Genomic DNA, 138,026 nt, shown 5'->3' with positions numbered 1-138,026 from the left:
TCATTCCGTTCATACTTCCTCCCATTCTGGAAAATTGACACTATCACACGTACACGTGAGGTGTGTTTTGCGCACCCACAAAGTTTTTTCAAAAATCCCAAAATTTAGGAGAGTTGGCGTATGCGCGGGGTGTCTGGATCTTTTTCCGTGTGGCCGCGTAGCCTTCTCACTCGAGTTGTCCACTTGGGAACCTTTTGTCTAGTAAGCCAAATCTTAGAAAAAACATAAGATAGAGTTGTGCTTCCCTTCGATCTAAGTCATGCATGCATACGCCTTAGGTGGATTGACCCAATGCGTCAATTCCACATTTAAGAAACCACCCATACGTCGACGGGTTTCATGACCCAACGACCAATAAGCATATTTTATGGAACATGATAATGATAGACTGATCCAAGCCAATTTTGACATAATGAGTTTGGAAAATGTGTCCTCATTTTATTAATTTGTATTGTAGAATGGATTCAACTCCCCAAATACCCAAAATTAGGATGGTCGAGGGTGTCCCGTACAAATTGAAGAAATGGTGGAAAATTTTTAGCCCCATCGAGAAATCAGCAATTACGAAAAAATTGGGCTTCCTCCCTATGCTATTCAAGGTCTCCCCGGATAATCATGTGCTTAGCGCATTACTTTCATTTTGGGATCCAAATCGTGTTGTGTTCGCATTCAAAGACTTTGAGTTAACACCCACATTGGAGGAAATCTACTATTTCACTAGTTTGAAGTATCGAGGAAGAAGTCAAATTATCCCACATGGTCAATCAGGGAAGAAGTTTCTTCGATACTTAAGATTGAAAAACACTAGGAAACTAAGGTGTTTCAAACACAATTAGGTTTCCTTGGATTACTTATATGGGCGGTATGGATGTTCGGACAGTTACAAGTTATTCAGAAAAGAATTCTCTTGCACCTCTACCCATTGGCAAGTTAACCGTCCTATTGCATTTGCTGTGTCTTTACTAGGAACCTTGGTATTTCCACAAGAACATGGGAAGATTAGCACTTGTATATGTTATGTGGCTAAAGCACTTTTCAAAGGAGTCGACGGAAAGGAAATCACTTTGGTTCCTATGATTTTGGCTGAAATACTTCGAGCCCTCGGAAAGTGTAAAAGAGGAGAAACAAGTTTCTTTGAAGGTTGCAATCTTCTTTTGAAAATATGGGCGATGGAACATTTTTACCAATGTGATGACATAGTAGACATATGTTTTAGTAATACAAGTCATATTAACAGTTTTTATGATAGGATGAAAAAGTTTGTGTCTCCAGTTGGTACTAATGATTGGTACGAATTCTTGATTTCCCGCACTAGTGACCAAATTCAATGGAAATACCCACTACTCTCATGTCCTATTGCATTCATAAGGTGTAGAGGATTTTACTACATCGAGCTCATTGGATTGGAAGGTCTCCAACCATATGCCCCAATATGCGTGCTTTAACAGTTCGGTCAAGCACAAATGATTCCTCTACAAGCAAATATGAAATCTTCTGAAATTTCCTTCGAATCAGACTTTAAAGTCCCTAGAGTTGATAAGATTCTTCATGAATGGGATAATATCATCACGCTAGAGGTAGGAGATGGACCAGCAAAAAGAACTCCAGAATATCAGGCATGGCTTCGAGAAGATCGCAATAGCATAAGCCCAAAAGGTGAACAGGGCTTTGAGGATATTAGGACGACGATTTGGATACGACACTGTCATCTTGGAACCAAAATAGTTACACCAGAAATGTGGGCTCAAATGGTGAATATAATACAGATTCTGGATAATGCGAGAGCAGGATCTAACAGTGTTGGAGCATCATCTTTATCCACTTCACCATTTTGATTAAGAGCAAGAATTAGGCTAAGTCTTTGTTTCCATTTTTTGTCATCTTTCCATGTATTTTGTTGATTATTGTACCATTTTATTGTTGTTTAATGAAAATTGGATCTTTTGTCTTCCAAACTCAAATTATCTCAAGTTAATGGCTTGGATCAACCTATCATAAATCTCGTTATTTGGCATTTAGGCCCACCTTTGGCATAAAAGAGGTCCCGTGCATATTAGGTCGCATTTGTACTATTAATTTCTCTTCTTACTATGTAATTTATTGGCTATGTGGTACATATTCCCTTATTTGCCAACACTATTTGCCTAATTGATTATTCGATTTATACTAATATATTTCTTTTCTTTTTGTTTTACAGAGGTTTCTTTTTCCTTTCTAATTTATTTCCCCAAAGGTTGATTCCTGTTGGATCATCCATACTTCACTAGATCAAAAGGCCGATCACCCGCCGATATGACTGGTTCAAGTGCATCCGATCAAGATAGTTTAGGACTTGTCAGTATCCCAAGAGATGAACCTGAGGCTTCAGAAGGAAGGGATCCTATTTCTTATAATGAACATATTGCTAACCTGATGCAACAAATGACCAATATGCAAAGAGAGATCGATCGACTTCGAAACCTTACCAATTTGTCCATTAGCCTAAATACACCACTTCCCAAACATGGGGCAGATGCAACTATTCCACCTGTTGACTCTCCCTCGCCTCAAGACTTCCTTCCAAATCCTTCCCCTTTCAAAACCAATATGACTGCTCCTAAACAACCCGTCAACCAACCACAAGTCAATTTCGCAAACATCAACTCACAACAAACCAATCTACTACCTTTCACTACCCCTTATGTTTCCCAAACTCCAGTCCTCCAAACTACACTTACCCAAGCTCCACTCACTGAAACTAACCCACTTACCTAAAAAGCCCCACTCACCCAAACCAACCCGCTCATCCAAAAATACCAAACGATCCAACATATACTTGTGACACATATTACAACTCCTAACATGCAATATGTGCCACAAGTATACGTAACAGAAGCTCAACCTTTTGTTACTCCAATACCAACCATGCCAGAAGTCGATCCATATGAGGAGATGGAGAGAAAGGCCAGATCAAAAAGAGATGAAAGTGTAGCTAGGGAGATTCGTAATTTGAAAGAAGCATTCAAAAGTATCCAACTTCACAAGGAATGTGAAGGGTTTGAGTATGAGGATTTATGTGTTCATCCTGATGTCGAGTTGCTTGCAGGATATAAAGTACCAAAATTTGATGTGTTTGATGGGAAGGGAAATCCACGAGCTCATTTAAGATCGTATTGTGACAAGCTAGTTGGAGTGGGGAAAGATGAGGCCATTAGAATGAAATTATTCATAAGGAGTTTGACAGGAGAAACACTGGATTGGTATACAAGTCAAGATCCGAAGAAATGGCATAGTTGGAGTATCATGGCACAGGATTTCATGGATAGGTTCAAGTTCAACACTGAGGCCATACCAGATTGATTCTATTTGATGAAATTAGAAAAAAAGTCGACGGAGTCTTTTAGAGAATATGCCATGAGATGGAGAGCAGATACTGCAAAAGTTCAACCTCCAATGACAAAAAGTGAGATGACCTCCCTTTTTATACAATCTCAAAAAGATGCAATGTATTATGAAAAGATGATAAGCGTGGTAGGACAAAAGTTCTTTGAAGTTGTAAGGATGGGAGAATTCATTGAAGAAGGTATTAAAACTGGGAGAATCACTAATTTGGCAGCCTTGCAAGCAACAAGTAAAGCAATTCAGTCAGATTCAATTGGGGAGCCTTTAAGAAGAAGAAGGACGGAGTGTCCGCTGTCATGACCATCCAGAAACGTAGGCCAAACCAAACGTTAACATACCAAAATCCTTTACCCCAACCTTCATACCATAGTCAGTATACCCAAGTCCCTCAGCTATATTACTAGCCTTTTGTCGCCCCTTATCCAGTTTACACCACTCAGCCAATATATTATCCATCCAGAGCGCCCACTTATCCAAATCCCTCACAATACCGACCTACATACCCACCTCAATCCCATTATCAAACACAAATTCGCCCATCAAATCCACCAAGGCCCCGCCCAAACTTTGAAAGAAGACCACCCAAAACCTATACACCTTTAGCCGAACCTTTATCCCAATTATATGAAAGGTTGAGAACCGCAGGGATACTCCAACCAATCCAAGCACGAATTCCCAACCCCCTTCCCGGATGGTATGATGACACTAAGCATTGCGTTTATCACTCTGGAGCTGCTGGACATGACACCGAAAACTGTCTTACTCTCAAGGACAAGATTGAGGCATTAATCAAAGAAGGAGTTATTCAACTCAGAGGTGCTGCCCCCAATGTAAATAACAATCCTCTTCCAAATTATGAGAATGTGAACATGATCACCATTGATGAAGAATGCAATTTGGAATGGACTATTTTGCCAATCAAAAAAGAGAAGAATGTCATGGCATCAGCCTTTATTGCTCCCATTATCACAATCCAGGCGCGAGCGCCATTTGAAGTGGAAGTTTTGGTTCCTAAACCTAAGATTACGGTTTTGGTTGCTCAATCAACTCATTTTGATACTAAAGCAGTTCCCTGGAGTTACTCAACTGACACAAAGGACAAAGAGAAAGGAAATATAGTTGTAGAAGCTACTGCTGCCGGAATGACAAGATCGGGGCGATGTTATGCCCCTGAAGGTGTTGCACAAATCGTACCGAATAAGAAAGTTAACCAAAAGAGGGTTGTGACAGAAGCTGAAATAGAGGATTTCTGGAGGAAAATGCCAACAAAAGAATATTCTGTTGTTGAATAGTTGAAGAAGACTCCCGCCCAAATTTCCTTGATGTCATTATTGATGAGTTCTGAAACTCACAGGAGCGCTTTGGTGAAAGTTCAAAGTGAAGCTTATGTTCCGACCAATATCACAAGTGAGAATCTTTCAGCCATGGTAGGGCAGGTTTTGGAAGCAAACAAAGTCTGTTTTCACGAAGAGGAATTACCATCCGAAGGTTTGAGACATAACAAAGCATTGAACATCACTGTCAGGTGTAGGGACAAGTTTGTTTCTAGAGTTCTGATTGACAATGGTTCAGCTGTTAACATATGTCCTTTCAATACCCTTCGAGCTTTGGGAATTAATATCGGGAAAATTCATGAAAGTCATGTGAGGGTTAGAGGTTTTGATGGGACACAAAAGGGAGTCATTGGCAAAATTGATTTGCCACTACAAATTGGACCCGAGGAGTTCGTAGTAGAATTCCAAGTATTGGACATACCTGCTAGTTACAATTTATTGCTTGGGAGGCCTTGGATCCATATGGCTGGTGCAGTCCCTTCTACCCTGCACCAAAATTTGAAATTTGTTTGGAACAACCACGAGATTATTGTTCATGGAGAAGATAGTAATTCCATGTATCCTGGCAATTCAATCCCTGTTGTTGAAAGTATGGAAGAACTGGATGGGTCTGTGTTCCATACTAAAGAGATTATGTGTGTACATCAAACTGAAAGGGTAAAGTTGCCACGTGTGCTTATGATGGTGGTTTGGGAAATGTTGAAGAATGGTTTCATGCCTGGTCGAGGTCTTGGAGTGAACTTGGGTAGAATAGTGGAACCAATTCAATTGTCAGGCTAGAAATACACCTTTGGTTTAGGATACAAGCCTACTCCTGAAAAAGTCTCATTGGCCGATCTCAAAAGGAAAAGTGACATTTCATTACCCCATCCCATTCCGCACTTGAATCAGTCATTTTCCAAGGCATATATTATAAAGGAATCAGAGAAAGACGCTGAAGACACCCTCGTGGAAGGACTCAAAAACTTATTTATAGAAGAAGTGGAATGCAACATGATCTTGGAGGATTGTACCGAGATTCCGACCATACGGAATGTAGAGCCTGGAGATGCTTTGAACAATTGGACTTATAACCCATCCCCGTTTCCTCGAAAATCTTGGTAGACGTTTGTATTAGAATTAATGAAATAACATGATTCAAAATTGAGGCCTGAATCATGTTTAAGAATCTTTAAATGTTTTGCCTCCACTTTTGAAATCTTAAATGCCACATCTAAGCCATATTTTCTGCTTTAAATTTCAAAATTTTGTACTTAATTATAAATTTTATTTATTTATTTTTACTCCCTTTCAGCGAGCAAATTAATGAATCTGCCAATACCGAGAATGTGACATGTAATGAAATAAGCAAACAAATCTCAAATACCGAGCAATCTTTTGCGGAATATGAAGAAGAGGTGCAACCTGAAGAGTTGACTGAAGGATTTGAACATTTTGAGAATAAAATAAAGCCAAATTTGGATGAAACTAAAACGGTAAATTTGGGAGATTCAGAACTAATGAAAGAAACAAGAATTAACATCCATTTGACTCCGTCTCAAAGAAAGGAACTTATTGATCTTTTGGGACAATATATGGATGTATTTGCATGGTCTTATGATGATATGCCGGGTCTAAGCACAAACATTGTTTCACATAAGTTGCCGACTGATCCATCTTGTCCCCCAGTCAAGCAAAAGCCAAGGAAGATCAAGCCTGATCTGAGTTTAAAAGTTAAGGAAGAAGTTTCTAAGCAAATCGATGCCAACGTCATTCGAGTCACAAAGTATCCTACATGGTTAGCTAATATAGTGCCAGTGCCAAAGAAAGATGGAAAAATCAGAGTATATGTAGACTATCGAGACCTCAACAAGGCCAGTCCGAAAGATGATTTTCCACTTCCAAACATTCACATACTTATTGATAATTGTGCAAAGCATGAGTTGCAGTCATTTATTGATTGCTTTGCAGGCTACCATCAGATTCTAATGGATGAAGAAGACGCTGATAAAAAGGCATTCATCTCATCTTGGGGAGTGTATTGTTATCGAGTAATGCCTTTCGGACTCAAGAATGCAGGAGCAACATACATGAGAGCTATGACTACCATTTTTCATGACATGATCCATAAGGAGATTGAAGTCTATATAGATGATGTCATTATCAAGTCACAAAAGAGCTCCAATCACCTCACAAATTTGAAGAAGTTCTTTGATAGGTTGAGGCGGTATAATCTGAAATTAAATCCTGCAAAGTGTGCATTTGGTGTCCTTGCTGGAAAGTTGTTGGGTTTCATTGTGAGTAGGAAGGGCATAGAATTGGATCCTTCAAAAATAAATGCTATTCAAGACTTGCCCCCTCCAAAGAGTCGAAAGGATGTAATGAGTTTTCTTGGTCGACTAAATTACATTAGTCGATTCATTGCACAGTCGACTATAATTTGTGAACCAATCTTCAAGTTGTTGAGGAAAGATACTGCCATTAAATGGACTGAAGATTGTCAACAAGCTTTTGACAGAATCAAGGAGTACTTGTCTAGTCCGCCCGTCTTGGTGTGTCCAAAACCGGGGAGACCATTGCTACTATATATGTCAGTATCGGACAATGCATTTGGATGTGTGTTAGGACAACATGATGAAACTGGGAGGAAAGAACAGGCTATATACTACTTGAGCAAGAAATTCACGCCTTATGAAGCCCGATATACTTTATTGGAACGCACTTGTTGTGCCTTGACTTGGGTTGCACAAAAGTTAAGACATTACTTATGCGCGTATACCACTTTTCTCATCTCAAGGATGGATCCACTCAAATACATATTTCAGAAGCCTATGCCAACGGGGAAGTTGGCAAAATGGCAATTTTTACTAAGTGAATTCGATATTATTTATGTCACTCAGAAGGCCATTAAAGGACAAGCGCTTGCTGATTATCTTGCTGAAAACCCTGTGGATGAAGAGTACGAACCTCTTAAAACTTATTTCCCCGATGAAGAGGCGTTATTTATTGGAGAGGATATTTTAGAAGAATATCATGGGTGGAGGATGTTCTTTGATGGTGCTGCAAATTCTAAAGGAGTCGGTGCTGGGGCAGTGCTTGTCTCAGAATCAGGTCAACATTATCCAGTCTCAGCGAAATTCAAGTTTCTATGCACTAACAATATGGCGGAGTATGAAGCTTGTATTCTTGGACTCAGAATGGCTGTTGATATGAATATACAAGAATTGTTGGTTATAGGTGACTCAGACTTATTGATTCACCAGGTACAAGGCGAATGGAGCACCAAAAATCTAAAGATACTCCCCTATTTGCAATGTGTGAAGGAAATATGCAAGAAATTTATCAAGATAGAGTTCAGGCATATCCCTAGAGCTCAAAATGAATTCGCAGATGCCTTGGCAACCATGTCTTCTATGATTCAACATCCAGACAAGAATTACATAGATCCAATCAAAATCAATGTGCAGGATCAACCGGCCTATTGTTTCCATGTGGATGAAGAAATGGATGGAGAACCATGATACTATGATATTATGAGGTATCTCAAAGAAAGAGATTATCCAGAAGGCATAAGCAATATTCAAAAGAGAACACTGCGGAGGCTTGCAAATCACTTTTTCTTAAGTGGAGAAATCCTTTATAGAAGGACTCCAGATTTAGGTTTATTGAGGTGTGTTGACTCCCAAGAGGCGAGCAAGTTGATTGAAGAAATACATGGGGGTACTTGCGGGCCACACATGAATGGTTTTACTTTGGCAAAGAAGATTGTGCGGGCCGGATATTTCTGGATGACTATGGAAACAGACTGCATTCGCTTTGTGAGGAAATGTCATCAATGTCAGATTCATGGTGATTTGATCCTAGTTCCACCGAATGAACTCAATGTGACGAGTTCTCCTTGGCCGTTCGTAGCCTGGGGCATGGATGTCATCGGTCCTATTGAGCCAGCCGCATCAAATGGACACAGGTTCATTTTGGTAGCTATCGATTACTTCACAAAATGGGTAGAAGCATCCTCACATAAGTCTGTGACAAAAAAGGTGGTGACAGATTTCGTTCGCAATAACATAGTTTGTAGATTTGGCATCCCCCATTCGATTATAACAGATAATGGAGCTAACCTCAATAGCGGTTTGATGCATGAGATATGTGATAAGTTCAAAATCATTCACCGCAATTCTACTCCTTATCGACCACAGATGAATGGAGAAGTTGAGGCTGCCAACAAGAATATCAAAAGAATATTGCGGAAGATGATTGATAATTATAAGCATTGGCATGAAAATTTACCGTTTGCCCTCCTTGGCTATCGCACCACGATTAGGACTTCGACTGGGGCAACACCTTATCTTTTGGTTTATGGAATAGAAGCAGTATTACCAATGGAAGTTGAGATACCATCCCTGAGGATAATCCAAGAAGCTGAGTTGAGTGATGCCAAATGGATACAAAGCCGATATGAACAATTGATGCTCATTGATGAAAAGAGAATAAATGCAGTTTGTCACGGACAACTTTATCAACATAGGATGGCCAAAGCTTTCAATAAAAAGGTAAGACTGAGACAGTTCAGGCCTGGACAATTAGTGTTAAAACGGATATTCCCGCACCAAGAAGAAGCTAAGGGGAAGTTTGCGCCTAATTGGCATGGGCCTTATGTGGTTCACAGAGTGTTGACTGGAGGAGCGGTGATTCTAGCAGAAATGGACGGAAAGATATGGCCGAAAGTCATCAATTCAGATGCGATTAAAAAATACTATGTCTAGGAGCCTTTATATTATTTTTATGTAATATTTCATGTAATATTGAAGAACTACGTTCCGACCTGATTCCCTTGGCGGGATACGTAGAAAACCCATATCGGGTCTGGTCACTTAGAAGAAATTATAAAGAAGATCCCATTGTTATGTACTATGAACTACGCCTGGCCTGATTCCCTTGGTGGGATACGTAGGCGGCCTGTATCGGCTTCGGTCACATTATGAGAAAATTTTCATTTCCCTCCTTCTTATTATTATTTCGTATATGATAATTACGTATAGTCTAGTTCATGTTGGATACCTAGGCAACCAGTAAAGGACTCGACCCCTTTGTTTCAATTCTCAAGGAATGTATTCACGAATTGCGTATGGTTCGGTCTTTTCGTTATCATGATGAAATATCATTATCTCTCTTTACCAAAACTGGGACAGTTTTGCGGGCAACATTAGAAGAAGACATCAAGAAAATTGAAGAGTATGTGGGAAATAGAATAATCAGGTTGAAGAAAGACTCCAGAAAAGGACGTTTGCTTCGTTTCACGACATGTCGCAATCTAAAATTTTGCAGAAATTCTTTACTATTATATATATATATATATATAAAATTTATCTTATTACTTTTAATTTGAACCTTTACACCAAATATTTTCCTGTTATTTATTAGCCAAGATTTAGAATAGATGGGGATTGCAAGTCCAAACTAAGTTGAAGAAAGAAGGAGTATGAAGAGCCAAGGCTTCAAAGTCAATGCGAATCAACCTCCCCCAAAACTCATAATTTTTCTTTGAATGCAGGCTTGCCAGAATTATCGGCCAATAAAGAGGTCAACATATTTACAGCCTCGGAAGGATCATATGCTGAATGGTTTGAATTACTTATAAATTTATATTTTAAATCAAGCTTCTCGAAAATTCCAAATATCTTGATTTCACAAATATTTTCAGTTGTACTACCTATGATATTAAATGCCTCGCATAAATATTCTCAAATGCACTCCACGAATACTTTCAAATAATTCTAAGTGCAATACGCTATACAAATGCTTTCAGATATCTTCGAACACATCGCACAGATGTCTTGAAATCTTTTCAAATGTACTGCACAAATGCTTTCAATTATTATCAAATGCACTGCACAAATACTTTCAAATATTATCAAATGCACTGCACAAATACTTTCAGATATTATCAAATGCACTGCACAAATGCTTTCAATTATTATCAAAAGCACTGCACAAATGCTTTCAAATATTATCAAATGCACTGCACAAATGCTTTCAAATATTATCAAATGCACTGCACAAATGCTTTCAATTATTATCAAATGCACTGCACAAATGCTTTCAAATATTATCAAATGCACTGCACAAATGCTTTCAAATATTATCAAATGCACTGCACAAATGCTTTCAAATATTATCAAATGCACTGCACAAATGCTTTCAAATATTATCAAATGCACTGCACTAATGCTTTTCAGTATATTCAAATGCACTGCACAAATGCTTTCAAACATTATCAAATGCACTGCACTAATGCTTTCCAGTATATTCAAATGCACTGCACAAATGCTTTCGATATATTCAAACGTGCTGCACAAATGCTTTTGATATATTCAAACGCATTGCACAAATACTTTCAATATATTCAGACGCATTGCACAAATATTTTCGAATATTATCAAATGCACTGCACTAATACTTTTCGATATATTCAAATATTTTATTGCGCTCCACATGGCTTTCAATTGCTTTCTACTGCTTTGCACAAATGCTTTAAATACAATTGTATAAAACGCTTGCAAAGTTGCAATATTTGCAAAGACATCATTTTCATTAATCATTGACTTGAGGAGTTGCAATCTTCATTAAAGTCGCATTCTTCATAAATCATTTGGGTTAAAGCCTCATTTCATTAATCATTGCTGAAAGACACCATTATCATGAATCATCGGTCTTAAAACTCTATTTTTCATACGCTTTGATTTTATTTAATCATTACGGCTTGCAAGGCCGCATTTTCATATACTCGCACCTTAGAGGTGTCATTCCCATAAGCTTATTGCACATTCTTCTATATTTAATATTTACTAATTGTCTTATCAAGTTTAAGTTTTGCAGAAACCGCAGCATAACGTGGAATTGTTTCTAAGCAGTGAACGGAGATGTTTGTTGGAAAGTCAAACTCACCAACAATGGTCATGAATCTACTCTCAAACTCTACTCAACCTACTTCCATAATTCAGGTTTTAAAATCTAGTCTCGCCATTATTCGTTATTGAGACGATTTTTTTGGGGTTAGGCTTTACTTCGTTCTTCCCAATATTCTCGCCCCTTGTCGAGTCCAGGTTTTTAATTCCACTTTTATCTCTTTATATTGTCAATACGCTTCCTTTTGCTTCACTTTATTTTTTAAATAACTCTTCACTTGTTCAATCTTATTCTTCTCTGTGGCCACCTCTGTCAATACTTTCTCATTCACTAATACTGACACGATTTTATAAATGATGGCGTTTACAATTCGCTCCATCCTATTCTGGCATAACTTCAAAACTGCACTTGGCTTAATTCTCGAGCAAACTCAAGACCTGTTGGCAACTCAGAAATAAATTTTATCCAAAAATTTTCACAATTTTCTTATTTCCATATTTTCATAAACTTCATTTCAACGTTGATGGTCGGGACAAAATTGGCTATTATGTCAACTTCTTTGTCCAAAAACTCTTTCATCGTCTTCAGTCAAAGAGGGACAGCTGTTGACACCCAATTTTGACCATCCACAACGTAATTAGAAAAAAATATATAATAAAATAAAACTATGCATATATATTATTATTTTAAAATAATTTCGGTATATATAATTATCGAACATTAATACTTTTATTATATATTTAGAAAATTATCTTAGAAAGATTTTTTTTATAAATATTTTGTTAATTAGTTTGACCTATTTAATAGACTCATATTTCAAGTTAATTAGTTCAAACTTGAGTTAATTATTCTACTTTGTCAAAATTAAGAAACTTGCTAATTAATTGACATTTACCCATCTTATTCTAGCCTCTTCAAATAAATTGAAATAATTAGATTTTTATAAAACTCAAAATATTTTTCAAGTTATTTTGAAATAATTTTGTCATCTTTATTGTCTTAAGATAATGTATATAGTTTGTATAATTATTACCTTTTAGTAATATTTAAAATTTTATTTATTTCTAATAATTATTTCGTAAATTAATTGATTAATTTTACGTTTTCATTTCTTCCCCTAAATAACACATAATTAATATTATATTAACAACATTTTAATTCCAACATTAATACTACATTATGCAAATAATAATATATTATCCTCTTTTCGAAAATATGTAATAATAACCTTAAATAAATAAATATATAAGAAATACAAATAAAAATTATCAATCCAATTTAAAAAATAAAATAAAAAAAAAATAAAATAATAATAAATGAATAATAAAAAATATATATATACATATATATATACATATGCTATTCATCAGATATTATTCTTAAAAATAATAATAATAATAAAATAAAATAAATAAAATTATTACTTAAATCCACGTGTGCCCCCGTCCATACCTATATTAATACTATATTAATAATGCCCATCACCCGTTGTCCCCTATTTAAAAAATAAATAATAATAAATATTAAATAATAATAAAATATATAATTGTTTTCTTTTCATTCAAATAATTTTAAAAAAATGAATGAATATAATAATATATATATATATATATTCCGCCGCACTTTTGTCCCATTTTAATATATATATATATATATATATATATATATATATTATATTCATCCGATTTTTATTTTTCTTATTTTTTTAATTTATTTTATCTTTTTTAATAAAAATTAAAAAAAAAAATTAAAATTATTTTAATCCACGCGTGCCCTGCCCATACCTATATTAATACTATATTAATAATGCCCATCACCCGTTGTCCCCTATTTTAAAAAATAAATAATAATAAACATTAAACAATAATAAAATATATAATTGTTTTCTTTTCATCCAAATAATTAAAAAAATGAATATAATAATATATATATATTTTTCGCCGCACTTTTGTACCATTTTAATATATATATATATATATATATATATATATATATATATATATATATATATATATATAAAAGGGCAGTCCGGTGCACTAAAGCTCCCGCTATGCACAGGGTCTGGGAAAGGGCCCGACCACAAGAGTCTATTGTACGCAGCCTTACCTTGCATTTCTGCCAGAGGCTGTTTCCAAGGCTTGAACCCGTGACCTCCTGGTCACATGGCAGCAACTTTATCAGTTACTCCAAGGCTCCCCTTCATATATATATATATATATATTCATCTGATTTTTAAAAAAAAAGTATAATATATATTTCCGCCTCCATATTATTTTATTAATTTATCCACTCCGCATTATTTTATATTTTCTGCCCATTCCGCATTATTTTATTAATTTCTCACTCCGCATTATTTTAATCATCCGACATTCCCTTTCATTTCCCTATATATATTCGGTTACTCACTCTGAAAAGGAGAGAACACAGACAGAATAGGGAAGAACACTAAAAAAAAATCTTACACTCTCATTTTAAGTATCTTCTTGTAAAAGAATTTTTGAATTTTCTCTCAATTTGAACTCGATTTTACTTGAAAAACGAGGGTATATTCGTGACCAAAGTATTTTCGTTCACTGCCCAGCAACAGGTAATATTTACTCCGTTCTTCTTTTATTTTTTATTGTTATTATCATAAAAGGTTATCCTAAATTATTATCTTGCTAATTTCGTCATTATTTTCTTGTTTGCATGAACACTCCTAGAGCAAAAATGGAGTCTTGATCTGAGACTCGATATAATCATCCTACCCTCACATGGAGTCGATATCCTAGATCTTTTAAAATAGCAAATGAAGAAGATTGTCATATTCAGTGTCAATCCGGGTTGCTTATATTCTTTAGCATTTATTATTATTGTTATTATTATTCTTATTATTATTATTATTATCATTGTCTTTTTATTTGATGTCGTTATTATTATATTTATTATTACTTTTCATTATCAGTATTAGCAGTGGTAGTAATAGTAGTATTTGATTTACCATTTTTTTTTAGTGTCATTATTAGTATTGTTATTTTTGTTATTAGTATTATCATTGGTAGTAGTGGTAATTTTGTTTATTGTTATCTATTATTATTTTATTATCAATATTATTAGCAGTAATGGTATTTTTGATTATTGTTTATATTATTATCATTATTATTTTAAGTACCTTGGTTCTATCATGCTAGACAGCGGAGAGATCGACGAGGATGTCACACACCGTATTGGGGTAGGATGGATGAAATGGAGGCTCGCCTCCGGGGTGTTATGTGACAAGAAGGTGCCACCACAACTTAAGAGCAAGTTCTACAAAGTGGTCGTTAGACCAGCTATGTTATATGGGGCGGAGTGTTGGTCAGTTAAGGTCTCCCACGTGCAAAAGATGAAGGTTGCCGAGATGAGAATGTTGAGATGGATGTGTGGGCATACCAGGAGTGACAGGATTAGAAATGAGGCTATTCGAGAAAAGGTAGGAGTGGCCGCGGTGGAAGACAAGATGCGGGAAACGCGACTGAGATGGTTTGGACATGTGAAGAGGAGAGTCCCAGATGCACCAGTGCGGAGATGTGAGAGGTTGGCCATAGATGGTTTCAGAAGAGGTAGGTGTAGGCCGAAGAAATATTAGGGAGAGGTGATCAGACAGGACATGGCGCATTTACGACTTACCGAGGACATGACCCTAGATAGGAGGGTGTGGAGGACACACATTAGGGTAGAAGGCTAGTATATAGTGGTTTTATTCACCCTTATTCGTAGGCGTATTAACGCACTATGATTCCTTGTACTCTGATGTATGTTATTTATGGTATTTATGTTATTATCTAACAATAATATCTACTGTTTTTTTGTATGTTTTGATTATACTATTGTTTGGACCGTTTTCGTCATCTACTTATTTACTCTAATAATCTTGTCTGACTTTTTTCTATGCTTTTATTGAACCGAGGGTCTTTCAGAAACAGCCGTCCTACATTGGTAGGAGTCAGGTCTGCGTACACTCTACCCTCCCCAGACCCCACGATGTGGGATTTCACTGGGTTGTTGTTGTTGTTGTTGTATTATCATTATTACTATTATTTTCATTATTATTATTATTATTATCATTTTCGTTATTATTATTATTATTATTATTATTATTATTATTATTACTATTATTGTTATTATTATTATTATTAGTAATGATATATATATTTTTACTGTTTTATTATTATATTTATTATTATTTTCATTATTAACAATAATTTTTATTTTTTCTATCATCATCATCATTATTATTATTTTCGTTATTATTATTATTATTATTATTATTATTATTTTAATGTTATTGTCGTTATTATTATTATTATTAGTAGTAGTAGTATTAGTATTTTATTTACTGTTATTATCACTATTATTATTGTTTTCGGCATTATTATTATTAAATGTTATTATTATTTTTCGTTAATACTATTATCATCATTTTCGTTACCATTATTATTATTGATATTGTTGTTGTTGTTGTTATTATTATTATTATTATTAATATTTTCATAGCTATTATTATCATTATTATTAGTATATTTTGTTTATTGCTATTATTATTAATATTACTATTATTATTATTATTATTGTGTTATTATTACTATTGTTATTTTCGTTATTGATATTATTAGTAGTTATAATTGTATTTTTATTTTTATTGTTAGTACTATTATTATTTTCATTATTATTATTATTATTATTATTATTATTATTATTATTATTATCATCATTATTAGTATATTATTATTATTATTATTACTAGTAGTATTATTAGTATTATTAGTATTATTTTTGTGTTATCATTATTATCATTAGTATTTTTATTTACTGTTTTTTTATTATTAGTATTACATTTTATTATCATTATATTTTATTATCATTACCGTTATATTATTATTATTATTTATCATATTATTATTATTATTTATCATATTATTATTATTATTTATCGTATTATTATTATTATATATTTTTTTAGTACCGTTATTATTATTATTATACTTTATTATTATTATTATTATTATCGTTATGATTATTATTATTATCATTGTTATTATTATTATGGCCATTATTATTATTGTCATTGTTGTTGTTATTGTTGCATTATTATTATGATTGTTGTTGTTGTTATTATTATTATCATTAGTATTATTATTACTATTATTACTATTACTACTATTATTAATATTATCATTATTATCATTATATGTTAAATTTGCTTTTATGCGATAGCTAACGTTATATAGATATTTAGATTTGTGAACCTTTAATTAAAATGGGTCATCATAATAAAAGAAACCTATATTTTTATTTAAGGCTAAGTTATTAGTAAAAAAAATCGCATTTAAATACGCACTTATTTCATGTAATAAGCGATATTTGCCTAATAATTTCAAGTACAAAAATTTTTCTTTCCATGTAATTACTAAGCTTTGTTTTCAAAACTTTTGAGCAACATTTTTATAGTTTTAATCATTTAACCTAAGTTTGGCCGGTAATCGTTTTTAACGAATCTTGGAGGATGCCTAACCCCTTCCCTTTAGGATAACTAGAACTCTTACCTAGAATCTCATAAGTTAAGTAAACTATTAATTTGAGTTCATTTTAGCATTAAATTAGTTAACTATTTAGGTATCCTAATTTACCTTAAAAAATAATTAGGTGGCGACTCCTTAAAATTTAAATAATTTAGGAATCATCAATATGTTGTACACCGTTTGACCTCGAGTTAAAATGGGGTATAACACCAAACTTTTACTTTGTCTTCCTTGTTTTTTTGACTTTTCTTTAGCAATCTTTTTCTGACTTTCTTTCACCTTTGCCTTGGATTTGTGAAGTTTTCAAAAATATGATGCAACTGTAATTACTGTTGATATTGACTAAACTCAAAAGGTAATGGTGATACTGTTTATTGTTTTTACAGGGGTATGGACAAATAAATATGAGCACAATCAATAATAATTAAACTGTAAAATATAGAAAAGTATTATTAACTATCAACTACTACCCTTTGAGTAAAGCAAAAATCTAATTATCTAATTGACCAAAAAAAAAGGAAAAACCTAACGAGTGTGGTAAGATGTGATCATGCTTCAGCCTTGATGATGACTGCAATAGTTTCTCACTTTGACTAGGAAAAACGGTACCCTCTTGGAGTGCACGAACCTTCTGTAAAAGCAATCATCTGAAATTGTTGGAGCGACTTTGCAGCATTGTGTAGATAATGAAATTTTACGCTTGAAAACGGAAGTGATCAAATCTGATAGACAATCATCCATCTTGATGCAAGAAGTTGTTGGAGCTGAGGCCCAAGACGGAGCCGTGTGTGGTGGCGAAACCACATCATCAACTAGGGATGGAGCCGCATGAGTTGGTGAAGAAGCCATATGTGATGGCGAAACCGCAGGAGATGGAGATGGAGCCAGGTGAGTTGGTGGTAATGGTTTTTTTGGGTGACGACGCAACCCCCATCTAATTGAAGGTAAATGATGACGATGCCACCACGATAGAATTGAAGAAGTACTAAACAACTCCTTGTTGTTATCTATTTTGGGTTTCGTTGCAGTGGCTTTAACGATGCCTATGCAAATACCCAACAACATAAACACACATAATAATGTGTCACTTGATCTCGACATGTTTCTAATAAAAGATCAAATAATTACCGGTAACTTTGAAAACGTTTCAAAAAGAATATTGAATAATTAGGCGTGTCTTTGAGAAGGAACTAGCGTAAGCATCTGGATAATATGGAATAATTAGGCGCGTCTTTGAGAAGGAACGATACTTGATATAAATAGACAAATAATTTAACCTACGGCAGTACTAATTCCTAATCCCTTTAAACTTGTAACCTCTACTTCTATCCAAATTATGATTCTATGTGACACTTAATTTCAATAATTTACAATTCAAGACGGTGTTGCAATCAAACTAAAACTCCTTGTAGTCAACGTCCAAACAAACAATCAAATAATCACATGGGAGGAATAAATTCAGTAAGCGTTAAGAGTGTGTTGAGTATTGAAATAAACTTTACTCTTTAGTATCATACTCTTAATGAGACATTAACTCCGATCCAATGAGGTTAATTTAATCTAATAAACTAAGCATCCATCAAAAAGAATATATCAATAAAATAATAACATTATTATTTCATTTTCATATTATAATAGTCTTTCGAACCAAAATTAACCACTAGAATGAAGATTTGCAACAACCCAAAGCTCTCAACCGCCCCATTGTAATAATATAATGAATTTTCAACTATTTAAGTCATTCAAAAAAATAATTATAAATAACTCACCCTATTTAGTAAAATTAGTAACCTAGTAGTGCAATAATTTTTTTCACAATGAATTCCTCTAAAAATAGTTATTATAAATTGATAACCAAGTAGATAAGGTATACAATCTACTATAATTGGTAATAATAAAGTATGTAATAGCAAGTAAATTAGCTTTAAAGTTCTTTTTTTATCCTTCTTTCTCACTCAGTCAAATAAGTGGACAAATTAGCTTATAAGAATAACCTTAATAAACTGGTATTTTTTAAGAAAAATATAATAATTGAATTACCTTGATAAAGACTGGGAGAACCCACAGAGATATTTTTGAAAAAGCTTTACATATATTAATTGCCACTAGTAGCAACTTAAGTCGCCGCGACTACATATATTATTCGCCACCAAAAGTAAGTATTAGTATAAATTTTATTTCAGAATCTTGAGATATTCAACCTTATCCCATGTACAAAACAACCCTTAAAAATAGTATGGAAAAAAAAAATACTCTCTTGATTTACTAACATGAAAAAGTAAACATAAAAAATGTTTTGTAGAGATTTCTGTAAGGTGCCCACACACAAATTTAATTGCAACTTTCAAACATAGCCAACTAGAGACAAGTGTAAGATTCTTTGCTATATGGATTATGAATTTTGTAGGCTTACATTTTCTTTTATTGTATTTCAATTATTACACTACTTTTTTGTTGCTATTTTTTTCCTTGCAGTCTTTGCACTGCTTTCCTTATTAGTTGTTTTGTTTTTTTCGCTATCTCTTTTTATTATTTGACTTTGTTGCACTTGAGCCGACGGTCTTCTGAAAACAACTTCTCTACCTCGTAGAGGTAAAAATAAAGTTTGCATATGCTCTACCCTCACCAGACTCTAGTGAAATTTTAAGGATACATTGTTTTTGTATGCTTACATGTTCTATGGGAGAAACAGCCAATTGTTAATAAAGCAGCACCAAGCAAGGTAAATAAATATATTAACTTGTGAAAATTTACAGCAACAATTCATAAAAAAGCCAATCAAAAGTACATCCAACTTGGTATGAAAATCAGCTCACTTTGTGTATACACACTCAGAACTCAACCCATCATGACGTTCAAATCCTAAATCCGCCTCTATGTACACTCCCCGTTCTGTTGGTGGAAGGTTAAAATCCCATAGGCAGCATGCCCTTCAATTTCCTCCTCTCCCTTCCCGGTATGTAGTATGGAAAAAAGAAAGGTATAACAAGCAAATCATCTAAGAGTGCATCAGTAAAGAGAATTATACGTACGACATGTTGCAAAAATGGACACGATGCATATCAGAAGTGAAGGGAGAAGAGTAACGTTCAAGAGCTTGCTCTGCCCTAAATATCCAGCCAGAGTTATAGTTACATCAGCAATCACCCGAGCAATTGTGCCAGCTTCCGTGGATAAGAGACCCCCATTGTAGGTTCCCCGAGAAAGCCTTGATGACATTACTCGAGAGAGAAGAGATAGATTTACACCTGGAGTCATCAGCCAAATTGTAGAGATTTTAGAATGCAAAAATGAAAAAAACAAAAACAAAATTTCACTATTACGCCTTCCTAAATGTTAAATGTCAAAGGGGTTAGTCATTTCCGTTTGATAACCGAGAAATCCCAGAGGATCAATGATGCATCGTTCAAAACTTAGTGAATAATGGGTCAGCTCCTCTTCCCTTCTCTGTTTATAAGACAGGTTTTTTTCTACGACGGGATAGGCATTAGCAAATATTTAACACTAACCATAAATATCTTGTCTGAGTATTGTGTTCACTAATCTAAAATGTGCTTATGTTTAACCTTTTTTCTTTAATCAACAACTTCCTTAGATTGTGAAGTAATGTATGGCTAATCTTGTGACTCATTAGGTGGAAAGAACTTATATTTGTGCTTTAACTCATTTGTGCACTGCACTAGTTAAAAGGAACAAACTACAAATCAAAAGTATTAACAGAACATAGTATGTTAACGGCATCGCTCCAATTGGGGTTAGCTAGAGACTAGGATGCAATATATCTATCGTATTACCAAGGAAGTTGTGTTATAAATGGCTGTGATATCTCCACTGCAGCAATTTTACGCGCCAAATTAGAAATGACAAGTCCAAGCTTACTAGTTCAACAGTTCAACCAGGTTTTCTCCCTTAATCAGAGGTTTCGTTCAACTATACTATTCTTTTATATCATCATGATAGGTTCTACTTCTATTGAGAATTAAGAACTATGTTTCTCAAGTAGGAAAATAAACGAAAAATAGAGATCACACCTTCTAATACTTCAGCAGATACAAACATTAGGAGGCCTGAGCAGACATATTGCGGTACTGAATACGGGATGATAACTTGAAAGCTCAGAAGTATGCCAAGACAAACCATGATTTCAGATGCCAGCAAAATTTGCCTGCAGAGAGGATAAACTCATCATCATATTCTGATCGCAAACATTCAACATGATTGAGCATAAATTCTGATGTAACACTCATCATGATAGAACCAAGTAATCCTTCTAAAAAAGTTAAATGCTATCCACAAACAACATACATTGCAAGCAAAACACATCTATTGTATTTTCAGAATAGTTTCCATCAGCTAGCACTTAGCAATGACAAATTTGTATATCGGCAAATAGTCATGTTTTTAGTATCCCCTCTAGAAAATAAGCTTCACAAAGATGTTCTTGTTTCAAGATAAATTACCTGTCCTCAAAGATGTTACTTATGTAGCTCCCAACAAGAATATTTACTGGAAGAACAGTAAGACCCAGACATGCAAGAAAAATTGCGACAGTGCCCGTTGACCAGCTAAAGTAATATGTTGTGACGACACTAGACTCTGAAAGTAAAACCTCCATAGCATATTTCAGCATAAAATAGATAAATAATTGAACCTGCATCAAAGAGTTACATGAATGGTCATTCGTTAGTATCATTCTTAATAGCACAAGCAAAAAAGGTCCATCCTTTTTGTTTGTTTTTCCCTTTTGACAATATAAAAAAGTTCATGTCCTCTCCCCAATCCTTTTTCCTTCTTTAACACCATGATCTATCTCCCCAAAGAAAAAAAAATTCAAACAACAAGCACTATTAGGGAAGCAAGTGCACTGGATCAGTGGTTGACACTAAACAAACAAGTTGCCGTTGAACAGTGAAAGCAACCAATTTCACTGGATCACTTTTTTACCCGTAAAACAAAAACAATATTACTCTCGCCTGAACCTTGGAAACAAAAAGGTGCTCCACATACCTTTACAGAAGGAGTCAGCAATCTATATGCTTCTAATATGGAGTTGGCTGGACGACGAGACTCCTCTGGAGCTTCTTCACTGCCATCACATTCTTGGTCACCTTCATTGTCTTGTTCATCACCCACTGATTTTAATAGCAATGGTTGGACAACACCCCTTTCAAGGGCATCATTTTCTGATGGTATAAAAAGATTTAATATCAAAGCATTTAAAGAGAACTCTTGTTTTACCACTCCGTAGACAGTTTGTATGTCAGAAGTTCCAAATAATCTGTTGAAATTTGCTTTCAGTTACTGCAGTAATGTTTTAGCATGACAAGTTGCTTAGGTTTAAGATGAATCTAGTTTTATGAATTTTAATTCTATTAGGTTGTTGAGATATTTTAACTTTCTGACTTTTTGATATGCAGATTATGTTTTCAAATTGACTATTTAAAGGCCTCTTATGCTTAATAAAATCATTGAAAGACATTTTCAATCAATACTTACAACTTTTTTTCTGCACCATCTTATAAAAAATCAACAATGGTATCAAAGCCTTTCATTGATCTTAATGGACCTGTGAGTTCATTGAAGTACTTTTGACCATATCTATTTTGAACCCATTTTAACCCGCGCTTATTTATAATGCAGGGATATTATCAACCAATATCAATTTTAATCAACTTTTAAATCTATTTTCCGATCATGAAAAGCAGTAGTCTTTTTAGAATGTCCCGCAAATTCTCACTAACTAAAACTATCAAATTTGATCAATGAAAATGAAATCACATTTTGAAACTATGATTTATAAAATGTTGTAATGGAAGAACTATTCTTACAAACACTCCCTGCAAAAACCAACAATGGTAATATAATCTTTCATTGATCTTAATGGGCCTGTGAGTTCATTGAAGTACTTCAACCACTTTTAATCATACCTATTTTAAATCAATTTTAACCCGTGTTTATTTTAAATGCAGGCAAATATCAACCAATACCATTTTTAACCATCTTTTAAACCTATTTTTGAACCATAGCAAGCAGTAATCTCTCTGAGAATGCCACAAATTTTCACAGACAAAAACCTATCAAATCTGATCCATGAAAATGAATCATATTTTAGATTATTTTTTTTATTGATGAATCTTGTGAGTACAGTTTTGTTGTTCTCTTGATTATTCTCTCCTAAACTTATTCGAGGGCCTTCAGTCATATTCCTCAAATTGCACGATGATTTGGTCCTTCTAGAAATGTATTTGATCTCCGGGAATGTCGAACAATACTTTGTTGTTTCAGGTTGATCTCCAGGCAGAACTTTGTTGACCACTCCTTTAAAGAACTGTATAGTCGATGTTGATTGATTAATAAATGTCCCTAGAAAGTTATATAAACCCCTATTTATAGTTGTAGGTAGTATAAGTGTAAATGAACGCTATTGCTTTATTCTGATTGGTTCATGTAAGTCATCAAACTTATCACAAATGCTATGTGATAAGGTTTCTTCTAATTGGCCAAGACATATCATATTGAATGCTTGACGACTTTTGATTGCTTCTTGAATTTGAGTGGGATTGCCACATCATTTAACATGTGGCATCATTTTGCTAGTTTTGAATTTGACTTGGATGCCATGTCATTTGACACATGGCATGAGTTTGGGTCTCAAGATTGGATTTGAATTTAATAAAATATACTTATTTAATTGTGCAATCCGAATGAAGTAATGAACATGAATAATCAAAATATTGTATGAATTTAACCTAATAAAATTTATATGCCTACAAATACTGCTTTAAATAGACCATCCTTAAGGACTATGAATTCATTAAGACTTATACACTCATCCTCTCAATTTGTAGCAATCAAGCACTCTCTTTTAGGGCTTCGATGTTAATATTGACTTGTGACTGTCACCCATATGAGCCTTCTTCATGGGATCTTTAATCACATAGGTTAAGTTACCATCTCTATTGAAGCTTTTGTACTATTATAGGTCGTATGGTATAAGGGATAATAATTGCGGGATAAAATGCAAGGTTATTTTATTCTGCGTTTGGTTAGGGGTACTAGTTAGTCCCGGGATTATATGTACTAAAATAATGGGATAAGTTATCCCATATATATGGTGCGATTATTGATCCCATGGAATAACTTTGTCTATCATATCCCCCATACCAAACAACCCCTTACAATATTAATAATTATCTTTTTACCTTATAAAAAGAAATTAGTAATACTGTAGGAGTACAAAGTGAACATGACAAGCGCAATGATATTATAACAAGGGATGAAACCTCCTTTGATATTCCGACACTAAAATGTTACATCTATAAATTTCCATATTTATTGAACATATTCAATAAAAATGATAAAACATGTATTTTCTCTCTTCATTTTGAGCAATCTAGTTATATTATAGGGGTATTGGATTGGCTTTTTAAGTAGCTTATAAGCTAAAGTTAAAAGCCATATGTTGGGTATAATAAGTTAAGGATACCCAACTTTTGGCTTTTAGCTTATTTTTGTACTTTTCAGCCTAAAAAGTGCTTAAAAACACTTTTGTCTTTCCCAAACACCTCCAAAAATAAATCAGAGCTTAAAAGCTAAAAACTACTTAAAATAAGCCGATCCAAAAGCTACTTGAAAGATGGTGCATCAAAAAGGTTGAAAGTATTGATTGAAAACATCTCTCAATGATTTTATCAAGTATAAGAGGATTTTAAATAGCTAACTTGAAAACATAACTTGTACAAGATTTGCATAACAAAATTTCAGAAAAGCTAAAATATCTCAGCAAGCTAATACCTAAGTTGCTCGGACTCATGTGCGGTATCTGATATGGATGCAGATCTAGACTTCAGATTCTTCATGATCTAAATTTTAAGATTTGGGGTATAGATCCAAGTATGGATACCGTGCAGGGAATCAACTAAATCAATTCAAATATCTAAAAATAGAGTTATATGTCTAATATAACACATTATGTGAAAAACTTACAAGGTATTACGAGGAAAAAGTATTGATCGGGAGGAGAATCCTGAAGGTGATATAAGAAAAAGGATTGACATATAAACTTCTATGTACAAAGTACTCCATTTTCTTCAATTTCATCTTAGCTTTTATTTTGATTACAAACATCATTGTATTTGTCCTGAATTTCTTCGTTGATTCGGTCAAAGTACCCAAAATCGATTGACCAAACAACGTAATAGAAATTTAAAAAGTAGATTCACCCTAAAACCTAAGCAACTTATTATGCTAAAAAATTGTTGTAGTACCTAAATTCTTTTGATTATTTTGAACTTGCATATTTTTTTTGAATATTGTTCTTCCTCTTCTTCTTTTGGTTTTGTGCTTAAAAACTATCGTCAATAACATTGTCTTGTCTGAAAGTTTTTTGGAAAATGTTTTAATATGGACAATGATAGGATTTGCAAGGAGTGTTTGTAAGAATAGTTCTTTCATTACAACATTCCATAAATCATAGGTTTAAAATTATTTTTTGTTGTACTTAATTTTCAACATTCAGTCACGCCCAGTAAAACCAATTCTACTATTTATCCAAAGAATCGAAGCTTGCAATCTTCAAAATCACTCGTTGTAATGGCCTTTAGAAAGAACAACGATGATTCATGTAACATTTGCGTTGCCTCATTTGCTGACCGTAATTGCAATCATCCAATGACACGCAACATATTCAAATTTAGCGACCTGGATAGATCGGAATACTTTATCGCTCGGAGAAAAAGCAAATCTCGTTCTAAGATTATAACTTCTAGGAGACACATCCATTTTTTCCCATCAAATGAAGTATGTCAAATTGGCTTGCCCTTACTGGTCGAGGATTTGCCAAACAACTACTTGATGCTTCACCTTCCACCTTCATTGTGGCGTTACTTGAGAGTCAACTGGCTTGGTGGGAGATTCAACATCAACTTCTTTTTACGGTGTAAGATTGTGACTCAACTCTCCGGGGTTGTAGAGATCTAACTAGCTCATAAGTTAAGCAATTTAAAGATCTTTATCTTTAATAGATTTCTTCAAGGCCTCAATGGTTTGTGTCATCACAACAAGTTGTTTGTCGACGTTGATTTCATCGGTCATCAAGGCATTGACTTTGTTTAGATAGATGAATCCGCCAAATATTTGAAGTCCTTGAAGTTGGAGCCAGTTTGAGAGACTTCGTCTAATAGGAAAAAGTGGATGTTGCCCCTAGATGTTATAACCTTAGAACAAGATTTGTTTGTCTCTATTGTCTCCAAAGAGATGAAGTTCTCCGATCAATCTTGTGAGTAAAATTTTGTTGTTCTCTTGATTATTCTCTCCAAAACTTTTCCATGATTCGAGAGCCTTTAGTACGTATTTCTCAAATTGCATGATGATTTGAACCTCCTAGAAATGTGTTTGATTTCCAAGAGTGTCGGACAACACTTCGTTGTTTTCGGATTGATCTCGAGGCAAAATTCCATTGACCACTCCTTAGAAGAACTATGTAATCAATACGGATACTTTCTCTAATGCTTGTTGAATATTCCTAGAAAGTTTTGTACGCCCCTGTTATAGTTGTAGGGAGTAAGTAGTCCAAGTGTAAATGAACTCTCTTGCCTCATTCTGATTGGTTCATGTAAGTCATCAACCTTATCACAAATGTTATATGATAAGGTTGTTTGTAATTGGCCAAGACATGTCATTTTGGACACTTGGCAGCTTTTGATAGCTTCTTGAATTTGACTGGGATTGCCACATCATTTGAACATGTGGCATCATCTTAATCTTGAATTTCACTAGGCTGTCATGTCACTTGACACGTGACATGAATTTGGGCCTCAAGATGAAATGGACCTTGGACTTGAATTTAATAAAATGGACTTATTTAATTGTCCAATCCAAATTAACTATTCAACCCAAATGAACATGGATTTAATTCAATTTTTGAATGAATTTAACCCAATAAAATTTATGTACATTATAAACTTGATAAATTCATCTATATGAGAGTGAAATGAGACTGCTCCTATGAGGTTTTGGCCAAGTCTCTAGAGCTTTCATGAATAACCAGACATCCACACTACCTATTTGTGCAAAACCGCGTTGAACATCAAAATTATGGGGATCAAAATGTGATTGATAAAATTTTTGACTTACAATAAGAACAACTGGTTCATAGAAATTTTATATTTCATCAATAATTTTGTGAGTTAAATTTTATCCATGTTAGTTTGGTTCATAATCCAAAAGAAACCAAACCTATAGCCTTTAGACTATAAAAGATCTAGCCAGTTTTACCCTTTAATTCCTTACTCCTTTGTTCTAAAATCTTTAGGGAAGGGGGCGGGGGCGGGGGAGGTGGGGTTGTCAATTATAGCACAATATTTCAAAACATTTCATTGGCTACTTAGAAGATTGATCACACATGGCCTGGTGAGGGACATGCACGTGTCATGTTACGTGACGTGCAACCTGACATGTGCCATGTCCTAAGAGAAGATGGCTCATCTTGTGACAAGTTTTATGTTGCCCGACTTGCAACATGACACATGTCACGTCCTCGGCGAATAGCCACCTTTTTTGATAAATAAAGTTATTTATTGAAATGGTATCAAGTAGGTACAGAGAAGATAACAGGACATACCTGCAGCTCTCACTCCAAACATACTACATACTTTCCCCTAATAAGTGCAAAAATTCAAAATACGTAACTATACTATCTAGAGAACTACTATAGCACCAAAAAAACAAATTCTTGATACATTTGTTTTTGACTATAGGTAAATCTAGCCTCTTTCACTGAAAATAATTTTATTTTTAAAAAATTAAATGATTTATCCCTGATTTTAACTCAAACTAACCTATCTTCTTTGTTCTGATCCATTTAGCATGTCTCCAATTGTTGTAATAGCTCACAGAAACAATTAGTTCCCAATCATTCAACTTTCTTCTGAGAGTAACATTCCAACTTGAGTCTAAATAAAAATCTGCAATATAACCAGCTTTGTTCAAAGCACAATAAGTCTGAAAATTTGCTTTTAAGACTCATCCCCACACCAAGTATCCAACCAAAATCTAATTCTACCACTTTTTCATACGCTTATATATATCTCATTATGTCTTCATCTTTTGAATATGATGAATTAGCCTAGCTCGTCCATCATGCATACTCTCTTTCCCAACTTATTGGTTTTGTTACTTAAGTTCTTTTGTTCCTGTTCACTCTTTCGTGGAGGTAGGTTTGTATAATCCTGGGTAACATTTCATGTTGCTAAATATAGGTCAGTCGTGACACATCTTAAGCGACTGTGCTCTCATTAGCCAATGACACAACTAAAAGACATGGAATTTAGCAATTTGATGAGCGTAATAACAAGTTGAGAGGATGTTAAGATAATTATTCAACCGAAACACTAAAATTCCAAATGCATTATTTCTTTTTGGTACTTCACCTTGCTGCCACATAACTTAAGAGCTTACCGTTTCGATTATGTAATCGCGCAGATTAAAAGTTTGGCATTCCCCCTGTTTCTCTTAACTGCTGTCAATTTAGTTGAGGATAGTAGAGAACAAAGGAGACGGGAAAATTTACAAACATCATATAGGCATTTTTGGAATTAAGACCACAAGGACAGCATTAATAACAAAACAAAAAGTTGAACATACCAGTATTAGATTTCTGAGGAATATTTCTTACTTCATCAGTCTCTTGAGCAGGTTCTCTAAAAGAGATACACAACCATATCAAATAGATTAACCATGCAAAAGCCATAACCCAACCAGGCAAAGTATCTTGATTGAAAGTTAACTTGTAAATCTTAAAATTTGTCTGAAGTAACCCAGCAAGTGCAGGACCACATGCCATTCCAAGTGCACTAGCACTTACAAAACCTGCTGAAGCCTGCATTCGGATTCTAAGTGGCACACAGTCACTGATGTAACGTCGGTTCACTGCTCTGGCGGAACCCAAACTGCAATTCAAGAGACAGAAATACCCCATCTTGTTAACTTAGAGTAAAGTGCAAAGTGCTTTTTGAATATCACAGTAACCTCCCAAAAGCATAGACAATAATGACACTGAATTATGTTATAAAGATGATAAAGCAGATGATGCTATTAAAATCACATTACAACAACATACTCAGTGTAATTCCACAATTGGGGTCTGGAGGGGGTAGAGTGTACGGTTGTACGCAGACCTTAACCCTACCTTAGAAGGTAGAGAGATTGCTTCCGATAGACCCTTGGCTCAAGGAAAAGCATATGAAAGCAGATCGAAAAAGAAAAGTGAAGAAATCATGGCAAAGCATTCTGAAAAAAGAACAGTAACTACAATAAAATAGTGCGATAATCGAAATACAAGAGACAGTAGACAGTGACAGAAATCGAAGGATAAAAAACTACAAGAGAAATACTACGACTACTAGTAGGGAAGGATAAGCGAGACGACGCTCTACTATCTACTAACCCTCTACCCTTATTTTTGTCTTCCACAACCTCCTATCTAAGGGCATATCTTCGTATAGCCCAACCCTAATTTGTATCCTCCACAACTTTTGCTTCGTATAGAGAGACATAAAGTTAACTATAGCCCAACTTTTGCTTTAAAAAAGGCAGAATGTATCAACAAGTTTGGAGGAGAAGAGTAGGCTTAAAGATATCTATAAGAAGGCAAAGATGGAATGAAGTCGGCAGTCACCGGTGCTAAGACGGTAGCTTTTGAACGCTTATATGTCGAGTTAGGGGAAAAAGGTGGGGATAAGAGATTGTATAGGCTTGACAAAGCGAGAGAGAGAAAAACCCGCGACCTGAATCTAGTAAAGTGCATCAAGGACGAGGAAGGTGAAGTGTTGGTAGATGAGACCTCTATCAAACAAAGGTTGCAAGCTTACTTCCACAGACTCTTAAATGAAAAAGGAGACAGAGACATTATATTGGGTGATTTGGCGTACTCTCATAGTCTTTGAGACTTAGGGTACTGCAGGTGTTTTAGGGTTGAGGAGGTTAGACGTGCTATTTGCAGGATGAGGAGGGGGAGAGCGATCGGGCCCGATGAGATTTCGATGGACTTTTGGAAGAGAACTGACAAGGCAGCTTTGGAGTGGTTGACTAAGTTGTTTAATGTTATTTTGAAGACTGCTAAGATGCCCGATGAATGGAGGTGGAGTACTATGGTTCCATTGTACAAAAACAAGGGTGATATTCAAAACTATAATAATTACAAAGGTATCAAATTGCTAAGCCACACTATGAAGATTTGGGAGAGAGTGGTGGAGATGAGGGTGAGGAGAGGAGTGTCAATCTCATAGAACCAGCCCGAATTCATGTCGGAGCGGTCGACTACTGAAGCAATCCATCTTATGCGGAGATTGGTGGAGAAATTTAGAGAAAGAAGAAGGGATCTCCATATGGTGTTCATTGACCTTGAAAAGGCTTATGACAAAGTTCCGAGGGATGTTCTCTGAAGGTGTCTGGAGGCTAAAAGTGTCCCAATGGTGTATATTAGGGTGATAAAGCACATGTATGCTGGAGCCAAGACTCGGGTTAGGACGATGGGAGGTGACTCAAAGCATTTTCCTGTTGAGATGGGACTACATCAGGGATCTGTGCCGAGTCCTTTTCGTTTTGCCTTGGTGATGGATGAACTGACACGGTCTATTCAGGAGGAGGTTCCATGGTATATTTTATTTGCGGACGGCATAGTTTTGATTGATGAAACTCGAAACAGAATTAATGATAGGTTGGAGGTTTGGAGACAAACGTTGGAGTTCAAAGGGTTCAGATTGAGCAGGACCAAAACAGAATACTTGGAGTGCAAATTTAGTGTTGCGATGGAGGAAGAGGGCATGGAAGAGAGGCTTTCCACTCAACCTATCCCCAAGACAAAAAACTTTAAATATCTTGGATCTATCATCCAGAGTAAGGGAGATATTGATGATGATATCACGCACCGCATTGGGGCAGCATGGATGAAATGAAAGCTTGCCTCTGGAGTCCTATGTGATAAGAAAGTACCACCTAAACTTAAAGGTAAGCTCTACAGAACGGTGGTTAGACCAGCGTTGTTATATGGAGTAGAGTGTTGATCAATAAAGAACTCTCATGTTCAGAAGATACATGTGGCGGAGATGAGGATGTTGAGATGGATGTGTGGACACACTAGGAGTGATAAGATCGGGAATGAGGTTATTCGAGGGAAGGTGGGAGTGGCATCTGTGGCAGACAAGATGAGAGAAGCGAGACTGAAATGGTTTGAGCATGTGCAGAGGAGGGGTGTCGACACCCAAATTAGGAGGTGAGAGCGGTTGGAGTTGGGGATTATGCGAAGGGACAGGGGTAGATCGAAAAAATACTGGAGAGAGGTGATTAGACAAGATATGGCACTACTCCATATCACCGAGGACATAACCTTAGATAGAAAGAAGTGAAGGTCACAGATTAGGGTAGAAGGCTAGTAGGAATAGAATGGTGTTTGGCCGTGTGCCGATTTAAGATGGTCATAGGTCTAGGCGTGCCTTTATAGTTGTGTTGTTATTGCCTTTGATTATCACATTATCACATTACTTTGCTATCGTTATTGTTCTTGTTATGTAAAATTTTCATCGCTTTTCGTTTTTTGTGTCATTATGCTATATATATTGTTTTTCTATTTTACTTGGGACTGTGACTTTTGAGCCGAGGGTCTTTCGAAAACAGCCTCTCTATCTCTATGAGGTAGTGGTAAGGTCTACGTACATTCTACCCTCCCCAGACCCCACTTGTGGGATTTCACTGGGTATGTTGTTGTTGTTGTTGTTATCAACAAGTTTGCCTAGACACACATGTGATACTAGAAGGGAATAAAGTAAGACCCAATAAACTGTAATGAAAGAAATATTTCAAGTAATTGTAATGAAAGTTGAATGCATGCAAACTTGAACAGATGTGTTTGCAAAAAGAGGGGGTGGAGAGAGAGTTACCCACAAAATATACGACCGATAAGAAGAACCGGTATTGATTTGAGATCATAGGCCAATGCATACATCACATTCCCCACAAAAAGAACTATACTGCTAAATACCAGAGGTTTGAAGTAAGACCTGTTTGACCAGGCACTAAAATACACAGAAGAAAAGATTTGTGCAACAGCCATGGCTCCAATCACAATTCCACAAACTGTTGCAGCAGCACCAAGACTCATAGAATAATCATCGGCTGTTGGAACAACGATATATGTATTGATCATATAAAGGAATGTATTTGCCAAGTTCAAGAGGAGTGACATAAAATGGTATCTCTGATCATCAACATGCTCCTCAATAGGAGTAGGTAACTCTTCTAGCATGATAAGTGAACGTTGGACTGAAAAGTTCAGGAAGTTAGTTGAATAACTTAATCTATCAATAGCTGCTTCCATTGAGTCAACTACGGGATCCTGCAAAATGGCTTTATACCAGATAAGAATATAGTAGAGCATAACCAGAAACTAAAAAACTTGCTATCCAGAAGAAAAAATGTTACAAAACATAAACAAATACCTAAAGTTAACTAAAGGAAGAAGGTGAAAACCTGAAGTGAAAGAGCAGGCTGATCATAAATTGACAAGTAGCTTCCCTCACGGTCTTGGAGATCTGCAAGATTACGAGATATTGCTCCAACAACTGCCCCTAATCCCTGCAATCATCATTGCTGGTCAGTGACACCTACTGGGGCTACTGACACGGATGGCTTAACTTTAGGGGCAGTTGTTAAGGCAATCCACATTTTCTCATTCATTTTTAATTAAGAACCAATGTTACAGCAATGACTCAGTTATAATTTTTCTGATTAAAACATAATTCATAAAAAAAATCTAAACTAAAGTGTATTAGTAGTAATGGTTTTATAGTAGCAACAGAAGCTTTATTATTAGAGTAAGACACTAGCAATTGAGTTTAGCATATTACCACATTGTTGAAGACTTGCTGAAGTTGGGAATATGGATGGTTTGCCCGGGTTTTGACATAGTAATCAGTGAATTTATAGCCGAAACGTTTGTCAAATTTCTTAAGGATCTTCCGCAATCCAATGGCATTTATTTCAACAAAAAAGAGAAGCTTTAAAAGATCACGCCCCACATTTCTATAAGCTTCTCGTAGCTCAGTTACTTTGGATATATCAGGTTGTTCTTGAAGAGAATCTTGTTGTTCATTGAGTTGAGATATCCGGTTTGCAAATACTCCTTGTTGTTCCAGTAAAAATAGAACAACTTTTTCAATCTGCAACATTACAAGGACAAAAAAGAGCTCTTATACATCAGTATTTCACAATGTACCACGAAAACTCCTTCCTACAAGAAGAATCCTTCCAATCAACCACTAATTGCCTAGCTACTACAAGCAATTAGATAAAATCAGACTAAGTCGAAGGACAACTATTGCTCCAAATCCCTATCCAAAATTCTACAACAACAACATACCTAGTTCAATCCCAATTCCCACAAGTGGGGTTGGGGAGGGTAGAGTGTATGCAGACCTTACACCTACCTTGTGAAGGTAGAGAGGTTGTTTCTGAAGGATCTTCGGCTCAAGTGCAGCAAATCAAAGTAGTTATGAAAAGGGCAAACAACAGTGAAGAAAATATAGTAACTACATAATTAGGAAAGCAGTGCAGAGTATCCGGGACATGAAAGGAACACTAGCAAAATTCAACTCGAGTGAAACAGCGGATGTAAAAGCTAGAAGCAAAAACTAAATGTGGCAGGAGAGAAGATCATCGATTGAACCATGAATTCGTTTCTTCAGAGAAAATGGATATAGCAGACTGCAGACAAAAGATTTGTGTACCATGAAGGTTCAATATTCCGCTACTGAAAAGTGAGGACTGCAAATTGCTTTTTATTTTTCTTTTCTATTTCCTGTTTCAAGTTGCACTAGGCATGGATTGCTCTTCAAGTAAAGACCACCAGATATTTTGTTGAAAGAACAACGAGTAATCCACTGATGAGCATCAAAGTTACTCTTAGGTCTTAATACAACAACATTCTTGGAACCTCTAACGATTAAGATTGACAAACCTCGGAACTTGATAGATTACTTCAGGAGGAACAAATTTTTTTAGTAAGAAGAAATCGGAATGCAGCCTAATTGTTGCACCACATAGAAGTACTATAGATTTTCTTTTTATAGTTAAAAATATTTTGAAAATGGTTTACCTCCCCAAATAGTAACAGTGCCAAACAATTTAGGACTGAGGGAGTAGTAAGTACGCACGTAACAAGTCCATACCTCCATGTCCAGCAGCCTTGAGAAATCCTTAAGAACATGTCGCTGATTGAGCGCTCCAGCCTGGATTTGATCAGCATATTCCTTAACCTTCTTCTTCATTACTTTGTAATTGATGTAGTATCTAAAAGTCCAAAAAATAATCCTTATCAATCAACATAAGTGTAGGAAATAAAAGTTTTTGTCTGATTTCTCTGTTTGCTCAATCACTTTGCTCAACCCATATCTCTTTTATTAGCACAAACAGACAGAAGCAGAGTTTGATTTCTATTTAAGTAATGCATCTTCTGTTACTTATTTTTCGATATAAACAACTTTATCACTGACAATTAGCAACCAAGTTTGTGCTCAAGAAGCATATAGCATATACTTGAATTTAACAGCATGTTATTTCTTAAGCATAAATAGTGTAGTATTACAAATAACACACTGAAACATAGCTAGGATTGAAAAAAAAATCCAAGCATGCACACACGATAAGATTCAAGGTAGGCTATTAGTCCTGCATAATCCATACCTATGTTGCTCGGACTCACCAAAAATGTTGCCACACCCATGTCGGATCCTCCGAAAATACTATATTTTTGGAGTATCGGACACGCACCCATCGATATTTTTGCAAATTCCAAGCAACATAGAAATTCCATACAGATGAATACAAACTAATGCAATCTCTAATTGCCAACTATGTAGCTCAGACTCTTCGAAAATATCTCGACTGCTTGTCGGATCTGACACACATGTAACAAAAAATTTGGAGAGTCCAAGCAACGGGGGCAGATCTAGGGGGTAGGGTGGGGGTTCCCCGGAACCCAATAACTTTTGTACAGACAGTATTTATATTGAGAAATTCAGTAGAAACCCAGTGACAAAAATTGAAGCTGCTAAAGCTAAGCTGCCCCTCCTAATTAAGGTTCTAATCCCCTTGGACACTTTATACGAACTCCTTTTTTTGAAATTTGAGATCCTTATGGAATCCATAAGCTTCAAATCCTAGATTCGACTCTGTCAAGTAACATTGATTGCCAACAAGTTCAAATAAAAGAAAGGATACAGAGACTAGATAATTTGGAGTACATACCCTTGCCATTCTTGAATTTGTCTTTCCTTCAACTTCTTCCCAAAAGCAACCATTTTTCACTGTAATTATCCCAAAAAAAGGATGAAAGAAGAAAAAACAGATTGGAATAAATAGCAAAAATCAAAAAAGATCCCAGTTTTTCATATGATTTAGCAGAATACTCTTAACAGCAACTACAACTAAAATAATTAACAATGATATTAGAGAATCAACATCCTGTAATATGTACAGAGACGTGTTGGATTTTTGGGTTGACTTATCATGTCAAAAAGTAAGCCAATTTCACATAAAAAAAAGGAATTATTAATAGTGTCTCAAAAGCTTTCTTGATAGTGACTGACAATAATGTACACATTTTCTCAATTTTTATTTTTATAATCAACTAGACACTACATTTATAATTACTATCACTTCAACTCTGCCAAAAAAATATTTAAAAATTTAAAAGCCCTAAAAGATTTTACCCAAAAATCTAGAATTTTTTTGTTTGTTGCCCAAACAGCAGAAAAAAACACCTGCCCAGATGGCAGAAACGGCAATATATAACCATGAATGCTAGAACTCTGATTACAGATCTGAAAACCTCACTTGTCTTTGCTTTCAAAATCCAAAAGGTTCACTAACATTTTTCTTCTTCTTTTTGTTTGGTTTTCATCCGGGGTTCGATATCTGCATTTGAAGCCCTACTAATCCGCTATGAGGAGCAGTCTCGTCTGATGTGTGCAGTAGAAGAATATGGGTCTTATACATGGCTAACATATTCAGTTTTTTTCTGAAATCTACTTAGCAGAATCTGCCATTTCTAACACCACGTTTGACCCTTCCCATTTGAGTAAAGAGCCACCGATAGGTCCAAATGAGTTAAACCCAATCCACCAATTTGTTTAAGTATTTAATTTATTTCAACTCAATTTATTTTAATTCATAAAATTTGGATTGAGATATAATTTAAATTGACTGAAAAGAAATCTTATTAAATTATTTTTAAAGATTTAATATATGTTATATATACTCATAATAAAAAAAAAATATTAGGTACTAAAATATTATAAAAAAATAAATAAAATAAATAAAAATCGAGTTAGGTTGGATCTTAATTTATTTATTGTATTGATTCATTATGATCCGTCCAAATTTAATTCATCCACCCAATTACCATCCCTGATATAAACCAAATGGGTACATAATTATGAAGATCATTAAATCAGTAGTTAATACCTCAAAAACCTTAACTATTCAGGTTTTATTGGTTTATTTGTTACTATTATTATCTAAACCCATTATAGTGTAATCCCACTTCGTGATATCTAGAAAATAGGTCAATTTATGTGACGTTTTACAAAAATCAATTAGTTTTACTTTTATCTTTTTGGTAGACAATTAAAAAACACGCGCACAATATTTATTTTATTATTCAATCTTTTCTTTTTTGGAAAATAACTTCGTTTCATTTTATTTATCAAAGCTACAATCATTAAGACCTCTACTTATCTATGGTTAGTAAAGTAGTCTATCTGTGACACTACATCTACTATGTTCTTATATAATCATTTTCACTACTACATCTTCACTTTTTTTGTTGTTACTGAAATTTCTTTCTTGCCAAATGCATATTGTCCCTTCAATTGTCATCCTATAAATCTTACAGCACTGAATTTACCTCTGTAATGTACTATTGTCCAGTCCACTTTTGTAGTCATTTCAAGGGGTGTGTTGGAGCTATTATACCAGCTGATGCAATTACTCAAGCATTTAGAAAAGTAGTTAGAAGTTAGTTAGCGAGTTAGACTGACAGCTGTAGTTTGTTAGAGCTGCAGATTCTCTTCCAACTACTTGTATAAATATCTCACTTATGACAGATTGTTGGATTGAATGAATTGAATACAATTTAAATATTTTCAGCTTGCTATTCTCTTTAAGTCTATTCTTCTTAGTTTAGTTCATCAGTAAAGCTTCATCCATGGAAGCTAACATGGTATTAGAGCTTAGATTCGAAATATACAGTTGATCAGAGGTTGCAATCGTAGAAAGAGCATCGATTCAACAAAAGGTTCAGTAAGAAGAAAAGTTCTAGATCAGATAAGAGCTATCAATGGCGATTGAAGAAGCAGCTATGGCTCTTAACTCATCCATAACTCGTAGCACAGGCAGAGTAGAGATAAATCACAATCATCCATTATACCTCCAACCAAATGACATTCCACATAGTTCTCTCATCTCTCTTCAATTAACTGGATCTGAGAAACATGCACTCTAGAGCAGGTCTATGGCTTTAGGCTTGCTAGGAAAGAGCAAATTAAGCTTTGTTGATGGTAGGCACACCAAAGACAGGTTCAATGAGTCCTTACATGATCAGTGGGAGAAAGTGAATGCAGTGGTGTTGTCTTGGATCATGAATGTTGTAAGGAAAGAGCTACTAAGTAGTATAATTTATGCCTCAAATGCTCATAAGGTTTGGCTTGACTTAAAGGGGGATTCGATAGAGTAAATGGCTCTAGAGTGTTTTATCTAAATAGGGAAATTGTCACTCTAACACAAGGAACTTTGTCTATCTCTGATTATTTAACTAGAATGAGGAATCTGTGTGATGAATTTGATGTAATCATGCCTTGTCCAGGCTGTAGTTGTCCTGAATCTCGAAATTATTCTCAACATCATGGATATCAAAAGCTCCTGCAGTTTTTAATGTGACTCAATGAGACCTATGCTCAATGCGGAAGTCAGATTCTGATGATGTCTCCAATTCCAACACTTAACAAGGCCTATTCCATGATTATAGATCATGAGAGCCAAAGGTCCTTAGCAAGCTCTTCATCTGTCAGTCAAGTTGCTGAATCATTACAAGGAGTAGCCTTCTTCAGTCACAAAGGAAGTTCTAGCCCTCGATTCAGGGGAACTACGGTAAAGAAGTGATCATACGATCTAGAAACACTTATGATGGAGGAAACATGAGCTCTGGAAGTAGCTCCTCAAGTGGAAACTCAAGTTCGGGAGGTAACTATGCTAATAGGATGCCATCCATTAGCACCTTCAGACCACAGAAGAAAAGTTCACTAGTGTGTGAGTACTGCAGCTACAATGGTCATACCAAGGAGAATTGCTACTAACTAATTGGATATCCTCTTGATTCGCCTAGATCTAAGAAAAAAGGGATAGCTCAAGATGCAAACCAGGCAACAAATTTTGGAGATCATGAGTTTGATATAAGTCATTTCAATAACCATGACAACCCTGCTCCATACAATCAGAATACCTCTAATGCTAGCATATCTCAAACCTTATAATAACTTCCTTCCTATTTTACTCAGGAACAATATCAGCAAATCTTACTAATATCGAGCAAAGGAAATAAAGAATGGGTCTCCACTCTAACTGCCAATATAGGTAGCATGACAGCTCTAAACACTAATACTGTAAGTACTAGTTGGATAGTGGACTCAGGTGCAACAAACCATATGACTTCTGATCTTAAGTTGTTGGATGGTCTGAGAAGAATATAGTTCATCTTCTTATAGGTAGTGTAGTACTTGTATCTCATAGTGGAAGTTCAAAAGTTCTCACTAATCACCTTATCTCTAATGCCATGTACTTACTAGATTTTAAGTTTAGTTTGCTCTCAGTAGCCAAGTTGACTAAGGAGTTACAATGCTCAGTAAGTTTCTTTCCTGACTTCTGCATCTTTTAGGATCTCTATACTGGCATGGTGAATGGGATTGGTAGGGAGGATCAGGGACTCTACATTCTGAAGGGAAGTTCTATAAGTTAGTCTTCACAATGTCCAATAACTAAGTGTATCAACATAGCTGAGTAGACATCTGATTCTGGTATTCTATGGCATAGAAGGTTAGGACATGCTCCTCTGGATATTATCAAGAAACATAAAAGCCTTAGACATCTGAAGCTTGAAGATCATGTATGCACTATATGCCCTTTGGCAAATCACACAAAGTTACCCTTTACTTTAGTAGTTTTAGTTCTAAGTCTGCATTTGCTTTGTTACATTGTGATATATGGGGTTCATATAAAGTTCCTACTTACAATAATAAGAGGTACTTTGTCACAATAGTAAATGACTTCACTAGGTTTACTTGGGTGTTTCTAATACAGTGTAAGTCTCAGGTCATTGTTGTAATGAGAAATTTTCTTACAAGAGTTCAAAACTTATTTTCTACTTCTATTAAAATACTGAGAACAGACAATAGTTGTGAGTTCTTCAATACTGAATTTCAGTCCCTCATGTCAACTATTGGCATCCTACACCAGAGTTCTTGTGCTTACACTCCACAATAGAATGGAGTAGTAGAAAGAAAACACAGAATCATTCTAGAAATAGCCAGGTTACTTAGATTTCAGGTTGTTATTCCCTTGAGGTTTTGGGGTGAATGTGTTACTACAGTTGTGTACCTTCTAAATAGAATACCTTCTAAACTTTTACACTTCAAATCTCTTTTTGAAATACTGTTCAACCATTCTCTCTCTCTTTCTCTCATGTCAAAGTTTTTGGATGCCTCAACTATGCCTCCAACACCAGACCCTCAGATAAGCTTTCAACTTGAGCCATTTCTGGTGTCCTTATGAGCTACTCAGTGGCTCATAAAGGTTACAAGATCTTTGATATTCACTCCAAAAACTTCTTTACCAATAGGAATGTTGTATTTAAAGAATCTATCTTTCCATTTCTTCATGTCAAGTCCATTGGTTCCCATATCTTTCCTGTCTTAGATCTACCTGTCTTATCCACTGTGTCCACATCTCACACTAATCTAGATGCCAATCCTATCTGGGGGGAGGTTTCCTCTTCTCCAAATCCTTCTCCTACAGTCTCACATGTCCCTACTTCACCTATGCATGACCATATTTCCTCCTCACAACCTATTTTCTCATCACCACCTGAACTCAGAAAGTCATCTAGAACCAAACATCCTCCTATATGGTTGAATGATTTTGTTACTACCAAAACTAAGCTTTCTACCTCATCCCTATTTTTGTTATCCAATGTTATCCTATGTCACTTACTCTTATCTTTCCCCTCCTTAAAAACATGCCCTATCTATCTACTCTTCCTTACTTGAACCTACTTCTTTTGAACAAGCTTCCAAAGACCCTACCTAGATCAATCCTATAAAACTAGAGATTGCTGCTCTAGAGGATAATCACACCTGGTCTATTGTTGACCTTCCAGCTGGTAAGAAACCTACTGGGTGTAAATGGGTGTTTAAGATAAAATATAAAGCTTCAGGTGAGGTTGAAAGATACACAGCAAGGCTGGTTGCAAAAGGGTACAGTCAACTGGTTTGGACTATTCTGAAACATTTTCTTCGGTTCCTATGATGGTCACTATTAGGTCTCTTGTAGCTCTTACAGCATCCTACAAGTGGTATATCTATCAGATAGATGTTCATAACGTTTTCCTCAATGGTGATCTCTTAGAGGAGGTCTATATGGATATTCCTGAATGGTTTGCCAGACAAGGGGAGTCTAAGAAGGTCTGTAAACTTCATAAATCACTTTATAGGCTAAAGCAGGGCCCAAGACAATGGAACAAAAATCTAACTGATGCTCTTGTACAGATGAGATTCACTCAAAGCCATTATGATTATTCCTTGTTCACTAAAAGGGCAGATGGGGAGTTAGTGATTATTTTAGTATATGTAGATGACTTGTTGATCATTGGAAATAGTTAGAACATGATCAATAAAGCAAGAGATGATCTATAACATAAGTTCAAAATAAAGGACCTTGGAGAACTTAAGTTATTTTTGGGAATTGAAGTAGCCAGGTCACAAGAAGGAATAATGATGTGCCAAAGAAGGTATGCCTTGGAGTTAGTTTCAGAGGTTGGATTAAGTGCACCAAAACCATCTAACACTCCATGGGAGGTAAATCAGAAACTGACCACAGTGGAATATGACAAACATGTGCCAAATAGAGAAGCAAATGAAGATAAGATACTACATGATCCTACAGCATACCAGAGATTAGTGGGTAGGTTGTTATACCTCACTATGATTAAACCTGATATAACTTTTGTAGTGTAAAGACTCATCCAGTATATGCACTGTCCAAAGAAATCTCATATAGAAGCTGCCTTAAGAGTTGTAAGGTGCATCAAGGGTACACCTGGTTTAGGACTATTCATGCCTGCTAAAACCACAAATCAGTTGTCTACTTACTGTGACTCAGACTAGGGTGCATAACTAGAAACTAGAAGATCAGTCACTGGTTACTTAGTAAAATTTGGTGGAGTCTTGATCTCTTGGAAGTCAAAAAAGCAAAAGACTGTTTTCAGGAGTTCAGCAAAAGCTGAGTTTAGAAGCATGGTTGCTTATATTGCAGAACTCACTTGGTTGATAGGATTATTCAGAGAATTTGGGGTTCATGTTCAACAACCTATAGACTTGAAGTGTGATGGTAAAGCAACAATCCAAATTGCTACAAATCTCATATTTCATAAGAGAACCAAACATACTGACATAGACTGCCACTTTATGAGAGAAAGAATCAGCCAAGGAATGAGTAGAACAAATCATGTACCTACTGAAGAGCAACTAGCAGATGTACTCACAAAAGGATAAGGAAAAAGTCAACTTGAATATTTGATAAGCAAGATGGGACGGAAAGATCTATTCAAAACCATCAACTTGAAGGGGAGTGTTGAAGCTATTATACAAGCTGATGCAATTACTGTGATTAATGACTAACTTAAGCAGTTAGAATTGTAGTTAGAAGTTAGTTTGGGAGCTAGACTGACAACTGTAGTCTGTTAGAGCTGTATTCTCTTCCAACTACTTGTATAAATATCTCACTTATGAGCGATTGTTGGATTGAATGAATTGAATACAATTTAGATATTTTCAACTTGCTATTCTCTCTAAGTCTCTTCTTCTTAGTTTAGTTCATCAGTAAGACTTCATCCATGGAAGCTAACAGGGTGGATCTAAAGGGTAGCAAGGGGTTTATCCGAACTCTATCGAAAAAAAATTACATGCTATATATAAGGTATTTTAAAAATAATTTATGTATATATATAGATTTTGAACCTACTAAACGTAAGATTAGGTGTTGGCTTAGTGATTAAGGGAGTTCAAAATTCACGTTGAGGTTCCAAGTTCAGTTCTCAAACACTAAAAAAAAAATTGACCCTCCTTAATGAAAATTCTAAATCCGTCACTGGCCATTTCCTCGGGTGTCTGGGTAATCTCTTGGCAATTCAGTAATCTGAGTAATACTTCTACAAAAAATACACAATTCAAAAAGTAAGTGTGATATTGTCTCTAATTAAGTTGTCACCACTGACATTGTCTTTAAGTAGTCACATAAATTAAAGTGGGCATTGTACATCCTCAATCATACAGCATTGTGTGTTTGTAATTGGTCACATAATGCAAGCCTTAGAATAAAAATTCATTTTGGGCATCCCATATATATATTGTTACATATTAGCTTTCTCCAAGGTACCTTTGGAAAGAGTACTCTAATTTGCTTTATTATTTTCAGTGTATAAATTTTGTACATTGTTAATCCTAGCAGGCTAGCACTATCTAATAAACCACCTCTTGAATTCCAATAATACTAATTATACCATCTAAAGCCATATCGATCGTCATCACACATAATGAAAACTATCCAAGTTTTTTATGATCATTTTTCATATCAAAATACACATGGACTCCCATATCATAAGAATTTTCATTAGAGGACATCTATCATTTCACTTGATACTTAATTTCTATCAAATAGATGCTTGTGTCAATTTAATTTTTATCAAATAGATGTTTGTGTTAATTTCAAATTGCGTCGTTGCGATTGCTGAAACCAATTTATCATAGTTTATTTCTGGACAAATTATTATTTTGACAATAACAAAATCAATAAAGTGACTATTAACATTCCATCAACTAGTACGGTAAAGGATGATCATCATACTCGACATTTTTCCCCATAAAAATACAGATGCCAAAGTAAATAAAACGGATATGTGTTAAAATAGGGACTGATTCACAAAGGGATTCTAACTTTACTGTGTTCACGTTATTTTTTATTCAAGAAAAAATGGCCTAGTTTGACTTGGCACGGAGTTTAAGAAAATAAAAAAAACTTTTCAATCTTATTGTCCTAAATTAAAGTTATGTCAAATGTACCAAAATGCTCTTTAATCTTGTGACTTTAAACATGCCACATGAAAAACTAAAATTAAAATGTTGGTAATTAAAGAAAGGAGTCATTTTTTTGAAAACGGAGTGAGAATATAAAAAATAAGTAAGTTGAATACAATGATAATAGTCTTTTTAAATTTATGAGTTAATTTTATTTAGATACTTAATTACAATCTATTTTGATTTAACACATATTTCATCAATTAGATGAAGCTTAATTTCTCATGACTAAGTAATTGATATCTCATATTTGTAGACCACAAAGGAACGAACATAAGGTCTCACTTGTAGCTTCTTTACTATTTTGGAAGTTTATCCAACACAAATTGAGTTTCAAAAGAGAGACATCAAAATGCACCTTACAAAACTAATGTACAAGAAATCAGTTCATTAATTGATATATAAACAATATTATATATGCTGAGTAACACACGATTCATAATTAATATGTTTTAATTGATAAGTGATAGTTAAGTCAATAAGAAATAAAAACCAATTGAATTTCAGTGAGAGTAAAATTTTTGATTTATATGCTTCAGGCAGAAACTAATTTGGTTATTATTTAGTAGGTTGAGAATCACAAGTTTTCATGTTTAAATTTCAGCAAAAATAAAAATAACTATTAGGTGGTTTTTTTCATTCGTCTAATTACCCGTTTGGTAAAAACTTCAAAAATCTACTTATTTTGTAACATATTTTTTTTGTTAGAAGTGCTTTTTTATAAAGAAAAAAAATAATTTTGGAGAGTAGCAATTTATATTTGACTAATCAATTTTTGAAAAAAAAAATATTTTTTACCAATATTAGAGTAGAATTTATACTTGATCAATGTCCCAATTGCTTTCGAATAAAAAATATTTATAATAGCTTTTAAAAATTAACTGTTCTACTATTCAGTGTACTTAATTATTTCCCCCCTAAAAACTTCATCAAACACTTCAATTCTTTAAAATAATTCTTAAAAATAAATAAATACTTTTGACTACTCAAAAGTTTGGCCAAACAAACTACCTTGCTTGTTTTAATTTGTTTGCCTTAAATTTAACAGGACACGAAATTTAGAAAAGTAAAAAATAATTTTTAAATCTTGTAATCTTAAATTAAATATATTTATAATATACCAAAATATCCTTTAATTTTGTTAATTTAATTAAACATGTCAAATAAAATGCTGGATAATTAAGAAATTATCAAATTAATTAGAAATCAGATACTATGAATTTTCTAAACAGATCAAAAAGTAAAAAATTAGATAAATAAAGAAAAAATTGTCAAACTAGTCAAAATTAGCAACTTATTTATGAAAAATAGCTATAGTTTCAAAATATTATCAAAAAGAACAATATGTTGTTATTATAACAAACACTTCCCTTCTCTCCCTTATCTCTCCTCCCTCTCTCAAGCCCTCTTCTCTCTCTCGCACTCTCTCTCTCTGTCACCTCTCTCTCTTGCCTCTCCTCTCTCTTTCTCGTCCTCTCCTCTCTCACCCTCTCTCTTTCTCTCTCCTTCAAGAAATACATTTAAATTTATGATGTATCAATCAATTGTATTCAATAAATATAGGTGAGAGTTTTGTATTTTATTTTAATTGTATTCGAAAAATTATATTTTGTATTTTTTGTATCAATTGTATTTGTATTCATACGAATACAATATGCATTCATCCTCTCTGTCAAATGTATTTCTATCCAATCAAAGAGATGATGAATACAATTGCATTCTTTGTATTCAATACAATTGATACAAAATAAATACAGAATACAATGCAAAATAAATACAAAATATAATTTGTTATATTTTGAATATAATTGATACAAAATAAATATAGAATACAATGCAAAATACATACAAAATACAAGAGGATGATTACAGTTGTATTCGTTGTATTTCGAATAGGAACTCTTGCAACGCAATCCCAGCTACAGGAAGCTAACTTCCTAAGACGAATGAGTCACTTTCTGATCCTTACTCCCCGAAGGAACTCTTAGCCTCATAGCTACATGAGCTACATTAGGTTCCGTAGGGTTAGCAATACAAGAATCTCGATTTGAAAATACCTGAGGTAGGATTACTCAACGATCCTTGTTACCTTAACTCCCTTCTCCCGGGATGAAGCCTTAGAAGGAAAAGTATAGGCCAAAAAGTCTTTAGCTTTAGATGTTATATGAACCCCTAACAAGGAACTGTAGGCACAGTTCGAGAAGGTTCAATTGGCCGAAATAAATTTCTAGATTCGCAGATTTATCGATATCAAGTACGTAAAAAGAACCAAATTCTTGTTGGTGATTATTTATGATCAAAAAAATGAAATTATGAAAACTCCTTTGTCTTATTTATACTCTTCTTCAAATTCTACATTACATACTCTTTTTATACGAGATGCTGGGATACAAAATAAATAGAAAATACAAAGCAAAATAAATACAAAATAAAATTTATTGTATTTTGAATACAATTGACACAAAATAAATACAGAATATGATGCAAAAATAAATACAAAGTACAATCCTCTCTCCTCCCTCTCTCGATCTCGCTCTCCTCTCTCCTCTCTTGATCTCGCTCATCTCTCTCCTCTTAATATGTATTCATTTTGATACAAATTAGTTTGTTTTTGTATTCTTTTTCTCCAAAATCAGCGAAAAAATACACTCTCTCCTCTCTCTCCCAGATCTCGCTCGTCTCTCTCCCCTCTCCTCCCTCCTCCCTCCTCTCCTAAAATTTTGCTATTATATATAATTAAGTAAACTATAGTCATAGAATACTATTTAATGCTAAAATGTTGTTATGTATTTTGATAAATTTCCCATAAATAAATTGCAACATATGAAATATAAGTTTTGATTGAAAAAAGGGAGTTCGACTTTGAGAATGGAAGTCAATTGGAATATTGTGAATGAAAGATTACGTACATATATTGGTCGGTGTGTGCGTACTACAAGCTTATCAAACTAATTCATCTTGATTTGGTCTAACCTTAAAAGGATGTTTTGTCCAAACGTAGAAACAAGACAGCATATGATTATTATTTTTTGTCATATATATATAGTACTTGACAGTTGACACAGTCAAGCAGACCCCTATTTTTTTTTGACACTTTCACGTGGTCCTTCTTCTTTATTTATAATCACAAAAATCTGAAAAAAGAAGTTTTATACTTTCAGCACACCTATCGCCTTAGCAATGAACAAGTCAATGACTAATTTTTGGAGTTGCCAGTGGCCCATATGTAGTGATATGGGTTGCATCGAACAAGTCAATAACTGTCCTGATTGCATCGAACAACCCAACTACTAGAAAAATATTCCTTGTTGAATGTTTGATCCATGTCTGTAACATATATTCGTAACATGGATAAAATTGTGTACTTGTTAATAGTAGCGGAAAATCAATAATTGTTATAAATTAACTAACTTGACAATTTTATAAAGGAAGAAGAACAAGAGAATATGTATATAGAAAGTATTAATAGAGAGAGTAGTAATATAGAAAGAGTAATAGTAATTCTCTTCTTTTATGTGTTTTGTGTGTTTTTACATTGAAGTTTAAGGATATATTTATAGCCATATTTACAAGTGGAGGAAAATATTAGTGGGCAATTTACCCACTTAAAAAGTAAATGGACTATCCACCATTGTAAAGTGGACAACCATTTTACTTGGTTGATAATACTCCCCCTTGGATGTCCACGAGAAATGTGTATCGTTAAAACTTTACAAAATAAAATAAAATAATATACATTGTTATTTTGAACACCCATAGATGTTGTGCCTCGTTAAAACCTTATTAGGAAAAACCCAGTGGGAAAAAGCCTAATGAAGGAAAAAGAGTACAGACATCTGATAATATGCCTTGAGTGTTGCCTCATTAAAAACCTTATCAGGAAAATCCAGTGGGACAAAATCTTGACTAAGGGAAAAAGAGTACAGCGCGTATTTTGCTCCCCTTGATGAAAATATTATTTAATATCTCGAAGACGACGCATTCCAATTTTGTATCTCATTTTCTCAAAGGTTGAAGTTGGCAATGCTTTGGTGAACATATCTGCCAAATTGTCACTTGAACGAATTTGTTGGACATATATTTCACCCTTCTTTTGAAGATCATGAGTGAAAAAGAATTTTGGTGAAATATGTTTTGTTCTGTCTCCTTTGATATATCCTCCCTTCAGTTGAGCTATACATGCAGCATTGTCTTCATACAATATTGTTGGAGCGTCTTTTGTCAAACAAAGACCACATATTTCTTGAATGTGTTGAGTTATTGATCTTAACCAAACACATTCTCGACTTACTTCATGAATGGCTATTATCTCTGCATGATTTGAGGAAGTGGCAACTATAGTTTGCTTTGTTGAACGCCGTGATATAGCTGTACCACCACATGTAAATAAATAGCCTGTTTGCGATCGACCTTTATGGGGATCAGATAAATATCCCGCATTTGCATAACCGATCAATTGTGACGTGGAATCATTTGAGTAAAACAATCCCATATCAATGGTACCTCGAAGGTATCTGAATATATGCTTAATTTCATTCCAGTGTCTTCATGTTGGTGAAGAACTAAATCTTGCTAACAAGTTTACTGAGAAAGCTATATCTGATCTGGAATTGTTGGCAAGATACATTAATGCACCAATTGCACTAAGGTATGGTATTTCAGCACCAATAAGTTCTTCATCATTTTCATAAGCCGAAACCGATCTGTATTAATATCAAGAGATCTCACAACCATTGGAGTACTCAATGGGTGTGCTTTATCCATATAAAATCTCTTTAAAATATTTTCAGTATATGTTGACTGATGGACAAATATCCCATTTGCAAAATGTTCAATTTGTAGACCAAGACAAAATTTTATCTTTCCAAGGTCTTTCATTTCAAACTCCTTTTTCAGATATTTTACTGCCTTTGAAAGTTCTTTCGGAGTTCCAATAATATTCAAATCATCAACATATACTGCTATTATGACAAATTCAGATCCAGACCTTCTCATAAAGACACAAGGGCAAATTGGATCATTTTTATATCCTTCTTTTAGCAAATATTCGCTAAGACGATTGTACCACATTCGCCCTGATTGTTTCAACCCGTACAAGGATTTTTAAAGTTTTATTGAGCAATTTTCTCGAGAATCCTTGTATGCTTCAGGCACTTTGAACCCTTTGGGAATTTTCATAAAAATGTCGTGGTCCAATGAGCCATATAAATAGGCAGTGACCACGTCCATTAAGTGCATTTCAAGCTTTTCATGAACTGCCAAATTCATTAGATACCTGAAAGTAATTGCATCCACCACAAGGGAATATGTTTCCATATAGTCAATGCTAGGTCTTTGCAAAAAACCTTGGGCTACAAGTCGTGCTTTATATCTTACGACTTCATCCTTTTCATTTCGTTTACGCATAAAAACCCATTTGTGCCCTACTGGCTTGACACCTTCAGGTGTTCGAACTATTGATCCGAAAACTTCACGTTTTTCAAGTGAAGTTAACTCTGCTTGAATTGCATCCTTCCATCTTGGCCAATCATTTCTCTGTCTACATTCATCGATAGATTTTGGTTCAAGATCCTTATCTTGTTGTATTATTTCAATGGCAACATTATAAGCAAAAATATTATCGACCACAATATTATTTCGATTCCATCGTTTTCCTGTCGAGACATAACTTATTGAGATTTCTTCATTCTCATTATTTTCAGGTACTTGGACCTCCTTGGTGGTATCACCATTTGTTGTGTCTCTGGGCTCTTCTTGAGCACTCGCCTCTAAATTATGATCATCTTGATCATTTATTTCTTTTCTTTTTCGAGGATTTTTATCTTTGAAACCAAATGGTCTTCCACGTTTTAAGCGTGGCCTAGACTCATTTGCCTGAACAAGTTGTCCTACCGGGACATCAACTCGAACTTGAGCATTAGCAGCTGGGATATGCGATTTAGTAATCCGTGGAAGGTTAGTAAATGCATCCGGTAGTTGATTTGCAATATTCTGCAAATAAATCATCTTTTGAACTTCTTGCTCACATTGATTTGTTTGAGGATCTAAATGAGATAGTGACAATGAATTCCAATCTATCTCACTTTTCAACTGCTTATGTTCTCCCCCTAATGTTGGGTATACTGATTCATAAAAATGACAATCAGCGAATCTTGCCATAAATAAATCTCCAGTCATAGGTTCTAGATATTTTATAATAGAAGGAGATTCATACCCAACATATATTCCCAACCTTCTTTAGGGATCCATCTTTGTGCGGTGCGGTGGAGCAATTGGGACATATACCGCACACCCAAATATTCTAAGATGGGATATATTTGGCTCCCTTCCAAACGCCAACTGTAATGGGGAAAATTCATGATAATTTGTTGGCCTTATGCGCACAAGTGCTGCTGCATGCAAAATAGCATGCCCCCATACTGAAATAGGAAGTTTTGTCCTCATTAACAATGGTCTAGCTATCAATTGGAGGCGTTTAATCAATGATTCTGCTAGACCATTTTGAGTATGTACATGAGCGACCGGATGCTCAACTTTTATTCCAACCGACATACAATAATCATTAAATGATTGAGATGTAAATTCACCAGCATTATCAAGACGAATTGTCTTTATTGCATAATCTGGAAATTGTGCTCTTAACCTTATAATTTGAGCTAACAATCTCGCAAAAGCCATGTTGCGAGTTGATAATAAGCACACATGTGACCATATTGTAGATGTATCTATCAAGACCATATAATATTTAAATGGTCCACATGAAGGGTGAATTGGCCCACATATATCACCCTGTATACGTTCCAGAAACGCAGGGGATTCAATCCCAACCTTAGTTGCTGATGGTTTGATAATCAGTTTTCCTTGGGAACAAGCAACACAAGAGAATTCCTTTTATTGAAGAATTTTTTTATTCTTCAAAGTGTGTCCATGTGAATTCTCAATAATTCTGCGCATCATATTATAATCGGGATGGCCCAATCGGTCATGCCAAATGATAAAATCATTAGAATCAGTAAAGCTTTTATTTACAATGGCATGTGATTCAACAGTACCAATATTTGTATGGTACAACCCAGAAGAAAGTGCAGGTAATTTTTCGTGCATAATTTTCTTCTCCATATTTATTGTAGTAATATAAAAGTATTCAACCTTTCCTTCATTTGCAGTCTCAATATGATAGTCATTGTGGCGAATAACCTTGAAACTTAACAAGTTTCTTTGAGACTTACTACAATATAATGCATTATCAATTATCAATATCGTTCCTCCAGGTAGTAATAAAGCTGCTTTTCCAGAGCCTTCAATTAATTTTGTACTACCAGATATTGTATTGACATAGGCCTTTTTCATAATCAAATGACAAAAATATTTCTTTTCTTTTAATATCGTATGAGTTGTGGCACTATCCAAAATGCACATATCTCCATTATTCATCTTGAATCCAATTGAATACTGATAAATTTATTTATCTTCATAAAATAAAAATGCATTGTAAAAAATAAAATAAGTAACAATTTTGCTAGAAAAACATAAGTCCTTTTTTTTAAAGTTAAATTATGGTTATTTAGAATTTAAAAAATTATATGATTCAATTATGATGAATGTTACAATAATTTAGTTTATCAAATTATATACTTATTAACCTTAAATAAATATTATACGTAAGTATTAAAAACAAACATAAAATATTATAATATTATTCATCATGTATAGATAATTTGTTTATTGACAAAAATAATACAATTATTATAAATTATTAATGTCTAAAACATCAACAAGAATAAACAATTAGTATAATGACATTAAATAAGGCGAATATTATTTTTAGTAACAATATGATATTAAGATTAAATAATAGCACACTAATAGTAATTAATTACAACATTGTAAAATAGCACAATGTAATAAACAATATACAATTATCATAAAAATGTGCATCCACTCATAACGAGCCCTTGGCAATACCGTTGCCCTGAGGTGGTCATACCTCCCTTTTAAGTCTTTCCACAATTCAAGTGGATCTTTCACTGTCAAGTATTCCATTTTTAGGCTTTCATCTAGATGATGACGAAGAAAAATCATAGCCTTTGCTTTATCTTGACTTGATGCTGTATTTCCTTCAATTATAGCATCACCAAGACCCTTAGCGGTAAGGTGAATTTCAGCATCAAGTACCCATGACAAATAATTTTTACCAGAAATATCAAGTGCCACAAATTCCAATTTTGACAAGTTTGACATGATGAAAATTAATTTGAAAGTAACAAAGATAACTTAAAAATTAAATTTCTTTAGTAGATATACCTGATATAGAAGTTAATTTTCTGAAAAATTAGAGCTTCGTGCTGATAACGTGTTATAAATTAACTAACTTGACAATTTTATAAAGGAAGAAGAACAAGAGAATATGTATATAGAAAGTATTAATAGAGAGAGTAGTAATATAGAAAGAGTAATAGTAATTCTCTTCTTCTATGTGTTTTGTGTGTTTTTACATTAAAGTTTAAGGCTATATTTATAGCCATATTTACAAGTGGAGGAAAATATTAGTAGGCAATTTACCCACTTAAAAAGTAAGTGGACTATCCACCATTGTAAAGTGGACAACCATTTTACTTGGTTGATAATAATAATGTCTTTGTTGAGAGATTGTTCTAAATTGAACATTGAATTTCAAGGAAACAAAGTACAATCCCACAAACTGAATATCCTTTTTCCCTCTTTTTTTTCTAACGGTGAAGCATCATTTTTAAAAGGAAATGTATGTAGAGGCGGATCCAAGATTTTGAATTTTTGGGTGACACTGTTTTCAACAATAACCTATGGCAAAATCTCAGCTTAGAGCAAGATAATACTTAATATTTATTAGCAAATTTACATATAAAATTTAGACTTATTTTGTCGGTTTAGTTAAGATTTTACTTACAAAAGGTCTAGGGTTCTAATCTACTAATTCACATTTTTTATAGTAAATTTGCTACTGATGTCTTGCATGAGAAAAAAAGTTTTAAGAAAATACACCCTATAACAGGGCTCCAACTTGATCCTTACGGTAATAAACCTGAGCTTTAACCACTGTCACCACAAAGCTCATTATTTTTAAGGGAAAATTACGTGGATAAGCAAACATATACTAGTTAATTAGCTAACATAGCTATAGTTTAAATTAATTATGGCTCGCGACAAACATTTAGCTGTAATTACAGTTTGAGTTTTGTATAATTCTCGCGATTATACAGTTTGAGTTTTGTATAATTCTCGCGATTATACAGTTTGAGTTTTGTATAATTCACGCAATTTATACAAATGTTGTGCGCAAATCAAATTGTATAGCGAAATATACAAACATTACAAATTATATAGCGAATTATACAAACATTATGCAAGAATTATATAGTAAAATATACAAACGTTATATAAAAACTGCGAATTGTATAGCGAATTATACAAATATATACAAATGCTGTGCGAATTATACAAACGTTACTATAACTATAGCCACGAATTGTAATTAACAAACTATAGCTGTGGAATTAAAGTATTTTTGAGTGGTTATATGCGAAAATTACACTTTTTTAAAGATGTCACGTTTAATATTTATACTTTCCTTATAAATATATACAAATACACATGCCTATACAGATTTTCACTCAAGACCACGGGATGGCGTGACACCCCTCTAATCTACATAGATCCGCCCCTGATTACGGGTGAGCAGTTATTAGGTAACTGTTCTCACTCATTTTTCAAAATAATGTTTATCTTTTTTTCGCAAACTACATTGAATCGAATCGGATCCACATGGACAACCCACGATCCATGACCCAAAAACTTACAATGTCGTTATAATAATATTTGTATTCTTATTAGGCGTGATGGTCTCCTAAAGTATAGAAGTCCCAATACTAAATGTGTGTCATTTTGACAATAGTTAAGGTGCTCAAATGGTCGAATCTAAGTTTAGGTGACTAGGTGAAATATTGATATTATATTAGAGGATTATCTATGATCTATGTATTACGTCTTTTTATTATTTCATAGATAAAATAATATATAAATTTTTACGTAACTTATCTTTTAACTAAATAATGTACAAAACAATGCTGGGTTTCATACTGTGATTAGTTCGACCACATATTAACCAACCAAACGAACGTACACTTGTTATGTCTCAACTCTCAGGGGTTGTTAGTGTTGGGATGGAATAAACAAAGTTAAAGTATGGATTGGAATCGATGTTTCGTGGGATAAATTATCCCACTATTTATATATGAAATAACTTATATATGTCATTATAGTATAAATGAAAATCGTATTTTCTAAAATATTTCAGAATACATAAATTTAAAATTTTATTTCGTCTTTTCTCTCAAAACATCATAACGATCAAAATCCTATCAACATGACTTCTAAACTTCAAGAAATAATTGAGCTAGCTAGCTCCTTTCTCAAATAATACATTGCCTATTAAAAGCAACAACATCCTTTCTCCAAACCGTCAAAAAGGAGATTCCAAAAAATAATACTATGATTTAAAAGAGAGAGCTAGGATTTGAGGTTTGTAGATTCTAAATATTAAAACAAATAACGACTTTGTAAGGCGCACACCACTGAATATTTATTGGGTTCGCCCGAATCCTGTATTAGATCGCAACTCCACCCCTAATTACATATGAGATCAAATAGAATAATTCCACAAGGAGACCTCAACATCACTTTCCACATGATCATCCCAGCTGAAATGACTCCCAAATAAACATGGATTTGGTGAAAACAAACATTCTTCTTCCATATTTGCCTGCCATTCTTCTATCCCACGTGAATTACTATACAAATTACTACCATTTTCTTCAACCACCACATTATAATTATCTACTACAATATTATCTTGTGGTACGTCTATCGGCTCGATCGCGAACGCCTCAGCGGCTCTAGCAGCCGCTTGGCGTAGCTCCTTCGGGTCCTTAGATACCGGAACTTGTAACTTCCAAGCCGAGTCTGCGAAATTCAATGTGGCTAATGGTCCTTTAAGCGCTAATGCAGCTACATCGTGAGCACGTGCAGCCATTTCCGCGGTTGGGTACGAACCTAGCCATATTCTCTTTTGTTTAGTCGGCTCACGCATTTCGCAAACCCATTTGTCGTTGTTCCTCTTCCTCACTCCTCGATAAATCGGGTGACGTGTTTCCTTGAACTTCTTCCTCCCTATTCGCTTCTTTGGCTTGCTCGACGCTAATAGAAAACTTTCTTCATCCGAAGGCACATCCGTTCTAATCGAAGAACACGAATTACTCGAGTTATTCATAATTGTTCAAGTTTCAGGCTTCTGAATTTCGATTAATTGAATCCGATTCGAAGTATTATTTGTTCGTACGTTGTATTTTGTAATAGTAGAATTTTATTTGGAGTTTTTCTTATATAGATTTTAGATTATGAAGAGGGGAATTAAGGAACACGTATTCATCGAAAGTGTAGGTTAGAGGAAATGTGGGGCCTGCTTGACTGTGTAATAGTAATACATAAATCTTACACTTCTGTTGCCAAATAAAAAACAAAACAAACACGTTACATTTCTTGCTCCATATTGTGATATTATTTAATTTAATTTGACATGATATTTAAAAAAAATTAAAAAATTAAAAAATTAAAAAATTTTGGTATAAAATAATTATTGAATGTTTATATAATTATAAATTATTTTATAATAAAAGGAGTTTTTAAAATTAAATTATTTTAATTAGAATAATATAATATTTTTTTAAAAATAATCCATATAAGATAGGACGGAGGGAGAAAATGAATTAATAAAACGTTATTGGATTTTAGCACGTAAAGATTTTTTGGACATTAGTAGTAAAAGAATGAGTCTTAGGATGAAACAGAAACTTGTTTTCCATTTGAGGAAAGCAAAGTTTAGTACACGTGTATTATTAAACATAAATAAATCTTTAGGCACAAATAACTACTCTTCCGTCCTACCAACAATGGTCGTGGTGTGATTGTAAATATTCTTTCATTATTTTTTAGAGGTTTCGAATTTGAATTCTTCTGAATATAGAATTGTTTTTGTTGGGAAGTGTTTATTTTTTAATGTGAATTTTTTGACGAAAATTCGAATATAGTCAAGCTCCAAATGGATATTGAATATCGAATGAAAATTCAAAAATAAATAAATTACTCTTCCGTCTATTTTTACTTATTCAACTTAGAAAATTGAAATACTTAGTAGTTTATTATTTTATTTTTATTATTAAATATTTTATTCGTCTTAATTTAAATAGTTTAGTTTGACTTTTGAATCGTCTGATCATAAATATAAGATGTATGTAATATTTAAATTTGTCATATAAAATGTTGGAATTGAAACACTTATTCTCCGCATTCGTTTTTACTTGTCACACTTGAATTTGGCAAATCCATTAAGAAAATAATAATTGACATTGTTATTTTATTACACTATCTCTATTAATTGACTTTTTGTATAAAATCTTAGAAAATGATTCTCGAAATAAGTAATTAATGCTAAGAATAAAATATGGAAAATCAATTATCTTTTCTTCAAATGTTCAAAATGACAAATAAAACTAAAAGAATCTATTTTTTGAAATACTTCCTCTGTTTCAATTTGTTTCACTTACTTTTTTTTAATTTGTTTAAAGAAAATAACTCTTTTCCTTTTTATCAATTTTTTAATTTTAATTTCCGTCATGACATATTTAAGATCATAAAATTAAAAAATATTTTAATATATTTAATATATTTTTAATTTAAAATTAAAAAATTCATTTTTTTTTACTTTATTAAACTCCGTGTACAATAAATGTCAAAACATATCATTCAATTTGAAACAAAAAGAGTAATAAACAAGTAGATGCGGAAAAAAAGATTAAATAATAAAAAAGGTACCCTTTTGAAAACTTGTCTCTCATTTGAGGAAAACAAGGTTTAGTACACGTGTGTCATACGCATATAGTAAACCTTAGGCACAAATAATTACTCCTCCGTCTATTTTTAATTATTCATTTAAAAAAATTACGAGATGATTTATTATTTTATTTTTATTATTGAACATAGTTTTCATTCTAATTTAAACGCTTTAATTTGACTTTTGAATAGTGGAATCTTAAATTTAAAATGGATGTAATATTTTAAATTTTATAATCTTAAACTTGTCATTAAAATGTTGAAACTGAATAACTTACCTAAATATTAAAAAAAATACATTTTTGGGTGCAGATCAAAAATAAAAATAAGATACTTAAATTAGAACATAAAGAGTACTATGATATGTATTATAAGAAGTATTTTTTTATAGAATAAATTTATCAAATGAGTAGTAGAATAAAAAAACATAAAAAAGGGCAAATTGGCCAAAGTTTATATTTTTTAGATTAATATAAAATAATTTTAAAAATTGTTAACAAAATAGTCAAAATAAAGGAGGTAAATATAATATGATAAATCACAAGAAAAGTACCTCTTGAGTAGAGGTTTTCGAAATTATCCCTGACTTTTCTTTAATGTATACTTAATTTGATTTTAGCGATAGTTTAGTTTATATTTAGATTCAATTTCTTTGTGAACTCATTTGATATTACATCTGATTTTTTTAATGATTCAAACGTTGGACATGAATTATATAGTGAAATATACAAACGTTATATAAAAATTATAAATTTTATAGCGAATTATACAAACGTATACAAATGCTGCATGAATTAGACAAACGCTACTATAACTATAGCTATGAATTGTAATTAGCAAACTATAGTTATAAAATATAATTAAGATATTTTAAAGTGGATATATGCGAGAATTTCCCTAAAACTTAAAAGTAAAAATGAATGACCCTCAAAAAGGCAGTATTCATTATGTAGCTGAGCTCATAAAATTTCTGCATTATTCAGCTAAGCAGTATATTCTTTTTTTTTTATATATATATATATATATATATATATTTACACACGAACAAATATAGCTAATTAATAGAGTAATATTTTAATAGTAAAAGTTTTTACTTTCTTTCATGACTTTTTTTCTCCTGACAGTTGTTAGTCTACTTTTATTTTCCTAATACTGACCCTTTATGTTTTTACAAAATATAATCACATTTAAAAAAATTAAATAGAACACAAAAAATTGGCAAAAACAAATTAACTGTTAAATGGGGTAGGGCGTGGTAGGTCTTAGTGGGGCGGGGTGGGGTGGAAAAATTCTAAATAGGGCAGGATAGAGCGGGTTAAAATCTTAACGGATCAACTTGCCCCGTCCTAAGCCGTCCTATTGCCATTTATTGCAGTATAATATTTGGTAGCATATTTGTAGAGAAATAATTACCATATAATTCTTTACATATTTGATAGCATATTTGTAGGAAAATAATTATCATATAATTCTTTATATATTTGGTTCAGAAGAGGTAGGGGTAGGCTGAAGAAATATTGGGGAGAAGTGATTAGACAGAACATGGCGCAGTTACAACTTACCGAGGACATGACCTTAGATAGGAGGGTGTGGAGGACCCACATTAGGGTAGAAAGCTAGTGCATAGTCTCGTTATTCTTCCTTATTAGTAGGCGTATTAGCGCACTATATTTCCTTGTGGTCTGATGTCTATTATTATTTATTACTCTCATTACTTTCTGTACTTTGAATGCTCTATCTTATCTGGCTTGCTTTCGTTACTTCCTATTCCTTATCGCTTTAAACTTCTTATTCTTATCTGACTTCCTTTTTGATTTTACTGAGCCGAGGGTCTTTCGAAAACAGTCATCCTACCTTGATAGGAGTCAGGTTTGCATACACTCTACCCTCTCAAGACCCCACATTGTGGGATTGCACTGGGTCATTGTTGTTGTTGTTGTATAATTCTTTATATATTTGGTAGCATATTAAGAAGATTTTTAGTTTCCTTATTTCAATATTGTATAACATATATATTCTCTCTTGGGGAATGAATAAAGGGGAGTCAAGATTGTACAGTTCTTTTCATGGTATCTAAGTCAAAAAAAAATTCATCGTAAATTTCCATGGCTGGTGACAACGTACCTCCTCCACCACCATCAAATACCGCTGCCGTGGGTCAACACTTTACTTCCGATTAGTGAAAGGCTATTACTGGATTTTTTGGTAATGCTATAATTCTAGAAAATCGCTTGAATGGTAAGTTTGACATTTCTTCTTAGATTATTGACACCGGTGCTACTCATCATGTTACCAGTGAGAAATCTTGGTTGTTTGATGTTCATACTGTTGATTGTCCTATTGGTTTGCCTAATGGTGAAAAGGTGCTTACTTCTTTGGAAGGTTCCGTTCAACTGTCAGATAAAATCACCTTACATCATATTCTTTATGTGCCTTATTTACGTTGCAACTTACTCTCCATCCTCCAACTTACTGATAATTTACGCACTATTGTGTTTTTTAATTCTTATATGTGTGCTATTCAAGACCCACTGAAGGAGCTGATTGGAACGAGAGTTAGGAGGGACGGACTATACTATTTTAGCAAACAGGACGTGGTGCAACATGTGTCTACTGTCATGGCAGCGTCAGCATTGGAATTGGGGCATCCTTCCGAGAGAGTATTTAAGTTGTTTCCTCATGTTAGTAGTGATAAGAGTAATTTAGCAAATGATTATGAAGTGTGTTTCCGTGCTAAGCATCTTAGAGATAAATTTCCTTTAAGTGATAAAAAAATATCAAGAATATTTGAAAAAATACATTGTAATTTGTGGGGTCCATATCGACATGTTTCCTCGTGTGGAGCTCATTATTTTCTAATAATTATTGATGATTTTTCCCAAGCTATTTGGATCTACTTGGTGGTTGATAAAACAGAAGTGTTTCAGATGTTTATGGCTTTTGTTGCTATGGTTGATCGATAATTTAATCAAACAATTAAAGTTGTACAATGTAATAATGGTACCGAATTTAATTGTTTGATCGATTATTTTTCCGCCACTAATATTCTGTTTCAAACCTCTTATGTGGATACTCCGCAATAGAATGGGAGAGTAGAGAGAAAGCATAAACATATGTTGAATGTTGCTAGAGCTCTAATATTTCAGGCCAATTTGCCTAATTTTTTTTGGGGTGAATGTGTTCTTGATGCATCTCTTCTCATAAATCGTACCCCACACCCAATTTATAAAATAAAATACCTTTCGAAATTTTATTCAATAAACCTTCTTCTTTCGATGCTATTCGTACCTTTGGGTGTTTGTGCTTTGCTCATAATAAAAAAACTTAGGGTGACAAATTTGCTAGTCGAAGCAGAAAGTGTTGTTTGTGGGTATCCGTTTGGTAAGAAGAGGTGGCGGTTGTTTGATTTTGATATGAAGGGATTTTTTTTCTCTCGTGATGTGAAGTTTGTGGAGGATGTGTTTTCTTTTTCTTGTCCGGATGATGTTCATATTTTATCTAATTTTTTTGATATGGGTGCTAAAATCGATGGTAATTTTATGGTGTACAGGGATGACTTAGGGGGCGAAGTTGATAGTTCGGAGACTGCCGGGCAATAGCCGCAAGCAACAGCCTAACCAGCGCCTACTAATAGCCAGGACGAGCTGCAGCCACCGGCCACTACCCAGTCCGCTGGGAACCCAATGCCCGCTGGCAGCGAGGGGGGCAGCAACCCCATACTCCAGCCACGGATGTGAAAGGTGGCTTGGGGCGTGGTTTTCGGGAGAAATTTCCCTCTATTTTGCTTCGTGATCATGTGATATACTCAGTTTTTGCTAATGGTCCATCTCATACTACTCCGGTTAACAATCAATCCTCAGGTACTCCCAATCATTTGGCACACTATATTAATTGTGACAATTTCTCTGTAAATTATCGTAAGTTTCTTGCAGCTATTATTTCGGGTAAGGATCCTAAGACCTTCAAAGAAGCCATGAAACACGAAGGTTGGAGACATTCAATGAAAGAAGAGATACGTGCATTGGAAAACGATGGTACATGGACTTTGGAATATCTTTCTCCAGGTAAAAAAGCACTTGGTAATCAATGGGTGTACAAGACCAAGTTTTTATCAAATGGAGATGTGAGATGGCTCAAATCGCGCTTGGTTGTGTTGGAAAATCATCAACAAGCAGGGATTGACTACAATGAAACTTTTGCTCTAGTCGCCAAGATGACTACTGTTCGAGCCTTCCTAGCCATTGCAGCATCCAAAAATTGGGAATTTCACCAAATGGATGTTCATAACGCCTTTTTACATGGTGACCTTGATGAGGAGATGTATATGAAGCTCCCTCCTGGGTTTGAAAGTCCAGATTCTATGTTGGTGTGTCGTTTGCGCAAATCGTTGTATGGGTTGAAACAAGCCCCTAGATGTTGATTTGCAAAATTGGTGACTTCTTTGAAAGGGTACGGTTTCCTACAATCTTATTCTGATTATTTTCTTTTTTTACATTTACTAGAGGGAATATTCAAATTAATATCTTGATTTATGTTGATGATCTTATTGTTTTTGAGAATGATTCCGGTGCACTTGCAACTTTCAAAGCCTATTTGAGTGATTATTTCAAAATGAAAGACCTTGGGTCTCTCAATTTTTTTGGGGTATTGAAGTAGCTCGTAGTTCATCAGGGTTGTTTTTGTGTCAATGCAAGTATACTCTTGATATTATCTCTGAAGCAGGGTTGTTAGGTGGAAAGCCAAATGGGTTCCCTATTGAACAAAATCATAAACTTGGTCTTGCAAATGGAGATTTGTTGTCGGATCCGGAGGTCTGCCGTAGATTAATTGGGCGTTTGATTTATTTGGGGGTCACTCGATCGGACTTGGCGTACTCTGTTCATATTTTGTCTCAATTCATGCAAGAACCCAGAATTGAACATTGAGAAGTGGACTTACGAGTGGTCCATTATTTGAAAGGCACCCCAGGACAGGGTATTTTGTTACGTGCCGACAATGAATTGACTTTGCAGGGATGGTGTGATTTTGATTGGGCGGCTTGTCCGCTTACTCGTCGTTCATTGACAGGTTGGCTAGTATTTCTAGGTCAATCTCCCATCTCTTGGAAAACAAAAAAGCAACACATAGTTTCTAGATCTTCTGCAGAAGTTCAATATAGGTTCATAGCTGCAGTCACTTGTCAGTTGAAGTGGATGAAAGGTCTGTTGTTGAGTTTAGGTATACAATATCCCAAGGCGATTAAATTATTTTGTGATAGTCAGTCCGCTTTGCACATTGCAAAAAATTCAGTTTTTCATGAACGAACAAAGCACATTGAGGTAGATTGTCACTTTGTTCATAATGCAATTAATGAAGGTTTGATCTCTCTGTCGCACGTTTCAACATCTTCACAATTGGCAGACATTTTTACCAAAGCTCTCATCAAAACTCAGTTTGACTTCTTGCTTTTCAAGTTGGGCATTTTTTATTCCATGCTCCAATTTTAGGGGGGTATTGCAGTATAATGTTTGGTAGCATATTTGTAAGAAAATAATTATCATATAATCTTTACATATTTAGTAGCATATTTGTAGGGAAATAATTACCATATAATTCTTTATATATTTGATAGCATATTAAGGAGATATTTAGTTTTCTTATTTCAATATTATATCACATATATATTTTCTCTGTAGGAATAAATAAAGGAGAGTCAAGATTGCACAATTATTTTCACCATTCCTACAAATTAGCACATAGTACATTTGAAGATTATGCTATTGATTCAAATTCCAAAGTTCTTGAGCTAATCGACGTTCTTGAGCAATAAAATAAAAACAAAAACCTTATCTCTTTAAATCTGAAATGTTCTACAAGTCGTAATCAAATATTCCTATTTTATTTGTACACTATTTATTGTCTTGATTATTCTTATGCACAAAAAAAATGTGTTTACACATGTGGATTACGTCTTTTGGGAGTATATACAAGTAGTTTGTAGGGCCTATTTAGCTTAATGTAAAATTGACAAATGAATTGCCTCACCTCAAGTCATTATCAATGACACAGTCAATGGCGGGCCTCTTCTAAAATATAATTGTGCATGAAAACATACGAGGCCTCCGACATTGGCTACACAGAGTAAAAGGATGATGCCACAATTGGTTATTAGGATTTAGATGGTTGGGTGGAATTTGAACGGATCAATAATGATTTTAGACACTTTCTTTTGAAAAAAAATAATCAGGCATGAGGTTGAAAATTCACATCTGAAATACATAAAAATTGTTTTAATTTTTAGTCATGTGTATCTGAATTTGCTTTGTTAATTTGTTTTTTATCTTCAAACTTTAACAATTCAACACTCAAATCTACTTCAACGAAATTCAAATTTGAAACACAAGTTACATATATCATAAAGAACAAACCCCAATCATCAATTTGGCAAAACAACAAGTCTAACAAATCTATTTAGCACCGTTTTATCTTTTTCATGTATGTCTAAATTTCAGTCATGCATGACTTAAACATATGTTGAAATTGACAAAAATTTCAATCATGTATGTTCGAAATGTTTTGCCAAGAAAATAATAATTTAATTATTCAAATTTCAACATCCCAAATCTACTCAAAATAAGCTCAAATTTGAAACATAAGTTTCATGTATCATAAAGATCAAGTCTCAATAATCAATTTGTCAAAATAATAACAAATATAACAAATGCATTTAGCACTCTTTTCATTTTCTCATGTATATTTGCGTGAAAATATATATTATATAACTGAAATACATGTTAAAAATGACTAAAATTTCAAGCATATGCATCTGGATGCATAAGCAAATATAGAAGAAAAGAAAAATTATCTAGTAAGTGATATTCGTGCGCTCACGCACAAAAAAAACATATAACATCTATTAGTTATATGGATCAACCAAAAATAGGGCACCCCGTGAAATTTTTACTTCTCTAAAGAACTTCTGCTCTACTAGGCATACATTCAATTGTTAAAGGTCAAAAATTAAAGACCAAACATATTTTAAAGGTAGAATATGCAATTTCAACTATTGCCTAGAGATAACAGGCCTGTTGAAGCTTAGAAGTTGGGCCTACTCATCTGAATGGACCAAATCAACTCCAAGTTAAACTAACTACCTACTCTAAATCTATCAAAACTGATAATTTCTACAAATCAAAAAAATAATAAATAGAGTAGTGGGAAGAACAGCTCTACTCTTCCACCAAGAACTCTAAAAACCAAATTCTGACTCATTCTTCCTTTTTTGCCTTAGATCTTACTGGTTTTGGTGGCTGAATCATTTTACCAAGCAGGATCACCAGAATTGGTATAATAGTTCCAATATAGTATACACTTCCATATGCAGTAAGTGTTTCATGCAGGCTTAGCACCTGTAAAAACATAAACAAGAAAACTATTGTTAATTTATGTCAAAGATTTTAGCTTATACTCCTTCCGTTTCATTTTATATGACAGTGTTTGACTAGATACGATGTTTAAAAAAGAAGGAAATACTTTTGGCACAAATCAAAAAGCTTTTTCAGTAATCTAATTTACAAAATAGCCTGCAAATGTGTATGTTTTGTAGAAATACACATACACTATACAATCTTCTTTTTTTTTGATGACCGTGGTGTCCAGGACAGTTTTCGCGTGCCTCAACTAATTCCACGAGATACCTGCCACCTCCCAATAGCAACAGGTACCAGCCTACCAGGTAACTCTGATCATCAAGGTTAGGACAGATAAAAGAATCTATACACTATATATATGTACACATACACTATACATATATATACACACTCATTGCATAATATTGTATATTTTGGCTAGCGCCCGTACTTAAGTTAGTCCGATGAGCCAAAAATTAAAGAATCCCCAAAATGTCCATGTAACTTATGGTTTTAAACATGTCAACAGATATAAAAAAAAATATGTTGTGTAAAATGGAACGGAGGGAGTAATAAACATCATTCCAACAAATAGGCAACCAACCATGAATCCAACAGCAGAGTAGTTGAGAACCAGCAGTGTATATACAAAGTTCATGAATACAAGCATTTTCTTAAACTGAACACTGCTTGTAGCTTGCTGCCATCTGTAAATTACTGCTCATAAACAAAACAAGATTGTATTAAAAGCATATAAAAGGTAAATATGCTTAATCTAGGGCTAGCTAGGTATATATATATATAATTAAGTACCTCTTGATCCAGCAATCATCAAAGCAGACTGAACAAAGAATATAATATAGCCAGGATATAATCCCTGCAGTGTAACACAATCAAGTATAGTTAAACAAAATACTGCTTAAAACACAAAAACAAAAAGTATCTTATCCATATTCAAGACTAAATTAACATGTGTCCAAATTAGGGGTGTCAAATGGGCGGGTCATTTTAGCAGGTTGGGAGGTCATGTTTTCATGGGCTAATTCTATCCCGCATAGTCCAAAGTGTCTATGACTTTGCATGCATTGAATACTGAATTTTGGATTTCTGAGGTTAGAAAATAGAACCAGCTAGTGCTGAGAAATCTCAAGTACACAAAACAGTAAAAAATCCCTTCTATTGTGTTTAGCATTACACAAGTGGCAAAAGTTTAGGAGGAATAGTAGGGCTCAGGGGCGGAGCTAGTACGGGCCAAGGGAGTTCATCCGAACCCCCTTCAACAGAAAATTACACCGTTTATACATGGTTATTATTTTTTTTTAGCGTATATATAGTAAATGCTGAACCCCTTTGACTTTTTCGTGTGTTTATTTTTTATATTTCGAATCCCTTAGTAAAAATTCTGGCTCCACACTGGTAGGGCTGCCAACATTATGGGGTGAAATCAATAGTTTTGTGTAGCATGAATGAATTTGCAGAGACAGATATTAAAAGATAAAAAGTGCAATGACTTTTTCTCAAGTTAGAGAACATATTATGAAAAGAATTTTACTTCAAAAAGAAATACAGAACTTCATAGAGTACTGTAAAACTCAATTTAGTGAAATTTGTATGCCACCATAGGCAAAATCAATTTTTGATGCATGATTGAATAAATGATTGTGCATTCAAGGTATAGGAAAATTCATGTGGACAAGATTATGTGTTATCAGATGAATCTTTCAGCAGATAGATTGCAGAACATATTGTGTAAAAATATCTGCTTACATGCCATACAGCACTAACAGTCTGTGTGACCAGCAACTGGACGAAACTAGGCTTCGTTCCCTTCTGTATAAGTTTCTCATATACATCTACAGGAAAAGACACAAAAGAGAAGAGATTTGATCATAAAATAATTGCATCATGCTTAGCTTAGTCACAAAGTTACACATTCACTAAAAGATGATGGACAAATAAATATAAGGCACATGACCCTTATTTGATACAACATAACATAACAACTACTCCCTACGTCTCATTTTATATGGCGATGTTTGAATAAACACAACGTTTAAGGAAAAAAAGGAAAGACTTTTAGTAAATATCATAAGAGCCTTTTGACTTGTGATCTTAAACATGTTATGACATTTCTATAGCTATAAAAGCAAGTTTAAAGTCAAAAGTTTCTAGATAGCGAAATGTGTTAATTCTTTTTATAACAGACTAGAAAAAGAAAGTGTCATATAAAAATACTAATTGAGTAGGAGTAACATAGCTCACCAACTCTTCACATTGTGTTTCTGAAAGTATCACAGCATACAGAATCGAATAAAAAGAGAGATATTCTTACAGTGCCTCAGCCAGGTGCTAACTTGAATATTCCATACAAGAGGTATCTGAACTGAGCTCTTTGCAAGCTCAACGCCCAATATGTCAACATTTTTAGCACGGTCCCATTGTGCTTTTGGTGGATTAGTTATGTCTGCCCAACCACTGAAACCGAAGCCAGATATGATGATTGCAACTTCTGAGATTGACCATATGAAATAATATTTACACCGTGCAGTAAAGCTAGCCATATATTGGAAACCCAACCGCGTCCAGAAACCCCATTCTTGGTACATTGGGTCCAAGAACATAGAAATAGGGAAAAGAGGCACCAGATTGATATACAATCACATACATAGAGCAGCTTGAAGAATAGCCCTTAGCACTGCCCCAAAAGGCGATGGCTGGCCTTTGTCTGAAGGTTTCCAAATCTGAAAAGGACCTCATTAGTTATTGTAATGCGATGGAAAGAGCTTCAGGCAAATATTTGGAATATGTACACAATGTTTTTTCAGAAATGTATAATTAACACATATAAAAGAAAGATACGGAAGGGTGTCGGATGATACCCCTTTGGCAGAACAACAATACAATGATGATATGAACTTACACCATTTCTCTCTGTCCATTCAAGATAATCCTTCATTTCATAAACTGGACCAGCAAAATGACTTCCGCAACAGAGACAGTAACCAAAGTACTCAAGTAATGATGGCAACTTGAGCAAACGATTTTTCTTTTGCGCTTCACGTAAATCTTCCTCTTTCAATAGTCCATCTTGGTAATTGATAACACTTGAAATTATTTTCAGCGAAATAACCATCAAAGCTCCTAAAATTTTAGAAGGAACCAATTAAAAAAAATACATTGAACAGATCATAATGAATGATACAGGCTGAATCCATAATTAATCTACACATCAACAATATCTGAACTCATCATGAACTGAGATTTTATTCAATTTCTATTGACGAGAAATATTTTTGATCTAAAGAAGTATGGTATGCTTCATTGGTCTCAAATGTCAAGTGGATTGAACACATTGACGAAAATTAAAGGAGTTTGAGACCATGATTTGTTTTGTTATGTTTAAAAGATGAAACCAAGACTAGTACAATGAGGAAGTACGTTCTTACCCGTAGCATCCATTCCTCCCTTTTCCCATGCATCCCCACTCATGTAGTACACATGGCTGCACCAGAATGTTTGAATATTATCAATGAAGTTTAAAAGTTTTCATACAATTATAAAAATTGCAACTAGCATAACGAGGAAACGGTTCAACAGAGAATGCTTTATTTCCTCAAATGGTAAGTCAAGTTGATCAAATTACACTTGAGAAATCAAGTAGAGTGAAGTAACGAATAATCATTTCCTCCACTTTTTATTTGCCCCTCCCTAGGAGCTCCCATCTTTTTGTTCTCTTCGTGTGACTCGAACTCACAATCTTCGGATTGGAAGTGACGGGTGGTTACCATCCGAGCAGTTTGAATAATCATTTCCTCCACTTGTCTTCAAGAAAGAATTTGAATGATTGAGTGTTTCTCTTCCCCTATTTTCCAACAAGATGTTATTGATGATGCACGAATTAAGTGCATGTTGTGGGTTTGAACTCTGTCACAGACAAAAGAGTAATATTTAAGTGGAGAAGAATAGAGGGGCGGGTCCATGAACGCACGACATGTCACGACAAAACTTACTTGACTTTTTTCATTTGTTTAATTCTTTTATATTTTGAATTTTCTTATTGAAAATCCTAATCTTCACTGTCCTTCCAAACTTTATCAACCATTAAAAAAATACAGCTCAAAATAAAAAAAAAAATTAATCATCAGATTCAACACAATGAAGATCGATAATGCAAGCATTTAAGTACTGAAATCCCAAATCGAAAACAGAGATAATGTTAGGAGAGAATTAATTAATGTACCATCCAATAAGGTATCCAAATGCGAGGAAGAAAGTGATGATCCCACAATAAGCTCGACATAAAACCATAGAACCATAACCCAAAAGCATGGATACCAAAAAATGCAAATTCGACGAGAACCCAAATGACATATACGATAAAACAGCACCTGATACGGCAGCGTAGAAATGCCTACCACTGCCACAAGGAACAAATCGATGAAGAAAACTCACAGGAATGGTGCCGACGAAACAGAGTAAGAAACGGAACACCGGAATCGATACTCCGATCGCCGACGCCATTGATTCTATCTCCGGCGAACCCATTTTTTTTTTGTATAAAGTCAATAACGGACAAAAAAGAAGTTAGTTATTTAATTTGTTTTTTCTCTTCTCCAGTTAGTTATTTAGTGAATGGCAATCAGATGTGAGATTACATGTCATTTTTCCTATTTTACCGTAATATTCGTATTAATCATTATTAATTTTTAAAAAGGGGGCAAAATTTACAACAACATACCTAATGATATTTCATATAAATGGGATGTGAAAAGAATAGAATATATCAAATTTTATCATACGATAGAGAGTGTTTCTAAAAAATCCACGACTCAAATACAATAATCAAAATCCAAAGTACACATTAAGTTCATTCCGTACTCTAAGAATTGTTTCTACAGTTTGAACTGCACATTTCAAATGTCCAAAAGGATTCGTGAAATTTGGACCGATAAGTATTCAAATTCCAATAGTCGTTGTTGAATAACTGAATTCTTTTAGTGTTTTAATTGACGACATTTTTATTTATATTTTGGTTTCAAAAAGAATGACTAAATAATAATAACTTTTAAAATAGTAGCTAATGTTGGATTACTATTGTTGTTATAAATATATTTGTATTGTAGTCGATGTCTATTATGTGGATTTCTTTGGCAAAAAGTCAAGTATTCTGTTATATTTTCGGTTCAAATATATCTCTCTCAAATTAGTACTTAGAAATTTCATGTATTAATATTGTATTGTCATTTCTAAGGATAAAAAACTCAAATTAGTACTTGAATTGAAAATATAACAAGAGGAGTATATTTAGCTCGAAAGTATTACGCGTGGTATATTTTAACTATTTTCAATAATACAAGGATATATTTGACCATTTTCCGATAAATAAATGAGTCTCCCTTCATTGTAATTGATCCCCCAATCTCTAATCCTTCGATAAGAATAAGAAGTCTTCTCTTCTCCCTACTTTATTCTTCTTCTTACTTTATAGTTTCATAACACAATATCAATACGAGAAACTACCGTTTAAAAGCTAAGGGATCGATGGTGATCCTTTCAATGGTACAAACTTTGTTGATTGCTCGGAGAAATTTATTGCTAATCCACTGACGGAAGGTATTGTTCTTATTGTTGAGAAAGGTGGCACAACAGAAGAACATGTTGCAGCCCTCATAAAGGTGAGAAATTGAAGTTGACTGACACAAGTTTTTGATACTTTTTCATGGTGAGGTTTAATTTATCATATCCTGTTGCTAGTTATGTTATTTATATGATATACAAATTTAACTTCACAAGTTGGTGACGGTAAAGTAATAACATTACTTTTGATTAAATATTATTATCACTGCTTACTAGTGTAACGGAATTGATTTTGCTCATCAAATTTGATTCAGGATATCAGTATGGTATATAATATTTGGTTCAGATTATTAGAAGGCTTACAAAGTGAAATATTTTTAAGGCTTGAGGGTGAGTTTTATTGCACTTTGGCTTGTTATGTCATGATTAAGGGTAGGGTAAGACAGTGGATTCAAATTACATTGCACTAAAAAGTAAGACGGTAGATTCAAATTCTATCGCACCAAAAAAATATAATATCGGATTAAAATTTTTGATGCACCATGATAATAAGTTATTGAATTTAAGTCACATTGATTCATGGTTTAACATCTTTTATATGGGTAAGACATTGAGTTTCAAGTCTCAATGCACTATAATGATGATTAAAGCAAAATAATTTATTTTTGGTGAGAAGTCATGAAACCTATTCTACTAAATTTGATACATTCCTTGAGTGAATGTGATAGCAATGCATAATATTTCTGAAAGAAGATAAGTAGTTGAATAATTCACATGAATGTGGAATAAGGTACTAAGCTATCATAAGATGATATATATGCTTAAATGATTGTGATCCATTCATAAAGAATGAGAACTTTTGATAAATACTACAAATACAATACAGATTCATTCCCTAAAGTGAATGTGTTAGTATTCAATAAAGCTTATCAATACGGATATGCACTTTATCGTGATAGGGTATCCAGAGTTAGAGTAATTGAGAAGAAATAAATCTGAAAATTACTCTTAAAGTAGTACATCTGCAATTTATTCATGTAATAGTAAATCAGAAATTTACTAAAACAAAAGGCATACATGTTATAGTAAAATTGAAGTTTACTAGTACACATAATTTTATTAGTTGACATTAATAATTTTGTCATTCCGAAGATGTGCATATTAATGAAATTAGAAGATTCTTTCAAAATTCTTTATGTTGCTTGTTCTCATGATGAGTTGATTGGATCAACTAATGTTGGGACGATTCTCCTAAAATTCTGAAAATATAAAAGGTGAATATGAACCCGTTCTCTTATCATGTGACATGATAAATAGATGCATTTATAAGATAATCACATGTACGTTTATTGTCAATCTGTATTTTGACATTCGCAAAATTGTTTGTGCAAAGTATTTAGTTAAGAACACAACTTTCAGAATATGTAATCGGTCAAGACAATTTATCTCGATAATATTGATAAATATCCAAGCTGATGTGATATTAAATATCTCAAATAAATAGTCAATCATTGTTTATAAAAACAAAACTTCGTGGTCTGAAATATGATAAATTACATACAAAAGTATGCATCAGGCTACTATGATCAATTTTTCTCAATTGGTTTATGATTAGGGACCATATAATTTCCATCTAACAATTTTGATGTGTGGTATATGATTAATGAATATACCACGATGCACTAAGATGGATTCTCCAAAATAGATTGGGATGTATGTTGCTTTGTCTAACATAAGGGGTAGATAAGAAGCAACCAAGAGTTGCAAATGCTCCTATTGAATATAGGATTAAGTCTATGACATGCATGATACATGATATAGACCGATCGGTTCTAAATAAAATGATGCTTGAAAAAGGAAAAGAGCAAATTATCAAGATAATCATAACAAGGAGGCAATATGCTCTTGAAGAGCCTGCGACATAACACTCCATGAAACCTCATGAGAGGGTAGGTACCTGAAAATAATGAAGTGATGAGATCTCAATAAGTTATGCCGTATTGTGAACCGATACAAAAATGATATATCATTGACGATATATTTGATACAATATTGCACAATATTGTAAAAGATTACGAGGATCTGAATTTTACGATCTATCAAAGCATGCAGACAAAAAAATATTTATCAAGTGAAAAGTGGAATGATACATCTTGATAAGCGTAAAACTTATTTGACTTGCAATCTAGTCAATAGAAGATGTCATACATTTAATATCGGATATTGTCCCTTGACAAAATTGATATGAAAATAGCTTAAAGATTCAAAATGCATGAAGCATATATAAGTTCTTGAAAATCTTGTTCATAATCATCATATGGATAAAATCAATCATGAATCATTTGTATAGTTATGCAAGTTGATGACTTGAATATTACTGAAATTTTTAAAGAGTTTCCTAAGCAATGGATTATTTGCTTAAAGAAGTTGAAGTGAGGATTTGCAAAATTCTTTGATCCTAAAGGGATGATCCATAAAAGGAGATAGAATGAAGCACATTTCGCAAAAGATTTTCTGCATACATGAGCTTCAAAAGAATGATGATATCAACGTCCAGTAAATTCGTTTGAGTGATAATATGGTTCATTTATGCATCAAGTCTTTACCAACTACAATTTTTGAGAAGATGGTGCACAAGCTTCGAATGAGAAGATTCAACTTTTTAGATTGATGTTCTCATAAGGGGTTAATACACGATGTACTATTTTTTCCTTTGGATTTTTTCTGGTAAAGTTTTAACGAGACATATAATCTATCAAATAGACATCCAAGAGTGAGTGTTATAAACATATTTTTATGGTAGTGAATGTCTAATATGGATTCCTTTGGAGAAAAGTTAGGAATCCTATTTATGGACCAAGTCAATTTTTTCCTATAAATAAAATGATTTTCCTTCATTGTAATATATATGTGAATATCCCTAAAATCCCCAATCTCTAATCCTTCGAGAGGAATAAAAAGTATTCACTTTTCTCTCTACTTTATTCTTCTTTCTTACTTATAGTTTCGTAACATAAAAATGTTTATTTGCCAATTTTTCTCCTATGTCAAAGCTCAATGGACTGATTCCCCTTTTCTCCTTTCATATCTGTCCCTTCAAATTGGGAAGCATAAATGCTTTAATTTTGAATGTACGATACACTTCCCTTTTGAAGTGTGATGATAGATTTTTTAACAAATCAATTGCATAGCTGGATATTTCAAAAACAAACAAGTGACAAAAAAGTTGGTTGTAAATCGATACAGTACACACATGGACCCAATTCATTTTCAACCAAACAAACGTGCGATCGAATGAAGCATAACCTATTTTTATACAACCTAGGTTTTCCTGTTTAAATAAGGGTGTCAAATACACATGTTAGACTGAATTTAAAAATGTTAAAGTGGATTGAGTTAGCAAATGGGTGAGGCAATACTTAAATATTACTTGGACAGAAGAAGGTTGGGCTGGAATGAACTAAAAATCGAGTCATAATCCAATCCGCTAAATTCTTACTAAGTTTTACATTAAAAGTTTGTTTTCTATTCTTACTAAGTTTTAAATTTAAACTTTTTTTCTTATTATTTTTTTGAACACCTAATAAAACTTTTTTCCTAATAATATGACTATATAGTATATAAAACTTATCAAATAAAAAACTATTTTTAAAAACTATTTTAAAAAAGTTTCTCTTGAATCAATTTGGATTGCATATCAACCTAGCTATAAAATGAATTCAACTAAGCAAATCAAAATGAGCACAATTAACAAAATAACCGAGTTACTAACACGCCAAATCTAAACAAGTTGGGCGAATCATGATTTTATGGACGAATTTTGTCACCCTGCCCGTAAATATCCTTCAATAAAAAGAGGCAATACGCACTGAAGTTTTGACAATTTGCGGAAGCCCTCGTGAATTTACCATATTGAGGTCATTCTATAACGATAACAACTACAAGATCTTTATAAACCAAAGAATGAATCTACTTTACGCACTTTTGCACTAAGCAGGCAATGCCAATTACACAGCCCTCGTGAGTTTACCATGTTGAGGTCATTCAATAACAATGACTACTACAAGATCTTTATAAACCAAAGAATGAATCTACTTTACGCACTTTTGCACTACGCAGGCAATGCCAATTACACAGCCCTTGTGAGTTTACCATGTTGAGGTCATTCAATAACAATGACTACTACAAGATCTTTATAAACCAAAGAATGAATCTACTTTACGCACTTTTGCACTAAGCAGGCAAGGCCAATTACACAGCCAAGAAGGCATCGCATGTGGCTTCCAATCCAACGACATGCAAAAGACGAAGTCACGAATATCATTCAATGCAGGAAAAAGAATTCAATATTTCAATCAAACCCAAAGAATCTTGCTTCCATTCGAATGCTAAGATCAAACTTCAAAGTACACATGAAAAAAGTAGTCGCATTTAACATACAATAAGACCTCAGTACAACTACCACCTCGCTAGAGGTGTGTGTCCAAAACTTCAAAGAAAAAGCCCTATGATACATAGGAACACGCGTAGTTGGGATTAAAAAAGCCTGCCATACACGTACGCACACATTGACTCGATCTAATATAGTGCTGATCGACGTTCCATATTAACTTCTCCATAACTATGGATGGATAGTGCTACCTCTTAACTCTTTTACAAACTCTTTCCTAAGGAGAAGGTTAACAGCAAATTAAAAACGCTTTAACCTCTCTGTAAATTCGCTTGGGCATATTAACACGGAATCTACACAAAGTCCACCTTTGGTGTGGGTGCAATCGATTTGGGTCATGGAGAACTTAACTTTCATATTTGCTGCAGACCCTGTAACTGTAAAGTCTCCTACATGGTGGTATTTCCATTTTCCAGGTTCTTTCATGTAACACTGGGTTGTAGCTTGCTGGCCATCGGATGTTGAGAGCTGGAACTGCACTGGCTTTTTATCCCATCCGTGAACATGCTCGGAGTTGCAAACTCTCCGTCCAAATCTTCGAGAGGCACGTCCTACTTGCAGCCTGTAGAAAATGCTATAGGACCCTGCTGGGAATGGAAAATCAACCTCTCCACCCACTTCAAACCACCATATCTGTTGGAGATACGCAATGGACTGGAATCTGCAGAGAAGGAAAGGAAAAGAAATCCTTAAGTATTGGTATGTCTTAAGATGTAGAATGCTTAATGTGTACAACAAATAGCAGTAAATCTAAAACATAATGCAAGTATGTCATACTCGAAAAGCCACCACCAGAAGGCGATTTTTCAACAAATAGTGATCAGTTTTCTAAACCTTCTTTTGCTTTGGAGGATAAGCGAAAGGCGTATTCTTGACGAATTTACTGGTCGTAAGACGTCATACTATAAAGAGAGTTCCAATTGCTAGGTAAATCATGAGGAAAAAGAGAGTTCCGATTGCTAATTGGTAAGTAAATCATGAGGACATGGAATCAGTAAAAGTGGAACTTGAGCATTTCTCTTTTCAAGCAAATAAGTTGTTCTCAATTAAAGGAACTGATATCAACAACACCAAAGCCCTTTATGCATCTAAAACACATATCTACTAATACTGATGTGTCAAATAATTAAGAATACTTCTCAAGTACCAAACTCTCAAAACATTTCTCCAAAGCTATTCCACTAATTTTTAACTATAGCAATAAAGCAGAATGAGAAATTGCTAATGAATTAAGGTATCGAGTACCAGAATTGCATAGAAAGAATCAGTTTACGGCTCATGTTTCAATTTCAAATAAGCGGTAAACAGGCAAGAGTTATCTAATATTCATAAAACTTCCCTGCCAGAGGCAACAAGGAGACATAGAAGACCAAATTAAACAACCTCGATTCATACAATCAACTACAATGTAAGAAGGAACCTCATTTTTTGATGACCAGGTAAACCCTCGCAGGGTAAACTGCACTAGCAAGCCCCAAGCAACAAGCTCGACCTAGAAGGTCAACCCCCTGCTGTCACACGCAAGGGGTTTCAAACTTGAGACCTCCATTATGGAAGCCCCAAGCCAAACCATCTGGGCCACCCAAAAGACTTTAAAATGGAACCTTTTCATAGGAGGATTTCATCAAAAAGCTGGATTCGATCAGCCAATCTAAAAACAAATGGATCAATAAACACACACATACAAATATTCATTCTGCTATAACTTGATAAGAAAAGTAAAAACATTTTTCATCCCTCACCTTGATTCGTCTGTTTCAATACGATTCCAATATCTCCTATCATCAATGCCTGTTATCGACAATCCATTTGCAGATATTGATAGACAAACCCTTCCTGTACTCTTATCTAACCAAACCTTCTGCATAGAGATCCCAATCAATAAAACCATCAGAACAATTATGATGGTTTATTTGAACAATTTATACAGAATATTTAATCACAAAATACCTATCCTTATGACATTTCCTAAAAAGTAGACAACCCCATTTCACCTAAACTTTTAGGAATTTATATAAACATTTTCAAGATAAGAAGGGATAAAGATCGAACCTTTGTGCCGCTATCAAAATAACTGGGTCGACAAAGCCTAGCATAAATATCCCTTTTACACAAATTGTTAGAAAAATCATCAACCCCACCAAAAACCTTATCAATAAGAGATCCATAATTTAACGGCAATTTCGATTCCCATACAAAATCAGCAGAAGAAGCAGCCCTAAAAGCACGATTAAGCATTGACAAGCTACAGATCTCGGATGGGTTTAAATACACCATAACTGAAGCCACACAACTCTCCGGCAGGTCACCCAGACCGGTATTTTCCGGTGGTGGTGGTGCGGCGGCGGCAGAATCACGTGGAATCAAGAAAAGGGATAAAGAAGAACCCATTTTTAGAAGAAATGTATGGGTTTTGAGGACGAAAAATGAGGGATTAAAGAGAGAAAGCGTGGGAAGAAGACAATTTTGAACAGCTGGAGGTATAGTTGGCGTATATATACAGAAATGGACGCGTAATTTTGTTACTTCTTTTCGTCGGATTCTGCGGCAAATAAACAAGGAAAACATCTATACGTATCGGCGGGGTCAAAATTACCAACAGATTTTTTAGATTTTATATTATACTAGAGAAATTACTTTGAAAAAAAATATAAACAATTACAAAAAATTAATCTTTACTAATTATAAATTTCTTCATGATTCTACCATAAATTATTAAATGACTAATTTGAATTGACAAAACTATATTAATAGTGAAAAGTTTTTATAATCTTTGTAAATATTCCAATCTTTATTCACTTGAAAATGAAAGTTGAAACATAACATATAATACTATTAATACCTCTAACTTCATTTACATAAAGTATATTGTAGTGCTATTTATGAAATGATAAAAACTTCAAGTAACAAATTAAACATTTTAAAACGTTTATGGTTGTGCACAAGTAAGATTTTGGGCTGCAACGTTTCTAGAAAATTTACTCTCATCCCCCTTCTTCAACTTTTCTTTTAAAGGTCCTAATTAATATGAAGGTTTAGTACACGATTCATTAATTTATGCTTCTTACATGTGTAATAATAGCAACTTTCTTTTAGATTTATCTTATCGTCTCTTCCTTCTCATATAGTATAAATTAAACTTAATTGGGATGTGAGTCTTTTATCGACTTGACAATATGTACCTTTTCTATCTGTTTTTCTGGACGGAAAGAAAGGGATCGGTGGGTTAAATTGGTGTTAAGAAGGAATTCAATATCTAGATGAATGTCTAGAAGATTTTTCGAATGCCATCAGACTTAATCAAACTATAAAAATTTAAAAGTTAAGGTTTCTAATTAGTGGGAAGGTTGTTAACCCAGTGAACTTCCGTGGAGATGAGTTATTGGGTATCGGATGGTGTCTAGGTGAAGATAGTGAAAGTGTAACTGATGGTTAATCTGGAATGTCTGTAGTGGATGGGATAATGGTGTCGATGGTAGTTGTCGTTGTACGGCGAAAATGGTGAAGATTGTTCGAGGATGCGTTGTGACACCAATATAGTAATGGTGAATCTGATTGAGTTGGAGTTTAAATATGTAAGCTTTCATGGGAGATCGAAAAGTTTCAAATGTAAGAGACCCACTCGAACCATTGTGACTTTTCCAAAATAATTGGATTGTGAAAGGTGTAATTGGAAGAGATCCATACGAACCACTGTGAATTTTTCAAAATAATTGGATCGTGAGAGGTATAATTGGGAAAAATCTGTAAAATTAAATAAGAGTAAATCCTACTTTGTGGTGATGCCACGTCACCGGACTGAGGATTCTCTTATATATATATATAACAACATACGCAATAAAATTTCATAAATGGGGTCTGGAAATGATGACGACAAAACACCAACAAGTCTAAACTCTCGGAAAATAAGACAATACTTCACTATCTATTAACCTTCTACCCTAGTACATGTCCTCTGTTTGCTCTACTATCATGTTGAAGTGTGTCACCATCTCATCTAAAAGCTTAAGTTCTAAGAGAAAGCACACTTTTATTATTTAATTGTATTCTCAACAAAAATCATATTAGTCTCGCTTCTCTCATTTTGTCCATCGCATAAGTCACTCTCACCTTATCTCGAATAATAAAAAATGGATAATAACACTTTTGCTCCTAAAAGTTATTGATATTTTTTTCTATAGTCCCTGTGATATATGATTTAGTATGTTTAATTTTTCATTAACTAAAATATGTGTGTAATCCGTTAACGTAGGAGATATGTTATATTTTGCCTATTTAAAGAAATATAATATTGTTAAATATAAATTAACATGTCATATAAGTAATTAAGTGGAGGAATGATTAAATGATTATGATTATTTATAAGTAAATGGATCAAAAGTGTCCAATTTAATTTTAAAAAAAGTTTAATATACTTACTTGGATATTGCTTTTAATCGGAATTTAATGACATTACCAGTTAATGTAACAACTTTATTTATCCGCATTTTCTTTTAACTTAATATTTTTATCATATATTTTTTTCCCCTTTTTGTAGCAGTAATTATATTTTTTCCTTTTCAACTTATGCATCCATTTAAATTCATACACGTACAATGCCCCTGATCAAATAATGTTACACATAACATATAGAGTTCAGGCCCAAGTAATGATGTGATTAACTGTTTCTATAATAATAGAACAAAAAAAATTATTTTATGTTGAGTGAATTAAGATTTTTAAAATCATGAATTTAAATATATAAAGGAGATAAAATAACGATAATACGATAACTAATGATTGATCATGCAATTTCTCTATTTATAGTTGTAGAAAGTAGGCAAGATAAATGCAAATTCAAATTAATATTCAAACATAATTTCAAATTCAAATCAACATTTATTCAAATCAATAATTTTATATCATGATTGCAAATTCGTGCCTAGCTACTTATAAATTTAGGACCTTTTCTCTTTAATTTATTGGCTAGTCAGTCATAACTTTCAAAACATAATAATCAACTATTGAAATGTCCATGGATTAGCTTTTAATGGAATATTTCTTTAAAACCAAACAAGAATTATTCATGGTTGACTTCTTTTTTTTCCCTCTCTACTTTTCCAATTTTGTTAATTATGCATGCTATCAAGAATATTCAAAATTCGTGTTGAATAAATCAATTGTCAAGAAACTTTATTACTAAATTCTTCTATTCTTTTTTTTTTTCAGTATTAACAAGCAACTCTGAGCAGATACATTGTCCTTTTCTAATTAAACATTTAATATTTAGTTAGGAGTGTTCAATTAACGCTACTAACCACCAAAATCTTTGTAATAATTATTGCTCATAGTAACAGATCACTTTCTAACACATATGTCTGGAAAATAACCAATAATTTTTTTAAAATTCATTTTCTATACTAAGTTGGTCGGTCAAATCTGAAACTTTAATCAACATGTTAGCTCATAATCAATAAACATATGTAATGCATTAGACTAATAGTTCACACACGAGAATATATTTTGTAGCCTTTCTGTTTTCCTAATTATTAATTTGTCCAACTTGGTGTTGTTAGCTAAAAGCTAAGATTTCTGAACTTTTATTATAATATTTGGACGATTATTCTTTATTTGATTAGTTTTTAAAGTTCGAGTTAGATTCAAAACATAATTTAAGATGATATTAGAGTTAAATTCATTGGTCTGGTATCATTGCCCCAAACTGTGCAGAAAGTTGTGAATATACTCCGATCTTTGAATATTACGCTTTGGATTAGAAAGTGAAATTTCGGATAAAAAATATCTGGATTCGTGCATATATAAAAGATGATGTTGATAAGAATGATCCCACATCAGATCTAGATGAGATTTCTAGGCTCTTTAAAAAAATTTGAGCAATTCTCCGAAGCTATTACCTTTTAAATTTTATATATTCATATATAATACTAGTTTTATATCTTTCCTTGTGTACTTTTCAATTCAGTTAGTGTGAAACCATGAATGATGTTTGATGGTCCTGTTAAAACAACTACCTATAATTTTATTTTATTTTAATTATATAATGCGAAAAGAGAATGTTCTTAACGCCATCATTAAACTTACATATAAATAAATTGAATATTAATATTAGGTTTGTACAGAAAAGTAGTACTTTTGTTTAGTTTATTTATATTATTAATTTAAAATAATTTTACGTGTGTCCGAGTCAGCATTGCTAGTCAAACAATTTAACGTATTGTCACCATATGTGTATGACTGCATGGCTAAATTCACCACGTGGAAAATGGATAAAAGAAACCAACTAAAAAATTAATAAAAATAATATAAATTAAATAACATGACTAGGAAAAAAATCGTTCATCTAGCAAGTAAATTTATAGTAATATTTTAAAGGAGGGCAGTAAAAATCTAAAAAAAAAACAGAGAAATTTCTATATACTATATATAATATACTAATTCTTTATTAAGGAAAAGAAGCATATATTGTATGTTCAAAATACGAGAAAGTTATTACTAATAATCAATATATCTTATTAAAATAATTTAGTGTCGTTATCAAACCTTACTTTACGTATGGAAGATCTTGAAATGTGCAAAAATTTTGTTTATTACAAGATAAGATTATTGTGAAAGGTGACTGTTACCTGATTTTTGTATTACTCCTTACATTTTTGGTACTATAGTGCAAAATGCCAATTCTAATTTAGCTTGAGAATTGCATGTGAAGTTTAAATCAATTGGTTTTATAATTAAGGATAATATACATCGTGTACACATCAATATTATTACTTTAAATGTGATTTCTTTTTGTTTTACGCAATATTTCTTTTAGTGTCTTGATGTGATGATAATTTGTTTGATATAGGATTTTCTAATTAAAAGATTAAACTCGTAAGTACAATGTCTCTCACGCAATAAGAGTTGAACAAGTTAGAATTTAAAATTTATACAATTATTAAGTTTAAAATTAATAATTTATGTAAGATTTGTATATAAATTTTCATGTGCGTGTTATTTAATTTGTATTAATTATTAATATTAAATAAAATTTTAAAATAAATAAAAAATTTGAACAGAAATTTCTGAATTCTGTCGAACCGGATGTACATAGCCTGAACTAGTGAACTCTACTTATGCTCTTATGTACAAGGACCGAAGTGCAAACCTTGGCTAATCAAGATAAATAAGGATGACTATTTTTAATTAGAGATCTCAAATTTAAATTTTGAATATAAAAAAAATTATGTTGGAGCATCACTTTCAGAAATGGGCTCTGCAATGAGCAAATCTAAATTAAACAGGCTCTGCTATGAATATCAAACAACGGGTAAAAAATTAAAAAAAAAAGAAAATAAATAAGAATGACAAGTAAAAAACATGAGCAAATAACATATCTCACTTGTTGATATAACCTAGGGAGAGTCATAACCAAAACTTAGTTATTAAGGTAAGAAAGCCTAAAATTAAATTATATAAACCTCATATTAGTATATATTGGCATAATGTGACACTAATGTGGGATTCATGTCTCATACCTTATAATGGATCATAACAAACCATCACGCTTCACATCTGTCTTCTTTGACGACTCCACACCGAGAAGCTTTCATTCTACAATAAGTGGATGTAACTCTTTTTTTAGGTAGTCAATTTCGAGTCAAGTACCCAGGTGCCTATAGCTGATTATGTGCTACACATTGCTAGCCTCATGCGATTATATAATATCGATGTCGCCATCCATGGCATGGTAAAGGCCGAGTAAGTGACTCTAATAATATTGTTTAAACACAAGGAGAATCACATTCTAAAAATTAGCTATTACGATAGAAGAGTTCAATACTATATAAATTCCACATCAATACTGTAGACAATGAAATTTTATTGATAAATCTATAATAAAATTTGGATTAATCCTTAAATTCATGATATATTAACCAAGTCAAATTATTGGTTAATAAAGTTGGATCAATATTTAAGTTAAAATTATATGACTTAAATAAAGTCCAAATTATATTTGAGTCAGTCTGTTAAGTTGACAAGACGAGCCCAACTCATGATCTTCAAGCCCAAGGTCCTCTAAAATTACTTGAAGACCAAAATACCCCCAAAACCGTAGCACACATCTATATAAAGGGGTCTTCATAAGGCCAGAAAAAAAAAAGACGGAGGAAGAACAAGAAGAAGTACATAAAACGCTCTACTCTTCAGTGGTGGTCCGCAAGTCTTCTGCATATAAAGAAGTCTTTGTCTCTAAGTTATCAATCGCAAATTTCTATACCTCTGCAATTGCAACCAAAGCTTGGCTCCGCATTCATAGTGAAGTTTCAACAAATATTTCATCGATTCAAGAACAAAGCAAAACTCTTGAGTTGACAATCTTGAGGAGGAGAATCAGAGGATTACGTCTTTGTCATTAGATTTCCTAAAGATTGTAACCTTTGCACAAATTATTGAAATATAAATATCGTTGTTTGTTGTTATTTTCCTTTCTTGGTTGTTATTTTTCAGGAACGAAACTTAATCGCTTACAAATTGGCACGTACAGTGGGATAATCTTTACTTCTCATCTCTTCTCTTCAAAATATCAAAGTTCAAGAATGTTGAAATAGCTTCCAAAAAGGTCAACTCAAAATCTGCATCTACATCTATATCTGCATCTGCATCAGCAAAAATTATTGGATCTGAATTCTCTGTTCAAGATTTAAAAAATATCAATATGGCTACAATGAATATTAACTCCGAATCTGATGCTTTGGAGGATGTTGACTCCACAAATGGCTTGAAAATTGCCATGAAAATTGTTGGCCGAATTAGAAGGAGTAAAGATGTAATACGGGAACAACAAGTGCATCAATCACCTTGCAAGTCATCTCATGTTCTCAATCTATCTTTTACAAAAGAAAAAAATATTATCTCCGTATGTGCTAGAACGAGGGAGCAACATCACTGAGGTGGTTGAAAGAACTTTGAATCGACTAAGGCTGTCACGAAAATGACATCGTTAGTCTAATGATCTTTTCATGCATGAGGATGATGATGTCTTAAGTACTAGATCTGATCCGGTCTTTCCTTATGTCACTTCTAAACCCAAGCTCTATCCTTATGATGTTCCGCATTATTCTTCATCCTTTATGATGGTTGTGCAAGCGATGGTAATCAAAACTTTCACTATAGAAGAATAACTTGCAAATTCAACGAAGGCAATTAAAGACCTATCAAAATACATCAAGGGTCAAAACGTCCAAATTATCAAGTTGACAAATATGATGGATAATATGGAGGAAGGAGATTCTACTCAATTATGTGCGAAGCTTCATGAAATGCAAGAGAAAAGAGAGTCCTTCACAAAACAAAAAACAATGATCAAGGAGTTTCAAGTATCTGCCGAAGGTCTGATTCCTATTGACCAATTGAAAGACTTCGTCATGGAGGCTATCAAAGATAAATTTGAGTCCACATCTAAATCTTCGCCATATATGTAAATTCGTAGTCTCAAAGAATTGATAACCTAAATATACATGTTGGCTATCAACCTCATAAGTTGCAGCAATTCGATAGCAAGGAAAATCCGAAACAAGATGTAGCACACTTTGTCGAAACTTGCAATAATGTTGGAACATATGGTGATTATATTGTTAAGAAGTTTGTTCGATCTCTTACAAGAATTGCTTTTGACTGCTACATAGATCTTGAATCTAGTTCCATCGATAGATGGGAGCAGATGGAGCAACAATTCCTTAAGCGTTTCTATAACACAAAGCGTGTTGTGAGCATGATAGAGCTTACTAACGCCCGCCAAAGGAATGATGAGTAAGCCATTGTTTTCATCAATCGTTGGAGGAGCTTGAGCCTCAACTGCAAAGATCGCCTTAATGAAACTTCTGATCGAAATATGCATCTAAGATATGCATTGTGATCTTCATTACATATTGCAAGGCATAAAACCTAAAATATTTGAAGAACTAACAACTCGTGCTCATGATATGGAATTGAATATAGCTACAAATGGAGATCAAGAGTTGCTTAACTTCAAGTCTTATGAAGAAAATGTACATGATATTGAGGATGAGGACAGGCTTTCATTCAAAACCAAAATTAAAGAGTCTATGTAAGTTGACATGTTCCTCGACGCACGAGCATAAAATGCATGTCATAAAGCTCATCAAATTCGAGCTAAATCTTCATGTCGTAAAGCTCATCAAATTTGAGTTAAGTCTTCAAGTCATGAAGCTTCTCAAATTCAAGATAAGTTCTCAAGTCGTAATGCTCCTTAAATTCGAGCAAAGTCTTCAAATTTTAAAGCTCATTTGAGTTGTGTCTTCAAGTCATGAAGCTTCTCAAATTCAAGCTAAGTCTTCAAATCGTGATACTCCTCAAATTCAAGCAAAATCTTTAAGTTTCAAAGCTCATCAAGTTCGAGCAAAGTTTTCAAGTCGAAATGCTCCTCGATGCATGAGCCTAAAATGCATGTCATAAAAGTCTTCAAATTAGAGTTAAATCTTCATGTCGTGAATCTTATCAAATTCGACCTAAGTCTTCAAGTCAATATGCTCCTCAAGTTTGAGCAATGTCTTCACGTTTCAAAGCTCATCAAATTTGAGCTAAGTTTTAAAATCGTGATGCTCCTCAAATTCGAATAATGTCTCAAGTTTCAAATCTCATCAAATTCGAGTTAAGTTTTCAAATCATGATGCTCCTCAAATTAGGAAAAAGTCTTAAAGCTCATCAAATTTGATCTAAGTCTCAAATTTTGAAGCTCCTCAAATTTGAGTTAAGTATTCAAGTCATAATGCTCCTCAAATTCGACCAAAGTCCACTAGTTTCAAAGCTCATCAAATTCGATCCAAGTCTTCAAGTCAAAATAATCATCGATGCACCAAGATAAAATGCATGTCATGATGCTCATCAAATTCGAGCTAAGTCTTCAAGTCACAATGCTCCCAACGCACGAGCCTAAACTGCAAGTTATAAAGCTTATCAAATTCAAGCCAAATCTTTAAGTTAAAAAAAACTCTTCAAAATCAAGTGATATCTTGAAGTCACAAAAAGCTTTGTGAAAATGAGTTAAATCTTCAAGTTGTTACTCTTGGTCCACATGTGCGGTCCAAAAAGATTCACTAGGTTGAAAACCTCAAAACAAATTGCATAGGCAAACTAGAAAAACAAATCCTTATGTTTTGCATTGAAGTGTAAAGTGAATGCATTTAATTGCTTCAAAATTGCAAGAACTTTTATACATCAACAATAATAAAGAAGGGATGAAAAAAATAGTTGATATATCATCCTATACAAAGAGCCTAAGTAGAAGAAAAAATAAAAGATCGTCTGCCAAGAAGTGGCTTGCCAACTCGTCTTAGAGCCTTTATCAAGTTTGCACCACCTCTTCATCAAACATCATCACTTCAATTTTTTATGGATCGATACTGCCATAAGAGAGCTTTTATCTTCAGCATTGAGACATATTTTGAAGTCTGATTTATGAAGTTGATGTGCCAAGTAGTTGCTCTCCGAAATTAGGATAGACTATACAAAAATCTCTTTCTCACCAAAGTCGGAACTCCAGAGGAAGAGACACAAAATGTGATTTGTTGTCAAAGCCACAACCTAAAGAAAGATGCACTAAGTGTGATTCTTGCCAAAGTTGCAACTACAGAGGAAGAGGCACAAAGTGTGGTTCATCGCCAAAGCCATGACATAGAGAAAGATGCACTAAATGTGGTTCTCACTATAGCTGCAACTGCAGAGGCAGAGGCACAAAGTATGGTTCATCGTCAAAGCCATGACTTAAAGAAAAATGCACTAAGTGTGATTCTCTCCAAATCCGCAACTACAGAAGAAGATACACTAATTGTGGTTCATGATCAAAGCCCCGACTCCAAAATAAGATGCACCAAGTGTGTTTGTCGACACCAAAGCCATAATTGCTTAAAAAATACACTAAGTGTGGTTCATCGTCAAAGATGCAACTACAAACCAAGATGCACCAAGTAGTTCCTCCCCAATTATGGATTACCCCTCATATTTTTTGGTCTGATATTGAGACTATTAGCGGTCTATCATAAATTTGTGAAAAGAATATATAAAAAAAGAGGTGATGTGTCTCACGATGCCAATAGCACGAAGCTTCAAATTGATATAGTGAAAATTGTGGCATATGCTCTCACGCTCGTCAGGATGAAAATGGTCCTATTGGCTTAAAAGTTTTGTGTTTTCTCTCTATATAGATGGTGACAAAAGTCTCAATCAATACGAAAATCAATATGCGGCTCTGATGCAGAGAAGTGAATTCATGAATGTTGTCCAAAGTCACACCAAAGTCAATTGTATCACTAACTTTGAAAAAATAATTTCGATCTTTTGATAAGGACTTTGGATATGTTGTAGACTCTGAAGTCTAATTTCTATATAATCAACTCTCTCATCATTCGGACGCTCTTACACCAAGATACAGACATTTTGGTGAGACTCCACATATCTAGAAAAGAAAATTGTCAGATCTGAAGACCAACTTCAAAGGTTGATTTTGGTCAGTTCATGAGGATGCTGTAGATGTTGAAGTCCAGTTTCTATAGATACAAATGTTTTGGTGAGACTGCATAGAGTTGTGAATAAAAAAAACAGATTTAATAGGAAATTTCAAAAATTAATTCCCATCAATTGATAAGGAATTTGGCTCTGATTTTCAGATCATGATTTCAACGTTTCTACAACAAGATATGAATTTTCTACCGTAGATGCGCTGCGCTAGAAAAAAAAGAGATGATTTTTTTTTAAAAAAATAAATACTTGATGTAGATGGATTCGATTGAGCTTGACGATGCTGCAAATTGACAATCAACCACCGTAAGAGCATGAGTATTTATAAATATCAAAAGTTCATAACTTTTGTTCCAACAAATTATGAAAAGATCATAGTTGAAACCATGTTATGGTAAGTTTTCCTGGGAACCAAATTATGGTTCTATAGGAATCAAGTTATATAAAATTCCATGGAAATATGAAATTATGGAAAATTTCATTGGGTTCAAATATAGAAAGGTTTGAAAAAAAAAAATGTTTCTACAAATTATGACAAGTTTCTATTGAAACTAAATTATGAAAAATTTCCATTGGACTCAAATATGGAAGTTTTGAAAAGTTTTCTACGAAAAAAACGTTTACTTCACAATACTTCAAGCCTTGTCTTTGAAGGTTCGACAAGTCGAGTACCCCTAACAAGCCTCGAAGCAGGGGGCATTTGTAGACAGTGAAAATTTATTGATAAATCCATATAAAAATTTAGATTAATCCTTAAATTCATGATATATTGACCAAATTAAATTATTGGTTAATAAATTTGGATCAATATTTAAGTTAAAATTATATGATTTAAATAAAGTCCAAATTATATTTGAGTCAGTCGGTTAAGTTGACAAGACGAGCCCAACTAATGCTCTTCAAGCCCAAGGTCCTCTAAAATTACTTGAAGACCAAAATACCCCTAAACCCGTAGCTCACACCTATATAAAAGAGTCTTCATAAGACCAGAAAAAGAGACGGAGGAAGAACAAGAAGAAATACATAAAAAGCTCTGCTCTTCATTGGTGGTCCACAAGTCTTCCGCATATAAAGAAGTCTTCGTCTCTAAGTTGTGAGTCGCACATTTTTATACTTCTACAATTGCAATCAAATCTTGGCTCAACATTCGTAGTGAAGTTTCAACAAATATTTCATCGATTCAAGAACAAGCAAAACTCTTGAGTTGACGATTTTGAAGAGGAGAATCTAAGGATTACATCTTTTTCATTAGATTTTCTAAAGATTGTAACATTCTCACAAATTATTGAAATATAAATATCATTGCTTGTTGCTATTTTTCTTTCTTTATTGTTATTTTTCAGGAATGAAACTTAGTCGCTTACAAATACATTACATTACCGATATAGTATTCAAGTCTCATAACTTGCAACAGACCATAATACATGTACAATTGAATTGTATGAACCACTTATCTAAAAATTTAAATTGCTAGAAAGATATTTTTATTTATTTGACTATATTTAATTAGCATACAAGGCCTCCTATTAATCGACATGTATGCTCCCTTAACCCACCAGTTCTAAAGTACCAATTCCAACACCTACTAAGGACCTAGATGGACATGAGATATAAACTTATGATTTAATCGATTTGGAATTAAAGTTTTATTTGCATATTTAATTTGAATTTTTTAAATTGTAATTTTTCTCAAAAATAAAAAATTTAAAAGTTGTGAAATCTATTTAAATTTTCCTAACTCTTATACTATATATCTTACTAAATAAGCAAATTATATTTCATAAATAAGATATCAGAATGAATATTCTAAGGCACCATATTAATAAATCACATATTTTTTTATTTTTTTTTATAAATACATATTTGTGATTACAAATTTTTAAATATACATAATTTTATAAAAATTCGCTAATCAATAATAGTAGTAACTAGTTATTCCTTATTGTAATTTTTTACGAACATTCTCTTTACGCCTGAGGCCTTTTTTGTTAAGAAAAAAATTAAAATAATGAATTATTATTTTTTTACTAAAAATAAACTTATAGTCAAGTTCTATGTTTTTAAAAAATAAAAATTACGATCTAAAATCCTGAAATTCTGATTTAAAATTATTATTTTATTTTGCATGTTCAAACACCTGCCAAAGAAAGGATATAATTTTTCCAATTTTATCATTAAATATATGGCAAAATACATTGAACTAGTCCATACTCCATATATTAATGGGACCAAAAATGAAAAATATCAGAAAAGGGTAGGGGGGAGCCTAACAACGACAAAGATATTAAAGTCACAATCATTTTAATTGCCCATATAAATATATGAAATTGAAGCTTGCTTGTAATAGAACTGACACTACCTGTCTAGTCTTCTTCGTTCTACTGTTTTTGTTGAAATTACAACTGGATTGACAATGATACTTTCCCTCAATTCAAGCCGTTAATTTTGCTTCTTTTTTTTTGTTCTAAATAAAATGATAGAATTGTTAAAGTGGTAAGATTATTTTATTTTTAATTAAAAAGATGTAGAGTTCAAGCAATGAGTATGAATATCATCATCCCAAACTCATTCTGTAGTATGCGATTCAAATTTAGTCGGACTTCAATGCGTGTTCTAATGAAAAAGGGCCAAACATACCTCTAATAATTTTTATCCATCTTGGTCTAAATTTACCCTTTTATTCACCTTTTCCGTTCATTTATATTCTTGAAACTAACAATATTTTTTTTATTTTGTTTTATTTAAAATATTTGTTATATGTCATTTTTATTAGATTAAATAAAAATTTCACCTCTATTAGTCTTTTTTCTCATAATCTATCCAAGTCAAAATAATATACATTTTTAAGACACTATTTTTTTAATTAAAAAAAACTAGTAGCATTTTGTATTTGTTGTAGCTTTTTTTAATTATTATTTTTTCAATCCGGCTCCTCTCCATGTGTTTTCTCTCTATTTTTTAAGTTCTTACTTGAATTAAAGACATGACGTAAGAAAAAATTAACTACTAAGATTTAATTAATTAAATTAAAATTTTAATCATGATTTAAATAATTAATATTTCATAAATAAATTAATAATGTCATAATCATAGCAATATATTATCTTATTCATAAATATATTATCATTGTTTCTCTCTTTTCCTATTTTTCCTTTCCCTATGAGCATCTATCTTCTTTTTTTTAACTGAATTAATCTTTCAGAACAATCTTTTGTGGAATTTCCTCTTTGAAATTAGTTATTACGGATAATTCTTAGCAAAAAAAATTATGTTATCAAATTTTTCTTTAAAAAATGGAAGATAGATATTGTAGAATTTTTGAATAACATAATATGTTGTTAGAATTGTGGTATTACTAATTATTTTTAATAATATATTAATTATCTAAAACAATTTTTTTTCAAAAAGAAGTCATGGAAAATACAAAAAATCACTTGATTTTTCTTTTTAAAAAATGGGGGTCTTGAAGAGCTATATATATATATATATATATATATATTGATTTGGATAAATTATAGAAAAAAAACTAGTAGAGGTGTGGTTTTTATTTCATCCAATAAGAAAATGACACATAATAAATATTTTTTAAAAGATAAAATTAAGAGAGGGTCGTTAGTTTCAAGGGTATAAGTGAGCCAAAAAGATAAATGAAAGGGTATTTTTAGATCAAAAGGTGAATGAAGGTATTTTTAGACTTTTTCAAATTGTTCAAGATTATTTTTGACCTTTTTCCGTATAAATAATTGTACTAAGTGTTAAATAATCAATGGTAAGGTTCAATAGTTTCAAATTTTTTTAATGTGCATGTAATGACCTGTTAGGCCATTTCGAAAATGAGTTCTCCTCCTTTTATACGAGATCCTTTCCGTAAAATTTTAATGAGTTATTTGGATTATTCGATAACTATGGTTATTTAGTTGAGGGGTAACTTTAGATAACTAATTTAATTGATGGACTAAATTTTAATTTAGTTAATATCTTATACCACTTTATTTATTTAAATAAATAATAGGATTTAATTTTTAGTCAGGCCACAAACTACTTCTACCCTAAGACGAAGAGAACGGCGTCGACCGAAGCAAACAAGAAAATCTCCAGGTAAAGTTATAACCTCGCCCAATCTTGTATTCGTGAATATGAATAGATTGACATTCTATTACTTCATCATTAGAGTTGTGGCAAAAAGAAAGAAAAGGAAAATAGAATTGGAATATTGAGATGTGGAGACAAAATAATTAAGGGTCATCAGTGGATAATGAGGAAAGTGACACTTTTTGGAATTGATGGGATTTAGGATGGAATCGAATAGCGAATGCACTTGCGGTTAAGACAAGTCCTGCATCATAAAGTAGCCCCTATAATTATAAATTATTATGTATAGAATAGAATTGCTGAAAGTCATTTTTGTGGTGAAAAGTGATTGGGCACGTACTTATAGTAAGAGAAATTCTTGATGTTTATCACATTTTAATCCAATTTTTAATATATTGAGATAGGTAATTAAATAATAGATGTATTTTATTATATGAATACCATTAAAATTATGTTTTTGGAGGAAGTAAGACTTAACCATAGTCTTAAAATGTAAGATTATGAGACTTGATATACTAATTGACATCAAAATTAGGAATTTGACTATAGATTTGGGTCTAAGTTAGACATATAGTAATAGGGGTGTTGTTCTTTTTGGAATCTTATTATGATTATTTATTTGATTAGATTGCATTGATTTGGAAGCCCAACGAAAGAGGAAGGCTTAAGTCCCGGAGTAATAGCTTGTTTATTTGAGGCAAGTGAATTTCTAAACCTCAGTTTAAGCTTGTAGATGCTTATATTTTCGTGTTATGTGCACTGGGGAGTAATGAGAATTGGATTGGGTTATTGACTGTATGATTGACTTTAAAAATGAAGACGAGGGGTATAAAATAGCGATCTAATGACATGTATTGGTGGAATTGATGTGATGAGATTATGGATTTATTTTGGACATGTGAAATGACTATGTTGATGTGAGATAGGAAAAATTATTATGTTGTCATGTTATTATTGTGAATCATATGAACCTGAATTGATTGCATCGATTCTGGCATACTATGTTGAGACTGAAAATGATATGAAACAATGAGATCGGGCCACATGCTCCGTGATAGGATATGTATATTGAGGGGACGGGCCACACGCTTCGTGGCAGGTAACATGGACAGAAATGTCCCCCATGGGTTCTGGACTGTAATTCAACGGATGTGTACCGATAGGATAGACATTAGGGCTGTTCAAAACCGTCCGCTATTGATAACCCATCCGCAAAATTGGCTTATTGGCTTATTGGTATTGGGTTATCAGATTAGCGGGTGGGAAATGGATTTAAATTTTATAATTAACGGCTTATTGGAATGGGGGACGGATTACTCAATTTTGTTATTGGGTAAACCGTTAATCCGTTAAGAATTTATTATATTTTAATATATTTTATATGAAATTTTCATAATCTCTTTATTTATATAATTGAAAAAAATCAATGATTTTGAGACAACAAAAACATAGATACAGATTAAAGGGAAATCAAATGAGACGGCAAATTAGAAATTGTTGGTGAATACAAGTTGCATCATTCTGTGTGGCTTAAAATTTAGCTAATAATATCAATGAGCACGAAAGTTCCTTTCAGCTTCAAATAGAGTATTTTACACTGCTTTTTCTATCTCTGCTGCTCCACTTTATCATAAAAATATTGACCATAAATTTGTCAATAAATGAGACAACTTGGCAAATATTAATAAGGGAATGAAGAAAGAAAGAAAGGGACAAGCCATGAACATTTTGTGGCTACTGTATTTGATTGAACATAAAAAAAATTTAAAATAAAAGATCAAAATTTGTTAATCCGACTAATTTAAATTTAAACTAGATAGGTCTTCAAAATAGGATAAGATGCTTCTTACTATCACTCAAAAGCAATTAAGAATTTAAATTTTATATGAAAATAAAAATTAACCGATACACCATCCGATAACCGCCCGATAATTGCTAATCCAATACCGAATCAACCGATATCTTATAGGTTGGCTAGCGGATTAGTACTTTTAAAAACCGACAACCGTTAAGTCAAACCGTTAAACATAATAATCCGTCTGATCCACCTGATAAGCACCCCTAACAGGCATATATCATCTCATTGCATTGCATCGCATTTTGTTGATATTTGTGAATTTGTGTTTACCACTTATTGTTCTGTATATGTTGAACTTGACTTGATATGATTCACTTGATGAGATTACTGATGAGTATTCGTGGACTGTATTATTATTATTGTGTAGAGTGTAAAGTTGGGTTGGTTTTATGCAGGTTGTAGTTAAGGAGGTTCGGTTGGATGACAGGAGTACTTGTATCTATTAAGCTTTGTTTAGTTTTAGTTATCCACTTGCTGAGTACCGTGTTGTTTGGTATTCACCCCTTGCTTCTACACTTGTGTAGGTTGTTGTTACACCCCGTACCTTTGTGCCTTGGAACGCGTTCTTAAATTTCTCAAGCTTCTTAGAAGTTACCATGTGAGCCGGATAATCTATAACGCTACTAAACAACTCTAAGGAAGGGAGGGGTGTTATATCCCGCACTTTTGGGCATTCGGAAAGAAAGAAATTTTGATTTGCAAGGAATGAAGTTGTCATTTATTTTGTTTATTCTAATTTGTACTGGTGTGATGTTCATGGAAAAATTGATGTGGAAATACGGAGGAAGGCCGAGGGCAAAATTGGGAATTTTGGAGAGTAGTTTGTGAATTGCAAAAAGAGAGAAGACTTGTAGCTTTTGGGCTTAAATAATAATAATTGCAATAAGTAGTTTGGGCTCTCATAATAATAATAGTAATATTGAGGCCCAACAAAGGAAAAGGCCAAGTCTTGGAAAGTTAGCCCATTGATTAAGTGACCTATATATATGTTTTATGACTTAGAGCCCGTTTGGATTGGCTTTAAGTTGGTCAAAACCAACTTAAAGCCCATTTTTAGCTTTTAGACGTGTTTGCCTAATGCTAACTTTAAGCCAGAAAGTTCTTAAAGTCAGTCAAAAATGAAAAGTTAGGATTCCTAACCTTTTTTTTTTCTAAGTGCTTAAAGTCATTTTCTTTGACCATGAAAATTACTTTTATATCCCTTATATTTTAACTAAATTCCCAAAGTACCCTTTTTATTCTTTTAACCTTAAAAATTCACATAATTTTCCTCATTTAAGCACTTTTATCCAAACACTCAACTGCTTATTTATAAAAATAACTTTCAGCACTTTAAAGTTCTAAAAGCACTTCATACATAAAAGTTACTTTTTTTAAGCCCATCCAAACGGGCTCTTATTTCCCTCATCCTTATCCCATAAGTCATTTTCTTCAAGAGAGTTCAAGAAGAGAGAAGAAGAAAAAGATACCTTGAGCTAGAGAGGGAGAAGGCCACGGATTTGGAGAGAAAAAAGGTGAGTTCCTCGATTTCGTTATGTGAATTAATTATCTAGGGTGAACCACGATGATATGGGGGTATTGATAGTATAAAATCATGGCTTGGTGCAGCCCAAAACGGACAGCAAGCAGTCCACGCAATTTCAGCTCGTTTAGAAAAGTTCCGAGGCGAGTTTTGGTGAGTTTTGGCCAATTTCGGGAAAGGTAAGGTCTTTTCTTTCAATTTGAAGTTTATGGGGTTGTTATATGGTGTATTACACATCTTTTATGCTGCTGAAAGTGGAAGAACGTCGTAGAAATGCTCGTCGGTTGAAACAATCTAAATTGAAATCGTTATAGTTAAATTGTAGTCGAAATAAGGCGTTGTGCGGGTGGGGGCTGTTGTTGGTCGTGTGGTGGGGTATTGCAGGGCCTAAAAGTGTTCTAAAGGAGGTAGGGGAGCTGCTGGTTGCAGCCACACGACCCCCGCTTCGTACGGTTAAAGGTTTTGCAAAATGAAAACTAGAAACTCTATTTTTGGTATCGTAGTTTGGAACTAGTTGTTTGGAGCTTGTATTGTGTAAGGTTGAAGTGATTTAATTGTAAATATGATGTTATTTGTTGTTGTTGATATTGTGATCGAGTCGAAATCTCGGGGATGTTGAAGTTGTAGGGGAAATGCTGTCCGATTTTTCATAGCATCGAAACTAGTAACAAACTAGTCAGGGGTAATGAATAAGGAAATGACTCTTATTAGTATTTGGTTGTGGAGTGGGCTATTGAAAAGTGAAAGGCTATTAATCTTAGTATTACTTTCATGTCAATAGGTTAAGGAGGTATCGAGGCAAGCCGAATTTCAATTAATCCCAAAAAAGGTATGTAAAGCTATCTTCTTTTCTTTTGGCATGTCTTAGCCTTAAGTGATTGATATACGAAATATGGGGATAATTCCATTCATAGAACTCCAAGTATGACTCATAAGTCTTATTCACTTCTCGATGGTAGAATTCCTATACTAGTTGAGTTATTGCCTCTCAAGGCTTCAATACGATGGAGAGTAGTAAGTATGTGAAGCTTCCTTCCTTCTCTTGGCATATTTTTGGCACAAGTAAGTAAAGCTACCCTTCTTCTCTCTTGATATGTCTTTGACATAAGTTATGATGTTATGATGAAATATTTATGGTACCAAGTCCCGTGATGGGCCAAGTATGATATATGTTATTATCTAAGGATCGGGCCGTACGTTCTACGACACATATGTATATGATGACTCCATAAGGGAAAATAAGAGAGTATGTAAAGTCGTCCCTTCTTTCTTTCGGCATGGCTTAGTATTAAGTAAGGATTAATATGAGCCTTGAGGGTGATTCATGATTTCTCTTCTAAGAGATTCTCCGGTAATTAATGTCCTTGACTTTTATAAGTTATTTTGTATCGTCTTGATTCATGCCTATGGTTTCTAAGACTCTTTTGATATGATCAATAGTAATATTTGAGGAATGAGTGATATGACTATCATCTTGATTTTCAAATGACAATTCGTTGTTACTACTTCATTGAGTCTTGGACAATGTTTTAAATTGCATATGGTTACTCACTACTCTACTCGTGTATGAGCCTGTTTGGATTGGCTTTAAGTTGGTCAAAACCAACTTAAAGCCCCTTTTTAGCTTTTGGATGTGTTTGCCTAATGCTGACTTTAAGCCATAAAGTTCTTAAAGTCAGTCAAAAATGAAAAGTTAGGATTCCTAACTTTTTTTTCCAAAGTACTTAAAGTCATTTTCTTTGACCATGGAAATTACTTTTATATCCCTTATATTTTAACTAAATTCTCAAACTACCTTTTTTTATTCTTTTAACCCTAAAATTCACATCATAAGCACTTTTATCCAAACACTCAACTGCTTATTTATAAAAATAACTTTCAGCACTTCAAAGTTCTAAAAGCACTTCATACATAAAAACTACTTTTTTTAAGCCCATCCAAACGGGCTCTATATTGTAACCCTTCTATCACTGAGTCCCAGTCCGGGTATGTAATTGTGCGCAATTCAATGCATTATCCACCGAGTCCCTCACTAAAGGGTCGGGTACGCTATATGAGGAAATGATAATGTAATGACATGAATGACTCACCGAGTCCCTCACTAGAGGGCCAGGTACGTATGTATATATATATGATGATGATGTGATGTGTTAAGGTGATGATGGCGCCGGACCCTATGATGATCCTACAGTTATGATTCACATAGCCCCTGAAAGGGTCGGCTATATTGTATAGTATGATCATGCATGTTCTTATGTTTCACGAAGTACAGGTACAAAGGTTTCTTATATGATATTTTATTCCCCTATTTCTCTGTTTTAGATATGCTTCTAGTTATGCTATGTTATGTTTTACCTACTCAGTACATATGTCGTACTGATCCTCCTTTCTTCGGGGGGGGAGGGGGTGCTGCATTCATGCCCGTAGGTACAGATACACACTCGGGGAATCTGTCAGCGTAGGAGTTCCACTCAGCAGTCTAGAAGCGCTCCAATGTGCCGGAGCCTAATTTTGGTATTAACCCTCGATGTATACATTTATTTGTTCATGGGTACAGCGGGGGCCCTGTCCCGCCTTATGTTACTGTTCTTACTCTTAGAGGTCTGTAGACATGTATGTGTGTTGTATATGTATGCGTGTAAGGTTGTGCCTATATGTTACGATAGCCTTGTCGGCTTATATATTGTCTTGCATGTTGGTACGCTATGACTCAAATAGGAGACATGTTTACTTATAGTTAGCAGGGGTATACGCGAGTGTCCAGTTCGGGCATCCGTCATGGCCTACGGGGTTAGATCGTGACAGTTGTGAGTCCGGACCTGCTTGATCTCCTAGTGTTTTCGACCACTTTCGAGGCTATCATCTCGAGTGTTGAGATAGCTGTTACATCCATCTAGCGGACACCTCTTACTCTTTTAATATGTTTTAGTCCTCTTCTAGAGACAAAGACATTGTAACTGTATTTTTCTTTCGTACTTCGTTAATGTATTAGTGGTTTGTACACATGACAATCAGTCTTGGGGATTTTGAGATTATTTATTTATTTTTGACTAAGTTAAACCTTGTTTTATCTCAATTATTTCCGCATTTACTTTTCATTGAATTTTAGGTTGACTTGTCTCAGTCGGTTGAGATGAGTGTCATCACACCCCGAATTCGGATCGTGACAGTGCGTCTGAATATAATATTATATAATATTGTATGTTATTGTATAATTGTATAATAATGTATGTTAGATTACATGAAGTATTACTTTATGTTATTAGACTGTGTATTTATTTATTTTTACAAAAAAAAAATCGATTGAAAACCTTTCATCATCGAAGTTGGACATGATTGGCTACTAAGTGGTCATATGCTAATTTAATTTTTTGATGATTTTGACGTTACATCAAATTTGGTTGTCAAATTATCAACGTAACTACGAAAAACATTGGAGAGCAAAATTACCTCATTAAGAAATCATTGTTAATAAAAACAATGTGTAATTTATTAAATTATACAACAACAACAAACTCAGTATAATTCCATTATTAAATTATCTTATTTAATAAATATCTCTTAAAAATTAAATATTTTTAAATTAATAGAGCATAAAAATATTGTTGAAAAAACATAACAATTTTTATGTTGAATTCCTAAGGTCACAATTATTTTGGGATAAAATTCTGTCACTAAGATGATACTTAGTAGGTATTTGGACACGCGATTTTATCTCGTGATTTCAAATCAGGAGATGAAATTTCAAATCTTTTATAATATCTTAAAATCATGAAGTCACTAACTTGAATGTTAAATTACTATAATACCCCCAACAAAAAAAACATATTTGTTATTTATTTATATTATACGGAGAAGGGTATAAAATGCCCCTTAACTATTCGAATTGGTACAAAACTATCCTTCATCCACCTTTCGGCCCTCAAATACCCCTGACGTCAGCCTTTTGGCTCAAAAATACCCTCAATATTAACCATTTGGCTCATATTTGCCCTTATTTTTAACAACTCCCCTAACGTAAAATCATTAAATATTTATTTATTATGTTGCCTAATCTGATTGGTTCAAATTTAAACTATTCCCAAATAAATAACAAAAATCACATATAATTCATATTTTGACCTAATACGTTTGAAAATATAATTTCATGATATCTTTCTATTGGCCTATTTTAGATTAATACCCAATTCATTATAACTCAATTCATAACTAGAGATCCATCTAAAATCCACGCATAAATATCCATTTTAAAAAATATTATTATATTTTATTAACATAAAATTTTCTATTAATTATTCAATTGTCTTGTTCATTTCCTCTTTTTATTCTTTTTTAATCTCTTATTCTTAATTAGGATATCAGAAACTCAAACTTGAAATAAACCTAGATATTCATATTTTTTTAATTTATATTATTATCATGGTGGGGGTAAGGGTATGGATAGGAGAAAAAATTATTTTTTTATTCGTTTATTTTAAATTTTGGGTACACACAAAATAAAAGATGCTATTAAATTATCTTCTATTGAACTGATTATTTCTATATGAATGTCTTCATCATTTTCTTTCTTTTTTTCTCCCTTATTTTGTCATAAGTTTAAAAAAATTAAAATTTAAAATTGTGGACAAGATTTCAAGAAAAAAAAAGTGGAAGAGAGAGGAAGTGAAGGAGTGACAAAGTGATATTACTATTTAACGGATAAGGGCCTAAAATACCCTTAAACTATAGGATTTGGTACAATATTGCCCTCCCATCCACCTAATTAGTGTGGCCGTTAAAAATAAAGGTATTTTTGAGCCAAATGGTTGACGTAAGAGGTATTTGGGAGCCAAAAGGTGAATGGAGGATAATTTTGTACCAATTCAAATAGTTGAAGGACATTTTAAGCCCTTCTCCATATATTATATTAGAAGCATACACGTTTTCATATTGAAGGATTGTGCCTTTGTAGAAGGATTGTGACTTTTCAAATCATTGCGAGATTCTTGATTGTGTAGGGTCAGTGGCTTATAGGTTGGCTTTACCACCAAGCCTATTTGAGATCCATCCAGTGTTCCATGTGTTCATGCTGAAGAAGTATCATGGAGATGGAGATGATATCATTAAGTGAGATCCAATTGCAATTATAGATCGTGATGTTCGAAAGCTAAGGACGAAAGAAATTAAGTCCGTGAAAGTTCAATGGAAGCATCGTCCGATAGAAGCAGGTACTTGAAAAACTAAAAAAGACATGCAAGACAAGTATCCCTAACTATTTATCGAATCAAATACTACTCTATCTCTGCCTTATCTCCATTTTTCCTGATTGATTATTCGGAGACGAGTGATGGGTAAATTGGTATCTATTGTAACGATCTGTTTCTGTCGTAATAAATAAGCCAATGAGGAAGAAATTTAAGCTAGAAAACTTTTGAGTAGTAACTTAGAAATTTCGATGCTAGGCCAGACTTGAGCGAAATTTTGATAGCGGACACCAAATGATTAAAAAAACAAATTAAACCGAAGAAAAATACCATAAAAATTGTAAAAAGTTGAAAAAGGCAAAAAGGTTTTCGAAAATGACCGAAAAAATATACAGGTCATATTGTACTTGATTTGTCGAGAATAAAATAATGTACAATTGATTTGATGTTGTAAACATATTATTGTTTTAATTATGCAACCTGCAAATATCATTTCAGACCAAATAAAATATCACTCAAATCCCCTGATAATATTTTTTCATCATACAAGGGAAAACAATTAGATTTTGTACACTATAAAACAGCCTAACAAAATTCACAAAAAATCATTTTTTTTTTATAAATTTCAGCCAATATTCAGTGTAATTGATTGTATAATCTATGTGTATATATACATTTGTCATACAAAAGTATACATCAATAATGACTACAAACTATTATTTCTACGCGATGATTATTTTTATAGACGACTTGCTAAAAATATTAAGATTCCTAAAAAAGTTACTATGTACGTTAATTTTCATTAAAAGCAGGAAATTAGGAGGAACAAATTGGAATTAAGGTCTGCTTTTTGGAGTTAAAAACATTTGGATTATGTTCCAACAAGCCAATAACATACACAATTTGTATTAGGTTGCTTCAAATGTTATATCTGGCAAGTAATTATAATAGGTAACTATGGGATTTCAAGTCACAAATTCACCTAAGTTTACATTGCACAGGGTAGTCCAATGAAGAATGAAGCAAAATTGATGGTTAATGTAGCGTTACGAGTTACTTGTAAAGGAGATTACAAGGTGAGAAATCAAATCCTGATTAACAAAATAAAAATTCATATAGTTAATCAATTGAACTACGAAGATTCTTCACATTACGAGTTATGGACAGAGTACTAGACAGAAACGAGAATTTTCAGTCAAATTTCAAACAGGTACTAATAACTTCCAAGCCTCAGAGTAGACCTGTGCACAAGATATACTCATATACCACTTTATTAAATACAATATCTGGCTCCTTGCTACACTGGAAGATTAACAATTATAGATCCTTGCAACAAATAGAACAAAAGAATAAATATAAATATGAACCCAGAGAGACAAATGAGGAAGCCTAGATGAGTATGTGTATTTTTCTGCAGTAGCATATGTGTCTATAGATATGCTATAAAGAGTTGTATGTACATAACCAAGGTTGGTGGTCTTTAAGAAAAGAAAACAGCGTGTAAAAACTCGCAACGAACACCTGCAGTCTTCTCAATGACACTCTCCTAAACTTCTTCACAGCAACTGGTAGCTCCAACAATGCTGCGTTTGCAAAGGGGACAGGTTGCGCTCATATATAGCCATTTGTCGATACAATTACAGTGAAAAAGGTGACAACAGGGAAGTTCTCGAAGTTCATCTTCATCATCATAAGTAGACAGACATATGGAACATTCCTATTCATGATATATGGACATGATATAAGCAGTTTGCCAGAAGCAAATAATACACTAGAGTGAAAAAAAGGTAAGGAGAAAGAAAAGCAAGGCTACATACAGCATCATCTACGGAAACTGAGCGCTCATCAGTTGGTGTATCTCCCCCACACAGGGTCATGAATCCAGCAAATGTTCCTTGGATCTCACCAGTACAATTCTCAGTACAATCACTGCGTCGGAATATGTACTTTGACAGTTGTTCAACATCTTCTTTGCCTGCTCCTTTCTGTAGAAAATACTGAAAGAATCATTGAAAAAAAATGTAGAACAAAAATTACTGAAGTTGTAGTATGCGAAAAAGGAGACTCTTTGTTCCACGATTTCAATATATGTTTGTTTGTGAAGAGAATTCAATTGGAGAAACCCTGACCTGATGTCAATCATCAATTAGCACATGTGATTACAAACAGAGAATACCTTCTACTGAATGAGCTGCTGAAATTCGGAGCACGTTTAGGACAATGGGGTACGTACATGTAGCTTTTTTTTGCCAACTCATGTTCTTAGAATAGAAGTAGATCAATCTTGTTCTGCGATTGTACATCAACCTAATTACTCGACATACTGCCAGTCTGCCACTATTTACACCAAGAATGAAGACCAGCCACTTCATTTAACGCCAATTATCTTGGTTAACAAAATTTTCATTCCATTTTCTTCTGAAAAGAGCATCCCAAGGATCTCCTTTCAGGGAATGGGTGAATGGCAAACATATATCTTCAGGTAAATGAAAGCAAATCGACCACTTTTTTAATACTCAGAAAGGAAATATTGAATTCTAAGTTCCAGTCTACCAAGGCAGCTTGAATGTTTAAACAACGTAATCAGCTGATGTGAGCTGCCCAATTCATCTTAAAGAAGCCTCATCTTAAACTTATCAATAGCAGGAACATTTCAAATCTACATTTCACGACATTAACCTAGTCTATTTACATAGGTTACTCACGCAAACCTTACTTTATTGCCAGACTATTTCTTCTGCTTCATCCCTGTAGCTCTTGAATGTGTTAAGGGCACCATAAAACACAATCAATCTACAGACTGAATAAGAAATCCCATTGAATTCATCTAAGATAAACACATACACATGCAGAGAACTTTCACATGGCATTCATAAGAGACAACACGCCAGTGGATTGAACAACAACAAGCTAATTACCATAAAAATATCAATCATCTTATCATACCTATATGGCAGAGAACTAGCTCCAAATATAGATTACCCAAAAAAGAATTCCTTGTAGAGAAAAAGATACACAAATAAAGTTAAGGAAACTAGAAAAATCATGAGAGCATTACCTTATCAGCTACAGCATATAGAACAGCAATAATACATGGAAGGCAACAGCAAATTCCGAGACCAATAACACAAGCCGTCACAAATAGAAAGACCACAAAGAATACATCAAAAGCCAAGAAAACAATGCAAAGCCTGCATTCAGATTAAATTATTAAAGACAACATCTTTGATTTGAGAAATAAACTGAAAATAAGGGTCATACATTTTGCTTAGATAAAGAAGGTTTTCCATGCATACCAGTACAATTGAGGGGATTCATCCACCATTCGCTGCCCACCAGTACATACCCAATAAAATCCAATGATCCACCAGAAGAATGATAACATTGTATTTGCTGAATCCATATACTTTGTCAAGTTACTGCAACAACTTTTTCAGAAAACAAAGATGTTATAGACCAGCATTGCATAATTAAAATCCTTGCAGTATCTCGGCTTAACGCACATAAATAATCTTCCGACCAACTATGAAGGAATAAAAAGACAACAACAACAACAACCCACTATAGTCCCAAAAGCAGGGGTGGGGAAAGTAGAGTGTACGCAGTCCTTACCACTACCTCGAGGAGGTAGAGAGGCTGTTTTCAAAAGACCCTCAGCTCGAGTAATGAACATCATAGCAGCTAACAAAACAATACAGAAGTAAAGAGGACATAGATAATAATAAGTAAAACATAACATAACATGAGGGGATAAAAAGACCAGGAAATAAAAACAAGCAACACTACGGGATAAAGAACTTCACTTTAGCTTCCAAATGTAACAAAATTAGATTCAAATACATGAAACTCAGTGGATAATAGGTCATCATCCCCTTTACCTTTCTCTACTTGGCGGCTCACACAGAGGCGGATTCATGATTTGAAGTTTATGGTTTCAGCGATTTTCAAAATTTCAACAGGTTCCCGACAAATATTTCTCTTAGTACATATTTAATAGATTTCGCATATAAATATCAGATACGCACAAAGTTACTGGGAGAACCACACATATTTTTACTGATTGGAGCAACTAATGACCGAAATTCAGTGGATATTATAAAATTCCAAATTCTTTTAAGACTATACCTTGTTCTTTCCGGGGTTAATTCAGCCAAAGTAACATAACTGCTGGAAGTACTGGTAGGGCTGCCAAACCCCTCTCCGGTGAACGGCGATTGAGCATACCCTCTTCTCCGATACTCCAAATAAACACTAACAACATGAACCAAGCAAAGCAAACAGTACCCAACAATCCAAACCCTTAAAGGCATTTCTGGGTCGTCATTTCTACTCAACACCAAAACCAAAATAGCAGCAATAATGTACATAAAATTCCAGAAAATGTCCATAACCACAACAGGCTTTGAATAAGCCCAATTACTTTGCCGGTCATCAATTTGCTCAGACGGTTCACGCATCATTAATCCGGTTCGATTGCTAGCTCTTTGGAAAACACGAATCGCATCTCGAAGACTGTAACGACGGGTTGATCGCGTGTGAAAGGATTCTTCATTGTTGTTTGATCTTAGTAATGGTGAATTTGATGAACTGGGTAAAAACATTTTCTTGAAATCAAGAAGAAGAGTAGCTTTAGGGGTTTAACAGGAAGCAAATGGCCAATAATTGGATATGGTTTATGAATCACATAAACACTTGTTTAATAGTATTTCGATATTGGAAATTTCCTATTCTCCTTACTTTGTTGTCCCGTGTGGCAACTTTTTTTCCTTAGTGCTCGAACTCATGATTTTAAGATTTAAATATATTTATCGAGCAACTATATGTGGCAATTTTTACTTTTTAATCTCAAAAAAATATTATCAACTTAATTTAAGGATTTTTTTCCTTATTAATAAAATGATTTATAAATTTTCAAATTTTTATTATTTTTTTTAAAAAAAATTATGTTAAATTAAATGATATTAATAAATTAAGAAATTTGAGTATTAGATATAATTGGCGTGATGGTTTAGGAGTTAGGACACACACTTCGCTTGAAAATATATTTTTCTAAAAAGATTGAAGAATAAAAAGTGTGTGAAAATGATTATTTACTTAAAATATATTTCTTTTCTTAAATCAATATTTTAGAATTCCAAAGAACAAGAAATTGATAAAAATATATATATTTAATAATTAAGATATTAATATAGGTTATAAACCTAAAGTAAAAAAAATAAAAAATTAAGTGGCGAAGGATCTACTTTAATTCTCCCCATATTGCACACTGATTTAATATGATATATAAGTCTATTGATTATATCGATTATTAAGCCTGATCCGTAAATAAAACTTCTATTGCACTTTGAATATGTAGATTTTGTCAACTTTAATCATCCATGTTATTTTAATTACTTTTTTGTTTTAGATTTTGGAGTCTACTAAAAGGAGCTTACCTAAATTCTACTTATAAAATTTATTTGGCTAAAACGAGTGTTAAAACTATTTTTTAAGTAACATATTAACTAAAAAAAAGTACTTTTAACACTTTCTTTTTAACCAAATAAACCTTATAAGCAACATATTATCTAGCTTTAACTATTATGTACATAAGTGTCATGTTTGATGTTAATGACATTCAAGAAACAAACACACGAGTTAATTAATCACATCTACAAGGAAAGTGTAAAATAATTATTATATGTTCAAATAATAAAAATTAGATGACTAATTTAACCTAAAAGGAGTCATGGTTGTGCTTTATAACTGATCTCTCCTAATTTTCTTTCCATTCACCCATTGAAAGAATGGAAATTGCTGGTGTCACATTCCACGCCACTTCTTTCATTCGTTGCCTGCAATTACATTCAGGTATTTTCGACCAATTTCAATGAGTATTGAGGATTATTCAACTAACAAGTTGAATGTTGGCGCTGTTGTTTTCGAATTAGATATACTCTTCCAATACCACCCTGACTTGCTATTATAGAATTTTCTTGTCTCCTCAATTACGAGCAACATTACCTTCTCCTCCGCAGTCACCAAACAAGAAGTGTGTTATTGAACCCGACCTGAAAATTTTAAAGCCTGTATTGGGGATCATGAGGGAATTGCTGCAAGGTAAAATTTTATAATAAAATTGAGAAAACTATTTGGTAATGAAAATCAAGATTTAGTAGATGAATTTGAATGGCTGATTTTGGGTAGGAAAGGAATTAAAAAGAAGAAGAAAGAGGAAAACAAGAAAGAATTCATCATCACCAAGTTAAAAAATAATAATATTTATAACTGGTTATAAATAGGCTAAAGTAAACTTTAATAAGAGGCCCTCAGTTATTTTTTTTATTAGCAAGTGTATTATGTAATATCTTTATAAAATATAATATTTTTAATCTTACAACAAAAATATGATAATAATAATGTTATAAATGTTATTTCAAGTAAATGACTCAGCCATGTATATGTAATACATTATCTTAGATTTTGTTGCATAAGAAATTTTATCTATCTATATGAAGATTTGAGTAGCTTAATTCAAGGTCTAAAATATTTTTATTATTGAAAAAAAACTTTCTTTCCTTAGTTTTTTATAAAGATTTGGCAGTTTCTTTTGTTGCAAATTTTAATATTTTTAAAAGTAAAAATAAATTGATAAATTAATTTATTGTAAAAAGCTGAACAAGGCAAAGAGGTTTTCCAAAATGACCAAAAAAAAAATATACATGTCATATTGTACTTGATTTGCCTGGAATAAAATAATGTACAATTGATTTGTTGTTGTAAACATATTATTGGTTTAATTATGCAAGCTGCAAATATCATTTCAGACTAAATAAAATATCACTCAAATCCGTTGATAATATTTTTTTCCTCATACAAGGGAAAATAGTTAGATTTTTTACACTATATAACAGCCTAACAAAATTCGCAAAAAATATTATTTAAATTTTAATTTTTATAAATCTCAGCCAATATTAAGTGTAATTGAAATTGGGCAATTTTAATTGATTTGGGGCTTTCCATTAATATGAGGGATACGGGTGACACAATTTCGTAACGACGAGGACATGAATAACTGCATAGTATAACTAAGGGTAAACTTGACTATTAAATAATATGTCCAAGTTTCAAAATCCTTAAAAGAGAAAATCATTTTTGAAAAGAGAAGAAAAGTCAATAATGTTGCTTCCAGTAGCAATGAAAATAATGTCCAGAAAGAACCAGAGAAACCAGAAAAAGAGGAATTATATCATTATCTAATAATTTGCATTCACTTGTTCCGAGTATTTTTTTGATACAGTTATATACTTGTAATTTTTAATGGGTTGTAACAATCTTATTCATATTGTGTGATTCAATTATATTCATGTATCAACCCAAGTTTTGAATTGTTGATTAGTGACTATATTGATATTTTGATACATGAATACAATTGAATGAAACAACAAATGCATGGATTTCATACTGTAACAATAATGTATTCATTATAACAATGTTTAATTTGTATTCATTGTATGTGTATTCACTATAATTTTTTTGATTTTTCATATGCTAAATATATAGATAATACATGTAGCAGTCCTCAAATTATTTGGTACAATTGTATTCATGTATCAATCCTCAAAAAACTAATGCAAGTGTTAATTTTTTTTTTATTAGTAACTATATTAATATGTATTCAAATTCATATTTTTTTAATCGTTTTCTATACAGAAAATCAGATTTTATGTGTTACATTCTTCGATGAAAGCCCCGCATACATGTAATAATTATGACTAAAAACAATGAAAAAAAATTGAACAACGGAGTAAATTGTATCTCATTTTTTGTTAAAATCAATAAGAATTTCAGTGGGCTAAGTGTTGAATGAGTAATTATTTGATGGTAGTTTAATAATGAAAAGTCTGCAAGCTTAATGGACGTGATTTAAGGACTTATCATCTTAAAAACAGATTCTACCATGTTTAGTGCCTTAAAATTGAATATTTATACTAGTATACAATTACACAAAAACCTTGAATACAGCTAGTAAACTCTATTAACCCTTAAACTATAGTCATTCCTGTAAGTTTCTTTATATAAAATCATATTTAAGTTTTACTTTTTTTAAAGGAAAGTCAAAGTATGCAGTACAATAATTGATCTAATAATATGCTTTAGTATAGTTTATTTTTTTGTCTGATTTATCATCGATATAATATATAATTATTTATTTTCGCTTATTCAATCTCAACAGAAAGTTCATGACGCACTAATTATTCAATCTCAACAGAAAGTTCATTCAATAATATGTATACTGTTCTCTTTCAGACTTTTCCAGAATTTTAGGAAATTCTTTCAAAGACTATGACTTAGGGTAATTGGATTGACTTTTCAATTTTGACTTTTAAGTTAAAAATCACAAGTTAGAAATTTTAACTATGTCTTTTGACTTATAAATGCTTTTTCAACTTATTCAAATATTTTAAAAATGCTTAAAAATTATTTTAACTTAAAAATATTTAAAATAAGTCAATTCAAATAGACTCGTAATCTAGTTGATTAATATTTAGTTTTCAAATTTCGGTTTTTATATTTTGTTGGAATTTTCATGTTTTAACTCTCACTACTTAATTCAGAAAAAATTCTTACTCTTGTTTTGTATTTGTTTGCATCTATTTAGATCAACAATATTTTTCGCACCATTCTCTCAGCGTGATTATCTTTATGCATATATTATTGGCCGGACGGAAACTTTGGGTGTACAAGTGTGCATTTAAACTTGTATAAAATTGAACAAGTAAACACATATGTCCTACATGACATAATACACACGTAAGACACTGCGTAGGACACAAAATTGCATGTAGGACGCCAGTCACGCCATGTCGGACAAATAGGTCCATTTGTTCAATTTTGTACAAGTTTAATTAGGTATCTACTTGTGCGCATCCAAAGTTAGAGGACATAGATGTCATTTGAGACCAAGTTAAAAGACACGTTTATATATTATGCCTAAAGAAAAGTCAAAATGATCAACGTGGGTTGTGATGGGATAGTTGGGATAGTTGAGAGCGGTGACTCAGAAATAGGCCCCTCAATTTGTGAATCTAAATTAGTCGGACTCCAATATAAACATCGAACATCGGGCGGGCAACCAAATATAAAAAAAAAGTAAAAATTAAAAAAATAAATAATAATAATAACAATACAATTACACCAAATCGATCACAAATATTAATGATTTTGACTACTTTACTGAGAGTGGTGGCGATAGGGCTGGTGGCATATTGACATATTGTAGTGAGAGTGACAAAGGGGCAGAGCCGTTGGCCGTGAGTAAAGAGGCTGAAAGAGTTATTCTTGAGATCTTGGGCTGATATTACATTGATTTAATTTGAGGAAATTTAAAAATAGCTTAAATTAGAAATATAATTAGCTTTTTTAGATATAGTTTGTTTAATTACGATTCATAGTTATATGTTATAAGGAGAAGAGAAACGGGCCAGATTGGGAGAGGAAGGAGAGAGGCAAGCAAAGAGAGGAGAGAGGTGAATTATATCGATATATCTGTTGGATAATTGTATATATGTAACTGTTATGTATATTTATATCATTGACCGTAAATATTTGTATTTGTATAAATGATTACTACTATTTGTATTAAGATAAAAAGGAGGAGGCGAGAGAGAGGAGGGGGGAAGGGGCAGATAGAGGCGAGCGAGAGTACGTATGTATAGAGAGAAAGGAGAGATAAAATGGCTATAAAATCCTAGCTATAGCTACAAATAGTAATACTTTCAAACTATAGTGGTGTATAGTGAATGCTCATCAAATGTTTGCCTTACTACATAATTTTTCCATTTAATTTTCATATATAGTAAAATTTGGAAAAGATAACAATAATTATGAGAATATAAGACATTCACGGACAAAATAATTATAGAGATAATTACACTTTCTATCAATTGGGACAATAATATTATTAAAATTGGTCTATATTTTACCTTCTTATCTAATTTGATTCAATTTTTATGTAAATTAAAACTTAATTTTCATCTGTTAACCAACAACTGCAAGTTTTTTGTTTCCAGCCATTACGCCTTCATGAGATTTTAATATGGTAGCTTGACGAGTTATCGGCCCAAATCATCCTTACATTATATTCTAAACTTAAATTAGATCCTTAAAACTATCCTATGAACGAAATACATCTTTAAAGTATTAAAATAATTGACAACTTACATCCTCACATTATATTCTGTCAAAAAATCTAACAGCTTGTTCCTCTTCGTTAAAAGAGCTCTTCTTAACTTCAAATAATAATAAAAAAGGCATAATACATAAATTGAATTCTTAATTTGGCTTCGAATTATAATTTGACCTTTAGCTTTGATAGTGCACAAGTAGACACTTAAACTATCCGACACTTAAATAAAAAACACTTAAATCCTACCTGGCAAAATGAGTGAAAAACACACAAATTACGCACGTCCGAGGTAAATTGAGGGCAATATTCGAGTGTTTTTTTGTTTAAGTGTTGGATAGTTAAAATGCATACTTGTTCACTATCAAAGTTAAAAGTTATTTTTAAAATTCACGTGCATTTATTTTTATTAGGTGGCATTCACTGAGTGACTCAGTAATCCACGTCGGAGCGTCTGTGTATCACGCATTTGGACTGCAATATTTGAGTATTTTTTTGTTTAAGTGTTGAATAGTTAAAGTGCCTACTTGTTCACTGTCAAAGTTAAAAGTTAAAGTTATAATTTGAAGCCAAGTTAAGAGTTTTATTTATATATTATGCCTAAAAAAAATCATAGTACACTCTTCCTCGGGTGTTTTGATAAGGAAAATTTTAGTTGTTCGACTGATGGGCTATACGAATCTTCACCTTGTTGATAAGTTTTGATTCCTCACGTTGAAGGATGTGTCTTAAGTTTTGCATCCTAAGTGACATGAATCAAAATTAATTGGATTAGTAAGTACTATTTCGTTAATTTCATCAGTGGACAAGTCTTAATGATAGAGGCGGACTAAGCAGTTAAAGTTGATGAATCAAAATTAATTGGATTAGTAAGTACTGTTTCGTTAATTTCATCAGTAGACAAGTCTTGATGATAGAGGCGGTCTGAGCAGTTAAACTTTATGAATTCATGATTTTCATTTTTTTAAATTAATGAATTATAAATTAGTATGAATTTTATTTTGACAAATACAAGATTTGAATCAAAACTATTGTGTTCGACCAAACTTGTAATCTGTATTCTAGCTCCGGCCCTACTTGATGAAGCTTAATCTATATCTATACTATATTAAAAGCACGAAGTCTCTTAAAATGTTGATTGAACTTTTTGCCCTTTATTAACAGACTTTGCTTTAGATAAAATCATTTTTTCACATTTTTTCTCGAATAATTGTCATTTAATTTTTATTTTAATATTTAAAAATTTGAGTAAGAAATCATAATATTTAACACTTCTAAATCAATTAGAATTTTTTTTTGGTAACTAACTTTTCTATTAATCACCAATGTGCAATAATTACATATCCATAGCAATTCTACCACAGATTGCTATCTCAAGTAACAAAACTCAGTTTTAAACATCTAAGAACGCTAAGACAAACTAAAACATTAGTTGCTGCAGTCTTGATTTGATCCTTAGCGTGGCTCTCACATTGCAAGTATAAGCAATCTCCTTTGCAAGTTCTTCACATTGTCTTCTTTTGTTTTCAAATATCCTCCTATTTCTTTCTATCCAGATCATGTATACCAGTTCTACATAGATCATTTTGAATATTTGGGCATTCAGTGATCTTTCCTTCGAACATAGTATAACCCAAGCTAGGTGATCATCCTATGTTGTTGTAACTTTCCATTGTCCTTTGAGTCATGTCATGATTCTGATCCATACACTTTGAGTAAAATTACACTGTGCAAATAGATGGTCTTTGGACTCTAAATGTTGTTGACATAGTTTGCAAGTTTGATCCACCATTATCCCCCAAGCATGAAGTCTATCTGTGGTTTGTAACCTATCCTGTAGTTGGAGCCACATAGTAAACCTGGCCTTTGGTCTAGCATTGTTGCCAAATATGAAGCACTTTCAGGGAACTTTCAAATTGTCTCCCAATATCTTGTAGTAGATGGTTTTGATATTGATTGTGCCCTGCTGTACTGTTTGAGTGTGCTCCAGTATGCTTCTAGCTGCAATAATCTTTCTTATCATCTATGAGGCCTGTGCAGGAATTGGTGCTGTTGTAATTGTGTTGGACTTAATGTCGTATGTATGGACCCATCTGATCCATAGTTTGTCTTGTTTATGAGCTAAGTCCCAATTAGTTTTGTAAAAATTTCATAAATAACATTTATAAGATATTTTATTACTAGTTATAACATGATTTTTTATCTTCAAGTTCTAACAGTAAAATACTAGCAACTTATAACATTTTTAATATAATAAAATAATTAAAAATAGATTATAAAATAACAAAATAATAAATGTATTAATTATTTATCTTCCTTAAATCACTCAAACCAATTATAAATGAAAAACATAATTTATAGTAATTGACATCTAATTAGGAGAGTATAACTGATTAAATATTTATATTCCTTAAATTACTCAAATCAATTTACTCAATTTGTTATTTGCTTTTATAATATTTTTTTTCAATCGTCTTGTTGTCTTCTTGTCACGCCCCGGGAGTGTACCCTAGACGTGGCCGACACTCAAAGACCATTGTTGGTCTTCAAGCGAACCACTTGGCCCAATCACAACTTCATTCAATCACATTCTATTAACAGAAGACTCAACTCACAAGAATACTATTCATAAATAAGGCCAAAGGCCAACCATCTATCCAATCAATAACTAGTAAGAATGAAACTAGTCAAAATGAAATAAATCAACATTATTAACACTCTAGTCTATGAAGCCTCTATCAATAATCTAAAAGGTGACAATGACAGATTCATGGCTACCACAAATCAAATAAAGAAAAGCTAACTCAAAGCTGAAAAGATAACTGCGGTATCCTCCAAAAACAAGAAGGACTCACCAACTAGCTGCAAGCGAATAGACCCTCAACGATGCGCCTATTGATGATCTCTAGTACCTGTCTCTGCATCATGAAATGATGTAGATACAAATGGACATCAGTACATAAAATGTACGAGTAGGTAAAATGGCAAAATAAAACATACATCAGGATAGAATCAAATCAACTCAGAATCTCAACTCAGAAGAAGGAACAACTCAATCAAGATGTTCTAAGTCTAAACAAGAATTTGATTTAGACAAGACCAGTCATATACAATCCAATCCAATCCATTCCAATCCGACTCAGAGTATTATCAAGACCTATATGGGAGTTTCTCTTATCCGAATACTATCACTTATGAGCCAGTGATAGTACAACAAACCGACGGTGTTGCCACGTCCGTTCATACCTTGCCAGGGTAAGAACGAATCAACAATCATGGATAACCAATCAAGTCCTATCATGTCGGGACAGTAATTTGGGAAACATACAATTTTAACGGTTCAATCCTCTCCTACGTTTGGTGATGTAGTTATTGGATTCGAGTTATTACTTACTTTTACACAGCTCGATGCTCCTCCCAAGACTCAAGCTCATAATACAATCAATCCAAATCGAATCAAATCAATAAGTCTATTTTGGACTCTTTCAATTCATTCGTTCTATCAAATCAATCCCTTCAACCAATTAATTTTTCAATCGTTTTCAATTATTTAATTAAAAGAGATTTTATACAATCATTTATGACAACATTCAGGACTATCAATTTGTCGATACTATCATTACTATCATCACACTCACATTCTAATCACAATCGTACATCCACAATTCAAGGCTCTAGACTCAATATTAAGATGTATACAATTCAATATCAATCAACATACTTCTAGGGTTTAAGTAAAACAAGTAGTTCAATTCATGTGTTCGAGGAATTAATTCGTACAAAAATAATATTCCATCAATAATCAGTAAAACATGTATATTTTTAAGACAAGTCGAATGCTTTATTGTCCAGCTTTATATATATATATATATTAATAAACCTTTAGAAATTTTCTTAAGTTATGACTCTCTATTCTCGACTTGTGTCTCTCTAAGTCACACAACTATCTCTTATATAGGCATAAGAGATAAAAACGAAAGGTTTAGAATAAGCTACGTGGCCTTATTATTGATGGCTGACAAACTGATAAGATTTCTTTAATAATACAGGTCGGGTGCTTAGTGAGCCTCATCGTCACATGCATTATTCATTTCATCTTTTTGTCTGATTGATAGACGCATGCTTGTCAACAGTTTTTTTCTTATTTGGAGGGTAGTGATAAAGTGACGACACTCACTATTACAGGACAGTTGTGGGCATACCCACATGGCACACTACTATTATGTACAAATATGTGATAATGCTTTTGCCACATCTCTGACCTTATCTTCCTATCTTAGTGCTTGTCATTGTCTTCTTAGTCTCCTGAGTTATTTCTGAACTAAGTATCTAAGTTGTGTAAGGCGATTGAATCAAAACTCATTCCTGAGTCATCATCTTCATATGGATCTTGAGCATCTTGGTAATTGTTTCTTTCATATTCTCCTTCGCCTGAACTTGGAGTTCTTTTTGGACTGTTAGCATCTTCGTCTGAATTAGGGACTAATCTATCATTACTGGGACTTGGATTGTCTGTGCTATAACATACTTGTCTTGTCCTTGAGTCTTGAAAAATTGTTCTAGAGTCTGCTTAATTATGGCTTCTATTTTGTTATTTTTTTCTTTTTTGAGATTATGTTTTTTCTGGATTTGTCTTGTTGGAAAGATTTAGGTAGTCTTCTTCGTGAGGAGGAAGACCCCTCATCTTCATTTTTTGGCAAAGTGACAACCACTAACAGATTTGATGAGTCTTTACCGACCACCTTTTGAACCAGAATAGTTGTATCTTTATCCGATACAGTGGATTTCTTAGCATTCAGAGGGGAATGCACACCCGTCTCAACCATTTTTAAGTGAGATGGAGAACTCATTTACGGATTCTGAGTACTTGTATCCGTTTTTGGTGCAAACTTGCTTTGGAAAGTCTTAAGTTGCTTCATTAGTCTCTTATTTTTCTGAATGAGGGCATCATTTTTTGCATTAAGTCTTTTTGAAGGCCTCAGTCATTGAAGAACAATGATCACAAAAAATTATTTTATCTGAGTCTTTCTGGATATTATATTGAGGAGTTTGGGATGGGTTTTGTCTGAGAGCTGGTGAAATATAGTAGTTTGGCCCAAGCATTCCTCTGGCGTAGTCTAAAGCTTCAATAAAATTATTAAAATCTTTGAAAAGAGAATTTTTAATCTCATTTATTGAGTCTACTACTTCTACCCACATTTGGAAAATACCGTTTGTTTTGCCATGTATAACTCCATAGTATTTAAACTTATTCTCTCTACTTTTTTCTGAAAAGTATTGACATAAGCATTAGAGGCAACAATGAAATGTTTAGTATCCTTCTTATTATAGCCTATTAATAAATTATCTACCAAACACTTTTGAGATTTGTCTAGTGTGCAGTCTGGCATTATTCTAAAAGATAAATTACACTGCGGGTAGGAGATTAAATTAAACTTACCAAAATGAATTCTCTCCATCATGTCTATAGTACTCTGAGGTCTAAAATTTACCTTACCTAAGAGAGTCTGAGCGTAAGAGTCTGGCTGGGTTATGCCCTTGCCTTTGTCTGCTAGCCAGTTGGTTTCATGCTGAAAAGAACATTACATTAGTTAGTTTTAAGTTGTAGCCTACTTAATTTATCTGTTAGATCGTTGTCTTTTCCTTTAACATATTCAAAAATAATATTTTTATAACCACACATTGATTATTGTGTAATTCTCTTATATATTTGTCAAAATACGTAACTTTATTAATTATTTATAAATTTTATATCCCTAATTTTTAAAAATTTAATGTCAATGATACTTTTAATGTGACGCACACGTGCATGACATGTACACTATACTAATTCTATCAATAATTCAACAGATATATATATATATATTCTTTATTTCTTAAAATCAACTGAATTCTTTATTTCTTAAAATCAACTGCATATGAAAGTGACAACATTGAACAAGACAACCCACTGGCTCTCTCCTCTGTCACTCTCTTTTATTCAATATAATATATAGTTCTTAGTACTATAGTTTAATTTTGTAGCCTTCAAGGGCAGAAGACAACCTTATAATTTGTACCAGCAGGACATGTAAACAAACTTGTTGGATCATCTTGTGGATAACTATAAGCATCTGGGCATTTTTCCTTGAAAAATCTCGAAAATCCAGTAGGTCCACATGACCCCGGCCCATTTGTACAACAATATTCGTTCGTCTTGAAAACCGTGCATGGATTGTTACACCCACCTGGTGTCCGTAGTTCGTTCGGGCATTGATCATTAATAGGTGCATTGCATATGAGATTACGACACCCACCATTGATTGGGCTGAATTCCATAGGGATGTTGAATCCATCGACTAGAGAAATATCGACAAAGTCCAAGTTATTGGGTTGGTTAAGTGCAAATTCAGCTAAAGTGTTGGGTGGACTACCATAACCTTGACATTCTAGCAACCCATTACAATCTCCAGTCTCACATTTGCCTCGGCCACTACCATCAAAGTTACAATTGGTTCGACCCCAAATGCGAGCCTGGATTGTTCCAGGATTTACATTAATGTTCCAAGATTGACCTGAGTCCAGTCGTCTGCCTCCCCCAGGGGAGGCAGCAGCCCAGACTGGATAGGTGCACCTATTGGTAATATCAAAAGTGGCAGCATGAGTAACAGATAAATAGTACTGGCCAAAGTAAAGGAAGACAAAAAGGGGGAAAAACTTGAGGAAATGCATATTACTTTCTTTTTGTGTGTGTTAAACTTGAAAATGTGTTTATTTTGAGACACTATCTATGGGTTTAAATAGCTGATTTAATGGCCTAATACGAGGAACTTTCATTGATTCTAACATCTAACAACCTCGGAAATTTCAAAGAAAATAATTTTCTTGTGGAAATTTGTGTTATAGTACTTAATTTATCAAAAAAATTTAATGTTAGTCCTTGTATTATCTACATAGGCTAGTTTATTTAACCTTCGGTTATTTAAAATGTGGAATGTTGATTCATCTGCTAGTGAATCCTCACAAATTCGACGAATTGTTAATTATTAAAATATTTAATTAATCATGCATTATGCTAGCTTTGTATTTTGTTTCAAGTCGTCACCTATTGTATTTTGTTAGGCATGCTAATTTCATTGACTTGGAAATTCTTAACTAAGCAAAGAATAATAAATTTGAAGTACTAAAATGTAGGAACTAGGAACTAGGGCAAGAAAAATAGTAATATCTTCATATTCAATCAAGGAATTTTGTAATAACATTATACATTTTAAATTTTAAATATGTAGTAATATCATAATATAATTTTCACTAATTAAGTTTAATTTTTTCATAAAAATTTCTTGATGAGTTTTCATTAATTTTATTTATTTGGGAGTTCGTATTACATGATATAAAAAATATTTATTTTGCTATGTCAATTTGTTTTAATGATAAATTTAGTTGACTGATTTTATATGTTGAAACAAAAGCCTAAATTGAGTGATTTTATAGATACAAAATAAAATTTAATAATTTTGTTAGATAAATTCTCAAAGTTGAGCAACTTTTCGAGATATTAACTCACAAAAATATTATGAATACTAGTACAAAAGAACTACTCTTGTTTAGCCAAAAATGGTACAGTTGAATATATTTAGGAAGCTTCACCACATTCTTTTATTTTCAATAATAATACTTAAGTCCGTATGAATGAATTTTCAGCTCAATAAATAGCGATAATGATGTAAGCCAAACTTACATAGAAATTTCAATATCTTTTAAATATCTGCTTTCAAACATGCTACGTGGAGATAAAAGTAGAAATTAAATAGTTACTAAAAAAAACATTTTTTAAATAATAAATTAATCAAAAAATAAATCAAATAAATTGAAATTGAATAAATATATTTCATCCATATAATTTATTTCTTGGACAAAAGACCACTCTGTAGCTAGTTCCACTAGCACAACAATATTCGTTAGTCTTGAAAATAGTACAAGGATTGTTGCATCCTCCAGCAGTCCTTAATTCATTCGATATGATGTCCCTCAATTTTAGATGCGATACTTAAATTATTATAAAATAGAATAAATAAAAATACACATTTTAAATGACAAATTGCGTGAACTACATGATAAATCGCGTGAGATTCATCTTGTAGGACGTATGTTTCTACTTATTCAATTTTATTATATATTGTTTAAGTGTCTACTCATGCATGCACGCCCGAAATTGAAGAATATAGATGCTAATTAAGACCAAATTAAAAGACACGTTTATGTATTATGCCTAAAAAATACTTGTAATAACTATACTCTCCCTTCATCCACTTTTTATTTATCCATTTCTACTTATTCAATTTAGAAAATCAAATGAATATTAAATGAGTAAAAATTGATGGAGGAAGTAACAAACAAGCTACGTCCATGTTTGCTAGTAGTATAGTGCATGTATTGATTGATTTTTCCACCAGGAATTATAAAGCCCTACAACATCTCTTCTCTCTCTTTTACTCTTTTTATGTACATTTTTTAATATACCGAATGAATATTATTTTGAGCATACCCTCCCCTCCCCCCCGTTATTAATAAGGCAGGTGCTTTAGTTAATCTAAGGTCATATTTAAATTAACTATTGAACGATAAACAACGTAACATATGAGCTAAACTATTAAGGAAAGACAATCTCAAAAATACTTTAGGGACATACTTAAACAAAAATTCGGAAAAGGGTCAAATCTGTAGTCAAGTCGTCACTTATTGTATTTTGTTAGGCATGCTAATTTCATTGACTTGGAAATTCTCAACTAAGCAAAGAATAATAAATTTGAAGTACTAAAATGTAAGAACTAGGGCAAGAAAAATAGGAATATCTTCATATTCATTGAGCGCAATCAAGGAATTGTGCAATGCCATAATACATTTTAAATTTTAAATATATAGTAATATCATAATATAATTTTTCACTAATTAAGTTTAATTTGTTCATAAAAAATTTCTTGGTGAGTTTTCATAAATTTTATTTATTTGGGATAAAAGTTTATTTATTTGGGATAAATAATTTATTTTGCTATGTCAATTTTTTTTAATGATAAATTTAGTTGACTGATTTTATATATCGAAACAAATACCTAAATTGAGTGATTTTATAGATACAAAATAAAATTCAATGACTTTGCTAAATAAATTTTCAAAATTGAGTAACTTTTTGAGATATTAATCCTCAAAAATGTTATGAATACTAGTACAAAAGAACTACTCTTGTTTATCCAAAAATGGTACAGATGAATTTTTAAGTGAGGTTTACAAAGCTTCACCATATTCTTTTATTTTCAATAATAGTACTTAAGTCCTCATGAATGATTTTTCAGCTCAATAAATAGCGATAATGATGTAAACCAAACTTACATAGAAATACCAAAATGAGAATCATAATTACAATTCAAACTGAACAACAATAATAAGAGATAGGCAATTTAAGATGTGGAAACAGGTTAAATAAAGAAAAATTGTTGAGTTTCCATAAATTCAAAACATGCAGAAAATACTCGTAGGACCTGAAAGTTAATTATATCAAAATTCTTACTAAACAACAAGTCTAAAAAAAAAGGATGCAACCCCGAAAATTTAGCAATAATAATGTCTGAAAGTCTAAGTCCGGGAAAGAGAGACCAAGATTAAGAAGAATTCATGGTAGCCTGAAAGAATTAGTTCACCCTTGAATTCTGTAAATCAAAGATCGTCTACTCGAAGTCTCTCAATAGCCGCCTGAAGATGCCCTGTACTCAATAAGGAAAATAAGGAAAGAGCAAATGCAGTATCAGTACACAAAACAATGGTGTGCTGATAGGATCACGCTGCTATTCTAGTAAGTGAGATATATAACAGAAAACTACAACACAGTAAACACGCATATATAGAATAGTTTGTCATCTCTTAACAGTACACATACATATATAAAAGTCAACAGTCTCAATTTTTATGAAACAATCAAAGAATAGTACTCTCATGGAACCAACACTCCACATATTAGTGTGTAGGAACGTGACACATGATCCAATGTTATGTCGGAATATGACATTCGATCCAAATAGTGTCAGAACGTGACTGTAGCATCCCCTTTTAGGAGAATCCACTTACGAAACAAAAACTAATTATTACTATTATTTTACACTAAAAAAACTTATTGAAATACGATATAGGAGTTTTATTTTAAAAAAAATAATTTTCAATTCAACAATACTGCAGGTCCATAAAATACACAAAACTTCAAATAAGTAATTATCACAAAAATATTATCTTTCTTCGTGCATAATGACAAGTCAAAATATAACCTAGTACATTGCATAACTTGAGTTAAAAGCACACTCTAAAATAACAAAATTAGTCACTTGGTTCAAGTTACAAGCCTTCAAAATTTCGTGCATAAGTGCCACACATGTATCATGTACAAGTCCCCAAAATAATATACAAAAACTAGATGTATATGCATATGTGATCTTCAAAAGAGCTCCCAAAAAATCTACTCCACATGGCCATCTTCATATCCCGTCTCGCACATCACCTACGATAGAAAACAACTATCGCTAAGCATAAAACTTAGTGGTGTATAACCTTTGGACTTAGAGCCATTAAAAATTCTCCAATTTTCTTTTTCATCATAAGCGGTTCAATAAGGTAGCATTAAGTCCAAGTGAACTAGTATATCAAGTATCAAATACAAATCTTGGAGAGTTTCAAAATATCAATACTAATATTCAAAGGCTTAAGTACCAAGGATGCTTATAATTCAATTCAAAAGAGTAGTCAAATAATCAATTTCACCCCATATGTACGTCATGCCTTCACACTAAGCACAATCAATATCAAGACGGACCGAAGCCCTGAAATCAAGAAGTGCCCATATCAAGAAGGGTCGTCACCCAATATCAAGAAGATCAAAGACCATGTTGAAAGTGGCTTTTCACTCGTACTAAAAAATGGACGAAAATCCATCGTCAAGAAGAAATGTAAATTCAAAGTCAAGATGAGCAAGATCTGAATCGAGAGGCATGCCAATATCGATGACAAGTCACCGTAACAAGAAGGACAAATTCCCAACAAGAATGCAAAATGATCAAGCAATTCGTACAAGTGGGCGATTCAGCAAAAGTTTTGCAATACTTGAGATAATAGTCATACCAAAATACAAAACAAGGAGTAAGGAAACAACCCAACAAAATACTTCAAATTTCAGAAAAATAAAATATTTCAAGTTCAAGTTTATACACGAACCTTGGCGTTTTAGCACACAACAAGTTCTACCACCACTCGAGGAGTTCAATTTCTCTATGTCATAGATCAATCAAAATCCACTTCGTCAAACAGTTCCTCTTAGCTTGTATAAGAGAATATACACCTTAAATATACAATCAAATATCTACTTAAGTTTAAAAGTTCCAGCATATCGAAACTAAACATAAAATCACTGAAAATCAACCCAAAGTATCAAAACGGAAATTCTGGGCAGCACTACTGTCTTGTATTGCTGCTCAGTTTCAAAGGGGTAAATGGGAGAATTAGGCTTTGTGTCCTCAAATAAAGTTATAGCTATATGTCTTAGGGTCATATACAACTTTGAATCACCCCTACAACAATTATGTAAAATAAGATATGCTCAAAATACCCACAGCAGTCCATGTAGGATGTTTAGACCAAAATCTGGGCAGCACCTCCCCTGTACTTCATCACCCTTTTTCGAGTCAATAAAAACAAACCTAGATTTTGGATCCTAAATAAAAGTTATAGCCCTATGAAATAACTTTCCGAAGCATCTTGAATCACTCAAAACTAAGTTTTACACAAGGAGTTATACTATAATTACTAACAGCAGTCCCAACCAAAAACGGGTTTACAAACAAAGTTTATACCCCCAATTTCGACACCAACAACTTATCAAGAACATCAACAACAATATAAACAATCATTATACTTTATAACTTAACTAATTTCACCCATTTAATCCAACCAAAACAGTCTCTAATCCATAAATTCTAACAAAGCCACAAACAAGTTTATAACACTATTTTCTCCGTTCTAATTCGTTAAATCTCTAAACAAGCTTGATAATAAGGAAAAAAAACACCTCAATCTTACCTTGAAATATAAGTCAACCACCTTAATACACTCCTTCTTCTCTGATTTTTAGCTCAAAGTGAAGACAACGCAACGTGCAACATTTTTCTCTTCACGAGCTTCGAAAATCGGGACTCGAATTTGGGTCAAAATGGCTTTTAATTCTCTCTTTCTCTCTCTCTCTATCTCTCTATGGTGTTCTGGAAGTGTCTTGAATGAAAGAAAAGAGATAAGGCTGAACTTATCTCTTACATGGTAAGAAATATGGGCTGACCCATCGGATTGGGCCAAACTTTCTACCCATCTTGACCCTTCTGCCTTACAATATTCATAACTTTTTATTCCGATGTCATATATAAGACTATGACCTATGGTTGGAAAGGTATTTCAATTATATACAACTTTCATTTTATGGGTTTTCCCAAATTTTCAAATTTTGATAGGTTTATGTCCTTCTGAAGTCAGATCACCCAAAAACAAAACTTAAAAAATATAAATATTTTTTTTTGAAGAAAAAAAATAATTCTTAAAAATAAATTGGGGTGTTACAGTGACACCTAATCCAATTATGTGTCGGAACGTGACATAAGATCTAATCAAACACAACACAATCACAACTACAATGAATAGTCTCAAACAATTATAAATACCAAGATTGGTTCATTGCATACAATTGATCCTAAAGAGTCATTTCATTAGGTTCGCTTCATCTTTCCCTATTCACACACACATATGCATACAATGGATTGATTAACAAGCACATATAACACAAACAGGAAGAAAAACCATCACCTACCTCAAAACCAAGCCTTGAAAACTCTAAACAGATAGAGCTTTCCCTTTCCAAAGCCATTCGATTTATTCTTGATCTAAAAAGAATCACACATATGTAAAGGATCAATAAAATGACATAATTTATCCAGATTATAACAAATTACTAACTCTTGGCCAATTTCATGATCCTAATGCCAACTAAGGCCTTTTCCACCATTAATTCCAGGTCAAAACCCTCCTCCAATGATAATCAAACATGATTCTAAGTTCTATGAATCGAAATACGGATTAGGAGAGTAATTAACTTACCTTTGGAGCGAGAATTCATGAAAAAATGATAGAGAACTACTCTAGATAGCCTCTTTGCTCTTAAGAATGGTTTTTGCAAAAAAAAATGACAGTTCTGCGGTGTTTCCTCTTTTTGCCCAGACTAACCCACCACAGTGAGCCCCATCCCGCCATAGCGGCCCCTCCATGGCGTAATAATCCCACTCTGGCGGGATGCATGAAGACAGAACATTGATATTTAAGTCCCAGGCTCTCATTTTGTAACACATCCTCAACCTATAAAATTCTAAATTTAATACTTCACGCCAAGATCAATTATGGGAGTTCTACTCGCCCGAATAAGATTTTGTAAAGAAATACATGCTCCAATCCCTTATCCATTATCGAATTACTCTAGACCTCGCCTGATGCAAATTTCATCCGAGTCTAGCCTAGGCTAAAATTTTCAAGTCACTACTCAGAAGTTTTCTGGCCCAATTTCCTTCCTCATTGACCTATATAACGACAAGAATAGGTATTACAATAAATATCAATTTATCCATTTAGAGTCACAGTCTTAGCATTACGGTTAAGCACAACATAGTAGAGGGACAACCAAGTAATGCCTAAGATCACGTCAAAATTGGTCATATCTAAAATTATTAAGTCAGCTCAAGTCTGAAAATCCATAAACAAAATAGGAAAAAAACAACAGACATGAGTGACTGTGACACTCTCCAAGAGGGGTAGAAATATAGACGGGGGGATCAAACACATCACAAATCGTATCAAATCCTAAAGAAAATTATACTGACACATATGAATAAGTAAAGCCGGATCAAATAAAACATTAGTCATCCGGTTATAGATAAGAATAGTATCTTTGATTACTGCATCAGACGCGTTAGCCTCGGTCTTTCCCAAAAGGGCATAAAACTGAGTTTTGTCATCTTGGAGGGAAACCTCTCTGCCTGGCTACACTGCTCCTCGACCTGCATTATTATTTCCTTGGCCTCTACTGCCTCTTTGGTTTCCTCCTCGCCCACCTTATGAATGTCCTATGCTAGTATTACCTCCACCCATCGGTACCCCTACTCTAATCTGATGCGGAGTGGAATCAGCTACACGAGGGTGAGGACACTCTCTCCTCATATGTCTTGACTCTCCATAATTAAAACTATCGTGCTTAAAGGATGGCCTGCTCCCAGGAGCGAATAAAGCTCCCTGGACCTCCTGGTTAGGATTCTATTGTAGAGTACCTAAGTAACTCTCCATAGAAGTGGTCATAGCTATCTGAATTTTCCTAGCTGCAATTACCGGTCTGCCTGATCTTCTGAAATAAAAGCCATAAAAGTTACCCGCATTTTTGGGCCTCTTAGTCAAAGTCTTGGCATGTTCATCTCGTTGAACTCCCTTTACATTCTTCACAAAGTCTATAACTTCATTAAAGTCTTTACCTGCAGAGGTTATATGGAGAGAAAATACCTGCAACTCGGGCTTCAATCCCTTCATGAATAACCTGATCCTACCCTTCCCTATAGTCACCAACTGAGTAGCATATATATTAAAATTTAATATATATGTATCTTAGGTTTAAGTCTTTCTGAGTGAACAAATGTTGTAGGCTGCAATGGTTAGTAAATATTTTACACTTGACACTATAAAGGTAATGCCGCCAAATCTTTAGAGCAAACACTACCACTTCCAACTACAAGTCATGCGTCGAGTAGTTCTTCTCATGAACCTTCAACTACCGCGAGGCATATGATATCACATTCTTATCCTACATCAGCATAGCACCCAATCCTAAAAGTGATACATCACAATAAAAAGATCTTTACTTTCAACTGGCAGGGATAGAATAGGTGTCGTAGTCAAAAGAGTCTTGAGCTTTTGAAATCTCTCTTCACATTTATCAGTCCACTCAAATGGTACCTCCTTCTGAGTCAACCTTGTTAAATGAGTGGCGATAGAAGCAAAGTTCCTCACGAACCGGCGATAGTAACTCACAAGTTCCACAAAGCTTCTAACTTCAGTTACAAAGTTGGGCCGGCCCAGTTCTTGACTGATTCAATCTTTTAGGGATTTACCATTACCCCCTCTTTTGAAATCACATGCCCCCAAAAGACAACCAAAGATAGCCAAAATTCTTACTTAGAGAATTTTACATATAGTTTCTACTTTCCTAAGACATCTAGAACAATACAAAGATGATCTATGTGTTCTTTCTTACTCTTCGAATAGACCAAAATATCATTTATAACACAATTACAAAGGAATTCAGGAACGACTTGAACACTTCATTCATCAAATTTATGAAAGTTGTAGGTGCATTGGTCATTCCAAACGACATTAGCAGAAACTCTTAACACCCAAACCAGGTTCTAAATGTTGTCTTGGGCACATCCTCAGGTTTAATCATTAGTTGATGGTACCCATTCCTTAGATCAATTTTTGAAAAGATTGATGCACTCTGCAACTAGTCAAAAAAATCATCTTAATGAGGCAATGAGTAGTTATTTCAAATGGTTACCCTATTCAGCTGTCGATAATTGATACATATTCCTATACTACCATTCTTTTTCTTAACAAATAGGACCGGAGCACTTTGCAAAAAAGCCCTAGGATAGATAAAACCTTTATCAATGAGTTCTTGGATTTGAATTTTAAGCTCTTTCAATTTTATCGGAGCCATGCGATAAGGAGTAATAGAAATTGGGCGAATTCCCGATATCAAATCAATGCAGAAATCTATATCTTTATCAGCAAGTATACCAGGTATATCGATAGAAAACACTTCCTTGAATTTAGACACTACAGAAATAGACTCAATACAGGAAGACCCAACATCAACATCCCGAATATGAGCCAAATATGCCAAACAACCCTGCCCTACCATTTTTTTAGCCCAGAGAAAGGATAAAATCTTAGCTATTTAGGCTTGTACACCTCTTCCAACTCTAACCTTTCCCTATCCGAGATCTCTAGAGTCACAATTTTAGCATTACAGTTAAGCACAATATAGTAATCAATTCATGCCTAGGATCACATCAAAATTGGTCATATCTAAAATTAACAAATCAGCCCAAGTCTGGAAACCCATGAATAGAATAGAACAATCACGATAGACATAACTAACTAAGACAAACTCTCCAATAGGGGTAGAAACATGGATGGGGACATCAAGCATATCACAAATCATATCAAATCCTAAGGCAAATTGTACTAACATAATATAAATAAATAGAGTCTGAATCAAACAAAACAGTAGTCATCCGATCACAGACAAAAATAGTACCTGTGATTATTGTATCAGACGGCTCAACCTTGGTCTTTTCCCAAAAGGCATAAAACTAAGCCATGTGTCATCCTAATGGGAACCTCTCTTCTTGGCTACACTGCTCCTCAACCCGTATTACCATTTCCTCAGCCTCCATGACCTCTCTGGTTCCCTCCTCGCCCTTTTTATGGACATCCTCTGCCATTATTACCTCTATCCATCAATTGCACTGCTCTGATCTGCTACGGTACAAAATCATCCATATGAGGGTGGGGACACTCTTTCCTCATATGTCTTAGCTCTCCACAATTAAAACAGTCGCGCTCAAAGGACGACCTTTTCTCAGGCGCGAATGAAGCTCCCTGGATCTCCCAATTAGGATTCTGTTGTGGAGTACCTGAGTAACTACTTGTAAAAGTAGGCATAGCTGACTAAATTGGTCGGGCTGCAATTGTTGGCCTGTATGATCCTCTGGACTAAGAGCCATGAAAATTACCCGTATTTTTGGTTTTCTTAGCTAAATCTTGGTCTTACCATCTCGTCGAACTCCCTCTACTTTCTTCACAAAGTCTGTCACTTCGTTAAATATTTTACCTGCAGAGGTCATATGGACAGACAATACTTGTAACTCGGGCTTCAATCCCTTAATGAACAACCGAATCCTCTCATTTTCTATAATCACCAATTGAGTAGTATATCTAGACAAGTCATGGAATTTAGCCTTATAAGCAACTACTGTCAAACCACCCTACTCTAAAGCCATAAACTCACCCTTTTTGCGATCCTTCAAGGTTTGGAGTATATTAATGTGTCGCATATTTACGATACTTTAGATGCTCAAAATGGTGAATTAATGTGCGTTGCAAGCATATTTCTGTAGATATGATCTATGTTTCATTTATGTTGCAGAAAAACTAAGTCGTACACGAGTTTGAATGTTTTTTGTGGGTCTGAGTATTGTTTTGCTGAGGAATGAGGAGTACGAGCCTCACCACAGATCATAGTGCCTTTCACATGTTGTGGTGGTTGGCGTAGTTGATAAGAGAAGGAAGTTGTGCTGGAGGATTTGATGAAGTATAACTCCAAGGAACCCACCACAGACCATAGTGCCTTGTACGGGCCGTCGTGGATGTCATAGTGCTAACCTTGTGAAGAGGTTGTTGTTGTAATTTTGTCCAAGTGCAACTCCACGGAACCCATCACGAGCCGTGGAGTCCACTACGAACTGTATTATTTGATCGTAAAGGCTGAGGGAAGAAATTGGAAAATTGGCAAACGATATCACCATGGACTCCAGTACGGATCGTATTCAGCACCACGGGGTGTGATGATTGCCCATGAAGATATCAAGGTGAAGAAGCCAAGTTAAACACCACAGAAGCAGGACCACGTACCGTTAACTCTAGTACGGCCCGTAAAGACCCAGCGTGAAAAGTGTCTACTTAAGTTTTTCTAGTTTCTTTAGGATTTAATTTTGTATTCTACAAATATCCAAATTTATTTTATTTTTAGTGTTCCGCATTTTATTAGTTTTTTGAGTATTTTGTGAACATATTGAAGATACACTCTAATACTTTTTGAGATTGAATCTTGAAATATCATTTTGATTTTCATTCTTGATTCGTGGTTCATGTGTTTGATTCAAGGTTTAATTCTTCATTCGTGTAGTTATTGATTCATGAATTCTACACAAATTCTTCTTCTTTTACTTACAATCATGAGTAGCGAAGCCCACAACTAAGGTTGTGGGAACCATAACAACTTAACTAAAATAGGCAAAACGTAGGATTGATATTCATGATTTATTTTTGCATGTGTTGTGATTTCTTCATTTAAAAGTTTTTCTTAGTGAGTGCACTTATTAAGAACTTGCCCATATTCATTGCTTGGCCGAATGGGAGGTAGTGATTAGGAAAAGACTATCAAAACAGTAATTCAAAGAGTCTGACTTCGAAAGAAGGGATAAACTTCGTTTAAGTTACTTGAGACCGGGAGAAGATAGTACTCTAACATCTAGAGCGAAGCTTAGTAAAGCATACATTTTGAGATCGGAAGGAGATGAATGAGATACGTCTAAGAAGGATCGAGAGGTGAATTAGATGTTACCTAACTCGCTAAATTTTGCATGCAATGCATTGAATGATATCATGAACACAAATTGTCTATTAAGTCACATGTCGTGGGGAACATAATCCTAGCTAAATTCTCATATTGTTCACAACTTAATTGATAGTTACTTTGTTGAAACATCATTGTGTTACTAAATTAAATAACAAAACACCCCATTTACTTTATGCACTTTATTTTTGGGAAATAGCTACTACAACTGAATAAGTGATAGCTAATAGCCATGTTTTGACCTATTCCCTGTGGGTTCGATCCTGACTCTTAGTTGGATAAAATATACTGCTAACGATCGTCTATATCTCATTCGAGAGGTATAATTGAGAGTTATTATATATACTTCTCTAGGAATAAAGCATGGAACTAAACCCAGGTGAGTGGGGGCAAAACTGGTAAGCGACATTCCACATAGGTCCTCTACCACTATTTGGCTTTACCTTGAAGTTGAAAGGTCAGGAACGCAACCTATACTGGTGGAATATACCCAACTTGTAAAACCTATCATAACAGTCAAGGATGAATTCACAGTCATCCTCAGTCTCAAAACCTTGGAAAATTGGGGGCTTCAGTTTTAGAAACTTAGTCAATATATCATGCTCAGTGCCAGAATTTGTTTTCCTGAGAAAAGGTCCCCTCCTTCAATATCATGATTGGGTCCATTTCTGGGCCCATAAGGGAACAGAAGAAGGTATCAGTGCCCAACATTCCATCCGTCTGAGGAACTGCCACAGCAAATGGACGAGCAACTAGAGCTTGGGCAATGGGCATTGTGGAAATGTTCCAGTGTCGTCCAATCCACTCAAGAAATTCATGATCAACTTAGCTAAATTGGGGTTAGAGAGGGAAGACCTACAAACCTAGCATGTGCATCCTCCACCTGTTCAGCATCCTCTTCTACCTCAACCTCCACATCCTATTCTACTCCATCCTGGGGTGCGGGAAGGGCTTCTTTTCTAGGTATATCCTCAACTTAATCTTTCCCCCGGCGGGCGCTGCCCTTTCTCCTACCTTTGCCTCGGCCATGCCTCTAATGGTTGGCTCTTCCTCTAGAAGAAAAGTACACACGCCTCCATACCATTCTAAAACATGGAGGAGGCGTTATAAAACATGTTAACCATTTGCGGAGAAGAGCTTGAAAGCGATTAAATATTAATTTGGTTCACCAAATACCCATTGGAATCAAGTTATAATACGAAAAAAGAGAAGATAGAGAATTTTTTTCCTAAAATTCTGTAGCCTCTAGAAGAAAAGTACACACGCCTCCATACCATTCTGCAAGACTTTACTAGACTTATTTTGGTACAATGAGATCAACAAATCTAGGACTCTGATATCAGTTTTTTCATGATTCTGACCCACCGTGATTGACACCCACTCTAACTCTCTGGTAGGAGAACAACTACTATAACCCAAAGAACAACAATAACAAGAGATAGGCAATTTAAGATGTAGAAACAAGTTAAACAAAGAAAAAGTGTTGAGTTCCCATAAACTCAAATAACGAAGCTAAAACATGCAAAAAATACCCCTAGAACCTGAAAGTCAATTGAACTAAAACTCTTATTAAACAACAAGTCTAAACAAAAGGGGATTCAACCCCCAAAATTTAGCTATAACAATGTCTGAAAGTCTAAGTCAGGGAAAGAGGGACCAAGATTAAGAAGAATTCATGGTAGCCTGAAAAAATTGGCTCACCCTTAAATTCTGTAAATCAACAATCATCTACTTGAGGTCTCTCAACAACCGCCTGAAGATGCCCTTTACTCAACAAGGAAAAAGCAAGTGCAGTATCAATATACAAAACAACGGTGTTCTGATAGGATCACACTGCTATTCTAGAAAGTGAGATATATAACAGGTAACTACAACACAATAAGCACACACATATATAGAATACTTTACCACTTGTCGTCTCTTAACAATACGCATACATATACATAGGTCAATAGTCTCAATTTGTATGCAACAAACAAAGAATGGTTCTCTCATGGAACCCACACTCCACCTGTTAGTGTGTCAAAACGTGACACCCGATCCAATTATGTATCAGAATGTAACACCGATCCAATCAAACACAACACAATCACAATTACAATGAATAGTCTCAAACAGTTATAAATACCAAGAACAGGTTCTTGGTATTTATTCTTAACCTTTATTTTTTTATGTGATTCCATTCAATTTTTTGTATAATTTATTTATTTATTCATTAGCATAATTTTGTTAGTATTCTAATTTTAAACTAAAGTAGAATTCATTGTTGAATAAGATTATAGTCTTACATTTTCCTTTTCTTGTTAACTATATTTATGTACGTTATGTTGAAATTTGACATAAAAGTATTATGTTAAAAAAAATTGTTTTGAATTTGGTACTTATGTTATATTTTTGGTTTTATTTATTTTAGTAGTATTGACTTGATATTTCACATTGCAAGTCATTTAATTTTTAGTTAGACTTGATAGATTATTTTTTTGTCAATATTTTAATAATTTTATGACATTATATTTATAATATTAACATTTTTATCAAACATGCTTTTCATGATGTTCATAAAAATCATGTCTTTTTTAGTTTTTTCAATTAATTTAATTAAGATATACTAATTTAAAAAATATAAATTAATTATTTTTTATAATATTAATTAAGAACATATGTTTATTAATTAATATAATTTTAAAAGACAATATATATATATATATATATATATATATATATATATATATATATATATCTTAAATATTTAATTTAATATTATTTATAAATACTCCTATTTGTCTGATATAAAATTTTAATTTTATATAATTAGTTTTTATTTTTAAAATTTGATATAATCTGATGATTGCAGTTATACAACCAAACAATACACTTGTAGTTATAATGTATTTATATTGTGATAAAAAAATAAGTCATTGTAATTACTAGGTTATGTAATTATACCAATTTCAATTACTAGGCAATTTTTCAAACATGCCCGTAGTTTAAATATATTTTTTGATCTTTTTCCGTAAAAAAATTAACCAACAAAAAATAGTAGTATTTAGCGCCATTCCAATTGACTCTATTTAAATGAGTATTTTTCCTAGTCCACCCATTTCACTTGTAAAGTATCTCAATTTTTTTTTTTTTTATAAATGGGACGATGAACCTTAGGTCCCTACTCCACACAAAATCAAAATGCAGATTCATCATACTCAAACCCTAGTTTCTTCCCCTAAACCCTTCAATTTAATTCATTTTTCAGTTAAGAAAACCCCCAAATTGAATGGTAATTTTATGGTTTTTTTTTAGTTTCTTCTTTATATTAATGGATTGTCCAAGTTTCAGTTTTTGAAATTGCAATTTTATGGTTATCCATAGTAATTGTTAATTCCTCTGTTTCCTCTGCAGTTGCAGCTTTGGGGAGTCGTGTTTTGAAGGCAAATGAGGGTTTGAGATGCAAGAACCGCAATGTGATATGCTCGGCTGCTGATCGACGGAGTTTTGATAATGATGCGAAACGGAAAAGGTTCCTGCACTTTCCCTCTTCTTAAAGTTTATACACATACTGAGTTGTGAATTGGATGAAGTAAAAAAAAAAAGAACATGTGTTGTTGCCCTCATTTAGTAAGGGATTGATAATATAGGAATGTAGCTCCATTGTTTGAGTCTCTAGTAATCAGCATATGACTTCAGTAATTTAAATTTATTTAATCAAGGATAAGTTGTCGTACTGATGTGCAATAATCTCTTGGCTTATTTGAAATATAATATAATGTAAAAGGGGAAAAGGATACTCAGTATCATCCTAAATTTAATTTGATAACAGTAGAAGCACCCAATGGTGTGGCTTAGTTGGTTGAGAACCATGAGGTATGGTGTTCAAATCCCAGTAGAGACAAAAAAAACACTAGGTGATTTCTTTCCACATGTTTTAGCCTATTCGATAGAGTTAACTAATATATATTGCTGGAGGGAGGTATGATGTGGAATTAGTTGAGGTGGCCCCGACACCACGATTATAAAAAAATGATAACAGCACAAAAATTCTACGTTTCTCTTTTGTCTTGCAGCGTGCATTGTTTTATACTTATCTTGAATCTTTAGATTTTAATGAGTCTTGCATCGGTTATCTTTAGCTTGAAAATTCTAGATTGTGAAAATCTTCTCCACATATCTAGTGTAGAATTTTTTTTCCTTTGCTTTTTGTTCATATTTGGTAAGGGGTGCACATTTAAGAACGTTTGCAATGCAAGATGAGAATAATTAAAAGGGAAGCCCAGATCCGATGCATCCTATTTTCACATAGGGTCCGGAGATGGGTTACCCCAAGGGGTTGTAATGCATGCAATCTACCCAGACGCAAGTATTAGCGGCTAATTTCAGAACTCGAACCCGTGATATTGTTGGGGAACACAGGTATAATAACAACAATAATATAATATTTATTAAGCGAGTACAAGTAGTACTTGAGTCGTGCTAGACACTGTTCTAAGAAACTAATTCAGCGATGTAAAATGTTTCTCTATGATTAAACAAGTCTTCTCTATAAGAGGAACAAGACCAATAAAATTTAATTTCAAAAAACATAGCAAGACTTGTTTAATCATAGAGAAGACTTGCTTAGAAATAAGGATGATGCATTTTATGCTTTTATTTATTATAAAAACAAGATTGAAAATCAACTTAGTAGAAAAATTAAAAGAATTAGATCGGATAGAGGTGGAGATACTTATCTTTGAATGCTTTTTATGAAGAAGAAAGAATTGTTCATGAGGTAACTCCATCTTATTCGTACCCCTCAACTCTTTAGATCTTAATGAGTCTTGCATCGGTCATGCGGCACTATTGATTATTTTAATACATTTGCTCTAGTGACTAAAATCTCTTCTATTCTATTTCTAATTGCCTTAGTCTCTATTCACAAGTTTTTTATTCATCATATGGATGTTAAACACAACCTTTTTAAATGGTGATTTAGATGAAGAGATTTATATAGTTCAACCTGAGATATATATATTATTCCTGGAAAAGAAAATAAAATTTGTAAATTAATGAAATCACTTTATGGCCTTAAACAAGCTCCTAAACAGTGACATGAGAAATTTGACCAATTCTTAATAAGAGATAGTTTTTCTTTTCCGTTGAAGTGGATTAATATGTTTATACTAAAGTGATAGACAATGGTTATGTCATAATATGCTTATATGTTGATAACATGCTTATAAATGGTATAAGTTTGAATATTGTGAAAAGTACCAAATAATCTGTCTACTAGTTTTGATATGAAAGATCTGGGTGAAGTAAATATGATAGTAGGGAGTGAAGATGAGATAATGTTGTCACAAGAATATTATGTGGAGAGACTTATTATAAAGTTTGAATGTTTTGAGATGATACCTGTAGCCATTTTTTATGATGGTAGCTCTCCATTGAAAAAGAATAAAGGTGTACTAGTTGCTCAGTCTAAATATGCTCAGATTATTGGGTGTCTGATGTATTTAATGAATTTTACTAGTCTTGATATAGCCTATGATGTGTGTATACTGAGTAGATATAATCTAAATAAAGAACGTTGGTCTACACTAATTAGGCTAATGAAATATTTGAGAGGAACCATGAATTATGATATCCTGTATAGTGGATTTCCTTCTACATTAGAAGGGTATTGTGATGCAAATTGAATCTCTGATTCAGATGAGACTAGTGGCTATTTGTTCACCTTTGGTATTGGTGCAATATCGTGGAAATCAGCTAAACAAACAATCATTGCTAGACAAGTATGGAGTCAGAGTTTGTACCTCTGGAGCTAGCTGGTTCTGAGGCTGAGTGACTAAGAAATTTCTGAGTGAATATCCCTTTAATAAAGGATGCGTTGCCTCATGTGTTTATGCATTGTGATTGTCAAGCCGCAATTGTTATTGCGAAGAATAAATCGTATAATTGTAAGAGCAGACACATGAAATTGAGACATGATGTCGTTAAACATTTGCTGAGAGATGGAATAGTTTTTATTGATTATGTGAAGTCAGAAATAAATTTGGCCGATTCTCTGACTAAACCTCTGGGAAGAACACTAATTCTTCAAACCTCAAAAGAGATCGGGTTAAGGCCAATATGATTGTCAATAAAAATGGTTACTCAATCTATGCGATTGGAGATTTCATGAAGTAGGTTCATATGGGTAATAAGTAATAACAATTCGACATTGACATTGCGCACTAAAAAAAGTGCTTGAACTGCTACTAGTTGTGAGGATGAGTTATTGGCTCTTAATGAATTCATAATCCTTAAGGATGGTGTATTTAAAATAGTATACACTTGATGAATTCACCTTACACGAGAAATGGAGTAGGCCGCTCCTATGAGGTTTTGGCCAAGTTTCTAGAGTTCTCATGAATAACTAGGCATGCGCATGGCCTATTGGCGCAAAATCACATTGAATAACAAAATATGGAGGTCAAATATGATTGGTAAAATCTCTAACTTACAATAAGAATTATTGGTTCATCGAAATGTTATATTTCACCAATAATTTTGTAAGTTAAATTTTGTTGGTCTAAGTTTGGTTCATAGTCGAAAAGATACTAAATCAATTGCATTTTGATCATCAAATCTGGCAAGTCTTACCTCTTGACTCCATCTTTTAAAATATGTCGAGATTGTTGAAGATATGTTTATTTTAAAAAGGTTTCTTGTTGCCAAAGTTTGACATTGCACGTGATAGCCTTTGGCCATGGTATGACAAAGATTGACAAAGAAAAATATCATCCTTCAGATAAGTATTATCTTCTCACTCACCGCCTTTTGTATAGCTATATAAGCTAAACTTCTCTTCTCTATAAGATATATAGTTGAATAGTCTTTAGTACAAAAAAATAAATGGGATACTAATGTTTATTGATGCCATGTGATAACATTGTCAAAACATGTGAAGGGCCATACCATGGCCCAAGGCCATCGCGTGAAATGCCAAACTTTGGCAACAAGAAATCTTTTAAAATAAACATATTTTCAACAGATATATAGGTCATGAAGACAATTTTACTCATTGCTCCAAGTCTCCCCTTCCAAAGATGAGGATAATTGTAAGAGAATTTTCATTAAAGAGAAACTTCCTGGAATTGTTGTTGTAATAATGGGTATAACTTAATCAACTACTCTGCCAGTAAACTTAATTGAAATATACAATTTCTTTCAGCCGTATATTGCAACCTTGAATGTAGTTTAGATCTTGTTATTGTTTCTTTTTGTATTATGTTTACTCAAATTGTTCTTGAAAAAACAATACTTGTTTTGTTGATTGCAGAAAAGTAGTTGAACATGTGTGTCTACTGAAAGGGAAGGGGGACTTATCCGAAGAACAGGAGAAAGATATGTTGGATTACCTTTATACAACCCAATATCAAATGGGTGGTATTGTTTCCATCTCATTAGGTCAAAGTTACTTCTTGTTTGACTTCTGCATTGATATAATAAGGGCTGTGAGTTTTTGCCTTTAATCGTGCTCTGTAGAATATTACTCGAGTTCTTTAATTTGTTGTACTTATGCTTCTCATCCTGAACAATTCTAAAGCTTGTTTTACTCACAGAGAAGCTTCACTTCTGTCTCCTTTCAAGTTTGTTTTGCATGAAGTCGGGAAATGATGCCTTTTGTGGTGTCTATTTTGTAACTGTTTGTTTAATATTTTATTTCCTTCTGTAGGACGTGTCTCTGGTGGGAATGATGATAAATATAGCCACTCTATCTACATGCGCTTTCAAAGAAAGCAGGATCTATTGAAGTTTTATGAGAATCAATTCTATGTGGGTGTCCTCAGGGACCATGTTGTGCCTTACTGCCATGTATGCCCTTACATGTAAAGAACAAACTCCTCTGTGCCATTTGATTTGTATACTTTAGTTGCGTTGTAGATGAAGTCCATATCCTGAAACTTTTCAGTTTTACATGTTGACAGGAGATTATCAATGCCGACTTCGAGTCTGAAGTAGAAGATGACATGCTGTCAATATTTCGAAAAGGGGAGGTTGAAACATATCCATTTATTTGAGTCTCGCTGGATGTTTGAATTATGTAGTTCGAGTTGTTATTCCCTTTGGCCTTTCAATTGATTGATTTTCTGATATACTTAATGCGGGATAGGCTAATCACCAGACTTCTTCTGAAATAGGTCAATTGTTGATCCCCAATAGTGAGGCTTACCTTCATACCTATTTTTTTTCACTCTTTAATATGTCTATTACTTGGTGTTTTCAAATTTGACAAGAGAGCTTTCTCAAACAATCCAACCTATCTTTCTATTGCCCGTCTTTCAGTAGTTTTATAATTTGCTAGCAAGCATTAGTGCACAGATAGGTTTTTGGTATTAAAATGAGATATTTATTAGTCTTTGGGTGGCAGGAGTTCAACTATGGTGTTGAGCTTGTACTTCTCATAGCATTTTGTAAGAGTTCTTTGGATGGTCCTGCCGAAGATGCTCTGCTCGCTCTGTCAAAGCTGACAATGGATTTCCCATCCTTGATCGTTCAGGCTACCATCGGTAATCCTGGAATATTTTTTTACTGATGATGTTCTTATATGTAGATTTTCCCCAATTGGCATGCTGTATTTTCTTGTCCTCATTACTTGTTCCAGTGGTGCTATTTTCTCTGCCAGTTCCTCATCACCTCATAGAATTATTACTTTTCATTTTCAGGTTCAAATTTTAACATTTCCAGTGCAGAATATACTCATGGTGTAGTAATACGATTTCGCTCTTGTGAGCTCTCATCTTTTTTCCTTTAACTTACAATTTGAAATGTTTCCAACATCTAACCGTGCATTTATTAATCAGCGGAGGCCTTCCAGATGTTCATGAACAGTTCAGAATACAATAATGTAAGTGCGCTCAATCTATGGCAGGTTTTCCAATCTTGGAATCACTATCGTAATACATTATTTGTCAGTTGTCACAAAAGTCAACATATTCCAATGGAATCACTCTGTAATGTTTATATTTATGTTCAAAGCCTCTTTTAATGTTTAGGTGATAAGATAGATTAAGTTTCAAAATAACACTTCCTATAACATGTCTTGATTTACTATCATTATCATAACATGTCGAAATCATTGGTTTAATGATTTTGTAGTTTAAAGGAAGCTAGAAGTAGCTTTTTTCCTAAATTTCGTAACTTGATGATGATGAATCTAGATGCCAAAATCTGAACGCTTTGTTTATTGAAAGCAGATGTGGAGATCTAAATTTCAGCCAATTGTCCAAAAACATCTTTCTGTTCATTTTTCAATTGATCCAGTGGGCACAGAGCTTATGTAGCAAAAATTCATCCCATTGCTGGTTCACTCGTGCTTCTTTGACCTGAGTTACATGTAAATCTTTTAAACATCTTATTTCTTATATTGACCAACCATGGTGCCTTTGAGATGCCTTTATTACGCGTTGAATGCTTCTTCTGGACAATCAGCAGGTTAGCATCTAAAACACTACATTATTTATATGTGTTCTGTTCAGCTTTGCCTCATCAACTACATTATTTAGTGATTATGTAGCATCTTTTATGGCTTTTGCATCATTTTTCTGTTTTAACTGAACTGGAAATAATCTCTTCCAGTTAGTAAATCACTGTAATACAACATGTTTAGTTGCATGACATACATGCTATGTATACGGTAGTATAAATTCAATGGCTTGTGTAATCTTGTGGTCGTTAGGCTCCAGTTACTTACTTGAAGATCTTGCGGGAAAGCAAAATGTGTTAACATATTCAGATATTCTACTAAAGATTTTTTTCCAGAATGTTAGAAATAAGCCTCGTTGAAAGCCCATCTTTTTAGTTTTTATCAAGGAGCACAGTAGCAAAACTATGTAGCGGACTTTTGATTTCGAGGGTCGAAGAAGTCATTTTTTGAGATCCATTAAATAATTTTGCATCTTTTATGTGTTTCTCATGGCAGACATAATTCTCACGGGTTAGGGAAAAAGTTAATCTTTCGATTGCCTCATATCAAGATTGTCATCCATCTCTGAATTCACCTCAAAATACTTCAAAATGAAATATTGGACTGCTTGGAGAACTTACTAATAGAATCTTCTTATGTGGATGTAATATAGTACACATTATTTTTAAAAAAAAATTGTATCACATCTGATGGATCGAAAAGCTAACTGGCTTCTTCACCAGTAAGGCTATTATTGCTTAAATTGTTTATTAACCAAGCTTAGATTGAAATTAAGGAAGATTAATTTAGCTTATTT

At 33.3% G+C, this 138,026-nt stretch overlaps 7 protein-coding genes and 2 pseudogenes across 12 annotated transcripts in view; 2 read left to right on the top strand and 7 right to left on the bottom strand.

Moving 5' to 3' along the window:
* Positions 1–3,393: 3,393 nt before the first annotated feature.
* On the top strand, positions 3,394–9,460 carry LOC129894634 (uncharacterized; annotated as a pseudogene).
* Positions 9,461–17,679: 8,219 nt separating this feature from the next.
* Positions 17,680–18,433, bottom strand: LOC129889343 (uncharacterized). The gene has a single exon (XM_055964609.1). The coding sequence runs from the start codon at positions 18,242–18,244 to the stop codon at positions 17,699–17,701; it is 546 nt and encodes a 181-aa protein (XP_055820584.1). The 5' UTR covers positions 18,245–18,433; the 3' UTR covers positions 17,680–17,698.
* A 1,406-nt stretch (positions 18,434–19,839) lies between these two features.
* Positions 19,840–36,298, bottom strand: LOC129879834 (SPX domain-containing membrane protein At4g22990-like). Its single transcript, XM_055953557.1, has 11 exons — positions 36,068–36,298; positions 35,444–35,502; positions 34,366–34,486; positions 33,046–33,357; positions 32,669–32,773; positions 32,080–32,534; positions 28,787–29,091; positions 22,151–22,326; positions 21,604–21,794; positions 21,175–21,308; positions 19,840–20,391 (listed from the first exon to the last, which is right to left on the bottom strand). Exons 2-11 carry the CDS (start codon positions 35,494–35,496, stop codon positions 20,153–20,155), a joined length of 2,091 nt encoding a protein of 696 aa, XP_055809532.1. The 5' UTR covers positions 35,497–35,502; positions 36,068–36,298; the 3' UTR covers positions 19,840–20,152.
* A 17,705-nt stretch (positions 36,299–54,003) lies between these two features.
* On the bottom strand, positions 54,004–54,955 carry LOC129889337 (dehydration-responsive element-binding protein 1E-like). Its single transcript, XM_055964599.1, has one exon. The coding sequence runs from the start codon at positions 54,902–54,904 to the stop codon at positions 54,278–54,280; it is 627 nt and encodes a 208-aa protein (XP_055820574.1). The 5' UTR covers positions 54,905–54,955; the 3' UTR covers positions 54,004–54,277.
* Positions 54,956–63,770: 8,815 nt separating this feature from the next.
* Positions 63,771–68,456, bottom strand: LOC129889327 (lysophospholipid acyltransferase 1-like; annotated as a pseudogene).
* Positions 68,457–73,895: 5,439 nt separating this feature from the next.
* On the bottom strand, positions 73,896–76,408 carry LOC129879824 (F-box protein PP2-A13-like). The gene is made up of 3 exons (XM_055953552.1): positions 75,991–76,408; positions 75,681–75,799; positions 73,896–74,599 (listed from the first exon to the last, which is right to left on the bottom strand). Exons 1-3 carry the CDS (start codon positions 76,327–76,329, stop codon positions 74,179–74,181), a joined length of 879 nt encoding a protein of 292 aa, XP_055809527.1. The 5' UTR covers positions 76,330–76,408; the 3' UTR covers positions 73,896–74,178.
* A 23,945-nt stretch (positions 76,409–100,353) lies between these two features.
* Positions 100,354–103,850, bottom strand: LOC129879492 (E3 ubiquitin-protein ligase At4g11680-like). Of its 4 annotated transcripts, none has more exons than XM_055953531.1 (5): positions 103,235–103,850; positions 102,406–102,528; positions 102,168–102,300; positions 100,927–101,106; positions 100,354–100,826 (listed from the first exon to the last, which is right to left on the bottom strand). In XM_055953531.1, the coding sequence occupies exons 1-5, from the start codon at positions 103,708–103,710 to the stop codon at positions 100,656–100,658; spliced, it is 1,083 nt and encodes a 360-aa protein (XP_055809506.1). In that variant the 5' UTR covers positions 103,711–103,850; the 3' UTR covers positions 100,354–100,655. The 4 variants fall into 4 exon arrangements, with proteins under 4 accessions (XP_055809506.1, XP_055809502.1, XP_055809521.1 ...); XM_055953527.1 differs by having other exon boundaries at positions 102,406–102,537; positions 103,235–103,849; XM_055953546.1 differs by having other exon boundaries at positions 100,927–101,094; positions 103,235–103,847.
* An 11,306-nt stretch (positions 103,851–115,156) lies between these two features.
* On the bottom strand, positions 115,157–116,007 carry LOC129889318 (pathogenesis-related protein R major form). Its single transcript, XM_055964577.1, has one exon. The coding sequence runs from the start codon at positions 115,983–115,985 to the stop codon at positions 115,302–115,304; it is 684 nt and encodes a 227-aa protein (XP_055820552.1). The 5' UTR covers positions 115,986–116,007; the 3' UTR covers positions 115,157–115,301.
* A 14,882-nt stretch (positions 116,008–130,889) lies between these two features.
* LOC129879175 (uncharacterized) overlaps positions 130,890–138,026 on the top strand; it is a 7,251-nt gene continuing 114 nt past the window's right edge. The window contains exons 1-10 of one of the 3 annotated variants that reach the window (XR_008764874.1): positions 130,891–131,062; positions 131,185–131,302; positions 135,083–135,210; positions 135,479–135,618; positions 135,732–135,800; positions 136,175–136,313; positions 136,470–136,532; positions 136,608–136,651; positions 137,001–137,238; positions 137,726–138,026. The exon at positions 137,726–138,026 is cut by the window's right edge and continues 114 nt beyond it. Coding sequence is in view for 2 of the 3 variants with exons in the window: in XM_055953513.1 (XP_055809488.1) it covers positions 130,972–131,062; positions 131,185–131,302; positions 135,083–135,210; positions 135,479–135,618; positions 135,732–135,800; positions 136,175–136,313; positions 136,470–136,532; positions 136,608–136,651; positions 137,001–137,087 (879 nt within the window). In the remaining variant the exon portion in view is untranslated. Of the gene's footprint in view, positions 131,063–131,184; positions 131,303–135,082; positions 135,211–135,478; positions 135,619–135,731; positions 135,801–136,174; positions 136,314–136,469; positions 136,533–136,607; positions 136,652–137,000 lie in introns of all 3 variants that reach the window. The other 2 variants (XM_055953521.1, XM_055953513.1) reach the window with 2 other exon arrangements.

Source organism: Solanum dulcamara, chromosome 1, assembly GCF_947179165.1.
Source record: "Solanum dulcamara chromosome 1, daSolDulc1.2, whole genome shotgun sequence".
NCBI lineage: Eukaryota > Viridiplantae > Streptophyta > Magnoliopsida > Solanales > Solanaceae > Solanum > Solanum dulcamara.
Note: the sequence above shows the minus strand (reverse complement) of the source record. Positions and strands in the feature narration are given on the sequence as shown.

What these genes read in the sequence shown, in the direction of transcription:
- LOC129879824 (XM_055953552.1), bottom strand. Translation starts at nt 76,329, where the DNA reads ATGGGTTCTTCTTTATCCCTTTTCTTGATTCCACGTGATTCTGCCGCC. An exon ending in ATTTTGATAGCGGCACAAAG is followed by an intron (nt 75,800 to 75,990) that starts GTTCGATCTTTA and finishes ATCTCTATGCAG; the next exon opens with AAGGTTTGGTTAGATAAGAG. An exon ending in ATTGAAACAGACGAATCAAG is followed by an intron (nt 74,600 to 75,680) that starts GTGAGGGATGAA and finishes CCTTCTCTGCAG; the next exon opens with ATTCCAGTCCATTGCGTATC.
- LOC129879834 (XM_055953557.1), bottom strand. Translation starts at nt 35,496, where the DNA reads ATGGTTGCTTTTGGGAAGAAGTTGAAGGAAAGACAAATTCAAGAATGG. An exon ending in CAAATTCAAGAATGGCAAGG is followed by an intron (nt 34,487 to 35,443) that starts GTATGTACTCCA and finishes TTGGACTTTTAG; the next exon opens with ATACTACATCAATTACAAAG. An exon ending in CAAGGCTGCTGGACATGGAG is followed by an intron (nt 33,358 to 34,365) that starts GTATGGACTTGT and finishes GTAATGTTGCAG; the next exon opens with ATTGAAAAAGTTGTTCTATT.
- LOC129889343 (XM_055964609.1), bottom strand. Translation starts at nt 18,244, where the DNA reads ATGTCGAGATCAAGTGACACATTATTATGTGTGTTTATGTTGTTGGGT.
- LOC129889318 (XM_055964577.1), bottom strand. Translation starts at nt 115,985, where the DNA reads ATGCATTTCCTCAAGTTTTTCCCCCTTTTTGTCTTCCTTTACTTTGGC.
- LOC129879492 (XM_055953527.1), bottom strand. Translation starts at nt 103,710, where the DNA reads ATGTTTTTACCCAGTTCATCAAATTCACCATTACTAAGATCAAACAAC. An exon ending in TATATGCTGTAGCTGATAAG is followed by an intron (nt 101,107 to 102,167) that starts GTAATGCTCTCA and finishes TGATTCTTTCAG; the next exon opens with TATTTTCTACAGAAAGGAGC. An exon ending in CAGTTTCCGTAGATGATGCT is followed by an intron (nt 100,827 to 100,926) that starts GTATGTAGCCTT and finishes TATCATGAATAG; the next exon opens with GAATGTTCCATATGTCTGTC.
- LOC129889337 (XM_055964599.1), bottom strand. Translation starts at nt 54,904, where the DNA reads ATGAATAACTCGAGTAATTCGTGTTCTTCGATTAGAACGGATGTGCCT.